The 144,179-nt window shown below is 39.4% G+C and overlaps 4 protein-coding genes across 4 annotated transcripts; 3 read left to right on the forward strand and 1 right to left on the reverse strand.

The window, feature by feature from the left end:
* The first annotated feature begins 1,432 nt into the window (after window positions 1-1,432).
* LOC140242374 (E3 ubiquitin-protein ligase SHPRH-like) lies at window positions 1,433-29,556 on the forward strand. The gene is made up of 28 exons (XM_072322111.1): window positions 1,433-1,447; window positions 2,718-3,589; window positions 4,150-4,347; window positions 5,183-5,264; window positions 6,483-6,780; window positions 7,252-7,877; window positions 8,534-8,726; window positions 9,815-9,922; window positions 10,465-10,588; window positions 10,771-10,895; window positions 11,308-11,386; window positions 11,945-12,108; window positions 12,476-12,583; window positions 14,068-14,136; window positions 15,643-15,855; window positions 16,759-16,935; window positions 18,326-18,433; window positions 19,094-19,224; window positions 20,213-20,392; window positions 21,690-21,758; window positions 23,066-23,294; window positions 24,383-24,526; window positions 25,508-25,684; window positions 25,925-26,227; window positions 26,771-26,866; window positions 27,461-27,639; window positions 28,866-28,946; window positions 29,416-29,556. Exons 2-28 carry the CDS (start codon window positions 2,740-2,742, stop codon window positions 29,495-29,497), a joined length of 5,193 nt encoding a protein of 1,730 aa, XP_072178212.1. The 5' UTR covers window positions 1,433-1,447; window positions 2,718-2,739; the 3' UTR covers window positions 29,498-29,556.
* A 9,054-nt stretch (window positions 29,557-38,610) lies between these two features.
* Window positions 38,611-55,465, reverse strand: LOC140243122 (F-box only protein 3-like). The gene is made up of 10 exons (XM_072322851.1): window positions 55,319-55,465; window positions 54,756-54,848; window positions 53,166-53,323; window positions 50,641-50,852; window positions 49,900-50,004; window positions 43,575-43,699; window positions 42,384-42,544; window positions 41,427-41,510; window positions 39,984-40,097; window positions 38,611-39,247 (listed from the first exon to the last, which is right to left on the reverse strand). The coding sequence occupies exons 1-10, from the start codon at window positions 55,402-55,404 to the stop codon at window positions 39,096-39,098; spliced, it is 1,290 nt and encodes a 429-aa protein (XP_072178952.1). The 5' UTR covers window positions 55,405-55,465; the 3' UTR covers window positions 38,611-39,095.
* Window positions 55,466-67,921: 12,456 nt separating this feature from the next.
* Window positions 67,922-110,553, forward strand: LOC140242375 (aminopeptidase Ey-like). Its single transcript, XM_072322112.1, has 19 exons — window positions 67,922-68,109; window positions 87,246-87,776; window positions 88,179-88,473; window positions 92,738-92,858; window positions 93,765-93,919; window positions 98,889-99,002; window positions 99,354-99,488; window positions 100,084-100,149; window positions 100,837-100,902; window positions 101,617-101,798; window positions 102,216-102,307; window positions 103,479-103,615; window positions 104,183-104,386; window positions 105,136-105,212; window positions 106,166-106,276; window positions 107,607-107,774; window positions 108,650-108,784; window positions 109,434-109,515; window positions 110,374-110,553. Exons 1-19 carry the CDS (start codon window positions 67,922-67,924, stop codon window positions 110,551-110,553), a joined length of 3,039 nt encoding a protein of 1,012 aa, XP_072178213.1.
* An 11,855-nt stretch (window positions 110,554-122,408) lies between these two features.
* LOC140242376 (muscarinic acetylcholine receptor M2-like) lies at window positions 122,409-133,529 on the forward strand. The gene is made up of 2 exons (XM_072322113.1): window positions 122,409-122,977; window positions 133,514-133,529. The coding sequence occupies exons 1-2, from the start codon at window positions 122,409-122,411 to the stop codon at window positions 133,527-133,529; spliced, it is 585 nt and encodes a 194-aa protein (XP_072178214.1).
* The last annotated feature ends 10,650 nt before the right edge of the window (window positions 133,530-144,179 follow it).

Consider the following 144,179-nt stretch of genomic DNA (forward strand, 5'->3'; position numbering starts at 1 on the left):
AATTGTCATTTTTGTTGTTATATTTGTATTATGGTATAATTTGTTTGTTTGATTGTTTGTTTATAAAGCGCTTTGAAATTCTTTTCAAGTCTGAAATGCGCTATATGAGAATTTGTTATTATTATTATTATTATTATTATTATTATTATTATTATTATTATTATTATTATTATTATTATTTTTATTATTATTATTATTATTATTATTATTATTATTATTATTATTATTATTATTATTATCAAATTGCTTTGTTTTAGGCGTTGGGGAGCTACTCGATAATGAAGTCACATTGCAAAGAGCGGGGAGCAGCCTAGCTATCTTTCAATAGTAGATATTCCTGATATTAAAGTTATTTGACCTTATCTCTTTTTTATGCCGTACAAAGTCTGTGTCGACTGGCCTTAAACCTAAAACTCTTATGAATGATCACTTCACAGCTAATATTGTGGTGGTGATGGCACTGTGTAAAGGTATGTCTCGTGCTATTATATCAGAGCTAATATAGAGTTTGATATTGAATATACAACATTACTTGTATAGCGCATATCACTACCGTGGTGTCTCTAATAATTTGATATTATAGCCTAGTTTTTATAAACCAGCCGTAAAACCATATATCACTGTCTGGAAAGCGAGATATATCTGGAAAGCTTAGAAGCGGACATTGTTCTGTGCTCGTTAGACAGCAGACGTTTTGTTGTGGAAAAGGCTCACAGTTTTTGCCTAGAGATCATCGGTTTTATGATTTGGATGTCCGCACGGAGTAGCCAGCGTTATCAGCTGCATGTGCATTCGATCGTCAGTATTTTTTTCCCCGAACAATACTGGAATCCTGGCAGTTGATTAGCTAAGAACAAATTTATTCACAATTTTGTCGGACAAAACGCTTCATGAAAATTCACCCCCCCCCCGAAAAAAAGGGGGGGGGATGTGCATGTAAATCACAAAGAATTTAAGTCGATCTTGAATTTTAAGATCAACTTAGAGTTATGGTAGGCTAATGTGACTTCAATATTCTAGCTTTCATATAAGAATGACAATTTTAGAGATTTTTTTTTTTTTCATACAGGACAGGTTACAAAATAAAGTAGGGTCTAATGGAAATGTAATTGTTTTCTGATGTGTACAAAATGTCGATAACAATATGTATTAAAAAGTGGATTCTGAAAACATTAGGTTACCACCACCATCAAGATCTGATTACACAATCTCGATTGACTGCGAATAGATCGAATGGCAATGCAATGCGCTTGAAGTGGTGCTCGACGAACCTGCCAGTCCGTGACGTACGTGAGCTTGGTGTGGTCTCTGCACCTGCACTCTGAGCTCTGTTGGGCGTTGCGGCCCCGGCTAGCTGCTGCCAGCAAGAGGAACAAAGCTATGCTTTTAAGTCTCTGACTTCCTTTCGTGAGCTACTAATTATCTTCCTGCTGTCTGAGCTACAAAGGTATTTTTCAATATGGGGAAGAATTGGGGTTTTCAGACGTTTCCATATTAATTTCTGTGAGATACTGTGCAGATACTTAATAGGTCTAGTCTTAATACAGTCCCACATATTCAGTTTTGTGCTGGCTATCTAGGTTTTGTTTTGTTTTGTGTTGTTTTTCTTTAGTATTTTACTTGAATGCGTCTAGATCTACACGTAAATTGTATAATTTAGGTTCTTCTATGACGTAAATTTAATAGATATTTGCTTGTCAAGGAATTGGCCCTTTTGTTAGTGCTGGCGTGTGAAAATGACAGGAGACCGGAGCGGGGATGTGTGTGAGAACAGTTGAGTTGAGACTACCGCAGCGCAGTGCTATGTCACAACCACATGACAACAAATCCCTAATTATGGTAAGCACTGTTCGGGCACCCGTCCCGCTTCATCATGAATATTCATCAGGCAGTAAGATAAATAAGTGCCCAGAACGCTGGATAGGTGCCATAATCAATCTGATGAATGTAAAAACGTATCGCCGGGAAATGTAAAAATCTCGAAAAATTGCATCAACGAACAGGGAATGTAAAAATGTCTCGCCAGGAGATGGAAAAATGTTCATTTTTGCCGGGAAATGTAAAAATCATGTTTTTCAACGGTATGTATACGTACACATGCCATGATGGTATACATGTAGATGATGAATATTCATGATGAAGCGGGATGGGTGCCCCAACAGTGCTTATGTGCCAACGTTCGCACGTCCGACTCAGTCGACTGCGTGCCAACTTTGCATATTCCGCTCAAACGCCCAAACCGATCAATAAATCACCCAATGCCACAGTACAATGAAAGCGTTCAACGCGATTCCGTTCCTCTCGTCTATAGCTTGCATTTTATGTGGTGATTACTTAACAAACAGTGTTTCATACTGGATTTGCTTGCAAAGCCTAAATTTCTGTCACTGCTTTGTGTGCAAAAGTCATACATTTACAGTAATGTATTTACCGGGCATTTGAAAGAAAAGCAATTATCGATTTGGCATAGGATTATTTTGAATATGACTTTTACTAGCTCAAATCTGCTGGTATTCAGTTTCTCACTGACTATAAATAGTTGAAAGATTTTGGAAGAAGCAGAAATTTGTTTTGCAGATCTTTGTTGTAAGCGTAAGAAATTTCCTCTCTTGGAAAGAAAAGTAAAATTTGCATTTGCATACTAGGATCAAAGGTTGTGAAGACCACAAGTACTGTACATAATTATGACATTGTTCTCCTTTTGCTTTGCCCATCAGCGAGGCTGCCAATCCATTCAAGATGAGGAAGAAGAGAAAGCCAAGTTCCACCCGGCATCTCGAGGCAGAGAAGCGGCAATGTCTGTCCTGGAATATGTACGATGCCGCTGAAAATGCCGGGCCCAGCACGAGTTCAAGCAGCCAAGATGAGGGCATTCAGATGGAGGAAGGTATGGTGGAGGAGAGACTTCCAGGAGGGGATCCTCCGCAAGAATCCCGCATCATTCTAGAGCCCCGCGATGGAAACATCATGGCAGCTCAACCCCTTGACTGTAATGGCAGGGAGGATTTTCCCGAGCAGTTTAGCATCACCAGAAGCAGTTATCAATTGCTGAGGGAAACATCCAAATTCAAGATGAAAGTCCACTTTACATCACCAGATGAGGCAGAGAGATGTGGACTTCTGTGCCATCTTGTTCTTCAGTTGGATGCTCTTTCTCCTGGGGTGGGTGGCGTGACCCGCCCCAAGACTCTCCCCTTTGACACGGCGTGCCTCTACATGAGAGATTCCCCTGGGCACGACTTCCTCGTCTGCGATGATCGTTGGTCTGCTGCACCTCTAGGTCCCCCAAGTCGGAAGGACGCCATTCTTGGGAGGGACCGGCCTCTCACGTTTGCGGTGAGAATGGAGAAACGGCCGGGCCCGAAGTGCCTGGAGAGCTTTGAGGCCCTCCACAAACACAAGAAGCATGACCTTGTCCGTCTATGTGTGCGTGACTATGACTGCCACTCTGGTCGGGCGGTCTTGGAGGCGTGGCTGCTCAGAGACATTGTTACCAGGCCAGTTTTCTCAGCACAGTGGCCGACAAAGAAGAAGCAATGTGCACCTGTTCAGCATGTGATGAATTGGTTTCATGGATTTTCCATACCAGGTAGGCCCTAATTGGTCAGATGCATAGTTACAAATATCATGAAGAAATTATATTCTATGCATTTGTGTTGTATTGAGAAAGAATGTGTACTCTGCAAATAATGCCCCCCCCCCCAAACAAAAACAAAAAAACCCAACAACAACAACAAAAGAATCCAAAAAAACATACAAATGCAGAGCAGGTAAATTTCACTCATTACAAAATGATTGTAAAAACAGTAATAGTATGGACCTACAAACACCAGATTTGTACCTGGATTTTATTAATAGATCTGCATAACTGAGGCTCAGTTCTGCATCGTCTATGTGTATGAATCTCTTATGTACGTCGTGAGGGGTATTCAGCGTGGAGCCACAGTACATTCATTCAAGCCTCCCTTGTGATTGGCACTGCCGATGTGCAGGGATGCGAAAACAGCGTGTGCAAAATTAGATTCGCTCACCCAGCATTTGATGGGTCAGCTATTTGCAACAGAGTTTTGAAAATATTCTGTTTATCCCACAAAGTTATTTTGTTTTTCTTGTGTTTTACCTTGCAAATTTGTGACTCTGATCATGCAGCTCCTGGCAAGTGCAAATTCCACAAGCGGTACGACTACGACGCACTCTTTGGTAAAGTGCGGCAGTACCACCAGACGCAGGAAGAGTGGCTGAACATCAACGTCCAGCATCCGGCCCTCATTCCGGTCTTGCGGCCGTACCAGCGAGATGCAGTCCGATGGATGGTGAAGAAGGAGCAGAACATTCATGATGGGAGGAGTATGTTACACTTGTCTCATTCTTGTGATGTAAACTATGTACTATGCCATGTGATAATGATTCTTGATAGGTGACTACTGTATTATATACCACATAGTATTTCACGGTGGTATCACTCTGGTGAATCTTTTGGGTTGTCTGATATTTATTAAATCATCAACATGGCAAAACATCCCTCCTGCAACACAAATTTTCCTTTCAAGTTGGGAAGTCACCAGCTCTGCTTTTTGAAAATTCATGGCTCAAAGCTACCATTTTTCTCTAGTGGCTCGGTTTGGCCACTAAAATCTTTGAATGTAATATTTTGGTGGCCTCCAAAAGGAATGTAGTGGCTCAAAATAAAAGGTAATGTAGAATGTCTTTTTGAATTTTAGCTGCCCAATGGAGCCACTAAAAGATAAACTTATAGGAAATTTTGGTGGTCCAACGTTTAATTCTGGTGGCACTGCTAATGTTGAGCCCTGAAAGATATTTGATAACTATTTCTCACCCTGTCCCTGGTTCTTGATCAGACATTTAACCACATGTCAAATTGTCCCAGATAGTAATTACATGTTAAAGAGATGCAGTGCAAATCATTTAAGACAGAAGTGTGAGCTAGATTCGTATGCATCAAATTTATTAATCATGATCATAGTCAAGGATATCTCATAGTTATGTTTAATCTTCTTCATAATTATATGCAGAATCAGTCCTCTTGAATGTACTCACAGGTGATGATAATGATGATGCTGATGATGATTGACACCCAAAGCAAACAATATATCAACAACAAGCAGAACCCAGTTGAGTGTTTGTTTGTTTGTTTGTTTTTTTCTTCTTTTTTTTTTTTCAGACAGGGGCTCCCCACATGTTTTGTGGAAGGAGTTCAAGACAGTTGATGACAAGGTCTTGTACTACAACCCTGATACTGGAGAGTAAGTAGTAGATATATCTTTTAAGGCGCCCCACCTTGGTTGCATCAATTAATCATATGATGATAATAGTCATATAATTTTCTGTTGAGGTCAATGTTGCTGGAGATGCCTTTCCAGCAACTTCAGCAACATTAAAAGTTCAGCAGCCATCAGCAAACCCTAGTGGTTGAATTTGAAACATCCACTTCAATTTGCGAAGATTTTGTGCAGTACTCATCGTTTATAAGCAGAACCGAAAGCTGATCATCCGCAAAATGCCAAATTCGAATATCTGTTCTCTGACAAAATCAGAAATTGCATGTCCAATTGCCCCTGGTCACAAATTAAACGGATCACCTACGTTGATATTGTAATTTGTCACTGATGACAAATTTCTAGGTCTAGTTTGTTGTAGGTCATTTTTGAATATTGAAAAATTGTAATTGTGTCCAGTACATGTATTATACTTTCAATTAACTATGATTGTTCAGTTTGACGAATGAGAGATTTTTCACTTACAAATGCATGAGATGGAACCATGTCCACTAAAGAGCATATCTCTGAAGTTTGTCCGAAAGGGAATGTACCCCAGACATGATTTATGGATTGCATAAGTGCAGAAATATCAACAGGACACATAGGTTTGTCCAAATTATATAATTTTTTATTATTTTTTTTTTGTTTGTTTATGTTTGTTATCATTATTATTGTTATCATTATTATTGGTGTCGTTGTTATTATTAGTATCATTATTATTATTATTGTTAATTATTATTGTTATTATTATTATTATCATTATTATTATTATTATTATTATTATTATTATTATTATTATTATTAATATTATTATTGTTGTTATCATGGATGACATATCAATCAAATGGATACTGTAAAGCAAGATATTTTCGCGGCGTGAAATTTTTGCGAATTGGAGCCGACGACCTGTTTTGCACAATTTTTTTTTTCCAGTTTTTTTCACAAATTGCCGCTGGCATTCAATGTATATATCATAGACAAGAACTTTGCGTGCATTTGAAATTTGTGAATCTTGGCTCGTGCAAAATTTGCAAAATGAAAATGCGCACATGAACATTTCTGGTTTTACTGTAACACTGTATATTGTGGCTTGGTGTTATGCTCCAGTGCACTGGTGTCCAAGCAGCTAAAGAACTACCTCATACTTGTGCAATGAAATGGCTCATTCAATGGAGATCTCTTTTGACTGACCCTTATTTTCAGGATTACTGATCAGAGACAAGAGATGCCTGGTGTGTTCCCTGGTGGCATCCTAGCCGACGAGATGGGCCTGGGGAAAACGGTGGAAGTCCTGGCCACCATCCTGGCGAACCCTCGGTGGAGAGAGCAGGACCCTACAGCGAGTGATGCCACCATCGCCGAGAAGTTGGACGAAAGTGAGAATGATGATGATGCGTTCCCTATAGAGAGCGGTAGCGGGGACGTGGCAGCGACCCCAGAGACAGCATGTTCAGAGTCAGAGGGAATTGAGAATATGGAAGCCAGCAGTCTAGCCAGCAATGTAATTATTGCCGGGAGTTGCAAGGACTTGCCTCAAAATCTTGGTGATAGCCAACATGTGGCAGCAACTGAAGCCGTGGGAGGAGGAGGAGGAGAAGGAGGGGGAGAAGGGGGAGGAGGAGGAGGAGGAGGAGGGGGAAAAGGAGGAGGAGGAGGAGGAGGAGGGGGAAAAGGAGGAGGAGGAGGAGGAGGAGGAGGAGTTGGAATGGAAGATATGCAAGACAAGGGGAGAAGTGAGTGTTTGGAGAGTATACCAAGCTTTAATGAAGATATCACAACTCAGGGCCCAGGAGGTATCTTAACTGGGCACAACACACATCCAGGCTGTGGATTTGCTGCAATAGTTTCTGGAACCGAAAATAGCGTGACAGAGCAGGGCATCTGTGATAGCCAGGGTAGTCACAGGAATCTGTTATGTCGAAATAGTTGTGAAGATGATGTAACTTGTGTGAACACGGGTGATGGTGATCAGATGGGATATCATCAAGGGGAGATGAGCTCACACCAAAATGACAACACAGATGCTGAGATTGGGAAAGTTAAAAGTCCACTGGATTTGCAAGGGACATCAGGGGAAGGCTTAAGCTGTGGGGGCAGTGTTGGGACTTTGCAGGAACAGCTAGAGAGTATGACAAGGCCAGTTTCAGTGGATGCTGTGCCTTGTTCAAGCGTCGCCAAACGGGATGAAGACAGCCAAATGAACACTCGGATTTGTGCCGAGCCCAGAGTGGCTGCAGTCAGACTGGAAACAGAAAACCCTAGGAGTGGGACTGTTGTTGCATGCACAGTGTCGGGCGGTACAGATGCTCCATTTTCCTCTGCTAATGCGGGTATGCAAGAAATAACATCGGAAGGTGTGGATGTGGAAGCAGTTGTGGAAAAAGGACCAAGCACGTGCGGGGCAAACTTGTCGATGCGGTCGCCAGACACGGACCTTGGGACATGCCCCATGGAATCGCCAGAGTCGTCACAGCAACAGGATGCATGCAGCAGTCAAGATGCCAGTGAGCAAGGACTCGAACAGCAGACAGATATGCACAAAGGTCTGACAGGGAAAGAGGAGGAACAAATGGATGATGGAGAGCCACTTGCTGACAGGTGAGCATTGCAAATATTACTGATTCCTGTGTTAAAAATCCAGCTTCTTTATTCTGGCAGGATGACCTGTGATAGACCATTTAAACGCAAACAACTGAAGAATGATATTTTTTTTTTTTTTTTTGTCACAGGGTTATAGGTCTAAGGCTAGTGTCATGGTTAAAAGGCATCTAACTTTCAAAGCTTAGGCAGTAATTCAAGAAGTATGTATTAGAATTTGATCAATAGTGCATACAATTTCCAGCTGTAGTAAAATGTCTCACCTGGTATAACTCTATTGATTGTTATTCTGACAGAGGTCAAGGGTCAGAGTTCAAAGTCAAATTATGGAAATTTGTGCTCAAAAACAGGACATATGAAATTATTTTAGTGTAGAGAGGTACAATTATGGGAAAACTATGCTTCCTGCTACTTTTCTTGCAAATACTGTTGCTGCTGCTACTACTTCTAGTACTGCCTCTGATTCTACTGCTAACACCATTACTACTACAACTACTACGACTGCTACTACTGCTACTCCTACTTCTGTTGCTACCACTGTTTGCCCCTACACATACATTTATTAATCTGCTATTACCCCTGCCGTAGTGGGGGAAGGGGGAGTGTGGGAAATTCCAAGTGCAGCTACTATTTCATTTATCATTTACCATTCAAAGGGAGGAGACAAAGGTATTTCAGTGCATATGTGGCTCCAAGGAGGACCAAATCGACCCACCGACCTGCGTGCGGTGTCTGGAATGTGACACCTGGCAACACGCCGCCTGCGTCAACTTCGAGATGCACATGCCGGCCGAGCCGCACGAAGGTCAGCGTGTGGATTACTGGTGTCCGCACTGCTTCCCCCGAGTGGTGAGAATTTCATTTCCAGCTGTTCAGGAATCTGTTAGGACTCTTTAACTCTTTATGTGCCATCGTGCAAACCCCCATGTGCCACATTATTCTGAGATAGCAAGGTACATATAGCCATGCTTTGAGAAAACGTTCTGGTTTTCAAATCTATGTAAGTTTTATAGATTTTTGTTACCCTGGACATGTAATGAGCAAAGTTGTCAAATGAGAAAATGTCAAGCTTTGCTCTGATGTAAATTTCACTGCAAATCTATGCTACTATTTCTTCTCTTTCAAATGACCAGTAGCTACATCAAGGCATGACTTTTGGACACAGAAGAGTGACATAAACTTAGAATTTACTCGCAAATCAAATAAGAAACACCCCTTGATAGTCAATCACCACATAAAATGCAAGCTACATGTGACAAGAATGGAATCATGAGAAACACTTCCAGTGTACTATGGCATTTGGGGATTTATCGATCGTTTGGGCGGGGTTGTGCGTTTGAGTAGAATATGCAAAGTTGGCACGCTGTCGACTGAGTCGGTCATGCGAACGTGGCACATAAAGAGTTAAGTAGGCAGGCATAGTGTGACCATGCGATGGTGTTGCATCCAATGTCTGTCGTCCATTTAATGGATTGGTAAATTTCCATTCAACAGCACTGGTCAATTCAATGATGCTGATTACAACGATGGTTATGATGATGATGATGATGATGATGATGATGATGATGATAATGGTGATGATGATTCATTGATGATCATGATTATGACGATGATGTTGATGATTATGTTGATGATGATGATGATGATAATGATGATGATGATGATGGCGATGATGTTGATTATGTTGATAATGATTATTAGGAGGAAGAGGAGGAGGAGAAAAAGAGGAGGAGGAAGATTGTATGCGTGATAATGATAGAAATCATTATGATGATGGTAATGATGCTTAAAGTGATGTTATTTATAGTGATGGTTGAAGGTAATCGTGATGATGATGGTGATGAAAGGGACTGTTTTAGAGATGAAGATGTCAATAATGCCTTGTAGGTTTAGAGAAGAATGATATACTTTTCCAAACCCTTAAACTTCCTCCACAGGATCCCCTTCCATCAGGAGCTACCCTCATCATCTCACCCGCCACCATCAGTCATCAATGGGTGGATGAGATCAACAGACACATCGACTCCACAACCCTCAAGATTCTGGTAGGTTGGCACATCCCCCTGGCCGCCCCCCCCCCCCCCCACCCTTACTCTTCATCCTCACCTTTTATAAAGTCCTGAATTTGTTATTTAGAGGTAATGGAGTGTATATCATAAATCGATATGCATACACATGCAAACCTTTCACACACTCGTTTGATCCTAGTAGCCAAAATTATTTGGATTTGTGGTGAGAGAATCATAAGACTGATAGTTCACCAGTTGCAACTTGGAATTGCTGAAATCTCCATTACATCTCACATGACTCCATTCATGTTTCTTGTTGTGGCATATACTGTGTACATTTGCTTGTTTCCTTTTTAAATCAAATGATAATTTGCAGATGTGTCATAATCTGTGTTGATAACTCATGGTAAAAGACCACTTCAGAGAGACAAAGGAGGAGGGAATTGGTTTAATTTGCCTTCCATTTTTGGATTAAAAATTTAACAAATCATATAGAAAGTTATCCTTTTTCTCAAATGGGATGTGTGTGATATTTGTGCATGATTTGTAACTTGTTGCCATGGCAACAACATCCGCAGGTCTATCAGGGCGTCAAGAAAGACAAGTACGTCCAGCCCAAGACTCTGGCTGGGCATGACATTGTGATCACCACGTACAACACGCTGCAGAACGAGCTGGTGTATGCTAACATGCCTCATCCAGGTAATGATTGCAGATTTTGAATATATTCCTGTATGTAGCCACATAGATGTTGAATGAAAACTAAAATTTCTTCTAAACATGCACATTCAACAATGTGGTGTGCATGTTTTTACATACTTAATTCTTTTCCTGGATGAATTTGATCGAGGTAATGATGTTGTTTGTTGTTGCAATTCATTTAGGGATGGAGGGTCGTAATCTGCGCCACACCAAGCGTTACATGACCACACCCAGCCCCTTGCCCTGTGTGGAGTGGTGGCGGGTCTGTTTGGATGAGGCTCAGATGATCGAGTGTCCGACAGCCAAGGTGACCAAACCATCGACCATAATTACTATAACTAAACCAGTAACCATAAAAACTTAATTAACAGTCACCCCGTTAGAGTAACAGTTTAAACCATAATCATTTGCCATGAAGTATACTTCTCAGAAATTCTGAAATATATTGTGTCAGTATAAAGTAAGAATGATGAAAAAGAAAGAGATAGGCAGAATTAAGTGTTACAATTCTACAAGCACTGCTGTGGTACAATAGCTTCAGTATGATTATAGGATCATGCTGTGCTTTTGTATTCATTGCTATTTTGTCTGTCTATAGTTACTTTTTCCTTGTGAGTCATTCAAGCTCTGACTTTGTCTTGTAGGAAATCAGCTGGATGCCCCCCATGAAAAAAGAAATGACACGTCTATCATCTTATTTTGTTCCTTTGTGTGTCTAGTCGGCTGAAATGGCACTGAAGCTCTCCGCCAAGAATCGATGGTGTGTGACGGGTACTCCCATTCAGAAAAGTCTCGATGGTGAGTGTCATACACCTGTACATTGTACTTTAATTGCACAATGCAGTGTACACTAAAGCCATTACTACATGTCGAAGCACATATTATTATTTCTCCGTGTATTAATAGTTGTAGTTCAATGCCAATTAAATGATTTTACTTACTTTTTATACATTTATGTGAAGTGTAATGATGATCATATTGATATACCGTAAAACGAGGAATGTTCGCGTGCATTTTAATTTCGCGAGCGCAAAGATTTGTGAAATTTAAATGAATAAGCTTTTATTTCATTCTTAGGAGTCTTTCTGTTTGAAGTTTTATTCACTTTCTTTTCCATCATTTGTATTAATTTTTTGTGACTTTTTGCCTGTGAGTGTGCATGTTGTTTTCAAGGAAATGCTTGTCATTATTGGACAAAAAAAAAAAACAATTTCTTACAAAAAACAAATTCTTACATTAATTCTCTGGAGACAATTAGAAACTAAATTGAACAACTACCTCAAGGTCTAATACGGATGAGTGACCTATGACCTCTTGGGAACACACATGTACCTTGTTTTCCTATTTACTCTTCAGATCTGTATGGTCTCTTTCTGTTTCTTGGAGTTGAGCCCTTCTGGGTTAAACACTGGTGGGACAAGCTGCTTAGCGCCCCCTACAGTCGAGGCAACAGAGAGCCCCTCCAGAAAGCCCTGTGCAAGATATTTTGGCGTACAGCCAAGAGAGACGTCTTGGAACAGGTAGCTTTATATTTGATTTTTTTTTTTTGGTGGTGTTTATCCATAATTTTTCCTTACTTCTTCTTCCCCCTCCTCTTCCTCCTCCTGGTGAGTTACAGGAACTGTAGATTACAGCCACAATGAATAATAATTCATGTATGGGTTGATGTTGTTACATCTAGGCAACTGCTCTTTGTTATGCTTGGCGACAAGATTTATCTTACTAGGGCTAAAGAATTTCATTAATTACAACCTATATTTATGATTTTAAAAAATGTGAAAAAGGCAAACTGTGAGCAAAGCTACAGATGTGTCTCATGAATTTGATGTTGGTCAAAGTCCTGTCTCAAATCCTCTGATTATCTTTCTTTTCCGTTCATTTTGACAGATTGCTATTCCACCGCAGAAGGAGATCATACACTGGCTTAACTTCTCTGCTGTCGAGTCTCACTTCTATAAACGCAAACATGAGGAATGCTCCACAAACTTCACCACCGTAAGATTTTGTTGCATTTGTTTAAACACTTTATGTCTCCTTTTTTTTTTGCAAGGGAGTCAATCAAGATATGAGAAATAGGAAATGGGAAAGATATGCCTTTTATGTGCAAAAAATTCTGATGTTACCAAACTTAGATTTTATCATATGAATGGTGTTATATGACTGTCAAAATTGGTCCCCAATACACTGCTAGATTTTATTTCAATATAACAATTTGTTATGTTTGTATACAGGAAAAGAGTACCGAAAAGCACATAAGTGGGCAAGCAGTGAATTATATGTTTCTATGTAGCAAGATGAAACTAACACGACTGTTGATAATACATTGTAGACCATTGTAACAAGAATGTTTCTTTGCTTCTGTAGACTTTGGTTTCAGCTGTGAAACAAACACTTTGGCATGTAAAATGTGACCCGCTACAACAAAAGGATCCGAAAGTCGAGGAAGGACAATTTTCTGAAAATGGCATGACATTATTCCCTTACTCTTCTATTTTGATTTCGTATATAGCACAACTCATAAAAGTACTCGGTTGCGGAGATATCAATGTTTTTATTAGCACATGTCAAGTGGTTGTGGAGTTTCAAGAAAAACGCCTTCAAAGTTTTCCTTCCGACGCTATCATGGTCAAGGGGAGGCGAGACAGTTTTCACTGCTTGACAATAGAAGGCATGCTCCTAACGACCTCCGCGATGTTCATTCAAGCTTAGTGCCAGCGGTCTACGCACGACCAATCAGTAATCAGGATGCCACGCACTGACCAATAAGATCACTCCCTCGTTGCTAGTGGCGGAGTCTATAGCTACAGCGCTAAATCCAAATCTTAGGACACATTTCTGTTACGTTTAAAGTCGGAAAATCATGGCCCAGAAAAACGCTGATTTTTTTCCTTTTCTTTGATCATTTAGCTTCGAAATTTCGGCAGATGATAGACAAAACATTAGACTACAAAATTATGCCAATAACAGAAATCCGATTGTTTTGACCAATTTTGATGACGTTACTTTAAACTCGATTTTCTCGGCTCAGCCATCAGCGACTTTAGGATCTTTTTGTTGTAGCAGGTCACAAATGATGTCATAATATGAAGAGTAAACAAGACTTTCTTTGAGGTCCAAGTTACTTTGCTGAAGTTGCAATGTGCATGTTTTATTTGGAGATGTTTATTTTAGAAAATGTTAATTATCAGAGCAGTGCCTGATGCTGCATGAATCTTACTAGATCTTTAGTTCTTTTTATTTGATCAAGGCTACTGAGATTCCTTTGAATCAAAATGAAAATTGTAGTTTATTTATTCCACCTGTCTGTATTCTTCATCTGAATCTGCATGCAAGTTCTTTTGTGAATGAACACGTACACCAGTTTTAAATATTTCAATGTTTTATATTTTGTGCATGCATTCTATCTATCTCTCTCTTTGTCTCTTTCTCTTTATCCTTTATCTTTTTTTCTTTTTTTTTATACTCTGCTCTTCATGCAGTACTCTCACAAGACTAGCGTCCTCCCAGATACCAAGTTATCAACCCTGGACCGCAAGTCATTACAGCGGGTGAGTCAAGGTCATATGGAAGCTCTTACCTCGGAGGCATCACAAATCACAATATTTGCCTTTTTCCAAAAGTGACATTTTTCCATGAAGTAGCAGTTTTTTGTTGTTTTCATCATTTTTCCCCCAAACAATGAGAATAATTCGCATCAGAGATAATGTAACTTTGCAATTCTCTATGACTCATAGAGTTAATAGTCTAACAGGACGTGGCTAAAGCGACCATATGTGACCCGCTACAACAAAATGATCCTAAAGTCGGGCGAGGTCGATTATTTGAAAATTGCATGACATAATCCCCTAATCTTTCTGCTTTAAATTGATATACGTTGTATAACACATTTTATAAAAATAATCGGCTGCGGAGATATCGATGTTTAAAAGAGAGCATGTCGAGACGTCTGGAAAATCACTGTTTCGAGAAAAGCGCCCTAAAAGTCTTCCTTTCGACGCAATCGCGATCAAGGGACACGCAAGTCAGTTTTCACCTCTGGACAATAGAAGGTAAACCCTAGCAACCGCCGAAGAGTTCATTCAAGCACATCAGTGTCGGCGGTCTCCTCACCAACCAATCAGTGACCAGGATGTGAGAAGCGGCTGAGCATAGCGCACCCCGCCCGCACGCACCAGTCGACTGGGCAGTGTGCGAGCTTCACGCTTTGGTTAGCAGCAACAGCAAACTGACCAATGAGATCACTCTGGTCGTTGTTAGGGGCGGAACCTATCTGTGGCGCTCAATCCAAATTTTCGAACCAGTTTCTGCTTCGTTGAAACGCCAAAAAACATGGCTCAGAAAAACGTTATTAAAGAATTATCTTTCCTTTGATCATTTTGCTTCAAAATTTCGACAGATGATAGAAGACATGTTAGACTCCAATGATATATCAAAATCAGAAAATCGTAAGTTTTGACCAATTTTAATGCTCTGACTTCAAACTTGATTTTCACGGCTTCGACCGTGCGCGACTTTAGGACCTTTTTGTTGTAGCAGGTCACATATGATCAAGAAAGTGGAGATTCAGTATAGACAGAACTATGTTTTGGATGCAAGATACTATAGTGGCACTATTATACAGTATTAGCCACTTTGGGGTAAACAAACAATAAAAACGGGTGGATAGCAGACTCTTTTGTAATAAAGCAAAGTGGAATGGTAATAAAATTATGATTTTGTTTATTTTTAAGAAACAAAAGACTCAAATGAGAGGTTGGGGATACCTGCAGCTGCAGGAGACTGAGATTCTTCATGTTATGATGATTACCATGCTACCAGTCATATTCTGCCTTTGCCATGCATGACCTACTGTATTTAGTGCATCAGCCATATATTTTCATAATAATATATTCAGATTCATGAAGTAGAACATATTCAATTATCCCCTTCTCTTTCTGTTTTGCCACTCCCCCTCCCTATCCCCCCCCCAAAAAAAATGATGTTGTCTCCGCTCACCTGTCCTCCCTCATTCTCCTTGGACCTTTCCATCCTGATATGGGGGTGTGTGACACCAGTTGCTGGGCCCTCTGCTGCGGCTGCGCCAGGCCTGCTGCCACCCCCACGTGGTGCGGGGCGAGTTCACCGCCATGCAGAAGAAGAGACACCTGAGCATGCGGGACCTGCTGACCAACATGATCGGCAAGGCAGAGGTGGAGAGCGACGGGGCCCACCGGCAGCTGGTGTGCGCCCTCAACGGTCTGGCCGCCATCCACTGCATCAGGGACGAGGTAAGTCTGTGCGACAGCATGGTCCTTCTACTCATTGGCACTCATTGAAAAAATATGATTTGAATCGTAATTCAGATATCGCTTTTTGCATTCTTTGCATTCTTGTTCACACTTACACAGATAAGTACTAAAAAATTGCATGGTTGATGAAGAAAAATTGTGAATCAAATCACGCTGGTTCGATTGAGGCCACATTGTGCATGGGTGAGTCTCAGAGCTTGACCTTACTTTGACCTGACTGTCCTGTGCACCTTGCGTAGGATATAAAAATTAGCACATCCATACACACTTTGCACCGCAAATTATTGTGTGACTATTCAGAAACGTCACACTTTATTATAGTATTGCGTGGTTCGCGATTTGAGTCTCACTAATAGTTACAATCAGTATGTCCACACACATGAAAAAAAGAAAGATTCTGTAGTGATTGACTTGTGAGTAAAATAATCGCAACTGCATATATTTGTTTATTTGTGTGTGTACGTACATCAAATTGCTGTCAAAATTTGTTTTATTCCATCATGATATTAACAATACAGTTACAAAATTGACAGCTGCTGAAACATACAGGCATACCTCAGGGGCGGATCCAGGAATTTCGTAAAGAGGGGGCGTGTTTACAAAAATAAAGGGGGGGCGCACGCACCCCTCCCCCCATTTTTTTCTTTTTATTTCTTTTGTTTCAACAAAAAATAAAGGGGGGGCGTGCGCCGGTTGTGGTCCTCCCTGGATCCGCCCCTGTACCTGCATAATGAATCATATAGTGATGTGTGTTTAACCTACATTCAGTGGACTGTCTACATGTACAAAATGTATGTAGTGGTTTCGGTTATCTGAGAACAACACAGCAGTACACTCCTCCTCAGAGGGAACAGCGTCCCCTCATCCACATCTCTTTTACAGATTGCTGAAGCCGTCAAGCTGTACCGTGAAGTCTTGAAGTCGGCTGAGGAGAACAAGGCCCACATCAGGACGGACAAGCTGCAGCTGATGCACGCCATCCACAATATGCGAGCCATCCAGCGGGACAGGCCAGAGGTCGTTGAACCAATGCCAGAGGATGACGACCTCCCGAGAAAGGTGAGTGATCCCCCCCCCCCCCCCCCGACTTTAATACGTTGAGGATGAGTCCCAAGTATACTCGGGCAGGTGTCTAAGGGAAATGTGTGTTGTAGCAAAATATGTCTGTCCTCATGATCAACAGGCTAATTAACTCGTTGATAAAGGGCAGCTATGCTTTATCCTGCTGTAGCAACTTCTAGAAAGTGTTAACCATTTGAGGACGGGCTGATTTTGCTACAACACGCATATCCCATAGACACTTGCCCAAGTACGCTCTGGATTCATCCTCAATGGGTTAAGGGTATTGGGCAATCTGTGTTCATCTGTGCCAATCAGCTATTTAAATGATGCCCTGTAAAATAGAAAAACTAGTATTTACAGGTATAGCAGTATTAGACACACATACTTTTTGTTCAGTAATAGGGATTTCTGAACAGTATAATACAAACATGGCAGCTGTCAATGGTGTACCTCACACTGAAGAGGTCGCAGGTTTGAGGGTCTTTTTGAGTTGAGTTAGACCATAATTGTGTGTGACTGTGCCATTCCCTTCTGTCATACATTTGCCACAAGAATGTTTTGAATTTTAAGAGTGATCCTTGGACCACTTTCATGAGTTTTAATCCATACAAGCATTATACATACATCACAATCCTCACTCGTCTTGTTGTTTGCAGGATACCTGTCTATAGGACTGCCGATGCGCAAAGCAGATGATGATGGCAAATGATTGGGTTACACTGGGATATACAGAATTGTCGGATGAGAATGAGAAGGATGTTAAGTTGCACTTAAAACCCGTAGGCCCAATTCACGAAGGTGGTACAATTGAAACCGTGGTTTAAACCATGGACAATTAGGTTGTATGGAGCGCCAAGTGTCGCATGGCCTATTTCGTTACGAAATCAGTCATTTCTTCGACGAAATTATCATTTCATTTACAAAGTTCATTTCATTAACAAAGTTCATTTCAACAACGAAATGTTGTTGTTTCGTTACGAAATGATAATTTCGTCAACAAAATGACTGATTTCATAACGAAATAGGCCATGCGACACTTGGCGCTCCATACAAATTGTCCCATGGTTTAAACCATAGTTTCAATTGTACCACCTTCGTGAATTAGGGCCATAGTGTTCAAGACAACTTAATGCCCTTCTCATTCTCGGCCGAGGTAATCATCTTTTCATAAAAATTCACGCTCAACTGTATGACACTTGCAAGAGATATTATAAAACTTAAAAAATGTACAGTCCAGGTTATTTATTGGCAATGACACTACTCATCTATTTGTAATGATTCCAGAATTCTGTTCAGCTACTTCAAATGCTTGTATGAAAATAGAGCAAAAGTTTCCATGAGGACACAATTTTAAATAAATTTACGTCTGCCTTCTCCTGTCCTTCAGATGGAGTCTTTTCGACAGGAGTACTTGATCAGGTCAGAGAACCTTGTTATCAACAGTTTACAGTCCCTCCAGCCAATCACAGACAAGGTCAAGGAGTTGAAGAAAAAGGTAAATTACTTTACAATTTGGTGATGAACTTAACTTTTAAAAAAAAATTTACATCCTTCTGTCTCTTTTTTTGTAGAGTAGAATGAAATTACCTACTATTTTTAGTGTCCTTTGTCAATGTCAATGATGATTTCTTTCATGTTTATGTTTTTCTTGACAACTAAAAAGCTTAATCAGAAAAGTCTTTAAATCAAAATCAACCATAAGTAAGAAATGAAGTATTATTACTGTGAGAAAGCTGTTTTGCTTGACAATGGGAAAAGATGAATATTCAAAGCAACAATCAGATAACAAGACTGTCTTTCATGTAAAATGACTATAAGATGCAAGTTCAATTTGCTCCCATCCCCAATGATCAGTAAGTGCAGGCGCTGTGGCATAGTGGATTAGACTCCTGACTCCCAATCGGAGGACCCGAGTTCGATTCCCTCCCAGTGCTTACGTCCTTGGACAAGATGATTTTACCCACAATGCCCCTCTCGACGCAGGTGTACAAATGTGTACCTGGCAATGCCAGGGTAATAATAATGGCAGGGCCCTCTGGTAGAACAGTGGCAACACTGAAGGGGTTACCCTGGATGTACCATAGCCCACTTGAAATAAACATTAAAAATAGAAAGCTGTATGTGTGTGTTTGTTTTTTTGCTTTCACATTGTTAGATTCCATCGGGACCTCCATGGTACCTGGACGGTATCCAGTGGGTGGTTATGCAGGGCCTCGGAGCCGACCTGGTGGACAAACTCAAGACTGACATGGAGGCAAAGAGCGAAGCCATGGGCCTTGTCGACAAGTGAGTCTACCGAAAAAAAAAGAAGCACTGGTTGTTTATACTCCGATGAAGTTGAACTAAGGATGCAATGCATCTTTGGTTCATCTTTTTCCTCCCACCCACTTCAGACCCTTTTACCTGATTCTCACTCTATTCTTCCTTTCATCTCTCCCTGTCTCCTATTCCCCTGTCTCCATTAGTGCAACGTCAGCTTCCAGCTCACTGCTGCCATTTGACTGTCCTATTTGCCTTCCTTACACTCTTCCTATGTGGCTTCCCTCCTTCAAGTTCTTCTTTCTAGTGTCTTCTTTTGCCAAACAACAGTCCTCTCAAGGACTGCATATTCGTAGTCTTTCGTGGTCTTTCTTAACGGGGCATATATTGTCAAATGATCAATGTCAAATCACTTTTTTTTTAATAGATGGGTCAAGAGTTACTGGTATGTCTACTAAGTTTACAAACTAGGGATAGAAAAAAAAAACACAACAAATTCTTGAACTCTGAGCATAATTCTGCTTTGCAGGCAATTCACCAAATTTTCTCCAAACTGTTCATTGTTTTTGAGTCTCTTTTGCAACCGTACTTGGAAAATTAGATTTCTTTCATAAGTAAGATTGTATATTGTAGAGGCAAGTGATTCAGATTTTTTCTCAGAATAATAAAAGAGGAAACTTCTTTCATTATGAGAGGAAAAACAATACTATATATTTCCAGTGAATTTCTTGGGACCCCCCCCCCCAAATTCCATCATTCTCTTACAAATGGGGGAGCGTATTCTCAAGTTACATGGCATTAAATTTTCAACTGACCAGAAATGAATAAAAAAAAGAAATGAGCAAAGACAATGGGATTCCATTTTTTTTTTAATAACATTAAAGCTATTGGAATAGTTTACCCAATGTCGATATTCACAATCCGTATAAGGCTGCTGCGGAATATTGCATTAGGGAATATAGTCCTTACCCAAGAATTATGTCCTCACCTTCTTTTTAATTTTCTCCTGCCTAAGGTTCCGGGATGTCCGTGGGTTCCAGTACATCCTGGTCTCTGAGCTTGGGGAGCTCGCCGAGCTGTACGAGGCGGCGTGGAAGGGCGTGGTCGACCTCAGGAGCAGGCTGGACAGCGGGTCTCTGCTGGCGGAGGCAACCGACTGCCACCTCCGGCCGTTCAAGGGGCGAGAGAAGCACACGTGAGAGGCAGACCAACTGTTGTTGCCTTTTTTTTTTCTCTGCAGTGTATTCTTAGTTCTTGCTCTCTACTTCTTCACAATCTCACTGAAAATGCAAAGTTAGAGCTGTGAACTAGTAATTACTATGTGTTTACCAATTTTAATAGCTATGTTTGGATTCTCTCATTTTCAACTCCATACACTATGCAGAAAGAATCATTTGGATATGGAAAATGTGTTTTCTGAAGTTTGATCTAGCATGCTGAATGACTATCATGTTCAGTTTCCCAAATTTTTCAAACAAAATCTATTTATTTTTATAGTACATCAGTGTGATGTTTTTGTTGTTGTTGTTGGTTTTGGGTGTTTGTTTTTTTTTTGGTTTTTTGGTTTTTTTTTTTGGTCTGCAGAGGTTCTTAAACCTGCCAAATTGTCACACCTGAGAGGGTTTTAGGACTGTTTTTAGCACAAGTAGGATACAGATTTATACCTACCATGAAGCCACTTTCCCTATTTGTACCACTCCTTAAAGGGGATGGCTAATACAATTGTAACTGATCAGTGAGAATCAGTGGGAATGCTGGGAGATGATTGTTCCAATCCTTGTGGGATTCATTTGAGAGTACATTATATATCTATTGCTGTGTGAAAATTGTTTGCTTCAGAATGGTCTCATATTCAAGTAATGTGCAGTTCGATGTTTCCAGGTTAGCATGCCTGTACAGTGTCGGCGCAATCGTTGAATAATTTTTACACAACAATAGATATATAATGTACTCTTAAATGAATCCCACAAGGATTGGAACAATCATCCCCAAGCATTCCCACTGATTCCCACTGATCAATTACTAGCCATCCCCTTAAAGAGTGCCTGTTTTGTCGAGTTTTTCAAATGCTTGCATTTTCATTGACCATCATCTGTGCGCTTAAAGGTATAAAAAAGAATATGAAGGGACATCATTGTTTTGTTCTTTCTTTAATTTCAAAGTGACTTTGAAAAATAACGATTTTGTGGAGAAAATGCAGGCTTGGATTAATGACCATTATTTTCTAATAGAGCCTGTTTCATAAAGATAGATCATAAGAGTGATGTATTGCAGTTCAAAAAAGTTATGCTCAATATGCTGTAAATGCTATGTTTTAAATCAGACGTAAATATCTATATAATATGAAACAGACTTACGATCAGTACTGATCTTACGCTTGATTTGCTGAGTTACGCTCAATAAATTGAGCGTATAATCAGTTGTAACTCTTTATGAAACAGGTTCTACAAATGACATGTTCTTTGACTGTGAACCTTTTGATCCTCTTACAGCTGTGCCTTCTGCAAAGTGGCTGACCAGTTGCAGAGCTACGAGATGAAACTATTCTCCTTTGATGTCAGGTGAGGAATAGATTACTCTTAAAAATAGATGTTGAATATTTCATATGGATTTTATTTCCATGATTGTTTTTTTCTTGCAAAAAAAAAGGGGAAAAAAACTTCGCAAATTTAACAGCCCGCCAAAATATTGCCCTCTGTGTACATGAGTACTGAGTGTGAGAGCAGTTTATACACACATGCAACATACACGTAGGCAGGCGGCAGTTGCATGCAGATGCTTTTCCTATTGTGTGGACATGCACATCTGTACGCTGAGCACATGCAAGTAGTGGTACCATGTTCACGTTCGTAATTCAACATCGCGCCAAAATATTGCCCTCTGGTTATGTGAGTTCTAAGTATGAGAGCAGTTACACTAATGCAACATAGGCAGGCGGCAGTTACACACAGATGCTTTTCCTACTGTGTGGACATGCGCACCTGTACAACGTATGCTGAGCACATGCAAGTGGCGGTGCCATGTTCATATTCATAATTGCAAATTCGTCCTCGTGCAATATTGTCTTGCTACTCCTGATCCACAAAATATTATGCCAATAAAATGCAGCTGTATTTGCCACTTTATGGTATGATGGCTGTCCAACCACAAGAAACTGTTCTCCATACATGGAGTTCATCCAAAATTTTAAACTGCATATGATTGTAATCTTGCATACACTTAAAGTTGCTTTCAAGAAAGCATATGGTGATGAATGTGAAACAACATCTAATTCAGATCTGATGTAGCATTTTGCTCTCATATTCTTGTCTGTGGGATGTAGAATCTGCTTTGATTCCTACATAGTTGCATATCGTCACTGGGGTGACAAGACCTTGTATCTGCAATTTTGGTGAAAATGACTTTTTTCAATTAATGGTCACATAATGGGTTAAGTGATGTCCTGTCCAAATCCCAACTGTCCTATTCCAAAAATGAAGCCACCACGTCATGTCAAAGGAAATGCTATCCCATTAGCCACAGTGCTTTGGCTGCCATGTTTTTTGGCTCTCCTGAACATTTGACATTTTGTAGATACGAGGTCTTGTCGCCCCAGCGACGATATTATGCTCCTGTGGTGGATTTAACCCTTTAATATGCTTTTGTAGCATTTTCAGTACAATTCAACAGCTTAGTATTAATTTTCTTCCATTTGCAAATAGGGGCAGATGGATAATGGTTATTCTTTTCCAGGCATGCATCAAAAGTGGACTGTACAATGATTATAAAGTAGCATTTACAGAATAGTAAATTTACCCTATAAGTGTAAGTATTCATTAAAGCAACAGAGTATTCCAAAATCATGGAAATTACTGATTTTTGTTCAAAGAAACCTGGATCTCCAGAATGCAGCTGGGCCGGCGGAGCTCACGGAGGATGAGGAAGAACCGGTCAACGCACTCACAGCTGGCCCCCATGGCACCTGGGCGGCCAGCGAGACGGAAAAGGCCCTGCGCATCCTCTACGGCTTCATTAGGCAGTGCCACGCAGACAGGACCATTCTCGACGAGGGCGCTATCTTCCTGGAGATGTTGGAACAGCAGAGGAAGGAGTTCAAGGTGGGCTGGATGTTGATCGATGTTGCCATGGCAATGTGATGCCTGCTAAAGTTGCTAACTAACTTATTAGTTAATTGCTAAAGTTGCTGACTAATGCAAAAATCAAATGTTCTTGACGAGGGCGCGATCTTCCTGGAGATGTTGGAACAGCAGAGGAAGGAGTTCAAGGTGGGCTGGATGTTGATCGATGTTGCCATGGCAATGTGATGCCTGCTAAAGTTGCTAACTTACTAGTTAATTGCTAAAGTTGCTGACTAATGCAAAAATCAAATGTTTATCATTCTCCTTTTCAACCGCGTTGATAATCTCGTGATCCCTAGACATTTTGTGGAAGGTAGCTCTAGGTGTAGAAGTTGCATCATTTTAGCATCAGATAAGGCGCTGTTGAGGCTGAGCAATTAAGGCCACATGGATAAGATACCTGGTATATTGTTGTATTATTTTATGCACAGTTGTCATATTTGTCTACGTACACATACATTGTACAACTGTGTACCCTAAAATTATGTCTCTTTGTTTCACATCACATTGCTAAACCAACAAAGGAGCAGTAAAATAGTTAATAAGTTAATAGGCTTTAACTGGTTCCCCACAATAAATTTGTGTACTGTAAAAGTGGAAAGTTTCATGCATTTCATGCAACCAGAAGCTAGCGCGAAAATAAAAGCACACAAATACACTGTATATTTGCATGCCATATGTTCCAGTAGTTAATGTCCTGATTCCGCGGAATTAAAAACATGCAAAATTTGTCTTGCCTGGCTGAGTGTGAATAATTACTTGCACGAAAATATACACCTTTTCAGTACCCTATGATTGCAAAACTGTGATGATCATTGCTTGACTGTAGAAATACATGAAATGAAACAATGGGAATAAATTAAGATACATGTATGTTTCTCTCCATGCAATACACATTATATCGACCAGCCCCTGTGACCCTACTGGGGTGCCATGAGAATATATTATGATATGTTTCTCTCCTTGCAATATACATTATATCGACCAGCCCCTGCGAGCCTACTGGGGTGCCATGAGAATATATTATGATGTTTTACTCTCCGTGCAATATACATTATATTGACCAGCCCCTGCGAGCATACTGGGGTGCCATGAGGGACCGTGTCGCTGCCATGGATGAGCTGGAAATGGCCATGCTCAGGCTGAGGGTCAAGCTGCCCGGTGAGGAAACTGACCCGGCCTCTCAGCCCTACATCATCGAGCCACTGGAGGTAGGTTTAACCCCTTTGCTTCCAGAAGCTTGACATGACATGCGTGATGTCCATTTGAAAATGCGACAGATGGGAGGTGATGGGTTGACCCCTATAGCGAAACATATAGTATCTTGTACTTTGCTGTTAACTGATTGCAAAGATTTTTTATTGAGTTTAGCTTTAAGGTAGTAACATTCTGTCACAAGTCCCCCAAATTTCATGAAAATTTGATCAGTGTAGATTGGCACTTTGCATGTTTCACTTTTCACACTGTGCCAATTTCAGTGAAATTCATTGTGATCATAACTTCCAAAATATGAGTATTTTTATGTATATATGATTCAATTATCTCATCATGATTGGTAGCAAAGGCACCAAATTATTGAAGATTTTCACTTAACAAAGTATTCCACCCATCACAGTATTACATCAGATACCAGAATATCTGGCAGTAAGTCAGAGCTAAATACCCTCTGCCATCCCCAGCAAGGAACATTGTCTTTGAAATCTTGTCTGTTTTGTCTGACTGCACAGACCTTCTTGCAGTCATATAAAATAGAGTGTTATTCTCATCAAGTGGACTTTAAGATTATACAGATTATACTTAATGATTGACAGCATGCCATGGACATTTCTTAATTCATCAAACTTTTATAGTTGTACCCAGTGGGTGAGACTACTGTACATGTGGAGCATTATTGTATGGATTCAGTACATTGTATACCTGCATCATATTTGGAGAATAATCTGACTACATCTTTGCACTGCTTCATCCCACTTAAGGATCAACAAACTTCTTGTAATCACAAGATCTGGTGAAAGCCATCTAGGCCAGTATTCCCAGCAGAAGTAGAAAAATATTGATGTGCTAATTATGATGGTCTCGTTGTATATTTCAGCACAGGCTGTTCTTCATTCGATTCATATGTCACATCATTATACACTTTTAATCTACCTGTGTTTAAAAATCCACTGGACTCTTTGTCGTTGCATTGACAGGTCGACCAGCAGCGCTACAAGTTCATGAACGACCGCATCGTGGCCCAGAACGACCTTCGTCGCAAGCTGGGCCAGCTGGTCTACCTCCAGAACCTATGCAGGGCGCAGTACGACAACGTGAAGGACGGCCACAACCCCGAGCCCTGCCCAGTGTGTGTGCGCCCTCTTGGGGTGGAAGTGAGAGAAGTTTTGCTCTGCAACATGGTTCTAAGAGATCTAATATTATGTAGATGCTTCTAGTACATGGCTGTTTTGGTGTCTTTGCTTTTTTTTTATTGTGTAGACTGATGGCTTTGATTGTTTGTGTTTGTGGATAAGGAGGCCTTTTGTCTAGAAAAACTGTGCTTAATGGATGTGAAATTCACCTTCTTTGAGAAGGAATAAAAACAGTGTCAATTGATATGCTTTTTGTTACAGTGGACAGTTTTGCAGTGTGGCCATAGCTTCTGCAGCGACTGCATGGAGATTCTTCTCAAACGCTCTCACGTCGCCGGTTGCCAGCGTGCCGTGCGGTGCGCCATTTGCCGGCAGCGAACCGAGGGCGCTGAGGTCACCTACGCGAGCACCTCCCCGCCGCCGGAGAGCCAGCCGCCACTGCCGGAGGAGGCACGCCAAATACATGTCGTCGGCGACCACTCCACAAAGATAGAGGCAGTCGTCAGGGCCCTTATAATTCTCCAGGATGAAGAGCCTGGGGCAAAGGTTCTCATTTTCTCTACGGTGAGTGCATGTAGGTTAAAGGGATGGTACGGCTTTTGTTGAGATGGGGCTTCAGATTTCCAAGTTTATTATGAGATAATGAGAAATCTCTTTAAAATATGAAAGACCATACAATCGTAGGAGGAATTCAAAGTTTATTTGATGAAAATTGGTTTTGAAATTACTGAGATATCAAATAAAAACGAGGTCCTAATAAAAGGTAACATGTTAGGTGGGTGTGAATTAATGGAGAAAAGTGGTTCAGTTAACCCTTTAAGACATGTCACATTATAATACCATTCACACTGCACAAACAGCTCACCAGTTGTTAAAAAAAGAACTGACTTTGGCAAAATCAATGGTCAATATACTGTAGTAGGGACTGGGATCACTCTGTCGCTGAAACATGAAAAATTTCATTATATTGTAATTTTCTGTCCGACTTCAAGAATACTCTGTGGTGAGTTTGTTAGATTTTAACTTTTTCTGTTGTTTTTAAATCAGCATACATATTAAGAAGAAGCACATTTTATATATTTTTGACATTATCATTTCTGCACATAGTGGACTGAAGTCTTGGACTTGATATCAAGAGCTCTGAAGCAAAACAAGATCAAGTTCCAGAATTGCTTCAAAGGCAGCAGCTCTAAGCACTTCCAGGTAAGTGAAAATGTCCTTTTCAAAATCATATGCAATGTGTCCGAGACACAAATATGACTCTACAGTTTAATGATATGAAAAATTTATCTTTTGATGATACATTTCAATACGTGATGTCAAAAGAATGTACACTTAAAGCACTTTTATTTATTTTTACCAAATTGGTTAGAAATACTGAATGAACGTACAAACAAAGTTACAAAAAAGGTAGTCAAAACATTTGTAGCTGTCAGAATTTTGTAGAATATTAATGTTATTTTTGTAATGCAACAGCTAACCACTACCTCTTGCAGATCTATGTAGTTTCAAGTACAGGAACTCTTCTCTGGCCACTATCTTGCTTGTACTATAAGGTCAAAACATCAAACTTATATAGAAACGTGTGTTTTAGCCATCGTGCGGGGATGGAGATTTTAAGTTTTTTGATTGTTACAATAATTTCATTTTGTGTTTTATGTTGCCATTTAGAGTTTGTGTGTTAGCCATCGTGCAGGGATTAAGAATTTTAAGTTTTTTTGTTATTACAATTATTTCATTTTTGTACCTGAAGTGTTTTATGTTGTCATTTGCTCCATTATGTGCTTTCCTTCAAAGACGGCTCTCCTGGAATTCAAGCACGAGCCGGACATCACGGCACTTCTTCTACCTGTCCACAGTGGCAGCAAGGGGCTGAACATCATCGAAGCCACCCATGTGTTCCTTGTGGAACCCATCCTGAATCCTGCCAGTGAGATGCAGGCGGTGGGCCGGGTCCACCGGATTGGGCAAACCAGGTCTGTCTGTTTCCATGACTGGGCTAGTCTTAGGTCAAAGACTCTCTTGGCTAAATTAGTGATTGCAAGAGGAAAAGCAGAGGGTCTGTAATGCGAGACTAGTTCAGCTGCCGGAGAGAGCCGAGACCTAGCGAAAGAGGCTTTGCAGATCTGTCTGAATTTGTGAAATTAAGCCTCTTGGTAGCAAAAATCGTGACCAATCAGCAGAGTACTGTCCAAAGAAGCTCATTCATACATGTTTCGCACTGACGGCCAGTGGGTGAATTGAGCAATTGCAGTGGTCCAATTGACTATAAACTTAACTGTTCTTCTGTGCCTGAATCCATTCAGTGGGAATGATGCATGGGGTAGGATTTCTCCTGGACATGAAAAATTAACATGATCACTAATCTCAAAAAGACCCTGCGTTTTGGCTTCTGCTCTCAGCTTGTACTGTAGCTCATGACTGTCATTGCTAACAACAGCATGATGGCCTTTCAAATAGGATATATGGCAGGGTTGGATAAGGACCTCTTATGGTGGATAACAGTATGTGCAATTATTGTTGGTAAGACAAACATTTAGAACAGGTACATTACTTATATTGAGGTTTATACATGTACATGGAGTGCACACGAGCAAAATGGCGCAAAGATTTCTGGTGAGAAATTGGAAATTGTGCAAGTGTTGGGATAATAATCAAATGTAAAATAATTAGTGGAAATGTGATAGAAATTTACCTTAAGTGCTTGTATGCCAGATTTGCTTTTCTGCTAGGCGTGATAGAATTGTCTTTTCTTTTTCTTTTTCTTTTTTATTGGAAATCACAATATTGAAAAGTATGGCATTGAGAAAACTTGATTATGAATTCTGAAAGAATTAACCAGCTAATGCAGGCAGACCATGTTTTCATGCAACATGTTAAATCTAAACACTGTAACAACATGCTTTGAAAAGGATGAGTAATTTAATATTGCATTTACATTCCTTCAGTACTTTGTTTCTGCTTTATATTGAACAGTAGATCAACGACGTTGTATGAAAATGACATCTCTCACAATCCGTTGTGATAGTTGTCCATCACTCCCATACAACATTGCAGATCTCATGCAACTCTGCTTGACGCTTCCTTCTGTCATATCAGAGTGCCACTGAGATTGTATGCAAATGAGTTGCTGTTTGTACAAATTGCACTGACAGTGATGCAGTGTACTGCTCCTTACTTCTTCCCAATATTAAACCTCCAGGCAAACGTTTGTCCATCGCTTCCTTGTCCACAACACCATCGAAGAAAAACTCCACAGCTACCTCAGGGACCACAGCGTCAAGTAAGTCACTGTAGAAAGTCATCTGTATCATATAGTCAACTGGAAATGGTAAAGAGGGAAGTTTCCCCCAAGTGTATCCGTATTCAGATTCAGTGAAAGCAGAAAGAGTACTGAAACGTTCGGTAAAAGTTTGTTGATATGATCAAACAGAATCCACATACTGTACTATGACAGATTTTATATCAATTTTCGCCCTCTGCACAAATTTATTTGTAAGGTTGCAGCTGATACAAAACTTGTCATAGCACATAATTATATTCACCCCTCTGAATTGATAGTCTCTTCCTTCCATCCACATAATGTTTGGGATATTTGCTCACAGATGCAAATATTTTGAAGACTCTTTTTGTGGCCCTCATTTAATATCTGATCTGATCTCCAGCTTACATCATGTCATGGGGTTTTCCTGAGTTTGCTGTATCAAAATGATAAAAGTATGGCCGTTTTCTCTTCCATCTCGTGTCTCCAGGGACGGACTGAATTCTGTCGAGACGGACACAGGGGACATGACCCTCTCAGACCTCGAGAAGCTCTTCGCATCGGAGACGTAATGAGGAGAAAGGGTTTTGACTGCCGTCATTCCTGTCGAAGTTTTCACCTCATCGTCGTTGTTACTGTCAACATTCCATCATCCAGGCATCAGTATTATTGTTCATTGTGGACACCTACAGAATCGGGAGACCACAAGCGTTCGTGCTTGTGGCTTTTTCTTCAGCAGCATCTGTCATAATCCCTGTGGATATCTTCAAACTGTTCTTTGCGCCATCATTGTTATTGGGCGTCATTCACCCTTGAGTCGGAAGTCCGTCGTCAGTGAGATCGTAGCGGCTTCTTGCATCAGGTGTGAATTCCAGCAGAATCGGCCGGGATGATCGCCAGCATTGTGGTAGTGGCTGTATACCTCCAGTGTCGTCTCTTTTTGTTCTCACTCTTATTCCTCCTCCCCCTCCTCCTCCTTCAAACCCACCATTTTGTTTTTATAGGGATCAAGGAGAGCTGTTTGATAATTGCCCACTCACAGTGGCACTTAATTAATTTTGGTAGGGACAACCATTCTCCGTAAAGGCATGCATCTTCTTGCTGCTTGCGATGGTACATTGTATATATGTCATTTTTGCCTGCAACTCCTCAGTGACACTGTTCTCTAAAATATCTAACACCATTAAGCAATGCCACAACAGTAGAATAGTACCGGAAGCAAGCATTACTAACTGGTGACAAGCATCTACGCAAATATGTGGCGTTGCCCCAGCATCTAGCTGCTGAATACATGTAGTTTCATTCATCGTTGATCCCTCAAATTTCTTGTTTTAGTTGAGATCACCCTGTATTCACTAGGAGTGCATGAATTAGCTTATTAGGAGCATCTTTTTGTTTTGATAGAGAGTCATACTATTTTTCTTGTTTGTGTTTATTTTTTTATGTATTGTTGAAACTCAGAGGGGATGTTTACTTTCAAGACAAGTGCAATGAGATGAGGGACATGCAAATGGTGTATGTGACCAGTGCGTTCTATTTTTGAAGTTTGTGTACTGCTGGCCTGTATGACTGACCACTGTAATAGAAGTCATAGCGCTTTGTACAGTCCTACAGGACTTGTCTAAAGGTCATCTACTTTTATTTCTTTACTTCCCTCAACTATCAGCTGTTCAAAAGAATCATAGACAGTTGTCTGTGCAGTGTGGATTACCTGTAATTGGGGTACTCCTATTAATCGGGTAGGGTTTGATGAAACATCTCTATGTATGTACTACAATTTTCCATCATTGGTTAGTTGGGTAAAATCTGCTCTAGTTAATCAGTTACAACAAGGGGGGAATTTTTCTCCTTTACAAATAGATTCTCCTTTAACCCATTCCTTACAGGAACCTAGCATACCAGGTTCCCGTGGGAGCAACTGATATACGGGAACCTGGTATACCAGGTTCCCAAAATGAAGACAAGAGTGCCTGCTTTAGTGGCCTAAATTCATGTTTCTTTGTGTTAAAATGCACAGAAAAGTGGGTTTGATAAAAAGATCAGTTTATTCTATCAGTATTTGTTCTCCTTCTGTTTGAAAAATGCTTATTTCACAGTATTATGTACCTTTTTCCTGATTTAGTTTTTCGCTTGTTCTGCTGTAAACTCGTATGAACATGTACAAAACGATTAAGGCTGAGATCAGTTACATATCTGGGTTCGCTGACCCCAGTCACCTCATTCAGGTACCCGGTTTTGTGTAGAACAAAAGATTCTGTGAGCTCATCAGCACACGCTCTATTCATACCTCCCACCCGATCAATATTTCCATTGTTCACTGGCACATGTAGTTGACCGAGGAAAGGGGGATACAATGTACCGCTTGACTGCCTTCACACAGGTGGATTACCAACCTGTCTGCCTCTCTGTAGACAGGCAAAAATAACCTCGTTTGGGGGCATTAAAGGCACTCAGAGAATTGCGGAAGGAATGAGTTAAGTTACAAGACTCATTCTTTTGTAAGCGTGATACGCTGTATGTCCGGACCAAAGAAAGGCTTTAGAGATGATGTGTGACAGTAGTCCACATTGAAATTGATTTACTTGTGGAGCTCATTTGTCTGGCAGGGCATAGAGGATAAAATCACCAACAGTACTTGAATGGCGTTTCAGCTTGGAGAGACAAAACAACTTCTTGTAGCGATAAAGACCAGCTATTAAAGCATCAGATATTCATTGTGTACCGTAATTGAGAGGTCAGTAATTATATTTCTTACATGTATATAATAAGGAGTTGCTTGAGACTGTGGTTTGATTCACACACCAATGTGAAAAGTCAAACTGATGACTCATTTTAATATTTTATATGTTTATTTAAAATCATGTATTCAGTGAGAAGAGTGCACTTGGGTGAACCGTTGCTGTAATGTATAATGAAAATACATTCTCTGTTCACTTACCATGTGTTTTCTTTTTAACAAGTCTGTTACTTTTTAATACCTTGGTAATGGGAATCTTGATAATACAAGCTCATTACGTCTGTGTGTTAAAAGTGGCAATATATTGCCAAGGTGTGGAGGGTAGATCTTTAAAGCTTATGTACATTAGAGTTTTATAAATGATCCGCGAAATTGTGAGTTTCTTATTTTTATATCAAGCTTAGGGAAGACCCTGTGATAATAAGCTCTCTTGCAAGATACGTTTACTGAGGTAAATATGGTGGTCCTGAATTTCCTTCAACTGTATTCAGCTGGTCAATTTTATTAGAACATTTACGAGGAGGTATTGGTTTTAATGAGATGAGCAATCCTGGCAACCTCATTATAACAGGGTTTCCCTTTATTTATTTATTTTTTTCCCAGTAGATACGTACAGTATAAGCAAAGTAGTGTAGTCTTCTTGGATAAACAAAAGTTTGTTATACCAGGTTTTGTTACATTAGATTTCTTTATACTGAGTTTCCCCTATATGAGCCTATAATGTGTGAGATACAGTACATCCCAATAGAATTATCACATGCTGCCCCACTTTATGTAAGCAACTGGTTAATGTCAGATGCTTACAGTTGTAATGATGTGTGGTCCTGTAACAGTTGCACCATTTATGCTGTCGCCACTGCAATATGGCACTTTCTACAATATGTACCAGAAGACAAGAAGAGAGATTCTTGCCGTCTGATAGGTAGACTGTTCATCATGTGATATTCGCTAAAAAAAAAGTACCATTGCATATTGCTGCTGTTGTACATGTATTAGAAGAGCAGTTTTTGATGAGCAGTTTTGGCCTTATTTCTCTGTCCTCATCAGATACGTACATGTACTCCCACAAAAATCTTTCACTAGCAAGTAAATCAAACTTGCAATATTGCACGATACCACTTCCTTGTACTGCATGTCTGTACTACTTGTTTCTCCTTGAAATTGGTTACTTTTTAATATTGTTCCATACTCAACAAACGTGTGAAACCACGCTCGGTAACTTCTGAGGTGGTGTATAAAACAGATAGTGAATGTCTTTACTCATGCAAATGGAACAAGATTTCACATTCGAAGAATGATGAGATGCCTGTAAAGCTGCGTTTACACCATGTTCCTGGCGGCCATGGCAGCCTCATTTGCCTGTAACGTAGTGCGCCTGTGGGTAGATGAGACTTTCTCCTGTTTCTCCCCCTTCGCATTCTAGTCTTGTCCGTTCCAGTCCTTGCCCTGGTGAACAAATAGCTATCAGATGCTATTCTCACGGCATCTGATCAGGCTAGACTATCAGTATTTTTCGTCACGTCCTGCTACAGACCGCCTCCTTTTTTTGTTAAGGCGTATTACCTACCTTCGTGTTTCATAGCATTCACCCCTTTTTATCACGGCATACAAAATTCCTCATTAGCACTGGGACTGCCGTGGCAATTTCTTTTTTTTTTTGACAGCTTAAAAATCTGACACGGTTATCTAAAGATGGCAATCACGACCTACCACGTTTGTCAATCCCATCTCAATGCATTAATTGTTTTACGTCCCTCCCGTTTTTTCCAAGTTGGCCTGAAACGGTGCTGCCGTGGTTGCCGGGAACATGGTGTAAATGCAGCTTAATATATGTGACCTGCTGCAACAAAAGGATCGGAAAGTTGGGGGAGGACGATTTTGTGCAAATGACATGACATTATTCCCTTTATACTCCCCCACTTTAATTTCGTATACAACACGACTCATAAAAGTACTCGGTTGCACAGATATTGGTGATTTTATGAGAACATGTCGAGTGGTCTAGGAAATCAGCGTTTAGAGAAAACCACCTTCAAAGTCTTCTTTCCGATGCAATGGTCATCAAAGTGAGGTAAAAGTTTTCACCTCTTGACAATAGAGGGTATGCTTATAGCAACCTCCGTGATGTTCATTCAAGCTTAGCGCCAGCAGTCTACGCACGACCAATCACTAACCAGGGCGCCACGCACTGACCAAATAAGATCACTCCCTCATTGCGAGGGGCAGAGTCTGTCTGCGGCACTAAATCCAAATCTTTGCACATGTTTCTGTTTTGTTGAAAGTCAGAAAATCGTGGCCCAGAAAAACACTAATTTCTTGCCTTTCCTTTGATCTTTTAACTTCTAAATTATGGCAGATGATAGACGATGCATTAGAGTACAAAATGATGCAAAAAACAGAAATCCGATCGTTTTGACCGATTTTGATGATCCGACTGCAAACTCAATTTTCTCTGCTCAGCCATCAGCGACTTAAGGATCCTTTTGTTGTGGCGGGTCACATTTAACTCAGCTTCGCCTCACTGAATGGGACAGTGCGTCATCTTTCACCTTGTGTGAATCTTGTGCCATCACAACCATAACCATTCACTCTTTGTATAGCAATCAACACTCGTCAGCAGACAAGACTTCTTATTTTTTTAAACATGTGATGATCCATTTTGACAGATACAATTACGTTATAAAAATCATGAACAATTAATGTGGAAAGGGAGAAAAATCAGGAATAAATGTGTCAAGTGGCACTACCACAAAAGATAAAGTCCGACTGTGTTTTAAACAAATTTATTGTAGCATGTGAAAAAGAGTGATGTATGTTACATAACTTTTCATTGTTTCAAAAATCCTGGGTGTGGCAAGTATTACAATGACCACAGACCAAAGACATACATGTACATACTGTACATTCAATGTAAGCCAATAAATATAAAAGTCTGTAAAAGTGCATTGAGGTTTCACAGATGACATGCAGCATGTCCCGCCAAATACGTAGACTGTTTCTGCCATGTATTACAATTCATGGATGTTCCTTTTCCTACAGCCTAGACCAGTGGATTCCTGCTATTACGCAGTCCTCGGGTCAGGCAGTTTTCTTTTGTTACAGTATATAACTGAACAAAAAACATTTTTTTTAAATAGTGTGGATAATGCTGTTGCCAGAATTTTTACTTCCTTTTAACAGTTGACTGTAATTTTGTTAAATCCATGCTCGTTATAACGGGAGCGCACTGTAACAACTTAGACCCTTTCATTCACCTGCTCCCTTCAATTACAATTGTACATCTAAGTTCCTGCGGCACAAATTCACGTAATTGTTGCAGATGGAGCAATCACAAGCTTTGTGGTTGTTAAGGGCAACTTGAATTTGAAAACAAAGTATGCATAGAATTTGAATTCCTTGCCAGAATGGTCTATTTTGAAATCATTGGAACCTTTGAATAATTATGTACCCTGATATTAGAACATATACATTCATGAAAACATGACACATGCATGTTTTTTTTTTTTTTTAAGTAAGTGTGTGTATTTAATAAGAGGAGCCATGCATGTATTGAATTCACACTGTTGTGTATCACATCTATTAAGCACATGCATCCAAGTGTACATTGTATGTACATTGTACTCGATATATAAGCCTCTGATTTGAATATACAAGTGTGTATTTATAATACTTAAGAAAAAATGTCAAGACAAATCAGCAGTTCATCCCAAACAGAAATTATTACACATTGAGACTTGCAAATACAGTGCATACATGTACATCTATTTACAAACAGGAAAAAAGTATCTTACAAAATAGCAGAATTTTATCCCAGCACAGAATGGCCTCAATCATTATATTACAGTACATTATCTGAAAAATGCATACATACATTGTATATCCAAAAATACTTTAAATACAGAACAAACTTTCTCCTTATTGATACCAAAAAATATGAAATTTACCCTGAGAAAAATCAGTTAGTATAAACCGTCATGCCTACATAAGATTTAGTTTCTGATCTTTCCTATCTTTCCTGAATAACCTCTACCCTATTACAAGAATACCAATGCGCACTTTACAATGTCCCCTGCTGAATTGCTCTACACGTGTAGACCTAATTATTTAATTATGATCACTCTGTACTACTTACTAGTCATTTTAGCAAGACAAATACGCTGCCAACACATGGCATTGAAGGGAAACTCTACTCCATATTCACGTTGACAATACAAAGAACATAAAGATGACGGAATCGAAAGAATCAAAGAGCATTACAAGATTGAATTTTAAAGTTTATCAAAAACCTGCCTGACACACATTATGAACCAAAGAATCGCACATTCACAACACGAGGTAATGATGTCATTGTTTCACAGCTCCTCCATTGGTGTGAACATAGAAATATGATTTTTTTTGTTGTTGTTGTTCAATTTCCAAATTACAATTCACCCCAAATCATCACCGCTTTTCCATTCCATCTTCAGAATCATTCGGTGTAAAGGACACAATATTTCTTTGCTTTGAATTCTCATTAACCCCCCTCCAGATGTATATGACCGCCCAGCTCAGAAAAGTCACAGATTAGCATTCCCTGCTATGAAACAAAATACATTGTACGTCATTTGGGCTGACCAATTAAATTTTTTGAAGTTTGCCTTTACCTGGGAGGGTAATCTTTTTCTCCGAGTGTCAATATTTGGCGGGTTAAAACAAAACCAAAATCTAGATATCAGCAGTTTTTCTGGACCATATTTTTTCGGACAGGCGCTGCTTTTACTATGAAATAGAACATGTTTTCATTGATACTGCTGCCCAGCACGCCTAAGTGACCCTGATCTTTATCAAACCCTCTTTTCTCCCTTTTCTATGAAACTGCACCTCCTAACTCTCTCTTATTTCAATCACTTTTTGAATGGGTTAGGATGGTCCAATCTAAATAAGTTATAACTTAATAGAGCTTAGAGCTTTATAATACTCTTTTGAACTTCATAGAAAAGTGGAAATTCATTTTGGCCTACTTTTTCTGGGTTTTGAGCTGGGTGGTCACATTATGGTAAAGATTTGTGCTGAAGCTGATGGGAGAACTGGAAGGGTACTTTGGTTGATATGCTTGAGACCTACATTATTGCTTTCTTGATAAAATATGTAATATATAAAACATATATCTCCATTGTGTTTTATTCTTTTGAAACTTCTACCATTGTCATTGCTTAATTTTATTCACATCTCATGAGGTCAGCTCCAATATTGAGTGGAGAGTCTCTTTGACAATATTTTACATTGTACGGTGTACGACCATTCTTGATACTTCAAGGTATGGACACTCTCAAAGAAAGACAAAAAAAAAAAACAGTGTGCATCTAATTCCATGAAAATGAGTGTGCATCTAATCTTTTCGGCCAATTCATCTAATTTTTCCCTTTCTTGACTACATGTATAATGTCTCTAGCTTCATCAGGGTGAAAAGGTGAAAGGTCACAGTTGATGTGAATGGCAATTCCTTTTACATTAAAGAAAGCCATACCCAGGTGAAGTGTAGTAGCAGCTACAGTAACAAAACCACCCGGACATCACAGAGTGCCGACGTGTTACCATGACTACGCCTTGGATCTACTACCGACATGTTTGCAGTCTCAGTTGTGAATGGACACAAGAGATTTGGAATTCAGTGTGGGGCAATTTTTTTCTTAATTTTTCCTCTCTCTTCAATAGCAGTTAACAATTTGCAAATGACATGCACATGCTGTAAATGCAAACACTCCAAGAAAATGCATCAGTCAAAGTGTTTTGTGAATACAGTGTCTGGAAAATTTGCCACAAGAGTTGAAATCGCATTCCATTATTACACATTAAATCTAAAACATTTCAATGTGTGATTTGTGCATAAGCTTTCACAACCCTGTTTTTTGTTTTTTCCTGAACCCTAAACAGGACATTACAGCCTCTTTCTGTCCCTTAATCTTTCAGGCTCATTTAAGAACAACATGGAATACATTTGTTTGTTCTTTTGTTTAAAGCTCGATTCTTGATTAGTGTAAAAGTGGAAATTTTTCTGATGTGGAAATTTTTGTGTATTTCGCGCAAACTAGAAGCTACTGTGAAAACAAAAGCATGCAAATACATGTATATGTATAGTATGTTTGCATGCCATACGTATGTTCCACTAAGTAATTGTCCTGATTTCGCAGAATTGTGAACATGTGAAATTCCTGTTACCCAGCCGAGCGTGAAAAATCACTCACACAAAAAATTCCACTTTTAATGCAGTATGATGATAAGCCTCTAGCACCACACTGGCCCTTTGCTTCAATATGAAGAAAGACACAGAAAGGAGAAATCCTGTAAAACATGATACATTGTATTTTTGTGGCATGAAATTTTCGCGAGTGGCCTCTAACATTCAGTGCATATAATGTAGACAAGAACTTTCACGTGCATTTTAATTTCGCCAATCTTGGCTCTCGCGAAATTCCTGAAATTAAAATGCATGCGACCATTCGTTTTACAGTATTTTTGATTTCTGGTGTGCACTATTGTAGATATTGCATATAAAATCTTCACTCGTCATTTGCATTGAGGAAAGTAGCACTTTGGATTGCGGCAGCGAAACATCCCACCCTCCCATCATCTACCAAAATGTTTAAAAGCTTGACAGAAACAGTGAAGACAAAACTGTCAGAGGTCCTGGGCTAGATTTAATCTGTTTCAACCTGTTTCCTACAAGATCCTGAAATCCCCATAGACTTTGCACAGGGTCAACACCAGCTGTGCACCGCACTACATGTATTACACATACACATGACTGGTGTTAGACCTGCAGCCCCTGACCGTGTACTTACTCATGCTGGCCATGCCTTCTCAAACGAGACAGAGTACCCCTCCTTTCTTTCACTCCAGTTTAAATGGTTCTGAGAGAGGAGAGGGTTCCTCGCTGAAAATGGTATGCGCTGATGAGTATGTAGCCTGTTAAACAAATAAAGACTTATTATGCTTGCAGAGACGCACCATTCAAAACAGCGTCCTGTAGGCAATGTGTTAAAAGCCGTGTGTGCCATATTAGACCTTTTTCAGCCAAGGGCGAGATTCTCATGAACACTGGCGATGCCACATTCAGACCATGATTTGCAGACGCTTAGAATGAGAATGACATGCAATATGATGTAGCATGCAAGGACTCCCAGTCGTACGTTCTGCGCTGCTACAAATTCTGCGAGTGAGCAACACACCATCGGGTCTCTGTTCAAGAAGTAGCCTGACACTTGCAATGTAGATGCCCTCTTTTGCATATCACAGACTGTTTTGTATGCCCACTGCGCAGCTGTATGCTTCGAGTAAAGAATGGAAACGCGGCCTGTCGTCAAAAAAGTTGAACATGCAAAGATGGCACACAGGGGGTTAAAGCCTCCATTGATAATGTCTCAATGCACTGAGGATGCTGTTCACCGATGACATTAGTATTCATCATCATCTTCGTCCTCACTGTAGTCCTCATCATCGTCCTCGTCATAGTCTACTTCTTCGGACGTTCCCTCCCCTCCGATGGCCCTGGACACTTGCGGACACCACATGTTGAATCGTGGACAAATGACATCGTACGTTTCACCTGCATTTCAAGAGAAGAGAGAAGGCTACTTCAGTCTTTCACAGCCAATGACTGAGAGGGAATTGAAAATGTTTTATAAGGTGGAATGAACATTTATGATGTTAAGCCTATCATTTACAGTTTCACTTAAAGTTAATGTAGTATCATTTAGATGATAACTATGCCTGCAGTATCATCTAGATGATAATCATGCCTTTCTTGCAGTCCATACTTACATATGTAATATTTTAATTCGTAAGGTAATATCATGTTTTCTAGATATTTTTTTCAGTGTTATGTGATGACCATTGTAAGTCATAATAATTGAAGTCGACCTTTGGCTGCCATACATGTGATTTCAGTAAAGATCATTTTATCTTAAATTCTATCTACAATGTCTATCTATCTATCTATCTATCTATCTATCTATCTATCTATCTATCTATCTATTTGTCTATCTATCTATCTGTCTATCTAAGCAAAAGCATGCTTCCTTGGGTAATTAGACAAAGACAAAGCAAGAGAACAACAAGCAGAATGGCAACAGAAGCATCTTTACGCAATAATGCGAGTCCTCCACGTGTGTACAGGACTGGATGATCACATCCATTCTGAAAGTAATCGCAAAAGTTCCTGCAAACTCTTGTGTCATAGCTTCCTTTAAAGTCTGTCGGCCTTTAAAGCAAGGAATTGAAAACAACACACACACACACCAAAAAAAAAAAAAATGCCACTAATACGTGTATGCAGCCCTCACCAGACTTCAGGTTGACAAATGTGAAATGCCCTTCCATAAAGCCCCCTTCACAGTCAAAGGGAGTCCAGCTGGCATAGGAAAAGTTGGTTCCAGGTTTTATGACAGGATACAAACCTGTTAGAAAAGGAAAGTTCTTGTCATCTTACTCCCACAACACATGTTTCTTGGGTAACTAAACTGTTATCTTCTTTTCAAAAAAAAAAAAAAAAATGTCCACTACACTGTATTTCTTTTTGGTGGCTCAGTTTTTACACAAGCATGATTCATGAGTATCATTTTATATTATAATCAGTTACAAGTGCATCAAATGATTACAACAATAGTTGAAGATTATGTACTAAATTGATTTCTTCAGCAATGATAGATATCCCTAATATACATAGATGTTGATGTTGACACTTCTCTTTTTTCTATATAGGTATTAAAAAACTTAAGTCACATGGCAAGGCAATGCCCTATAGAATTCCACAGTACTGATGAGGCTGGAAGAGAGCAAATTGACACAAATTTAACCAATAGTCCCTGGAACAGTCTATGCTTTACCATTTTTTTTCCATATAGAATATAATATATATACTCAGTATGTGACCCGCTACAACAACAGGATCTTAAAGTCGCTGACGGGTGAGCCGAGAAAATCGAGTTTGAAGTCAGATTATCAAAATCCATCAAAATGTTCGGATTTCTGTTTTTGACATAATTTTGTAGTCTTAATGTACCTTCTTCATCTGCCAAAATTTCGAAGCTAAATGATCAACGGAAAGGCAAGAAAACAGCATTTTTCTGAGCCATGATTTTCTGATTTTCAACGGAACAGAAACAGGACAAAAGATTTGGATTTAGCACCGCAGATAGACTCCGCCCCTAGCAACGAGGGAGTGATCTTATTGATCAGTGCGTGGCATCCTGGTTACTGACTGGTCGAGCGTAGACAGCTGGCACTAAAGCCTGAATGAACATCGTGGAGGTTGCTAGGAGCATACCTTCTATTGTCAAGAGGTGAAAACTGTCTTGCCTCCCTTTGATCATGATAGCATCGGAAGGAAAACTTTGAAGGCGATTTTCTCAAAACGCTGATTTCTTAAACCACTCGACATGCGTTAATAAAATCATTGATATCTCCACAACCGAGTACTGTTATGAGTTGTGTTATATATGAAATTACAGTGGAAGAGTAAGGGAATAATGTCATGTCATTTTCAGAAAATCATCCTCCCCGACTTTCGGATCCTTTTGTTCTAGCGGGTCACATATACATTAATCATAAAAAATGGACATGTTTCTCTTGAGTACCATGATGTGTTTGATTTTGCCTCTCTCAGTTTCTGTCTTATTTTTCTGCTGCTTAAACAGAGTACGTCTTTTAATGATGGTAGATAATGCATCCACTATATTCTAAAAGTAAAGCTCGGGGAAAGAGTGTGCAAATGATTATTATGATACCTATCACAGCCTCGCCCTTCACCTCGTGGCACTCCCCCACACTGTCGGTGATCTTCCAATAACGACTCTGAAGTTTGCACGTGCCTGCATTGAGATACGAGGCATTATGAGAAAACAATGGGATGAAATCACAGGCATAGCCTTAAAGGGGAATTTACCTCAAATACACACATGGATCCAGTGTAAGCAGAATTTTTAGTAGTAAATGTATACACAAGCGAAGTTTGTGGAAAATCCGACAATCCATTCAAAAGTTGCAAATTTTTAACCTGTTGAGGACAAGTCCCGAGTATACTCGGGTAGGTGTCTATGGGAAATGCCTGTTATAGCAAAATCAAACCGTCCTCAATGGGTTAAAAGTTTTGGCTATATCCATGTGCCAACATGGCTGGAAATGAAAACTACAATTTGTGATGTCACAGTAAGACAATGAAATAAAGAATACATAAAGAGAACCCAAGATGTCTTAATTATTCCAGGGAAATGAAAGAGCATTTGACTTGAACCTCCTTCAAAAAGCAGCGGGAATAAAATTACCCTTTACGTAAGTCAGAAACAAGTTTAAAAAATGTGCACTTCTCGTAATGAAAGGAATTTTGTACATGTTTTCCATACATTGTATATAGGACAAATTCCCCTTCACATGAGAAAGAAGTGTCTCATTTGGTTTTGTGAATGAAGGAGTATTGATGCATCGGGCCAGAACATTCTTGGGGTAATATAGCAGCTATTCTTAGAGTCCACACACCCTGCATCTCCTAAACCCATGACTAAAAAACTAGGAACACATGGTTCTATTGGGTATTCTGTGGTGTTTTGGTGACTTATTATCCATATCAGAACCTTTTTTCAGCTGCAAAAGATACAGATAACTGTAAATTTCATATTTAACATATCGCTGGCTACTCTGTAAGAGCTACAACAAGCTGACAGTTTTGGGGAAAAATTGGAACTCACTTGCTGACGGAGCATTCTCGTCCATTGTCATGGAGATGCGGTAGGCAAACAATGTCCTCATTTTGTCTGCCCTGACCTGGCTCATGCGGGGCACAAAGGCCGTTGCCACGGTGACCTTCACATCCCTAGTGACGGCTACACAGGTCGGTTCGTGGTAAAATCTGTTGGAGGGATAAAACACAAACAAGATAAATCCAACATTTTACATGGACAGCTTTTGAATGAGGAAGATTTGAACATACTAAGCTTGTAAATTGCAAAATCTTTCCATCATTTTCGTTTCACTCTGTTGGCGATCTTTATCAAATTTGAGCAAAGAACACTGTACAAGCTATCAAAAATGCCTCTAGATAGGTTTGATATCAGTATCACGCTCAATAAGTGATATGAGCTCAGGCATGAACAAAAATATGCACATAATGTACTTTACCATACATCTTTCCATGGTGAATTACAATAATTAAGATTGTGCCACATAAGATTGCAATTACAGGATGCTGCGACATGCATCAGTATGTATATCTGCTTTGAGTTTTTATACTGTGATAATATGTGACCCTGCATCACAAAACGAACAAAAAGTCGCCAAATATGGATTTTTACTTAAGAGCAGATTACGAAAAAGCACACTTTAAGTTTTAAAATGATGTATAACTCAACTCAAATGGAGTCTCCTAACCTATCTAAATATTGGATAGAATGCATACACTCAGGAAAAGGTTGAACTGAGAAAAGAAGCTCTGAAGTGCAGGGTTTATTCAAGTGTTTAATCTTTACCAAGCCGCGCTTGCTGCGCGATGAATCGGACAAAAAACAGGATTTAAACCACCAGAGCAACAGCAATGAAGAAATTGTCAGATTAAGCTGAAATTTGAAAACTGGAAAGATGTAAGAGCCTAGCGATGTGGGAATACTTCTTCCCCCAGTAAACATGTAACAAAATACAAATTTCAGACAGTGATGCCCGGTAGACATTGAATAAAATACACTTCTAATTTTTTGACTACTTTCTCAATTATCCTTTCTAATTGTACAATTTGTGAGACCTGCTCCATCAAAGCAATTCCCTAGAGTTTTGACTCAGGCATCATATACACGTGTAGTTGCAATGTTTCCATCTTAGAACCACATGCATGAGCAAATCACCCCCCCTCGACCCCGAATGCTGCTACACAGCCGTTGGTGACTGACCTGAGTATCTTTGAGCGATGGACGATCAATTCTGGGTCCGAGAGTCTGTCGGCCAGTTTCTCCAGCCACTCAATGAAGCTACCGGCCATAATGAAGTAGCCCTCCTGCCGTCTTGGCTTTCCGACCTTTGTGATCGAAATTAAGGATATTTGCAGTGAATCTATCATGACTATCATTAACTCTTTGTGTGCCATGGTGGAAACTCCCTTGGTGCCACATTATTCTGAGACACTAACGGTTTCATGCTTTGAGAAAACATTATCTTTTTTCAAGTCTATGTAACTTTTATAGATTTCTGTTGAGCTGGGTACACGTAAATAGTGAGTAAAGTTGTAGAGAAAATGCCAAGCTTTGCTTTGATGTATTATTGTATGACAAATCTATGATTGTTTTTCTTTCACATGACCAGTAGCTACCAGTACATTACGCAAAGGCATGACTTTTGCACACAAAACAGTGACAGAAACTTAGAAATTACTCTCAAATCCAGTAGAGAACACCTCTTGATAGTCAATCACTACATGAAATGCAAGCTATATGTGAGCGGAACGGAAGCGCGAGAAACGCTTTCATTGTACCGTGGCATTTGGCGATTTATCGATCGGATTGGGCGGATTGGTGTGTTTGAGCAGAATGTGCGAAGTTGGCATGCCGTCGACTGAGTCTGACGTGCGAACATGACACATAAAGAATTAAAGACTGCACGGTTTCATCACTGACTAGTGTTTTGTCAGTGATTGTCACTGACAAATCTGCTCTCAGCCAATCAGACGCAAGGATTTCAGCAGCTTTAGAAAGTTGTCTGTGACTGAAAAGTTTCATGAGACGCTGCCCTGAAGCCCTCTATGCCTAGATTTAAATTATGAGGTACATAGTTCACTGGTTCATCACTGAATACTGATCCAACTACCGTACATACCAGTTTGAATTTACGTTTATGGAAGAGAAGCATTGGATGTTTGATGCGTAAAATAAACATCTATATCATTATCATCATCATAATTATCATTATCATTGTTATCATTATTGCAATCAGTACTCCTGATTTTGCTTCATCAGATATACTCTTATCATTATAACTGTCACTTTTTAAATTCAATATTATCATATCTACTATTCTCATCACTATCATCAGTATCAATTTGGCACTTCGTTTAAAGTAGAACATGATATTAAAGTGCAAGGATGGATTGTGTTTTGAGGTCATGATTTCAAGTAAGCATTTTGAAAAAAAAAAACCCAAACAAACAAACAAGCAAACCAGTTAAGTACTGTAAAACGAGGAATGTTCGCGTGCATTTTAATTTAGCGAATTTCACGAGCGCCAAGATTCGCAAAATTAAAATGCACAAAAAATTTCTTGTCTACACTATATGCATTGAACGCCAGTGGCAATTCGAGAAAATTTCATGCCACGAAAAAGGCTGTCGGCTCCAATTCGCAAAAATTTCTTGCCGCGAATATATAATGTTTTACAGTAAATGATACAATCTTCTTCTTCTTCTGAAAACAAATATGTACTAAATCAATAAACATATAGAGAGTACACCTACACAGTAATGAGAAAGGGGTGAAATCACTGTAAGATTTTACATGAGGACACAATCCATGCATTTATGCCTAAGCATAGATTGTGAAAAGGTACAAGCAGGTCAAATTTCCTCTGCTGGCGGTTCGTCATGTGATCTCAACTGGTGATGTCATGTGATCTCAATTATAAGTTTAAAGGGATGGTATAGTGTTGGTTGAAGTGAGAATTCACCCTTTTAACTTTTTGCAAGATACTTAGAAACCATTTTACGAAATGTTACAGTGCATATGTGACCGCGCATCACAAAACGAACAAAAAGTCGCACGCAGTGATTTTGTGTGAGGACTGAAAATAGGTGAATTGGGTCAACCTAACCAATCTTGAGTTTTTTCATATTTTCTGAAAGAGTAAATCTTCTTCTACATTATGTTAAAGTTTGGGATCATAAAACAAACAGGAACTTGTGTTTTCAGCAGTTTTTCTTGAACACTTTTTGGTGGAATAGTGTGATTAGGTGTTTCTCATAGAGCCTCTTTTCATTTCTTAAAAACCCTGTCTATACTCTTCACTTTCAACTCCAATAACTTTGGAAAGGATGATGCTACTGCATTGAAAGTTGGCATTAATAATTTACAGAATGTGTTAATGAAGCATTTCAGCTTAATCTGATAATCCCTTCATTGTTGTTGCTCCAGTAGTCAACATCCTGGTTTTTGTTCCATTCATCCCAAAGCTGGCATGGCTTGGTAAAGATTATAGCGCTTGAATAGACCCTGTACTTCAGAGCCTGTTTTCTCATTTCACACTCTCAAGAGTGTGTCCTTTCTTTCCAATATTTAGACAGGTTAGGAGAGACCATTTTAAAGCTTTTAGAGTCTGCTCTGTCAGAATCTGTCCTGAACTAAAAATCCATGTCTGGCGACTTTTTGTTGGTTTTGTGATGCAGGGTCACATATGCTTCTAAGAGGAATTTGAAGTTCATTTCATTAAAATTGTTTTTGAAATGGCTGAGATGTCAAATAATGCAAGAGCCAAATTGTGTCTCGCCCATTCGCGGAGAAGAAATTAATGCTTTTCTAACTCCTGGAAGTTCATTGACTCTGCCTATGACCTTTGACCTTGTGGTGACCTTCAACTCCCCAAGGGACATCTGTCATCCAAGTTTGGTCACAAACGGACATATACATCAAAAGTTAAGAGCCATAATCGAAATGCGCCGTAAAAAATTAAAGGCATAATTTACCATTTGCAGATGAAACAAAAACCCAGCATTAGTGCTTTAAAATAGTTCTAAAATGCGAGTTAGGATAGGTGACGTCCTTCATGTTTGGTAAAATGTGCACCTTTGTATAACCACTCTTTCCTCCAAGTTTGATTGAAATTGAAGTCCTCAGTAGAGAGTTATTCAAGTTTTTGTAGCATTACGGATGGACAGACGACGGACGGACGGACGGACGGACGACGGATGGACAGACGACGGAGGCGATCCCTTAGTCTCCCTGCACCTCTGGTGGGCTCGACAAAAACAAAGTTAAAAAAAAAAAACAATGATCCTAATAAAAGATGGGTCCCTCCTTTTACTGGGATGTGCTTTGTTTCGGATATCTCAGCCATTTCAAAGTCAATTTTCTTCAAATAAACTTTGAATTCCCTTTAGAATTATATGCTGTTTCATATTTCTTAAGAAGTTTTTCATCATCTAGAAAAAAAATAATAATCATAAAAAAAATGTTGGAAACCCGTAGTCCATCCCAACCAAACTGAACCATCCCTTTAAATAGTAGTCAGAATGCTTCAGGGTGTGTGTGTGTGTGTGTGTGTGTTGGGGGGGGGGGGCTGTGAGGGGGAGGGGTGGGGGAGGGGGGTGCATCCTTTCATGGACCTATCGGTAATGCACAGTGTGTCTACAGAGTACCTTCCATCTTGGCTCAAAGCCTGGATACCAATATGTGCACCTGTTCAGAGAAAGGAGCTGGGGGGGGGGGGGGGGGGGGGAGGCAGCACAAACTTGGCCCACACTTCCCAGACATGTCGACCTGCCAGTGGATGACAGGATGGGTAGGAGGTACAGTAACTTGAGGAGATGCCTTTCCAGAAATACCACACCCATGATGTATAACAAGGGCAGTGCAGCAGTTCAAGTTGGCTACAGATAGATGATGTGCTTTTACTTAGAATATCTTTGTCATACATGTATAGTACACACATACAATTTTGTAATAGATACAATCTTGTATTGAATGCGAAGCAAACATCCTGATTCTGGACACTTGTGATTTTGGATTTTGAGAGCCAAGATTCACGAAATCAAAATGAAGGTGAAAAAGTTGGCAGCTCAAATTCACACAAATTTCATGCCGCGAAATCAGAATGACTCTTGCTTTACAGTGCTGTATACGCCATATATTTTGCAAGTCTAAATTTTCGCGAAACGGGAATTCCCGACGATTTCGCGTGTGGTTAAATTCGCAATCGTGGAGTCCTGTACTGAACAAGGAAATGTACATGCATACGCACATTCATATCAGGATCAGAGTCAATACTGACTCGCGAAATTCACGAAAATAAAAAGCTCACAAAATATTTTGCATATACAGTTTGTGGAGGGCTGTCAACATCCTCATATGTGACCGGCGACAACGGTTTCAGGCAAAAGTCGTGAATTTTGAAAATTCATTTTTTCACTGAATCACATTGCCCATTTCGTAAGCTTTGCATTGATATAAAACACTTGTATTCTTCGGCACCATAAGTGGGCATAGAAAGAGAAATAAAATACACTTTTTAAGTTGTTAGCCTGACAAAATTGCGAGAAAACAGGCTTTGAAGATTCACCTCTTTCTCAAAGACAATGTCCGAGCGGCAATGCGAGGGGAGAATCACCCATCTGTACGATGGTGCCAATTGATGTTAAGCTCTGCCTCTAGCAACCACATCGCCTTCTGATTGGCTCACTGAGAGAGTCAAATTTCCCGGGCACCTTCCTCGGAGCTCAGCGTATGGAGCCGAAAAACAATGCGTTTCGCTCGGGTTTGTTTACCAGTACGTCGTTCAAGATGGCGAATACGATAATTACACGTATGGTGTACATGTACATGTGTATGGTGCATGCATTACGCAATGGCATCCACACGCCATGTCCGTGTGCATGTAACAGGAGCGTTGGCGAATCCACACATTTACAAATGGCGTTTTCATTGTGGTTGATTTGTCTTTATCATTGGCGACCCTTTTGAAGGCAGAAAATTGCTAGTGCTGACAAGGGTCACGCTTCCTGTTTGTTTTGCTTTTACAAGACATGCATATATAATAATGTTGCTTTGCTTGGTGGTGCTAATTGAATTAAAACAAACAAACAAACAAACAAACACGACTCGTAAGTTTGGTGCGAACTTGATGTGTAGTATTTGAATATAATTGGTCACATGTGACCGCTCCTTTCCTCTCATCTACCTTCCATTGAGTCAGTCTGCTGTCATAATTTATACTACATGTACAAGTAGACAAATTTGAGAATATTTACACTGTAGTTTTCTTTTCACACGATTATGTTATGCTACATGATTTTTGTTTCACTTCCGTTGTCGAACATTGCGGTAGAATAGTTTGGATAGAAAGCCAAACGAAGAGCACGCACTATACAGAGCGAGCGTACATGAACCACTATACCAAGAACAATGGAGCATGTAATCGTGCACGCGTGGAGAAAGCATTCCCCAAACGCTGCAACTGGTGTCTCCGAAAGCCGAATTATGTAAATGTGTGCGACGCACCAGCCAATCGTGTGCGAGACCCTGCGCCGTAGCAACGCTGGGGATATTGGCGCGGCGTTCCAAAGAAGCTCGAAACTGACAAGTGCGATCCAACATAGGGTGCTTAAAATTCCATTTTCGATAGGAAAAACTTAGTCTTATGCAATGAAATTTAGTGTAGATGTAGAAAACATATCAAAGATTCGATTTCTGCAAAAAGCCTAAATCGACAAAAATAATGGTCAAAATCTTTGTACCCCGCCTAGGAGGGAATTTGCTCTTGCGACTTTTGCCTGAAACCGTTGTCGCGGGTCACATATGAAAGTCAATGTGGTATCAAACACACAGCGATCAGTGGAATAGTTTTGTATTATATCGTCACTGGGGTGACAAGACCTTGTATCTGCAATTTTGGTGAAAATGACTTTTTGGATTAATGATCAGTTAATCAGTTAAGTGATGTCCTGTCCAAATCCTAGATGTCTTACCCAAAAAATTAAGCCACCACAGCATGTCAAAGGAATGTCCATCCCATTGGATACAGTGCTTTGGCTGCCATGTTTTTTTGCTCTCCTGAACATTTGACATTTTGTAGATACGAGGTCTTGTCGCCCCAGCGATGATATTATGCAGGTTTATGAGCAAAAATAATTTCTAAATCTTGGAGACTTTTATATTCTCTTATCTACTGAAAACATCAATAAAATAACGAAGCCTCCTGCACAATTATGGAGACATATTAAAGTTGCATCTCTACTGTAATGTGTTGGGGTCTTCTGCATCATTAAACATGACACCGGCATTTACTGAACACCATGGTAGGCCTCTATCTAGAGCACAACACAACCACACAGATTTGATGCTTTCTGACAATTTAGCTCCGATATAAAGTGCTGCAAAAAGGTCAGATTCATAGTTCATACATGTATGTATTGCAAATTGAAAAATCAAACAAACAAATAAACACACTGGCAACAAGCAAGCACATAATATGACGTTGTATGGTCACTACATCTACAAAAACATAGACATAAAGACTTACATCGTTCAGGTAGTAGACGCACCCCCTCTCGAGGCCAGGCTTGCTCCTGAGGCAGAGGGCTTGGCCATAATTCATGTACGGACACCAACTGAGCATGAGGTTGCCCTTTGGCACAAGGAGACAAAATTGAAAAGGTTCAGCTGACGTCAGATAGTTCTGAACATCTTCCTACCAATCACAATCTACTGTCAACATTATACACTTGGCAGTGCTTTTATTTCTATGAATTTGGCGAGTTGGATGGTATTTGCAAAAAGGAATTATATAGTCACATATTTCGCATTCTGTCACTGTGGTTCTAGACCACAGATTCAAACCCCCCAAACCCACCAATAGACATCACAGGAATGCATGCTCGCAAGCTTTCTTTTATAGAAATGCTAATTTCTTCAGACATAATATGACTCCATCACACAGAAAAGAACCACTTATCTACAGTTGCATGATGAAAATCCATGACTTCTAATGCCATTACAATTACTAAATGGAAACAAATAGCATGAAAGGTATCATCTGCCTTGTTTGAATTGGAAATGTCTGCACATTAACCTGTTGAAGACAAGTCCCAAGAATACTCCAGGGTAAGTGTCAATGGGAAATGCATGTTGTAGCAAAATCAGTCCGTCCTCAATGTGTTAATGTACACGTACAGTGTATTCAAATTCATGAAATTCTGCCAAGTTTCATAACATTGAAATATGACACTGCAACATCACAACAAACTGCTATTGTTTGCCTTACCCTCATTGGCATGCTGTTCTTGAGGCTGAACCCCAGGGGAACAGCCACCTCCATGCTGAAGTGGTCGTAGACCTCCAGGGTGCCTAGCAACGACCCCTGACCCAGGAGGACTCGCTGTCCGTTGTGGATGAGGAAGGAGCAGCACACCTCCGGAGGAAGGGGGGATTCCCCCATCGAGCACGCCTGCTGAAGCAACGTCTTATCCACTGGACCTGGTGGGTTGACATTTTGGTTGGCCAATCAGTCGGTATGTGAGTAGATACGTAGGTATAAAGTATGTGTGTATGAATGGGTGTATGTGTGTGTGTGTGTGTGTGTATGTATGTGTGTATGGGTGTTTTAAGAGTGTGTTATGTACAAATGTTTATGAATAAGTGTACAAGTGTATGACGTGTGTATGTTTATTTGTATGCATGTATGTATAATTTAATAATATAAATTTGTAGGTCGATGATTTGGATGGTAGAAAGAACAAACAAATGAATGAATGAAGTGAGTTCCAGTTGTAAAAGTCAAGCAGTGATGTATCAAAACACAGCTTGACACATATATACATCATCATTTTTTTTTTGACAGCTTATTTGTACACTTAATAAATCATAAATAGAATAAAACATAGCACAACCCCAACACAAAATTAAAGAGGGACAAGTTATCTTTATCTGGTGTAAAGAAATTCATCCTTTCAAGAAGGGTTTTTTTCTTTCCTTTAAAAAGCAGTGAAATGATAGAATTTGGTATGAGGTAGAAGTGTACCTAAAAGAATAGATCAATATATTGTTAAATAAATAAGATCTGAGCTGCTCAGGCCTAATTTGCTATTCCACTCCAACATGATTTAATATTCAGCACACCTCTACTGTGATTAATAAAGCAGAGTGACTGTGAAAGCCCTCATTCCCAGAAAGAAACATATGTCTGTCTAATATCTTCTCCTACAACTTTCCTCTAGACTCTATCTTTTGAAAATAAAGACTGCATGGTAAATGCATTTATGGGTTTGAGTTCACTCAGACAAATTCTGTACAAGACAGAATGACTAAACTGTGACATATTACATTTGCCAGTTTGAATAAAGCCAATTTCTCGCACTCGCCACCCCCCCCCCAAAAAAAAAATATATATATATAAGAAAAGGGTCAGCGACAGTTTACTAGTATGAAATAAACTATACATTCATGATGCATGCTCTTGCTTTATCACTGTTAGGAGAAGATTAAAAGAAAAAAAAAAAAAACACGACAGGTTGGTAACCTCAGCACACAGTGCAGTGTGGATTGTATTCTGGTTATCAAATGCATGCGAATTTACACCAACCAACCAATACAGTACATACAAACTTTGTAGACAATAAATTCTAGATTTGCTGGATACTTTTATGGTATTTATTAGTTGAGAGCACAGAAATATGAATGAAAGAACACTGTGAATAATCTAGCATACAGGGATTCTATTAATGACTTGATTCATTTATCATAAATATTTGTTCATAATTATGAAGTAGTCGTGCATTCATTGCAGACAATTGTACTAGAAAATGGTTATAGTCACTACAAGTGGTGGCATGTCTGGTGAACATGTCACAGCACAAAAAATATGAAAACCTGATTCGAATATGCAGAAAGGGATAGATTTAGGATGACTACATTACTTGTTTTTAGATGGTTTTGAGACATCTTCCATAAAAGATAAAAACAAAGAAAGAGATAGAAAGTCAGGTCACTTAAAGGACAAGTCCACCTTCATATACATGTGGATTGATTGAATGCAGCAATATTAGTAGAACACATCAGTGAAAGTTTGGGGAAAATCCGACAATCCGTTCAAAAGTTATGAATTTTTAAAGTATCTGTGCAACCACTGCTGGAGGAGAAGACTACTACAGTGTATGATGTCACATGCGTACAACAATATAAGGAAAATAAAAAGAGAATTTTACAAAACTTGACTTCTTGAATAAAGTGCACATTTCTTCGACATGTTACTGACTTATGTTAGGGGTAATATTATTTCCCCTGACGTCTGAAAGAGAGAAGTCGAGTGTTCTTTTATTATGTGAGAAAAGTAAGAATATCTTGAATTTTCTTTATACTTTCTTTATATAGTTGTACTCATATGACATCACAAGCTATTACAATAGTAGTCTTCTCATCCAGCCCTGACTGAGCAGAAACTTCAAAAATTCATAACTTTTGAACGGATTGTCCAATTTTCCTCAAACTCTCATTGATGTGTTCTACTAATATTGATGCATTCACTCAACCCACATGTCTATGAAGGTGAACTTGTCCTTTAAAAAAGAAAAGCCACAAGTTAACTTTCACTTGCGGAGGCAAATTGTGAGACTCAAAAGTTGTTGCTTTTTTTTTTTTAATGCTATGTTTGCCTTAATACTGTGAAATATTTCATGGAAGAAGAGGAGAGGTATGCGGGAAGGGATGGTCTAAAACCAAGAAGTATCATTTCAAATATCTATCATTTGATACAGAAACCCAAGCGTAAACTGAATCATAATGGATAGCTACCGCAGAGGTGACTGAGGGTTGTTGGGCATCTTTCCGCCAGGGCGGCTTCGATGCGATTCCACTGCGCCTTCACACCGGCGTAGCAGTCCATATATGGCCCCCACTTCTCATGCCAAGCCAGAAAATTGGCCTTCCAGGAGTCTTCGCACATCTTCTTTCTGCAAACCCCCCAAATGTTCAAACAAAATTGTAATGGCTATTGAATAGTGTACACGCAATATATTTAGTGAGTCTGAATTTTCGCAAATCACAACTTCCCAACGATTTCGCGAGTGTTTAAATTCACGATCGTGGAGCCCTGTACCGAACGGAGAAATGTATGTACACGTATGTCAAATTCATAGCGTGATCAGAGTCAATATTTTCGCGTCTTTAATTTCATGAATAGAAACTGACTTGTGAAATTCACGAAAATAAAAACCTCGCAAAATATTCGGCATATACAGTAACAGAGCACTGCTTCCCATTTACAATAATATGTACCTAGGATACTATGGAACTGCCGACCCCTCGTGATTCGTCCAAGCTGACCAACAATAGTCAGCAAATGGTATCAATCAGGCACATTGTACCACATGTTTGAATGAATGAACTATGAAACTGCCAATGAGTCAGTGTCTAGTGGTACAAAGTATCATGGGCTATAGTGTATCCAAAAAGCCAGATTATTCAAATGGAAATGGGGGGGGGGGTGCTATAAGAGGATACTACAGGAAGATGTTCACGCAGATTCTGTACACATTCAAATGATACAATACTGTTGAACCTTTCAATCTATAGCTTTTTTTTACTTCATGGGTTGCAAAAAATGAATCAGTTCATGAAAGCATTGATCCCAAAAATTGTATTCACAAGTTGTGTAATCCCCAAATAAACACTGAATGCAATGAGGTACGAGACTGGAAAGCTATTGTCACAGCAGCTAATCCATGCCCATTATGACACAGGATGTAAAAACAGACATCAAACAACACAACATCTGTTTTCTTGAAAAACAAATAAGCAGGGTGCTACATAACTTTTTTCAACCACTTGCCCGGTCAGGCAAGCAGATCGTCAAATTTGCTGCAAAACACTTGCCCGAAAAGAAAGTCCAAAATATAAGGAAGTAATATAGAAAATCATGTGTAAGTCAAGGGCTTGATAAAACACAATCATTTGAATAAACAGCGCATATTGATTCTCAAAACAATGGAGTAACAAACTTGGTCTGATCAAGTGTTGTTGCTGCATTGCATTGCTTCATGTATGTTTTGGAAAGTTGCTGAAATTAAATATGAAGTGTCTTGCATCACTAAGGAGTCATTGTCTTGGGCTTCTGTATGGTAGACTTTGTGGGTTTGTTGGGGGAATAAGTGGGGAAAAAAGGTGGCTTCAAAACTTTTCTTGCCCAATTCAGGCAAGCATTTGTTCTCACTGTTCAAAAACACTTGCCCGAAATTGATTTTCGCTTGCCCCGGGCAATTGGGCAAGTGATTATGTAGCACGCTCATTAGTGTTTATGAAAGTGTGTACATCACGTTAATGCCAACTGCAGGTGATCACACCATTATGACTGTATTAAGAGTTGAGTGGAAGGCAGACTCTTACTCTTCGTCTAGCCAGATCTGGGCACAAAACTTCTTCCACAAGTGCTCTGAATCTGAGAGATGTCGGAGTCGCTGGCAAACACAAGAGACAGATCTGGAGAAAAAGAAATTCAAGATCAGCATCCTGATAACTTGGATGAGCCAATCTATCATCATCATTTTTGTTATGAAAAATGGCCAGAAAAGAACAAAAAAAAAAAACAACAACAACAACCCCAAAGCAAAAACACAAACAAAAACAAAATGAGAAAGAAATAAGGGATTAGTAATTTGAGGGTCAACCACATTAAGTTCTATCATGTGGAAGTCATCAACTTGTCCCTAGATCATTTTCATGCTCATTAGAAAACCTATGATAACTTTCATCTTCTACCTCCACGAAATCTGGAGTAGGGTACTGTAAGTAGAGGATAATGTAATCCTTTCAATCAAAAGTCACCATTTATACATGTGAATATGCATCATCAGCACAAACCATATCAAACTGCTCAGTCATCTTTGCACAGGACACTGACTTGTGATGAAAAACAGACAAACATAGAAATGAACACGTGGGTCTCATACCCGACTAAGAACCGCACATCAAGATGATCCAGAATCTTGATGAGTAGCTCATCAGGGAGCTCCAACATACTTGATGCTGTTGCCATGGTGATTAAGTTCTTCCAAGCTGTCCCTGATGATCACGAAACAGCAATCTCGCAGCAAGGACAATCCTTACAACGCAGAGCGGACTACAAACAACATTGAGCCATGGTGAGATTATTTGGTAGTTATTGAGTTTTACCTAAAATACATATTTCACAAGATTAGGGGTACAATTTCTTCTTTTCTTTGTTTTTGTGTGTTCAAATAGTATTCATTATCCAAGCACTAGTGAATATTAACATATGTATTCATATGCTTCTAGTAAGGGATCCCTCTATTTTCCATAAAACATGCTCATTAAAAAAAAAACAACCATAAATAATTTATTATGCCATGCCCATACAATATATTTGTGGAACTTATAATCAAAAGGATTGTGTAAGAAAAGCAAGAATGACAGTCACAAGAACCCACCAGTAGGCCTACGGTACTGTAAAATGCAGTTCTATCAAAATGTTAATAACAAATCAACAGAACAGATCCTTCATTTTGGTTCACAACCACTTACTACTCATTAGCTCATAATTGTCTTGAGCATCTGTGCTTCCTTCACTTGCCGAGGCATAGATCGATCATTCTAACCTTGCACGTAGAATCATGAATGTCCAATCATGTGCCGACTTCAATTATCAACCAACCAATCATTGATGTTGGATCAGTTTCTTGCATCGCAACTAGCGCTGAGTTTTAAATAATTGAGATATGCTTGACCCAGTATTTTATTCACCTTGCTTGAATATGAAATTGCAGAGTGATAATTAATATGGAGCTGGAGTGTTTAACTCACCCTGGGTCCCTGTATCTCAGCTGGCGGGATCTTTAGGCCTGACTATATGGGCTGGTATCAGGAATCAGGATGTTGTGCTGGACCTTGGCCCTCAGAGGAGGTTTTACCTGTGCGGCTGTTACCCTACTGCCGTAGTACTGGGAGCTGGTATGCGGCCCAGTCACTGTAGGGTACTATCAGATGACTACCGCGGGTTGTATGGCAAGACACTAGCCAATGTGATAACAAAGCACCAAAACCTTGGAATGTCATGAAGAAAGCTCATAATGTAGTTATATCAAAGTACAGGTATGCTCAAGCTGTGGTTAGGAGACGCAGGAGTAAACATCAATTACATGCCAAACATTTCTCAATGCGAGAGCTGTAGAAGCGCCCACAGAGAGTATTAATATCCAGTGCAACGTTTGCTCGAATCATCCAGTACATCACTCTTCATATAATCCTTTCATAAACTACATGTAAAGTACGCACGCACTCCACCTCCATCCACTTGCTTAACTTTGTTTGAGCATGGCGCATGTTTACATAATTATCATACATGTAGATCACACTGACACAATAAAAGCAGAGCAACACCAGCATACCACTGTCACTAAAATAGAACTCACCGATCAGGGCCAGAGCTCCGACTGAGGCCACGAAATGACAGGCAGGTGGTACATGTATCAGTAGGCCACTACGATCCGGGCACCAATGCTAGCTACACAGTACAAGTATGTGACAACAACAGAGGCCAAACAGCGTGTCCCCCCGCGTACAGAGTATCCAGGTGCCGCGCCTGCGCTGCGCCTGTGTTAAATAACTGGCAGGTGTTCCTCGTTCATAAACGTCGTCTCAATACGGGACGGGGAGGGGATTACAATGCGGCTAAACGCTGGTATTAGAAGTCAAATATCTCTGTTACTTGATTAGCGTCTGCTAGAGGATGAATTCCTTCGCTTCCCAGCCGATGCTGTGTACAATTCGCCCTACAGAGGCAGCAGCATGCAACTGAACTCCCTCACATGCACACCTCACACAGCACAACATACACTACCAGTACTTCCGATCAAGGACGGAGCTGAGCGGGGCTAGGACTTCAGGGACTTTCCCCTTTGACAGCTCCAGCCAAGTCTCTCCCACACAGTCCTAGCAGCTAACTTTGGCCACCACCAATACTCTCTGTCTGTGCATGCATGGACCCATGGTGCTTTGCATGTATTGTTATAAAACCAAAGCTATTTCCCCCTCCCATCCTCTTCCCCTCCCCTGCCCTCCCTTCCCTTCCCCTCCCATCCCTTTCGATACCCTCCCTTCCGATCCCCTCCCCAGCTAGAACGGCCCACCCCCTGTCTGTGGGACCTAATGGAGAAATATAATTACGATAGATGATCTGAGAACAAATAATAATGTTTAAAAATCCTTTGGGCTTGAGTCTTGGCCCACTTTAAATGTATAAGTGTATAAATACAACAAGAATTTATTACCAGTATCATTTTTTGTGTATCTGAACGACTTTTCGTCATTTTTGTCTCAGAGATAGGCCTATTAACACTGGCCTTGATTCTCTTTCGTCAGCTATCAACAATACATGATGAATTAAACTTGTTCTCTATTATATCCGAAGAAGAGATATACGTTTGTTGATTTATTCACATTACTAATGCAGATAATACGGGTGTGTTGGCTGAAAATACTGAAGTAACACTATAGTTAGCTCTTTATGATAGGCCTATTCTTTTATTTTTGTATTTGATTATTGCCTTATTTTCCCCTGGGGAAGTTAAAACAGTTCCTAGCTATACCTTCCTTTTGGGGAGATGATGAAATTTGTGTCTGCAATGAGCCGATGACGATGTCTACTTTAGTATCAATCTTATGATAATTTTAAGAAAGCTGTAAACAAACAAGTATCTCAAGCCAGAAGAGCGTATGACCGTTACTTGCAAACTCGATGAAAAGTAAAATTTTACCTCTTCTTGTTCTTGATTGACGTAAAACTGTAGTAACTATTTGAACATATTTTATTAGATGTCGTTGCCGATGCTTTCAATGAGCACTTCACTACAGTCAATGAGATACTGAAATCAAATACAGGCTCTTATAACCCCCTAAGCTCACTGACAGTAAGTTTATGTTTGCTAAGATAACAGAAGCAGAAGTGGTTCAAAGCCCTAGATAATGTGTCTATCACCCTCAGCTGTTAAAAGAGGGCATCCCATTTGTCACACAGCCTCTTACCCATTCACTGATACATCTATTGAAACAGGTATAATACCCGGTGAGTGGAAGCAGACGAGAGTCACACCAGTACATAAATCAGGTGAAAAGACAAAACCAGAAAATTACCGACCTATATCTGTGGTGTCAGTCATAATGAAAACATTTGAAAAATTAGTTCATGGTCAATTATATCGCTATTTGAATTATCATAATTTGTTAAGTGATTGTCAATCGGGATTTCGTCCACTGCATTCAACAAGTACAGTTCTGCTTGATTTGAATGAATATGTGTTAAGGTGTATTGATCAAAGTTATGCTATTGGGGCGATATTTCTGGATTTAAAACGTGCTTTTGATACAGTGAATCATACTATATTGTTTGAAAAATTGAGTAGGTATGGTATTGTTGGTAAAGAATTAGAGTGGTGTGTTGATTATTTCCGAAATAGAGAACAGTGTGTTTGTATTAATGGGGCCCAGTCTGCGTTTAGAAAAATTCTGGGATACCTCAAGGCTCCCTGTTAGGTCCATTATTTTTCACGCTTTTTGTAAATGACATTTGTACAGTAGATTTGGGAAATGATTCACAAAAATTAATGTGTTTGTATGCAGATGATACTGCAGTGTTTGTTCGTTCGAAAAATGTACAGGAATTAAGTCAACTTTTGCAAGATAAAATGAATTTAATCGGTCAATGGCTGGAGATGAATTGTCTTGTTATGAATATTAAAAAAACGAAAGTTATGTTAATTGGGAGGATAAAGTAGAAGAAGTTGCATATTATGCATAAAGGTTGTAGTAAAGCTGTAATTGTGTTTGAGTTTGTTTGTACAACACTTGTATATTTGTTTTGGTGTAGTGGTTGATTTGTAGTATAAGTTATTTCATTGTCTGTTCTTTGTTTTGATGTTCATGACATTTTTATCTGTACATAGTGAGCAGGGCCCCTTGGTAGAACAGTTTACCAACTGAAAGGGCTACCCTGCTAAAAGAATACTGAAATAAATAAATAAATAAATAAAATAAATGTCCATTTTGCTCTAATTTGATTTTTTTTTATACGACAGTGAAATTTTGGGTTTTTAAAACCTCGCCCAAATTGCGACTTTCTTTTGTGGATATTGTAAGGAACTGCTTGGATTGCATAAACGATTCCGAATTGCATGGTTTATGGTGAAATAGGTAAATATAGATTTAAAAACAAACCGCGGGGATAGGCTTGTTCACGGTAATAATAATCATATATCATGTCAAAGAAAACACATGTTCTGTACAATTTTCAATATATATATATATATATTATCTGTGAAGCGAGAGAATTCTATGTCATGATCATTACAATAAACAAGATATTTTTGACAACCTATTTAGGTCTCATGGAAATTGTAAACAATCAAACATCAAATCTCACTCCATCTGGCTTCACTTTATAGTTAGCACCAGATTACATGACATTAAAAACAAGGGTGGCGAACTAGTGATGTATAGATGAAAATTCCCAGTGTTTGAACTATCGAATTATCAAGCAGGGGCTCCATTTTGAGAAATACTTCGAACACTTGAATGATTCGTAGGCAAAAAAAAAAAAAAAAAAAAAACTTATGCAAATTCCGTTGTGCTAATCACAATCAATCACATTGCCAATATTGTTTCTGGGAGTTATGATCGAATTATTATAGATGAAAGATTGTGTAGCCATTGCAGTAAGCATAAAATTAGTAATGGATTTCATCACCTTTTTCAGAGCAGCCTCTTTGATGAACAGCTAAAGAAATAGGCCTATTTAAAAAGACCTTACTGGAAATACCTAAAGAAGACCAGATCACTTACTTATTGTGAAATGTTTAGTCCTTTCTAATTTGACCAAATTTTTATACAATGATACATGCTTAGATTATTAGTGTCTATACTTCGTCCTTTCTTTGTTAGTTTTTGCTTCTTTTTTAACAGGCTTTGTTGTCTTCTCACTCTCCCCTCTTCCATTTCTCCTCCTCTCGCCCTCTTCTCCATATTATCTCCTTCATACTTTGTTCACTTATCGCATGAATATATATTTCTAAACATCCTTGGGTTTTTTATATATTTTTTCCTTATCTTTTTTTTTTCCTCTCATTTTATGTTATGCCACTCGTATTTCTTTTATATTGCTAATTTGTATAAGGGTTTATTGCCACTTGGTCTAATATCAGATAGTCTATACTTTCCAGTTCGTCTAACACCACTACAGCTAAACTCATGTGGTCTATAGTATCAATTTCATCTAATGCCCATTTGGTCCAATTCTCACTTGGTCTAATGCCCAGTTTGGCTAATAGTCGCTTCGTCTAATGATCAGATGGTCTAATTGCAATTTTGCATCCTTTGATTTTTTTCCCATTTTGTCTAAAATAACTATGGGTATTAGATGAAATGGGCATAACCCATGTGGAAGTAAACCAGCTGGTAATGAGGCTAAGTGGCAATTGGACTAATTGGTCATTAGACGAAGTGGTTGTACACGAAATAGACCAGATATGGGTTGAGACTAAATGCCTAGACGAAGTGGGAGTAGACCAGGTGGCAGATCACATTCCATACAATGTCATGAAGCATTTATAGAATCACCAGCCCTTGCGTGTATATGGCTGGTCAGCTATTCCAATAATTCATTTGAAGTTTTCATCTCTGTTGTTGTTGTTGTTCTTTATCTTATTGTTGTTGTTGCTGCTGTTTAGTTTAGTTTAGTTTTGTTTTTGTTTTGTTTCTTTTTTTACATGATGTCGAACCCTTGACACATTGCAGCTAACGAGTCGAGTGATGGCGCTATTAAAGCGAAAATGTTTGGCTTCGATCTCCCTCGCCCGGCTAGTGTTGCCAGGTGCTGATTTCGGTAACAAATAAGGGTGAAATTCGGTGATATTTTGGAAATCCTTGGTGACAAAATTTTAGCCTGGTAACCAAACAAATCAATATTTGGTGATTTTTGGTAATCCTTTGGTGATATCAAGACCAATGGAAAATGATAACAATAAATCAAAGAAGAAAATGCATTTTCCCCAAAGTTCTCCACAAACTACATTGCAATTTTTCCTTTAGAAACATATTTTTTTTTAAATTCTTTATTCGAATTTCGTTCAATTTCATATCAAAGAAACAGAAACATTCACAGCAGAAACAAAAACAAAACATCATATAAAGACAAACTGCATTATACCCAATATTGTACGAAATGACGTCAATCTTACATTAAAGAACAAGACGATGTGCATCTTCTGTCACTAAAACACACACACGCACCCGCACAAACACACACACACACACACACACACACACACACATACACACACACACACACACACACACACACACACATTATCCATTCACCTTTGTACACGTTTTGCATGCAGTGTGTGTGACTATGACGTGTGGATGCAAAAGTTTGCACCGAGACTCGCGCAATTTAATCATGCAGAGTGTTTGACATGATCGGTGATTTCTCACTTTGTGCTTGTTTTGTAATTGAAACCTATATTACAGGTTTCCAAATTTGGTGATTTTTTAGAATGATCTTTAATGATTTTGCGCGTGCCTTTCGGTGATTTTGTTCCGTTGGGACCCGACAACGCATGCAACGGCGTAAATCCATACTGAGGAGTGGGGGGGGGGGGGATGGTCACCATCACCACGATTACAAGCCCATAACCGGACCGGCGCAGCCTTTTTTTTTTTTTTTTGGGGGGGGGGGGAGAAGCTTTGTGCCCCCCCCCCCCCCCCCCACACACACACTTTACAGGGATCGGATGCCCCACTCTTTTGCATGAAATATAAAGTGGGAGAAAAGTGGCAGCAACAACATAAAGACTTTTTGTTCTTGTTGCTTTTTTTTTTTTTTTTGCTTGTCAGACGACTTTCGGCAGAAATCAGACCTTAAAAGTATGAAAACATTTTTTTTTTTTTTTTTTTTTGGGGGGGGGGGGGAAATATCTGTGAGAGGGAGCGGAACGACCGAACGGGGGAAGGGTGTGTATGGGGGGGGGGGGGGGGAGTAATCCCTCTCCCACACGAGGAAGATTTTGCATTTTCAGACCTGAAATTCAGCGATCTGGTGTGGTGAAAATTTTCTTTTCTTTTCTTTAAATAAACAATAAGAAAATGAAATATTCACAATATATTATTGAATGACAAAATCGTGGTATTTCAGCTCTTGCTGTGCGACATCACTGTGAAGGCCTACTTAATAATGGGGCCTATCATCGGCGTAGACAGGATTTGATCTTAGGAGGAGCGGTTATGTGAGGGAACGAATCAAGCGAGGGGGGAGGGTATGGTAGGGGGGTTTCCCCCTCCTACGGTGAAATCTCTTTGCGTTGAAAATTTTGACATTTTTCAGTCCAAAAACTGCCGTTTGTAGCTATATTCTTCGCTTTGGAAATTAAGGGAGGCACACCAGGCGCAACTGCTGTCAATCACTGGCAGCAACATCAGGAGAATGGCATAGCGATTAAATGCGAGCGAGCGGAGCAAGCGAGCATGAAAATTTTAACATTTTGCAGTCTAAAAACTGCCGTTTGTAGCTATACTTTTTCGCTTTGGAAATTAAGGGGGGCCGCATCAGGCGCAACTGCTGGCAATTACTGGCAGCAACATCAGGAGAATGGCATAGCAGGTAAATGCGAGCGAGCGGGGCGAGCGAGCTTGAAAATTTTGACACTTTACAGTCCAAAGACTGCCGTTTGTGGCTGTATTTTTTCGCTTTGGAAATTATGGGGGCACACCGGGCGCAACTGCCGGCAATCGAGCAGCAACATCAGAATGGCATAACGATTAAATGCGAGCGAGCGAAGCGAGTGAGCTTGAAAATTTTGATATTTTACAGTCCCACATGTCTTTTGTGGCTGTACTAGTATTTTTTCGCTTTGGAAATTAAGGGGTGGGGGGCGCACCGGGCGAAAACTGCTGGCAATTACTGGCAGCAACATCAGGAGAATGGCATAATGATTAAATGCGAGCGAGCGAAGCGAATGAGCTTGAAAATTTTGACATTTTCCAGTCCCAAAAACTGTCGTTTGTGGCTGTATTTTTTCGCTTTGGAAATTAAGGGGGCGCACCGGGCGAAAACTGCTGGCAATTACTGGCAGCAACATCAGGAGAATGGAATAATAATTAAATGCGAGCGAGCGAAGCGAGCGAGCTTCAAAAATTTGACATTTTACAGTCCCCAAACTGTCGTTTGTAGCTATATTTTTCGCTTTGGAAATTAAGGGGGGGGGGGGGCGCACCTGCTCACAATCACTGGCAGCAACATCAGGAGAATGGCATAGCGATTAAATGCGAGTGAGCGGAGCGAGCGAGCTTGAAAATTTTGACATTTTACAGTCCCCAAATTCGTTTGTAGCTATATTTTTCGCTTTGGAAATTAAGGGGGGCGCACCTGCTCACAATCACTGGCAGCAACATCAGGAATCATCAAGCGAATGAGCTTGAAAATTTTGACATTTTCCAGTCCCAAAAACTGTCGTTTGTGCTGTATTTTTTCGCTTTGGAAATTAAGGGGACGCACCGGGCAAAAACTGTTGGCAATTACTGGCAGCAACATCAAGAGAATGGCATGATTAAATGCGAGCGAGCGAAGCGAGCGAGCTTCAAAATTTTGACATTTGACAGTCCAAAAACTGCCGTTTGTAGCTATATTTTTCGCTTTGGAAATTAAGGGGGCGCACCGGGCGAAAACTGCTGGCAATTACTGGCAGCAACATCAGGAGAATGGAATAATAATTAAATGCGAGCGAGCGAAGCGAGCGAGCTTCAAAAATTTGACATTTTACAGTCCCCAAACTGTCGTTTGTAGCTATATTTTTCGCTTTGGAAATTAAGGGGGGGGGGGCGCACCTGCTCACAATCACTGGCAGCAACATCAGGAGAATGGCATAGCGATTAAATGCGAGCGAGAGGAGCGAGCGAGCTTGAAAATTTTGACATTTTACAGTCCCCAAATTCGTTTGTAGCTATATTTTTCGCTTTGGAAATTAAGGGGGGGCGCACCTGCTCACAATCACTGGCAGCAACATCAGGAGAATGGCATAGCGATTAAATGCGAGCTTGAAAATTTTGACATTTTACAGTCTAAAAACTGCCGTTTGTAGCTATACTTTTTCGCTTTGGAAATTTAGGGGGCACACCGAGTGCAACTGCCGGCAATTACTGGCAGCAACATCAGGAGAATGGCATAGCGGTTAAATGCGAGCGAGCGATGCGAGCGAGCTTGAAAATTTTGACATTTTACAGTCCAAAGACTGCCGTTTGTGGCTGTATTTTTTCGCTTTGGAAATTAAGGGGGCACACCGGGCGCAACTGCCGGCAATTACTGGCAGCAACATCAGGAGAATGGCATACTGATTAAATGCTAGCGAGCGAAGCGAGTGAGCTTGAAAATTTTGACATTTTCCAGTCCTAAAAACTGTCGTTTGTAGCTATATTTTCGCTTTGGAAATTAAGGGGGGCGCACCGGGTGCACCTGCTGTCAATCACTGGCAGCAACATCAGGAGAATGGCATAGCGGCTAAATGCGAGCGAGCGGAGCGAGCGAGCTTTAAGATTTTAAAATTTTACCCTCCAAAAACTGCCGTTTGTAGCTATATTTTTCGCTTTTGTTTGTCCCACTTTTATTTGAGAACCACCCCCCCCCCCCCATAGGCGCCTCTATACATATTAGGTTGCTTTTGTTAAGTGAATGATCTGCTGCACACGCTTTGATTAGGGAATATACATCTATGTCAAAAGTGTACAAAGTTTATCCCTTATCCTGTATAGCGGACCTTTTGCATACATGTTCATGATTGCAATACAACGATCTGGTGCATAGTTCTGGCGATATTTGGACAATTTTCCATTAAGAAAGTTCGAGATTTGTCCTCATCTCGGGAATTGCTTGGGGGATAAATGATTTGTCTGTCTAAACACTTCCTTTGGGGCGGGGCAAATGCCCCTTTGCCCCCCCCCCCCCCCCCCATAGATTCGACGTCCCTGATCTTCCCTTGGTATGCCCATAGATGTATCCTGACTGAGTCATCAGTCACTGTCGTTTCTCAGGAATGATTCAGGAAATGGAGGGGATTCAATTATGGCGATAAAGTTGTTGTTATTGTTTGTTTGTATGTTTGTATGGTCCCCAGTTACTCGCGTCATAGCATGTTTACATGTAGACCTATACTATTTGACGTTGTCAACGCCTGAGCCATACCTTACAGTGTATGTCGATGTTACTTTCTTCGCGAGCGAGCGAAGCGAGCGAGCGCTTGAGAAAATTATACATTTTCCTACAAGATAGAATACTGTTCAGCTCTGTTACCTGTCTGAAGGCCGGCGTACAAACGTCATGCAATATGCCAAAATTGATACAATCACATTTCTGCTTCCTCCATTTTTTCCCCTCAAAATTCAGGGGGGGGGGGATGATTGTACAGGCCATCCCCCCCTCCTCCATCTCAGGGGGGGGGGGGGGATATATCCCCCCCATCCCCCCCGGGATTTACGCCCATGAACGCATGCACCCTCGCCCACTTTCTATCGCTGCCCTCCTCACACACCCAAAGAGCCTCCCGGCTCTCTCTCCCTATTTTCTGTGTACCCATGGAGCTACAGTCAAACCTGTCTACATAGCGGCCACCCAAGGGAGACGGAAAAAGTGGCCGTTATAGACAGGTGGCCGCTTTAGACAGGTAATCCAACTTTGTGTGCATTGCTTATACATATATCATCGTTGTATCCTTACATGTTAAGTGTGTACGTATGCACACACACTATGCGTGTGTTTCATGCATTTAACCATGCCGGTGTATATGAAATTGTTGCACAGTAGTATGTGTATTGTCGTGAAGAAAGCTTAACACTAATGCATTATTATGACTGAATGAGGGTTGAATGCAGCGGTGGCGATCACTGAACGTTGCCCGCACGGCGCTACAAAGCAGAAAACACGCTGAATTATTGGCTCGGCTGCGGCTCCATTGGGTTTTTGGCCGCGGGGAAATAAAATCTATGGCCGCTGGCTGCGTTAGACAGGTGGCCGCTATACACAGGGTCTTTAACAGGGCTTTTCTCTCGGGGAGATTTTCAGTGGCCGCTATAGACAGGTGGCCGCTAAGGCAGGTTTGACTGTACTTGCTATGGCGTATTAAACGCCCCCTTTTCTCCATTTTCTATCTTTCATTATAGTCGCTTTCTTACTATAACAAGTCACGGCCAAACGGTGGCATTTCGCAGTAAATGGTTTATTGCTAAATCGCCTGTTATTGATTTCGTGAAGTATGGGCGTGCGCTGTGAAACATGGTTCAATAGGATAGTTGAGAGAGGCCTGGGAGGGGGAGGGGGAGGGAGGGATGGGGGGGGGGGTGCAAGTAAGGGATCTTGGAAGTAAAGAAGGAAAGACGGAGAAAATCAATGATCGAGTCGATAGGACTTAATTGGCCGGTGAAGCGCATAAATAAACGTGTAGATAGATCACAACGCGCTGTCGTGGAGAACAATATCATACTCTAGCTCACCCGTGATCCCTCCCTCGCGAGCGGGTACGTTGCAAACGGGCCACTAAAAGTTACGTTCTACATTTATTATCATAAGCCCAAGCGAAGGGGCGGACATTGCATCACTAATGTTAGATCCATCCTCTATGTAGCCAAGCAAGTGGCGCTTGCCACCAAAGAGTACAGAACTAGAAGCCCACGCGATTACCATTGATGACCACCTCGGTGTTATTCGGTTTCGTACGAAGAGGGAGCCTGGAGCATTTGAGGTAAAGGGCGGCCTCAACGAAACGACGGAGCGCGGAATACTAGTACACTCATTACGAATGCGAGAGAGAGAGAGGGGAATGAAAATACGGGACACCGCGATCTTTCATTCGTTGACTTTTTCATCTGTGGCTTCGTCTAGCTCTAGCTAGTCTGCGCGGACAAACTGTGCAGTGTGATTCACCTTATGGTAGCTAGGACGATAGAGCATCATAATGGTGGCATCATAGATATGATGCCATTTCGCTGTTCTCCTTTAGAATGCTCGATCCATACCACTACGTTGATTGTGATGTTATGACGTGGGTTTTCTTCTTTGCTTCAGGGCGGAGCTTCTGTCACGGAGAAGCGTGAACTCACCCACACACGAGCTTGAAGCTGTAAACATCGTCTGCTTATGCGACAAGCGCATCATCCAGTCTACATTCATCTGGCATGCATGATTTTTTCCCCTTTTCCCGTTGACATTTTGCCGTCATCTGCTAGCGGCTTCGCACTGGATGCTCGTTCGCTCGTGCAGCATATTTTCGATCAACCAACTCGACGATCATCCCCTTCAAATCGCGACATTCCGCGACTACCCAGCAAGCGGTTTTTCCCGCTGTTCCTTGACCTACATATCAGTACTCGTGTATATACATGCAGTTACCGGTATACCTCTAAGCTGGAGACAGTGATAGTGTCTCATCCATGAAAGGACTGTGCACTAACAGTCATTAGTATTATTGCATTGCTATTTCTTTCTCGAGACGACAAAAATAATGCTCAGCTTCGACTCACTGGACGTGGACAATGACAGGATTCCTGATGAAGACTACAAGCCAGGGAAGCGCTTCGTGTCTACCAACACCATCATCACTGCAGTGGGACTGGTCGTGGTGCTGGCCATCGTTGTGGGGCTGCTATGCGGTCTACTGGGAGCAAAAAATAAACGCGATTGCCGAGTAACGTGAGTGTCTGCGCTTAATCCGTTTTGACAGGAACACATGTTGATACTATTCTTGTCCATGATTATAGTATTAATTTTAGCACACTCACTCAGCGCTTTAGCTTCTCCTCTGCTCAACTCTTGTCTTGACTTTTATACCTTATGAATTATTGTGTTTGTAAACATGTTTACAATGTACATCATGATCAATCATGATGTCCATCAATCATGCATAGATTCCCATAGTGTATCTCTCACGTCGATCCTTGCATGATATATACTTTCATCTCCTGACCATGTGATATTTTTACCAGTCTGCTAATGTAATTGTAAGCTTTCTCTTGCAATGTGATACACAGAACGACTATAAAAAAAAAAAGCCTCGCGCGTTACGCGTGTGGGACTCACACGGCGGGGGGATGGGGATGGGTGTCTCTCTCTTACACCATGCACCAATGACATGTTTTTGTTTTGTTTTTTCTCACGCCTGTGTATACAGAACATGGCATTGAAGTTTAAGGAAAATCGGGCAATCTCTTCAAAATTCATGATTTGTGTTCAAAGTATCGATGCCGCCGTCGCTGGCTTAGAAAGCTCAATTCCAATTCGTGATGTCAAATCGTAGAACAACGATATAAAGAAAAGTCGAAGAGAATATCACGACAGCACATTTCCATTTTAATGAAAGAGCGCTCGTCTTACTCTTTCAGAAGGAATTTACTCTCAAGACATGCCTGTAACGAGTGGAAGGATTGCGTAATTTTCACAAAACACGAAATTTTTGATGAAATTCTCTTTATATTTTCGTTATGTCGTTGTCCAACTGTCAAACTGCAGGACGTGACATCAGAATCATTGTAATCTTCTTATGATGCATCATAAAGTTTGAAAAGATCGTCCGATTTTCCTCAGACTTCGCTGATGTGTTTCATATACTAATATCTGCATAGCTCAATCCACAAATGTAAATAGGTTGCATGCCCTTCTTTCGCAAAGATTAGATTCTTGTGTGTGCGTTAGTATGGGGGGGGGGGAGGGGAGGGGGTGCAAACGGGAAGGGGCGTTTCCTCAGTTTGTATTTTGCCAGGATTCTACTGCACCGAATTCTCGTGATAAACGAGAATAAGTGAGGAGGAGAAAAAAAAAGGCAAATTTAGAGTGGAGGAGGAGGAGGAGGAGGAGGAAGAAGAAGAAAAGAAGAAGAAGAAGAAATGCAGTAAGGTATATTTCTCCATGTATAAATGCTCCGCTTTTTCTTGTCTGGTATACATGGTATATGTTTCATGCTTCACTATCGCATCGAGATCTTATAAGTGCACGCACGATATAACCTTTTCACGTGCACTGGTTCATGATGGTAAAATGACACATCATGAGTCGCAGGCGCGTGTATACCATAATGCACCTGTCAGAGCTAGTTGTGGTAACCTGAACATAACTATATATGACAACATGAACAAAAGATGAAATGCAAAAAAAAAAAAAAAAAAAAAAGAAGACCCCATACAAGCCAACAACCCAGTTGACTTAAAAAAAAGTGATCGCTTTCCCTTTTATGCAGCCCCCATCATGGGGACTCTGACCTTTTGCCGCATCGCACAATAATAGAAGTTGTATCACAAGATTTATACTTAAACGCATGGAGGAAGTTGATTAAAAGACGAGAGATCAAAATCAGCGTTTATATGAAAGCTAATTAGCTGCTGTTGATGAGATGATTTCTCCTACAAAATGCAGATCACTTTAAAACCTGGACCTTTTGATTCAGTTGCTATATGTTTCGACGCTTATTCATCATCGTCGTCATACACCATGCAGAACTTTGATCAATAAAACAGAAATTGCTCAGTTTGAGTTTGAGCAACAACCGACACCACACCTGAAAATTTCCGAAGTTGATCAACCTGGATATGAAGCATGAAAGATAAACTTGATTGCGAAACTCTGTGAATACATCTTTATGGAGAATTATTCAGTGATGTGACCAAAGTCAAATAGAAATAATGGTGTGAACTTTACGAGCCATATATCATTTCTTATTTCAACATATTTTATGAGTGTGAGACTTTACCAATGAGACATACTGATTGCAAGAAGTTGGATACATAATTGTGAAACGTGGTGTTACCACAGAATGTTGAGAATCTCATGGAAAGAATTCATGACAAAATGACACGGTAAAAGACAAGACTGTATCAAGACTATAGTCTTACGTAAGGAAATACAATAGTCACTCGAAAGCCACGACTTTTTTTGATCATGAGCAGAGATTGTATGAAAAGACCCGTAAAGTGGAAGGCAAAAGGAGGTAAGGGAGACAACAATATTCTACTGAAAAACCAAAAAATACAATGTATACGTATGACTTAAGTCGCTCGGCTGCCTCCCATCGAGCAACAGGATGATAGGGAAGTTTGGCGTGAGCTCGTTCATGTCACAGCTGCTGACATGTCACAGCTGCTTTCAGCCAACTGAAATGATGATAATGATGATGATGATGATGATGATGATGATGGTGATGATGATTATTATGATGATGATGATGATGATGAGGATTAACGTTGTTGTCCCACAGATGTTCTGACTAGACTGAAGTCCAGAGTTATGACAAAGGGTTCCTTTGTTGTTCTTGTTGTTGTTTGCCTGTGTGTGTGTGTGTGTGTGTGTGTGTGTGGAGGGGGAAGGTTGCATACCTGATCCCATACATGCAAAGAGAAGTTGGAAATTCATAATCTGGATGTCCGACTCCCATTTACAGGATGGTTGCATAAAAAGGTTCTGCACATAATGTCTTGCCAAGCACGCCACGAACAGGCACAGAGACCTAACCTGTATAGTGTAATGCATTTCATAGACCCATTTCTTTCAAATGTTGTTCACATGCACTTCTAAAACATTCTCAAATGTTGTTCACATGCACTTCTAAAAGATTGAATCAAAATTTAATGGGGTCTGTCAAAAGGGGCCTTCATTCTATTCCACCTCTAAAAGAATTGTGGGAAAATTAAGAGGTGGGGTTTGGGTTGAATATCTTGAACGTGTTTTTTTTTTTTTTAGGAAACGTTCGTGTCTTTGACTTGCAATAATAATTATTTTCTAATTCCTATACGAGGAGAATATTTGATTAAAACTATAAACGCACCATCAACGCAAGATTCCCCCGACAGGTGCATGAGCATGGCAGTTACAGGACAGCTGATATGGTTTTATGGCTTACCAATGATTATCTTGTCCTTGAGTCCCGTAATTCATTTAATCTTCCGGGACCCATGAAATCGTCTTCATGCAGTCATACCGTTCCTTTGTGCAGGGTTCATGTACAGTACATTTCTGGATGTTGATATTGGGAACGCGTGCAGCGCGGTGAAATATATAATTATGATTTCGGTATGTTTATTGCATGCAACCCTTTTGCACGGATGCCGTTGACATAGACATGATTATATAGACACATGCGTCATACGAGTAAACCATACAAATCCAGACATTTAGAGTTCATACATCCATAGGCTATAAACAGCCATATACCGACACGTCATGTTCTAGCCTCGTTCATACAACTTCCATATGGCGCTATTATCAGTCCGGCCTTTGACTTCTCGATTCCTTGTCAGAACTTAATCCCATTATAGTCCTGGGAGAATTCTTGTGCAGAAATAATAATCTTACTTGTCATAATTAACTTCTGAATTTTGATGCGTTATATAAATTACAATGCAGAACGATTAGGCGGGAATTTGCCAAAACTTGTCATTCAGTGGATGAGAGAAATGCAATCTACTCGAGTAGGGGTCCTATATAATACTATAGTATTATGTTACCCTTGGCATAAGATCTCCATCTTTTAAACAGTGTCGTGCGACCAATTAATGAACAATGTATTTGACATGTTTGAAGAACAAAGTGCTCAATTTAATGAAAGATTTTTTTTTTCTTATCATGGAACTCTACAAATTCATGATATGATAAAAAGATACAGTGTGCCAAGGTACAGAAATGTGGTTTTCGGATCTGATAGGTTAAGGGCAGATAGATGGTTTAATGTATTCCCTATCATGCCAGACCTCCAGCTATGTGCTCGCCATATGCCAATAAAAGGTTGTGCTCCCTGCGACGACATTGAGTCCTTATCACATTTGAATCCAGACTTGCTCCACCCCCTTCCACACACACGCACACATTAAGAAACAAATCAAAACTAAACAAAAATAAAAACAGTACATATATATCAACAACAACAAAAACAACCATTGGAAGTTGCGTGTGGATCATTAAAAGCAGACGGCGCTTTTTCATACATTAGGACTGTTTATGTCGTTCGGTACTTATCGTGCAGGCAACTGGCACTCCTATAAAATAGTAGAAAGTGACGTGTATACTGTAAGCAGGGAGATGAGACCCCTTTCTGTTATATTAAAGCTAGAAGGCACCAACGTCCCCGAAAGGAACGCCAAAGTGCCCTGACTCTGTGCATCATCCTTTATTTGGAAGGGTTCAGTTAACATCGATATGCTTTTGCCATATCAGCTTATTTTTTTTCTATCACTTTCTCACAATAACATCCGTCAGTTAATCAATCATTACCTTTTTACGCAATGAATTGATTAATCACTCATCTACGCAATTAATATTAATTAATCCATTAATTCATCAATCAGTCAGTCAATCAATCAATCAATCAATCAAACAATCAAACAAACAAACAAACAAACAAGCTTTGCCAGCAATCAAGCAATTCATCCGAGTAGGTCCCCCTATGCATGCATGCATCAATTCACCCATCCATCCAGCTAGCCAGCCAGCCATCGGTCGATTTGTCTATCCGTCAATCCATAATGCCAGTTCATCTATTTACCCATCTATACATCTGTCTATACATATCTGTTTGTCTTGGCAGACGTATATCTTTGTGTCAATCAAACAATCCGTAGATAAATCAATAAATCAATCAATACATCAATCAATCTATCTATCTATTCATGCCTATTAGTTTTATTTTATTCATCGCTATCTATGTTTATTTTTTTTAGCAGTCAGTTAAAGCCATCTATGTCTTTCCAGTTTTACGTCTATCAGCAAAGTAATCTACCTCGAATGATTTCCTCTCTATCTGTCTTCGGAGCTCTTCCTTCTCGAGGCCCACTTCTGCAAAGTCCCCCAACAATCCCCCTTTCCAGCCCCGTAATTGCGGTTGCCATGACAGCAACTATGCAACAGCCAATGGTCTGCTCGCATTTCCGATGACACTTTTATTCACGCAATCGAACCAATTTACTATAATTCAGCTATCGCAAATTGTCCTAATGATGTATAATGCCGGGCTCTGCATGGTATTCATTTTTCCTGGTTTTGGAAATGATATTGGCATCTCAGTCCTCCCCCCCCCTTTTTTTTTTTTTGCTATTCCTCTGACATCTCTTTCCTGTCTTTTCTAAACCATACAGTTTCTTCTCAATGTCCCAGTTTCCATTTGTTTGTTTGTTTCATTTTCCGTCTGAGAAGATGGCTGGATAGCCCATATTATTCAGCTGTACTAGCTGGTCTTCCATGGGGACCAGCTGGATGTGAGGCGGGACCACTTCACCGGGTTAAACACCCTGCTCTTTGCGATGAATAAATGAAGCGGGATCTTTTACGTGCATGAGTTGTGCATCTCACACACGGGACCTCCATTTTATGTCCTATCCGAGCGACAGAGTGTTTTGACTCTTACTAGAGGGGACGGTACATATGATTACATTCAACATTGCTCGGTGAGACTGGGGAATCGAACCCGGATTCTTTGATCTGGAGGCATGCGCGCTACCGACTGAGCCAACTCACCACCCTACCGGCAATGACCGGGAGACCAGGAGAAATGCAAAGTTTACATAAGAGACTACGGTTCTTCCGGACACCTTTTACATTTTACATAAAAATACTCGATGAAGTTGTCTTGCCTCCTCTCGTTAATGAACTTGACCTAAATTCGGGGCAATAACTATTCGACTTCATCAATCCTTCTTTGTAGATGCCTTCCCGAATCCTCCATTGTTTTAAACCTGAATGACAGATAGTGATCATCTGAAAACACAAACGAAACGAAGCAAAACAAATCAAAACGAATCAAAACGAAACGAAATGAAACGTCACGACAAGAAAGAAGCGAAACGAAACGAAACAACAACAACAACCAAAAAAAAAAAACCACTCTTTTAATTTGTAAGTACAAGTCTCCTGGTATAGATTGTATGATCGTCTAAACATAAAGATTATAAGAACGCATGGTCTATGTTTCGTCCTATGGATTATTACGGTCTGTCTCTTAGGACAATGTTACATAACAATTACTTAACGTGACTGCTTTCATGACATCATAACAAGTTGTCAACTTGCAATGTCCTTAATACGGAACTCAAAGTAATTATCATAAAAAAACAGTGTATACTACTACTTCTTCTGCTATTACATTTGCGAAGAAAGATGCTCAATGCCTTTGCTTGGACCCAGCTTTGCGTTCTTTGCTTTTTTTTCTTCTTTTTTTTTGATGGGGCGATAATCTTATCCCGACCCTTAATCACAAAAACATCTCCAAAAACATTTTCTCTTCGTGATGACTTTGTGCACGGCCCATAGCAACGATTCAAGGGGTCTTGTGTACCGACACAATGTTCAAAGATGTTAAAAGCGCCAAATCGATTTTATCTTCAGAAAAAACGTGCATCCGAGTTGAGGCGAATCGACATTACGATTTACCAAGAGAAAAGGAGAGGAGGGGATGGGGAAATGGGAGAGGTTGTGAGATATGAGAAGCCAAGGAAAGAGGAGGAAAGAGGCCTGATGGAGGCGGGGAGGTGATGCGGAAGACAGAAAACGGACAAACAGGCAATTATGTCCTGAGGTCCAGTGTAAAAGGCAGGAAGATAAGTAGTCTACCTTCCAGATGTTTGCACATCTTGTATTTGAGTAAAAGATCAAATTTCCTCTTGTCCTTCGACGTGTTTTCTATGATGTTGCTCGCTATACACTCAATGTACATGTTGTCATGTTGTCTCAGAGAGAGCATTTCTGGCTTCCAACAAACGAATTTATTTGCTCATTCAAATTATATGCACACCTCCAGTCTTTAAAAGGGTATATCATGTTTTGCGACTCAAAGCTCTTATGTTTGCCAGACTTGTCACATGTTATTTAGTAAGTATCGGAAAGATACAGATGCAAAAAACAAGACTGTCTGATTTGAATGCTGAAATGTTATTGGGTTTTTTTTTTGTGTGTGTGTGCAATGTCTGGTTCTCACAGACTTCTCACACCTTCTACCATTTTGTAAAGACACTATCGGCCTTCACTTTATCACTTAGGTTTTGTGTTTTTTTTTCAGTGGGAATTGACATGCAGAAATGGTATTCAGTTAACAATACCATGTAAAAGGATCCTATAAGCCGGTTCGTAATTAGCCTATGTACACATTGCTACAAATGACCTTTCTTTTTTCTCACTTGGTTAGGCACTTCACTCATTTTAAAAGCGACGTAATGCATAAGCTTGCCCAAAACGTAACAATTTATGGAATTCATATTCAAACAAAGAATGAACTTGCGTTTAGACCTGGTGACCAGAATGGCCAGTTGACATTTCAGGAGGCATCCATTTTATTGGTTTGTATTGAACGTATTAACAATATTTTCTTTTGATATTGCTAAATACCAGGCTTGCTGTCAGGTTGATGTGCTGGCAAGCACCATCTATATGCGTTTTCACATCAGCCGGATGTTTCGAAATATTAGCGCGCTTTTTTCTGACTTGGGAAATTAACCCAATCACGAAATAGCGCGCTATTTGATAATGTGAACACAAATAGCGCGCTAATTGTATCGCTCTGATCGAGAAAATTTCTCGAGTCCAACTCGGGAAATTTCTGAAATAGCGGGATAGTAGCGCGCTATTTGATAATGTGAAAACGACTCGAGAAATTAGCGCGATGCATCCCATCATGCCTAGCCTGTGTGACCCGATCGATCGAGGCAAACTGCACACAAATCATGAGGAATTTTTGAGAGGGCACACACATTACTGATGCTGTTTGCACATACTCAGCTGTCGAATTAGCTCGAAAAAATGCAGGCTAATTCTCTTCGGGCTGATGTGAATTAGAAATGAAATAGCGCTCTAATTGGCAATCGCGAAAAATATCTCGAGCTTGGATTTTTATCGGGCTGATGTGAAAACGCCTTATGTCAATATAAGGATACATGAATAATCATCACATCACAGATGTTTATCTCAGTGAATTAATAAACCAAAATGCCTGTTGGTACAAATGACCTTTTTCTGCTCATGCGCAAAGTGGAACTACGAACTGGTCTATTCCATGTGGGGTCACCCCACGACCTCGACACCTACGAGCCATTAAACTTGCATGTTTCTCTTGTTAACCATGATTTTATATTCATACTTTCAGCAATGATTAATTTTACAGATGATGATGTCACAGGCAGAATCTTTGTTTTGAATTTTTTATGGGCTTATCCAAGTATTATGGATAATAATTCTAAAATACACTATATGGCACTTATTTGAAAATGATATACATTCAGATACATAGGTGATGGTGAAGGTATCATAAATCGCACAAGTTAACATGCATTTGCATGGCATAGTCCCTTTGACATCAACTTAACCCTAAAACGGCATTTTCCACGACCATTCCGCCAACGTCCGCCGGGTGAAAACGCCCCACAAAACAAAAGATCGAAAAACAAAGAAATACATAAGAAATCCATAAAATAATTCAATACATAAGAAATTAACTTTGATACCAGATTTTTTTTTTGGTACATTGTTAGGAATGCTACAAAGAATGTTATCATCAAAATTAGGATTCTAGGAACTTCATTTTCTGATTTAGAGCAAAATTTATGATTTCATGCATATAGTATTATTAACATTATTAATATAATATAGAATATGAAAAATACGCATTTCAATTTCTTTTTTAACACTTTGGTAGATTACGCTACAGGTAGTGTATGTACCAATTTTTACGGCGATCGCGCGATCGACGGCTGAGATCTGGGGGGGGGGGAGTTGATTCCCCCCCCCCCCTCCCCCGGCCAGAGAACAGCCAAAAAAAAAAAAAAAAAAAAAAAAAAACCGGCCTGGTTAGTGGAGTGGATTGGACCTTGACTGGTAACACACCACCTACACGCATGGCATTTTCTGTTCTCGAACCCATGACATGAAAAGATTGTTTGTCTCCACTTTGCATCGAACTTCTGCACACGGAGTTTGTGTTTGTCTCTGATTATTAGAGGCACAATTAGGTTTAACCAGCTCGTGATCTCGATTCACTGGACTACCGGTCGTAACTTGACATTAAGATCCAGTTTAGCTGCTGGTTTTTGCGGCAATATGCTGCCTTACATTACAACACCAGATAGTCTGAGTGCCAGAGGCTAAACCTTGTTTTACCGTCCTCCCAATGTTTTTTGATGGTTTTTTCCGAATCACGATGATAACTCTTCGTCCCTATAGGCTTTCAGATACTTATATTATGTAAAGGTGGCCGCCAAATTGGCCGTCAATGGCAGGCAAAATCTTAAATTCCTATTTATATTCCTTATAAATAGTGATAGACTGGAAATAAATCACATACAGTTTTACCTTATTTCGAGGGTGCTGAATCCGAATCTGGGGGGAGGCAACTTTTGCATTCTTGAAGAATTTGAGATATTCAAGAAGTCTCCCGAAACTGAAATTTCCTTATCTTTATTGACAAAACTGGTGAAAAAAAAATGAAAATATTCGATTGTTTCAGCCTATTTTGAGTGTGCTGAATCTGAATCTGGTTTATTTATGTATTTATTTATTTATTTATTTATTTATTTATTTATTTATTTATTTATTCATTTATTTATTTATTTATTCAGTTTTCTTTACCCAGGGTAGCCCCATCAGTGGTTTATACACTGTTATCCTAGGGGGCCCTGCAACAGAATGACAAAATATAACAGTTAGTTCAACATACACAAAATAACAAATCAAGGACATCCCTTTTTACATCGTAACATCAAAACAATGTCAATACTATACATATAAATGCAAAATTAATTTTTTGTGATAATAATACACAAGTTTACATTATCTTAAAAAAATAATACCTTTACATTATACAAGAATATCAAAATAACCGAATTCTACCCCAAGTGAGATATGTATGTTCTTACAAACGTTTGAAGGGAGGTGGCGTTTCGGACTTCAGCGGGGAGCTGATTCTAAAGACATGATGCATAGTGTGAAAATGCATGATTGAAGCAACTAATAATCTCTGAGCATTTTGAGATAACCAAAACGGCCGCAAAAATTCCAATGTAAAATGGTAAAAGATGGTCGTTGACCAAAAATTGCCACCAAATATCTTTTATGTTTCAAAATCTTCAAGGATTCAAGTGTCGCATCAGCCAGATTGGGTATCAGCCCCCTCTAAATATAGTACGGTCTGCTATGTCGAAATATTGGATCCCGTGAGATTTTCGTGCCAAAATTGATTTTTTTTTAGCTAACTTGGTCAATTTGGGGGTGCTGAATCCAAAAAAACTTTGGTTCCATTTTTTTCGACCACGTCTTCAGCCGCCATTTTGAATGTCAAAGTGGCCGCCATAGCAAACTGTATTTTGACCCAGATCTCATAATGTGCGCATCATGGAAGGTTCAAATTTGATGCGAAAAGCATGTTTATAATGTCAGACATTGTGATACACCATTTCCTGATATTGTAGATTGTTTTGATACAATTTGAGGGCTGCCATCTTGAAATTCAAAATGGCCGCCATAGCTAAATGCACTTTTACCTGTATCTCAGGTTGTAAGCATTATGGAAAGTATAAATTTGGGCCAAAAAGCATGCTTATGATGTCAGATATGCTAATATATACATATTTGTTTTAAATGATGGATAATTTTGGTTGGCGGCCATCTTGAAATTCAAAATGGCCACCATAGCAAATGTAATTGGGCCTATATCTCATATTGTATGCATTGTGTAAGGTTCTAACTTTGGCAAAGAGCATGCGTTTGCTATCATACTTTCTGAAACATCTTTATCTGAAATGATGGTCCATTTTGATATCATAGGTGGCCATCTTGAAATTCAAAATGGCCGCCATACCAGAATGTATATTTCGACCCGTATTTCATGCTGTAAACGATACAGAAAGTTCACATTTCGGGCATAAACCGGGCTCATGATGTTGAACATTCAGATGTACTTTGATCCCCTCCCTAAAATTGCAGATCATTTTTTAGGCTGCCATTTTATCATTCAAAATGGCTGCTTTTCAGCTAATATCTGTGGTCGACAAGCAACTTTTAGGCACATCAATGTTTATGGTGGTGTACATTGTACATTATTTTACAAACACAGACACACACACACATAATCATATACATTCTGTAATAATGGATTATTCGCATTGGCTGCCACTCATGAAATTCAAGATGATTTCGACCCATATTTGGTACTGTAAGATCTTTACCCTGCAAACTCAAGCATGCTGGAGCACTTTCATGTAGGACCTATGTGTAAGTCAATCACTTCAATAAATAGTGTTATCATTGCATAGGAGGGACTGCTTCCTGTAGGTACACTGCCATGTTGAAATGCAAAATGGCTGCCATGGGAAACATTCCTTTCAGAGCATTGCATTTGGGTAAAACTTGTGAATGGGAAATCATGTGATTCTGGTGTCAAAGCAAATGACTTTCAAAAGTGTCTCAATAACTGTGTCTGGGTGACTAAATGCCCCCCATTTAGACGATTTGGTTGTAGAATTTAAATAAACAATATTAGCCGTGTACTAGAAAATTTATTGGAAATTTACTTTAGTTAATGTCTTCTAGGCTCATTCCCTGCATGTGTTCTTAAAGTCACAGCACTTGTATATAGGGCTGTACACAGGGGAGAATTGGTTCTAAATTCTTCCAGAAACAATGACTTTTGCATTTCTTGTCATTATTATGAACATGATAATGAATTATGTGGCTACCGTTGGTGTAGGAAGCTCAAAGCATTTAATTGCACAGTTTATGTATATCCGCTGGAAATAACTACAATGTACCATATTAAATTCCCCTGTATAGTAGAGGCACAAATTAGGTTTTGAAGGTTTACAAGGTTTGCTCTCTGGATGTGTTGTATCAAGACTCTACGAAAGCAAAGCGGGAGATTGTCCAGGTTGAAGTCATCCACGCCCAACTTCTGGAAGGCATGGACTGTGTCATTGGATATTCTGCATGATTCAAGGCTTAGAGAATTCTTGATCCATCTGCTCTTTGAGACATCCTCAAATTTTCAACTTCATCCTGTGCCATGAAAGGCATGACCAAGCAGACCTTTGTTTTTCGCAACAATTTGCAGAACATAATCTCTCAACATTGTCAGTTGTACTTAATCATCTCCCCTTTTCCAGTGATGGAGCAGACAACACGCGATGCAGTATTAAAAGTAAAGCAAAGATCCATTAGGAGAATGAAAATGTCAGTGTCTATACGTAATAATCATCAATATCTCTGAAATTCCCTGTTGCTCTTGAAGTAGCATTTAATACATGCAACGGAATGAGGATATCTGCTTCCTCATTGTGACGGGTGACAGCTCCCATGGCATCTTTGATGAACCTTTTGTTTCTTTTTTCCCCCGTTCTGTGTCAGATGGAATTGACTGATCAGTATTTCAACTTTCAGGCTGATTATTTGGCTCAGTTTTGTGGGTTTCTAAGGCATGGGTATGAAAAATGAACCTTTGTTAGTCAGAATGAGGAGAAGGCCATAAATTGTGAGATGAAGAGTGATTGTGGAATTACTTGATAGAACAGTAGAACTTATAACTTCCGATAATTGTACCCTCCAGTAATGACTGGATAATGACAGGTCTATCAGACTGTTGTACCGGTAGAAGTGTTATAAGAAGGTAGTGGTCTTCTTAAGCTTAGTGACTTTTGATCCAATCTTACATCGTGTATTTCAATTGCAAGAGCTGAATGACTGGCCTTTCTCATATTATCCCAGACAGATTTTTTTTTTTTTTAATTCTTTCAGATACAAATTCTTAGTAAAGAACATGAAAACATCCATTTTCATCTCTTTCTAGAATATCCTCCTTGAATGTTTCCGATACCTGATTGCCAAACACCACGTTCATCAGTTTCAATGCAGTGATAATTTTTGAGATTACCCTCGTGTGATGGAGTTCTAAATTGTTGAGGAATTCTAATGCATCCAAAGTGCCACAGAACTGAGCTATTATTGCTCCTTGATAGTTTTAGAGTCATTGGCGGTACAGCAGTAAGCATCTTGGAAGTCTTGATAATTGAGGATGACCCACACAAGGGCAATCAGGAAAAACCTACTCATTGGCATTCCTTATTCAGTCTGTGTTATTCCAGAAATACATCCAGCAATTATGAGCTCCCTGATGAGTTGTTTTATTTTGTGGTCAACAAACAAGCTTGTGAATGGGATGCCTGGTAGGGTGACCATGGCATTTCCTGACATTGCGAGACTTTTCCGTGTTTGTCTTCATTCTCTCAAGGCAGCATCAAGTTTTTGAAGATCACCTTTAATTGTATCAATGCTTACTTTTGTACAAATATTTAATAACTGGGATTGAATGTAACTATTGACGAGGTTCCAAAAAACCAATAATGTTTTGCCTGAGAGGCAAAAACAAATCACGTGTAAGCGAATCACATACCCGCTTGGCGCTATTATGGGACGTGGGATGTAACGCTTACATGCTTGCCCACACTTATGGGAAATGGTATGGGGCCCCTCCCCTCCCCCCCAACGGCGTAAATCCATACTGAGGAGTGGGGGGGATGATCGGCGATAGTCACCATCACCACGATTACAAGCCCATAACCGAACCGGCGCAGCCTTGAGGGGGACGGGGGGTGAGAGAAGCTTGGTAACCCCCCCCCCCCCACACACACACACACACACACACTTTACAGGGATCGGATGTCTCACTCTTTTGCATGAAATATAAAGTGGGAGGAGAGTGATATATTTCTGACAAACTGTTACAAGCGAGCTTGAAAATTCTGACATTTTACAGTCCCAAAACTGCAGTTTGTGACTGTATTTTGTCCGCTTTGGAAATTAAGGGGGGGGGGCACCGGGTGAAACTGCCGGCAATTACTGACAGCAACATCAAGAGAATGGCATAACAATTAAATGCGAGCGAGCGAAGCGAGCGAGCTTGAAAATTTTGGCATTTTCCAGTAAAAAAAACCTGCCGTTTTGGGCTGTATTTTTCGCTTTGGAAATTAAGGGGGCGCACAGGGCGCAACTGCTGGCAGTTCGTACTGGCAGCAACATCAGGAGAATGGCATAACGATTAAATGCGAGCGAGCGAAGCGAGTGAGCTTGAAAATTTTGACATTTTACAGTCCAAAAACTGCCGTTTGTAGCTTTATTTTTAGCTTTGGAAACTAAGGGGGAGCACCGGGCGAAAACTGGTGGCAATTACTGGCAGCAACATCATGAGAATGGCATAATGATTAAATACGAGTGTGCGAAGCGAGCGAGCTTGAAAATTTTGACATCTTACAGTCCCCAAAACTGCCATTTGTAGTTATATTTTTCGCTTTGGAAATCAAAGGGGACGCACCGGGCACAACTGCTGTCAATCACTGGTAGCAACATCAGGAGAATGCCATAGCGATTAAATGCGAGCGAGCGGAGCAAGCGAGCCTTGAAATTTTGACATTTTGCAATCCCAGAAAATGTCGTTTGTAGCTGCAATTTTTCGCTTTGGAAATTAAGGGGAGGCACACCGGGCGAAAACTGCTGGCAATTACTGGCAGCAACATCAGGAGAATGGCATAATGATTGAGCGAGTGAGCGGAGCGAGCGAGCTTCAAAATTTTGACTTATTACAGTCCCCAAACTGCCGTTTGTAGCTTTATTTTTAGCTTTGGAAATTAAAGGGGGCACCGGGTGAAACTGCTGGCAATTACTGACAGCAACATCAAGAGAATGGCATAACAGTAAAATGCGAGCGAGCGAAGCGAGCGAGCTTGAAAATTTTGGCATTTTACAGTAAAAAAAAAAAAACTGCCCTTTTGGGCTGTATTTTTTCGCTTTGGAAATTAAGGGGGGCGCACAGGGCGCAACTGCTGGCAGTTCGTACTGGCAGCAACATCAGGTGAATGGCATAACGATTAAATGCGAGCGAGCGAAGCGAGTGAGCTTGAAAATTTTGACATTTTACAGTCCCCCTAACTGTCGTTTGTGGCTGTATTTTTTCGCTTTGGAAATTAAGGGGGAGCACCGGGCGAAAACTGCTGGCAATTACTGGCAGCAACATCAGGAGAATGGCCGCTAATGATTAAATGCGAGCGAGCGAAGCGAGCGAGCTTCAAAATTTTGACTTATTACAGTCCCAAAACTGCCGTTTGTAGCTATATTTTTCGCTTTGGAAATTAAGGGGGGAGCACCGGGCGAAAACTGCTGGCAATAACTGGCAGCAACATCAGGAGAATGGCATAATGATTAAATGCGAGTGAGTGAAGCGAGCTTCAAAATTTTGACATCTTACAGTCCCAAAACTGCCGTTTGTAGCTATGTTTTTCGCTGTGGAGATTAAGGGGAGCACCGGGCGAAAACTGCTGGCAATTACTGGCAGCAACATCATGAGAATGGCATAATGATTAAATGCGAGTGTGCGAAGTGAGCGAGCTTGAAAATTTTGACATCTTACAATCCCCAAAACTGCCATTTGTAGCTATATTTTTCGCTTTGGAAATTAAAGGGGACGCACCGGGCACAACTGCTGTCAATCACTGGCAGCAACATCAGGAGAATGCCATAGCGATTAAATGCGAGCGAGCGGAGCAAGCGAGCCTTAAAATTTTGACATTTTGCAATCCCAGAAAATGTCGTTTGAAGCTGTATTTTTTCGCTTTGGAAATTAAGGGGAGGCACACCGGGCGAAAACTGCTGGCAATTACTGGCAGCAACATCAGGAGAATGACATAATGATTAAATCCGAGCGAGCGGAGCGAGCGAGCTTCAAAATTTCGTCTTATTACAGTCCCAAAACTGCCGTTTGTAGCTTTATTTTTAGCTTTGGAAATCAAGGGGGAGCACCGGGCGAAAACTGCTGGCAATTTATGGCAGCAACATCATGAGAATGGCATAATGATTAAATGCGAGTGTGCGAAGAGAGCGAGCTTGAAAAATTTTGACATCTTACAGTCCCCAAAACTGCCATTTGTAGCTATATTTTTTGCTTTAGAGATTAGGGGGGGGGGGGCGCACCGGGCGCAACTGCTCTCAATCACTGGTAGCAACATCAGGGGAATGGCTTAGCGCTTAAATGCGAGCGAGCGGAGCGAGCGAGCTATAAAATTTTGACATTTTACACCCCAAAAACTGCCGTTTTTAGCTATATTTTTGCGATTTGGTTTGTCCCACTTTTATGGGGGAACCATCCCCCCCCCCATCGACGCCTCTGCATATGAGGGAGCTTTTGTTAAGTGAAAGATATGCTGCACACTCTTTGACAAATTAGGGAAATATACGTCAATCTCAACAGTGTACTTATCGAAAGGGATCCAGTATAGCGGAGCTTTTGCATGTTTATGATTGCAATTCAACGATTTGGTGCATAGTTCTAGCGGTATTTGGACAATAATTCCATTAAGAAAGTTCGAAATTTGTCCTCATCTCGGAAATTGCTTGGAGGATAAATGATTTGCCTGCCTAAACACTTTCGTAGGGGCGGGGCAAATGCCCTCCCCCCCCCCCCCGAGATATTTTCGACGCCCCTGATCTTCCCTGGGTATACCCATAGATGTATCTTGACTGAATTATCAGTCACTGTCGTTCCTCATGAATGATTCAGGAAATGGAGGGGTGCAATTATGGCAATATATATAGTTTTGTTATTGTTTGTTTGTTTGTTTGTTTTCGTACATATTTTGCAGATGGTCCCAAGTTACTCTCGTCTTAGCATGTTTACATGTAGGCCTAAACTATTTGACGTTGTCAACGTCTGAGCCATACCTTACAGTGTATGTCCATGTCCGCGAGCGAGCGAAGCGAGCGAGCGCTTGAGAAAATTATGCATTCGATTTCCTACAAGATAGAATACTGTTCAGCTCTGTTACCTGTCTGAAGGCCGGCGTACAAACGTCATGCAATATGCCAAAATTGATACAATCACATTTCTGCTTCCTCCATTTTTTTTTCTTCAAAATTCAGGGGGGATGATTGTACAGGCCATCCCCCCCTTCTCCATTTCAGGGGGGGGGGGATATATCCCCCCCCCATCCCCCCCGGGATTTACGCCCATGCTCCCCCCCCCCCACACACACACACAGTTTTTGCCCCTCAGGATGGCTTGATGACATCATTAGAACCTCGTCCTTACAGTCTGAATTTATGGCGGCCATTTTGAATTAAGAGATGGCTGTCGTTCTGCGTGACCTGAACGTGAATTCGGTCTAACTAAGACAATTTTGGCAAATTTATCTATAGGGCGCATACCACAGTATCATATGTTTTTCTATGGCCACCATCTTGAATTTCAAGATGGTGGCCTATCTAATGATCGACAATAGGAAACAGCTGTATTGGAACGTTGGACACCACTAGCATGTCTATTACTGAGAATTTGATGCTCCTACAATAATTGCAACATGAGATATGGGTAAAAACGCTATGGCGGCCATTTTGAATTTCAAGATGGCAGCCCAGAAATTGTATCAAAACAAGCCACAATAACAGAAAATGATATATCAGAGTGGCTGACATCACAACCATGCATTTTGCACCAAATTTGAAGCTTCTACAATGCTCACTGCATGAGATATGGTTCAAAATACTGTTTGCTATGGCGGCCATTTTGAAATTCAAGATGGCAGCCTACAAATTGTATCAAAACAATCCACAATATCAGAAAAAGATATACCAGAGTGTCTGACATCACAACCATGCACTTTGCACCAAATTTGAAGCTTCTATAATATTCACTTAATGAGATATGGATAAAATTACAGTTTACTATGGCGGCCATTTTGAAATTCAAAATGGCGGCTGAAGACGTGGTCAGAAAAAATGGAACCAAACTTTTTTGGATTCAGCACCCCCAAATTGACAAAGTTAGCCAAAAAAAAAAAAAAAAATCAATTTTGGCACAAAAATCTCACGGGATTACATAGTAGCCTCTACTAATAGGGCAAAACCATTAAAAAAAAATGGGCGGAGGGTAAAACAAGGTTAAAACCCCAAATCTGACTTTGCAACCCAGACTTCTCCTCGGTCTGCACATTTAAACGTTCATGCTGCTATACAGTGTTAAGCTTCTTCTCAGATACTGATCAATGTTTTATGACTCCTTCTGCTTCAACCTCCGCAATTGCGCCTGAAGGATACCCATGTCTGGAAATGTCATGAAAATAAAAAGTTAAGTGCTAACCAGCTCCGCTATAATTGTAATAGACCATTAAATCATGACATCAAAAGGAAATAAAACATTGTCTAATGCATCTATTGTACTGTAGCCTTTCCAGTGCATAAAGACAGCATCGTCCTTTCAGAGGCCCTTAACTGTGTCCAAGTACATGTGTTGGCATCAGGTACCCTTTTACACACAGGATGATTCCATGGCGCAGTATCGGTATGATAGTTTATCCAAGCATGTTGGTCCAAGGCAAATTTCGAATCCATAATACCCTTAATTATAGGTCTAAAACCTTATCCACTGCACCATACCAGGGACCGCAGGGGGGGGGGGGCGGAATGGGCAACGCTTCCCTTATCAAGGGTCACATGCAGGTGATCCCTCCCCCTCCCCCTTCCATTCTTCATGTACAAACACGGCGCCGATAATCGCAAGCATTTATAGGATGTACCAGGGCCCCATTTCATAAAAAGTTAATATGATAGCTAACTCTTGCTGGAATGGCTATTGTCAAGGTAACGACAAGAATCCAGCTTCGTCCAGCTTGGCTGTTACTATGGGAAGTTGCTATTTCAGCAAGAGTTGCTATCCTAACATCTTTTATGAAAATGGAGCCCTGAGTTGACTTCTCTGACGTTGGATTTATACATTTGCGATTTTTGGCATTCAACGTTGGTTTGCTTTGTTTGTACTTTTATATTTGGTCTGGCAGGGATTTGCCACCCACCGGGATGCCATCGACCTGTTCCGAAGATTCCTCTACCAGCTCCACAACGACGCCTTCCGTCTCGAGGCGACCGGCGACTTCCGGTACCACCCTGTCACCATCGACGCCGTGGTACAACCCTCGTCTTCCTGAGACTCTCAAACCGTCCCACTACGACCTCGAGCTCGCGATAGACCTCGACGGCGACACGCGATTCAACGGCACGATTACGGTGACGATAATCTGCAGAGAAGCCACGGACGTGATCGTCATGCACGCCAAAGAGCTCGACCTGGCTTCGGGCACGGCGCGGCTGGAACGGGTGAATGCTGATGGCGACCATGAAGAAAATGTGCCGGGTTTTCTGAAAGAGCCCTGGACGTACGAGGAGAACCAGTACCTCGTGGCTGAACTCGACGGAGAGCTGGAAGCCGGAGTGGAGTATCTGTTCACTATCGGCTTCAGCGCACCTCTCATCGATGGTGGACTCTTTGGACTTTACAAAAGCTCGTATAAAACTGCCAGGGGCGAAACGCGGTGAGTGGTCGCATGATAAAAATTAAAGAACTACAAGAAAGCAAATAACAACTTGTAGCAATGCATCCAAGAAAATTCCAGTCATACAGCAAATGTTGACAATCCTTTCATTCCTTAGTTACCTGGCAGGTTGATACCAATTAATATTTACATGATAAACATTATCTGCAAATACCTAGCCTTCACTTTGGTTTCTCTTTCCATTTCAGCTATTCATGATGATAACATGCCTCGGTACTTTTTCTATTTCTTCTATCTCTTCCACCCCTTCTCACTTCTATTTCTTTTACTCTCATTCTCTCTCTATTCGCTCCTCCCTCCATCTATCTATCTATATCTCTGTTCTGTCTATCGGTGTCTTCGACCATTCACTGGACACCTGTTATTCCTGTTTGTTCGTAGGTATTTAGCTGCAACGTTCTTCGCGCCCACCAACGCGCGCAAAGCCTTCCCTTGCTTTGACGAACCAGCCATGAAGGCGACCTTTAACATCACCATCATCCACCAATCAGGGTTCACCGCCCTCAGCAACATGCCCCTCATCTCCAACGACACCATCGACAACCCGCACGACCAGGCGGGCGAACCGTGGGTCAGGTCCGTCTTCGAGAGGACATTGCCGATGTCGACGTACATCGTCTGCTATGTCATCTGCGATTTTGAATTCGAGGAGAGGACAACAGCTGGAAACGTCACTGTGAGTGTTGAAAAGGATACATAAGTACATTGTTTACTAGTATTGAAGATATTTTGCTTTGCAAAGGTGAATTCCAAACTTTCAAAGCTGAGTCGCCTCTCACAAGCTCAGTTTTTGAAGACACTTCTCAACTCTGAAAGGGTACCGTTTCGTGACAGTTGTCAGCACTGACAATTACCATAGTAACAGTCAGTGACCAGAGCTTCTCAGCCAATCAGAACCAAGGATTTTACTGAAATGTTCAGAGACTGACAACTTGTCAGGATTGACGAGTCTTTCATGAAACGATGCCCATATTTTGTACCTTTAGATCTATGTTGGTAGGTCTGTGTGAAACCCTAACCAGCTCCATTATTTTTTTTTTTCTGAGAGGAATACAAGCATTTTCATGCCGTACTTCAACACACCAGCTCTCTGAACGGCTGTGAAGTATGTTTGTTTGCTGAGATGCAATTGACAGCAGAGCAAACGTTGTTTGCGAAGGACTCGTGTCCCGTGTCCCATCACAGCAGGGCAAATCGCAGCTTCCCAGAAGTCACTGTAGGTCACGTCCCTGGGGCTACCCCAAAGTCAGCTGCTGACAAGATCTGGCTCATCGGGTTGTTCGTACTCAAGGCAAAACTTCTTTTTTTTTTTTTTGGTCCTCCTTGCCCTTGCTTTACGCACTTTTCAAGACCAGCCATGCTTCCCAATTCATCAAAGTCTACTACACGTATTTGTCCCATTTAGTGTTATTGATGTACATCGAACATTTATTCTGACATGATACTTCAATGGGGCACCAAGTTTAGTAGGCACTGCTCTACCTCGAGGTCCTGTATTACCCGAGTACAAATCAGGGAAGGCCAGGGCAAAATTCCAGATTTGATGGAAGACAAAGACCCCTGTTACACATTCGACAAGAAAGCCACCGTGAGACGGCCTGAGGCCGGCTATCAGTCGTTCGCCAGCAGTTTACATATGCGTCGCGGGCGAGCGCGAGCACATATGTGCCTGTTTACACATGGGTCGGCCTCACGTCGCCTTTGACTCCTATGTAGTTGGAGTGCCTTTGACACAATCGACTCCTATGTTTTGTTCAATATGGTGATGGTGACCTCGGCAGCCTAAAAATGGTGAAATTTGGTGATTTTTTTTGAGACCCTTGGTGATAGAATTCTAGTCCGGTAACCAAATCAGTATTTTGGTGTTTTTTTTTTTTTTTGGAAGCTTAGAACCAACAAACGAAATATTTATTTCCCCCAAAGTTTTCCTCTTACACTGCATTGCAATTTCCTGTCTGATACATTATACACGTGAGTCTTTTGTCGCTCATTCGCACACTATCTTTACACACCACACACGATCCCGAACACATACTGAGTATTCATGTACACATGCATTGTACGTAATCATGTTTTGCATGTACGTAGTATGTGTGACTATAATTTACACCGAGATGTGGCTCACACAGCGCAGTTGTGCTGCCGTACAACCAGTGCAGAGGAGTCATCACTGAGTTTGTGGTTGTGTTAAAGGGAATCCAAACCCAAATAGCAATGTGGATTGAGTGAAAGCCATGAAAGCAGCAACATTAGTAGAACACATCAGTCAAAGTTTGAGGACAATAGGACAATCGATGCAAAAGTTATGAATTTTTAAAGTTTTGGTGTTGGAACCGCTGGATAAGGAGACTACTAGAGGTTATGATGTCATGTGTAAATATTGATATAAAGAAAATATAACGGGAATTCCAAAACGAATTAAATTCTCATGAAAATTACATATTCCATCAACTTGATAGCCTTCTGACATATGTTAAGGGAAGCAATTCCCCCGCTTCCTGAAAACGGTTGGTCAAGTGCTCTTTCATTATGCTAAAAAAGTTGATTTTTTTTTTTCTTTGCGAGGTGTGTGTTTTAAAATAGACCATTTTTCAGGTATTTTGCATGCTTTGTTCGCAAAAGTTGTCCTTAAAAACCACAAAGCTTGCCGGAGGCTTGCCCGACCAAGCAACAACTAAAGGCCGTGTCACACCTTTCCAGGTAAGCTACGCGGGCTTGTTGCGAAGAGGGATTTTCCAGCACGCAGGAGAATTTTCCGCGGGTGGACAAGAATGTTTGTGAGTTTCGCACTTGTTTCTTACCTGCTAGACGCTTGCTACTTACCTTCTACTCGCGTGTATTCCGTGTGACCTGCGTGAGAGCTTTGAAACCGATCCGTTTTCTGTTACGAACGACTTAAGGGTCCTGAGAAGTACCTGCGTTGGAGTTGCCTGCAAAGTGCTGCTGGTAAGGGTCTCCTACTGGTGTTTTGCGAACGAACCCCCACGACTCACTCGGAACAAGTTTTGAGCATGCTCAATGCCTTGTCATACCGTATCTGGGGAAGTTTTGCGGGTTGACTTGCGGGGAAACAAATTTGCTACCCGGAGCTCTCCGCAGTTGGTCCGCACCTGACAGTACCTAGCGCGTATCTCGCCTGTAGTTGCCCGGAGGTGCGCACGCAAGTCCGATTTAACCGCAGCCAAGTTTTGAGCATGACCAAAACTTTTTTTTTTCCGGGTGAGTCGCGGGGATGCCCGGAGAGGTCCACGCAGAACGCCAGTAGGAGGCCCTTTGCGGCAGCACCTCGCAGGCAACTCCCACGCAGGTACTTCGCAGTCCCCGAATGCAGCAAAGATAATGACATTCTGTGGGACTTCTGCCATTCCTTCAGAGGAATTCCTTCACTGAGTTGTCAGCCCCCAAGCAAGTGGCACACAGGTCACACAGTATGCCAGCGAGTAGAATTTAAGTAGAACGCGTCCAGCAAGTAAGACACAATCATGCACGGGCTCGCCCAAATCCTTGTCCGCCCTCAGAAATTATCCGGTATGTTTGAAAATCCCTACACGCAACAAGCCCGCGTAGCTTGCCCGGAAAGGTGTGACAGGGTCTAAACATGATTGCGGGTAAAAAGATTTGCGTGCGCACCTCCGGGAGACTACGGATGAGATACGTGCTAGGTACTGTCATGTGCGGGTCATCTGCGGGGACCTCCGGGTAGTAAAAGTAATATTGTTCTTTGCAAGTCCCACGCAAGGCTTGCCCAGAAAGGTGTGACACGGCCTCAAGCGAATTCCTGGCTATGGAACGCAGGTGAATGAAATGCTTTGTTACTGTAGGCTGTTGGAAAAAACGAAATCCATAAATTGTAATAAATTACAGAAACGGTCTACTGAAGGTCTATTGATCACATGACCTCAAGGAAAGTCACGTGACCAGTCAAAGGCAGCTCCAAAAAGCTGCGGAAATCCTCAAGTTGGGCGCAACGTGTACAGTAAATCCTTGGTCAGTGACACCGTGATAGGCATAGCCGTACTGGTCCCGGGCCGGCGTCCCGAGGTGGTCTGAAATTTTGACCTGTTTGAGGCCGGCCCGATTTTTTGTGGACTGTTTACACCTAACCAGCGCTGGTTTTCTCTCATGGAGTGTATCGTCTATTATTATCAAGAAATACATGAAGATCCGACCGAGATACAATATCATGCTCTACTGTTGCACGTATTGAGTATTTTTTTTTTTTTTTTTTTTTTTTTTAGTCTACAGAGTTGACATCCGAGCACCACACGAAATCCTCAATCAATGATAATAACGTTTCAATATTAGAGTTTTCCACAGAGACTGGTAACCTTCTAATGACAATCTTTAACGCCTCAGGATGCAATCGTATCCTCAAAAAAAAATAAGATAAAGACTATAAAATTGTGGAAAATTTCAAGAGGCTTTTTATGAAAGCTTTAATGTCATTTTTAGATCGCTTTAGTGACGATAAGAAAATGACACCGATTAAAATGTTTGTTAGGAGTAGATGTAATGGGAGCACCGACGTGGTTTTTGCTACAATGTAACTTAATAAAATCTCTAATAACCGGGGACTCCATGTTTCTACTTTCAGTGTACAAACTATCACCTAGAGCAGCCATACCGTGATAAAATATATATGGAAAATTTGAGTGATTGTAAAATATTTTCTATATTTTCTCTTAGTGTTTATTCTTTTACATTGGCTACACGAATTTGTGGAACTATGTCAATCCATTAACTTGTATAACATGACTGTATGGTTTTTCAAATTCATGAAATTCTTTCGTCGAGATGTTTTCATCAGTGTATGTTTTTTTTTTCGTTTTCTTTTTTTACAACGAAACTTTGTCATCAGTGCGTTAAATTAAAAGCAAATACACACACAAACAGACATACAAGAACATACGCAATCGTTATTGTTTTTAATCATTCCACAGTTTCGTGTTTGGGCGCGGCGTGAAGCTCTCTCATCCGTCGTGTTCGCTCTGGAGGACGGCGTGGCCATGTTGGATTACTACGACTACTACTACGGCACCAAGTTCCCCCTCCCTAAGATGGGTAAGTACATGTAGAAATACATGTATTTATACAACATGTCATGTATTTTTAACATGCCTAAGCAACTGTAGAAGATATGGGAATGAAAAGAGACAGAAATAAAGAGAGAGAAGATTGACTGACCGGGGAGGGGTGGGGGGAGGGGTGGGGGGAGAGGGAGAGGAGGAGAAGAGAGAAAGACAGAGGGAATTACGAGAATGAAGGGCATAAGATAACACGTGCATTAATAAATTATTGTACCCAACGGCACCAGGGATGTTATTATCATGGACATGACGGTATAATCGGCAGTAGCTGCAGTAGCAGCAGCTGCAGCAGCAGCAGCAGCAGTAGTAGGAGTAGTAGTTGTTGTTGTCATTGTAGCAGGTGTTGTGTAGTAGAAGTAGTATTAAGTAGTAAGTAGTAGTATAGTAGTAGTAGTAGTAGTAGTAGTAGTAGTAGTAGTAGTAGAAGTAGTAGTAGTACACTGTAGTAGTAGTAGTAGCAGTAGTAGTAGGTAGTAGTAGTAGCATCAGCAGTAGTGGCTGTAGTAGTGGTAGTATAGTAGTAGATTTAATAGCAGCAAGAAGGATTCGTTAGTAAAAGTCGTAATAGGCTCAGTGAACAGTAACACATAAGAGTAGTCGCAGTAAAGCTGGTGTTAGTCGCTGTTAGGCCTGGGATTGTTTTCATATTAACGGTATTGTGACGTGATATTGAATGATGAAGAAGAGGTAATACTTGCATGGGACATAATACAATGATATAATCCACTTCCTATATGCTGTTTACAAAATATCGTCAACGCGGATAATTATTTGTAAATTTTGTTCCTCTTTTCTTCCGTTGTACTTCTTGTTTTCGTTGTGTCTATTATTTTCTCGTTTCTTTCGCTATGATAAACACGTTTGTGATTCATCTGGACAGACATGATCGCCATCCCGGACTCCTCGGTGGGCGCCATGGAGAACTGGGGTCTCGTGACCTACCGCGAAGCGAACCTGCTCTACACGCCGGGTGAGACGTCTGCGAGTAGCCAGCAGCAGATCAGCGTAATCATTGCGCACGAGCTGGCCCATCAGGTACAGTAACTCTCCCATCCAAACAACAACAACAACAACAACAACAACAACAACAACAACAACAACAACAACAACAACAACAACAACAACAACAACAACTATAACGACAACGACAACAACAACTACTACTACTACTGCTACTACTACTACTACTACTACTACTAGTACTACAGCAACACCAACAACAATAACAACAACATCAACAACATTAAAAAAAAATTAAAACACAAGACCATTAAAAAACAAAAACATGAGACATAAAACTGAAACCATGATTCTTATACAAGCACGCACAAACATGCACTCAGACACAAAGAAAGAAAGAAAGAAATGAAATGCCATTGTGATTTAAAGGACAAGTCCACCTTCATATACATAAGGACTGAGAGAATGCAGCAATATTAGTAGAGCACATCAGTGAAGGTTTGAGGAAAATTGGACAATCCGTTCAAAAGTATCAAAAGTTCAAAAGTATCTGCGCAGTCGCTGCTGGTTAAGAAGACTACTACAGCGTATGATGTCACATGCGTACAACGGTATAAGGAAAATAAAAAGAGAATTTCACAAAACTTTACTTTTTGAATAAAGTGCAAATTTCTTTGACTTGTTACTGATGTATGTTAAGGGTAATATTATTCCCCCTTCCTTCTGAAAGAGAGAAGTCGAGTGTTCTTTTGTTATGTGAGAAAAATGAAAATATGTTGAATTCTCTTTATTCTTTCTTTATAACGTTGTACACATGTGACATCACAAGCTATAGTAGTCTTTTCATCCAGCCGTGACTGAGCAGAAACTTCAAAAATTCATAACTTTTGAACGGATCTGCCGATTTTCCTCAAACTCTCACTGATGTGTTCTTCTAATATTGCTGCATTCACTCAACCCACATGTCTATGAAGGTGAACTTGTCCTTTACCCTCTCCATAAGTGACATTCAATGTCAGTGGCATCAAAATAACAATGACTGTCATTCAAATTCTTACAATTCTTGTCTTTATTGCAACTGATCATCAAATTGCTCTATATCGACGTAAATAAGCACTGAATTAATCAGTGTTTTTAGTAGTAGCCATGACAAAAGCAATCATGGGAATACATACTCGGGCAGGATTCGAACCTATACGACCTCCTTCTTCTCCGGACAGGCGTCTTATCCACGACACCACCGAGCTTCCACGACCACCCGAAAGCAAGTACTGGTTCCGATCCCTTGTAGTTACAGCGAGTACCAGCTGCGTAATTATTCGAATTCATGAAATTCAGTGCTTATTTATGTCAATGTAGGGCAATTTGATAATCAGTTGCAATAAAAACAACTCGACGGAAGAATAAAAAAAGAAAGAATGTATATTTTGAACGCTAATAAACATGACACTGTTATGGTATCAAGACTTCATAATTATGTTACTTGATGTTAAAGGAGCCCTGAAATCCAAATGCATGTTGATTAGTGTTGATTTATGATACCCTCAACATCACTTTTGCGGTAAAACAAATATCTAGAAACATTCCATATATTTCTAACGATTTTTTCTTCTATTTTTCTTCAGATTACTTGGGAACGCCCACAAAAAATCCTTCCAAACCAATCAATATTAAAGGACAAGTTCACTTTCATAAACATAAGGATTGAGAGAATGCAGCAATATTAGTAGAACACATCAGTGAAAGTTTGAGGAAAATCAGACAATCCGTTCAAAAATTATGAACTTTTTGTGTAGTCACCGCTGGATGAGAAGACTACTAAGGTTCATGATGTCATATGAGTACAACAGTATGAAGAAAATGTAAAGAAAATTCAACATATTTTCACTTTTTTTCGCATAAGAAGAGCACTTGACTTGCCTCTTTCTAAAGACAATGGGAATGATATTACTCATAACATATGTCAGTAACGAGTCAAGGGAATGTGTACTTTTTTCAAAAGATGAAATTTTGTGAAATTCTCTCTATATTTTTCTTATATTGTTGTACGCATGCGACATCATACACTGCAGTAGTCTTCTCATCCAGCGGTAACTACACAAAAACTTCAAAAATTCATAACTTTTGAACGGATTGTCCGATTTTCCTCAAACTTTCAATGATGTGTTCTACTAATATTGCTACATTCTCTCGATCCTTATGTTAATGAAGGTGAACTTGTCCTTTAATATTCTTGAGATGACATCATGTGTCAATCATTGCTAAAGTACTGAAATATTTAACAAAACACAATGGAATGCACCTTCCTCTCGACTCAGCATAACTTGCATGTTTCTGTCATATTAATGTGACTAACAAAAGACATGGCGAGGGAACATGCAAGTTATGCTGAGTCGAGGGGAAGGTGCATTCCAATGTCTTTTGTTAAACATTTCAGTACTTTAGCAATGATTGACAGATGAGGTCATCTCAAGAATATTGTAACAAAATGATATTTAGTTTGTGTAGTGTGTAGTGCATTTCATTTGGAATTTGTGCGAAACCATTGTTAGAACGAAATTTGTTCATAGAAATTCAGTAACACAATGTAGTTGTGGTTACTTTGTGCTGATTTATACATGTGAGAAGCTATGCGTTCTAAAAGAGTGTTTGAATTGTTCCTTTAAGTCAGTCTTCTGTATTGATGATTATTTGTCAATTAGTGGTTTTTGTGGAGATTCAGATAGTGATAAAAAGTATGGATGATAGGTGCAGCGATAATTCCTACAGTTAGTTCAAAGTTGTGTTACAGAGGTTTGACACATACATTTAGCATTGTGTGTGTATACGTGTGTATACAGGTTGGCCATATGACACATTTTAGACAATTAACGTTGATTAATTGTGACCCTGCACCTCAAAACAAACAAAAAGTCGCCAGACATGACTTTTTAGTTAAGACCATATTCTGAAAGAGCAGACTTTAAGCTTTAAAATGATGTATAACTCAAATCAAATGGACTCTCCTAACCTATCTAAATATTTGAAAGAAAGGACAAACTCAGGAAAAGTGTGAACTGAGAAAAGATGCTCTGAAGCACAGTGTCTATTCAAGCGCTTAATCTTTACCAAACCGTGCTGGCTGTGCGATGAAAGGGACAAAAACAGGAAGTAAACCCACCAGAGTAACAACAATGAAGGGATTATCAGATTAAACTGAAATTAAGCATGCCTCATTAACACATTCTGTCCATAATTAATGCCAACTTTCAAAGCAGTAGCACTATCTTTTCAAAAGTTATTAGAGTTGAAAGTGAAGAGTATGGACAAGGTTTTTCAGAAATGAAAAATGGATTCTAAAGACACACCTAATCACACTATTCTACCAAAAATGTTCGAGATAAACTACTAAAAAGCACACTTTTCTGCCCGTTTTATGGTACCAAATTTTAGCGTAATGTAAAAGAAGACCCACTCTTTCAGAAAATATGAAAAAGTCAAGTTCGGCTAGGTTGACCCATTTCACTTATTTTCAGTCCTCACGCAAAATCAGTGTGTGCGACTTTATGTTCGTTCTGAGGTGCACGGTCACAATTAGTAAACATGATCAGTTATGGGACTGAATATGGTGTTGATGTTTGATTTAAATGATTTCAATCAAACTGTGAAGAGTTTAAAGGGATAGCTTAACTCTGTGTAAAAATAAAGAAAGAATGAAGGAAATTTTAGGGGAAATTGATAACCATGCCTATAATAATTCCACACAGGTACTACAATATTAGCAACCTCACGCTGTATCAGAGGGGTTGTGTGCATGAAATAATCTTGCACTACACTCTGCCCATACACTCTGTCCAAAGAGGAGGAGGATTGAGACTGAACTTGTGTCTTGTACTCGATAAGATGTTCCAATTGAGAGCATGTACACACTATTCCTGTAAATAAACAAGTTGGTGTTCCGGTACATCGCCCCTGAAGTTGTGATGCATTCGTGATCCATATAAAATAAGAATTGGTTGGAATGAATGCTGGTGGGACTAGGATGGCATCCGGTGGTTCTGCAGCTGAAGACAACTCGTCCAGCAGCCGTTGCGAGCATTCTCGAGCGGGCTTTGCTGCACCGTGGGATAACCGAGTATCTGGACGGACGTCGGAGAACGAAGTTCAGATCTTTGGAAGGAACAAGTACGTCCGACGTACTTCCAGAACAGACGTCGGAGAACGAAGTTCAGTACTTTGGAAGAAACAAGTACGTCCGACGTACTTCCAGAACTGACGTCGGAGAACGAAGTACAGTACTTTGGAAATGAAAAGTACAAACGACGTACTTCCAGGGCGAACGTCGGAGGACGACGTACTCTAGAAACGACGTCGGGAGTGAGAGAGAAAATTCACTTGTCAGTGTGTTGGGTGAATTAGATATGAGAGTGAGAATGTGCCGTTGAATCAGATGGTGTGAAGTGCAAGGTGTAGACTGGTGACGTACAAGTGGTGGAAAACTTAAGGTTTTATCCTCTTCATAGAGTGATCGTATATTTCGATCAAACGGACGGTCGGCTCGGTCTGCATAAGGCCCCGTTGTTCGCTACAATATTAATATTGATTGGCTTGGAAGGATTTTTTGTGGGCGTTCCCAAGTAATCTGAAGAAAAATAGAAGAGAAAATCGTTAAAAATATATGGAATGTTTCCAGATATTCATTTCACCGCAAAAGTGATGTTGAGGGTATCATAAATCAACACAAATCAACGTGCATTTGGAATTCAGGGCCCCTTTAAACTCTTTCTATTTCTATTTCGTCCAGTGTATTTCTTGTGACATACAGGCACACACAGATGAACACACACACACATCTGCACACAATCAACAAAATAATGAAACATAACATAAACGTTAATCTAGTGCATTGTCAATATTACATGTTCACAATATTCACTTTTTTAAATGTACAAAATTTATTAATTGCTGAGATAAGTATATCATTAATCGTTTTATTTCATTCTCTGCTTGGTTATCTATGTTTTATTTTGTTGAGCGTTTGCCTTTCTTTGTTTTTCTTTGATAGTGGTTTGGAAATCTTGTTTCATTCGTGTGGTGGAACGACCTCTGGCTGAAGGAAGGGTTTGCTAGCTACACTGAGTTTATCGGAACCGATGTGCGTCATCCAGACTGGGACATGGTAAATTCTGTGAAACTCACAGCCATTCTTTTTTTTTAATCGTTTTCCTGTGTTAAAAAAAAAAAATGATGATACCATTCCGAAATGCACATTGCTTCCTTGTGATATTATGTATTATCATTGTTGAAAGCAAATCAAAAATACATTTATCTCAGTTTATATTGAAACAGTTTTTTTTTTCTTTTTTTTTGTTGGTCAAGTCTATAATTATGAAAGGGCCAATTGCAGCCTGTAGTTGATACTTGAGAGAAAGGGAAAAGTTAGTATTCACTTTTACTGTTGGGCATGCCGACTTGATTACGCAATACGGCACGTAACAATAGTTTCTCCTTTGGCATGAACGTGAGTCAGACGGACCAATTTGTGGCCAGGCGTTTCTACGAATCCCTGGAAGCAGATGCCATGACAACGTCCCGCCCACTGATTGTTGACGTCGAAACAGCAGACGACATCAACCAGCAATACGACTCGATCGCATACGACAAGGTGAGGCGCTGGGCGTTTTGTCCGCCTCCGAAAGACGAAACACTCTATAAGCAGTTCACGCAGAATGTGCACTCAGTTAAAGTAAAGCGTTCCGATTTAGTGATGGAAAATCTGTCCGTAAATCTGCAGGTTTTGATGTCACAGTGCTTACGGTCTCTATTCGTTGATGATTTCTCGATATTCGCACACAAATGTGATATTTCAGTCAAAATGAGCCCTGGTACTTTGGAAAGAATCACACTATTTTTTAAAAAGATAATTTCCCTTGTATTATCAATAACATTATATACTCAGTTGGTGGTTTTTTTTTTCTTTTTTTTTTATAAATAAGAGTATCACTTCCTCACACTCTTCATAACAATATTCTGAAAACAGATTATATCTGAGGATGGAATCTTGTTTTTCTTTTTCTTTGTTTTTTCTGTTTGTTCTTACTTGTTAAATGCGGAGTTGTAATGACCAGAATCTGTGTGCCGCATTTACAAACGACCCTTCTAGGTCAAGGTGCATTCTAGAGATATTGAGCAATATGTGGTTCGGGTAGAGTGAATACGTTAACACCATTCCACATCCTCTATCCTCTTTGTCTCCATAGGGATCGTCCATCATCAGGATGATACAAAACTTTCTAGGAGAGAGCGCCTTCAGAAGAGGACTGCAGGTATGAGAGCCTAAAAATAGAATGAGATTCAAGAACGAAAACGACAACTCAGAATGCTTTTTGCTTTTTCAACAAAACGATAAACATTCTCTCTCGCACTTTTGTTGCAGAAAACCATTTGATGTTGCAGGGTTACGAATATCTGTAAAGCTACGATACAGTACATTACCTTTTTCCATTTTCAACCCTCCCCCTTTAAAGTGCATAGAGACAACACTACGGTAGTGATATGCGCTATATAAGCACTTTATCATCATTTAGTTATACGGTAACTCCGAAACACGCAGGCGTAATTATTTGTGAAATAACGACAGCACTTGAAACGCAATACTTGAAATAACTGTAAGATATTAAATTGTTTTTCTCAATGTTGCACGTTGTTGGTCACAGGTCATAATTATGCTATCACTTTCCAAACATGCAGCAGTGCACTTAACTGTTAACTAGTTATCGTTTTTATCTTTTCTTACACCGGATGATATATATTGAGTATAACTGCACTTGTTTGCTGTAAACACTGGATGACGTCTGCAATCACGTGATATTCATTACATGTGAAGCATTGTGTGTGGAATATTATTTGCGGGACGTACAGCTACATTGATAACCTTTCACGTTTAAATCAGTGCTCTATAAACTTGTGATACCATGCGTACGTCATATCACTTGTCTCCTTGATCGTGGCAGATTTATCTGGACCGGTTCAAGTACGCCAACGCAATCAACACTGACCTTTGGAACTGCTTCACGGAGGTAAACCGTAAAGGTATTATGCGTGGTGGGATAGTCTAAGGGCTTTTGTACATGAGTGATCTTTCCTTTCATTACACTCGATACACGTCTCTGAAACAAACGCACTTGGGTTTACAAACACATGCAAACAAGGACTCGATACTGCAGAACTTTCGAATACAACATACACTGCTATTGAATTGTCCACAAGGTTTTCCGCACAATGACTGATTGCATGGAAATAAAAAAAGGACATACAAAAAGAAATAAACTGATGTCAAGGGATGAACATTGTATTTTGTGAAATAATGCGACGGACACATGCGTCTTGCTCAGATATGTGCGTTACGTTATGTGTTCCGAGTGAGCTTATTTAACTCTCTGATAAGACAGTTAGTAACTATCTGGAAGAGAATTCAGTGTGGCTGATTTTCAACGGCATTGATATATTATAACGTCAACACTATCTAGAAGCAATGCTTAAAGAATCAACCGTTACAATGGAGGGGAATGCTAAACGGGATACATAGATCTCACTTTTTTTCTTTTTTTTTTTCAAAAGCAGTTTATTTTTTGGTCACTTTGCAGATAATTTCCCATCATGTAGAAGCTGATTTGATTAACAATTTTTACAGTTGACATCATTCAATGCGACGTTACATATTTATATATAATATTTCTTCCGCGACGAATGGCTGATGGGTACTTCTATGATGATTTTTACAGGCCGCGGAGGAGCATAACATAACAGATATCGATGTCAAATTGGTAATGGACACATGGACGCTACAGATGGGATACCCCACTGTAAGCGTGTCACGTGACTATGGAGTACAAACCCAGACCTTCCTGGCCAATCAGAGTCGTTTCCTCATCAACCCGGAAGCAAACACGACCAGTCAGTACGATGACCTCGGGTACGTGTACAGGTCACTCCGTTTCTACATCAAGTTTGAAAACTGCGTTGCATCATAGGGCGCCCATTTGTCACTATAGCTATGACACTGATTATCTGAGTTTATCGTCAAAATATTTATGATATAGGCCTACATGACATTGTGTGTGTGCATTGCAATGATTAATATAATTTATATGTGCATATATATCATGTATATGTGTTTGTCCATATAAATATATTATATATATATATATATATATGCCTATATATATATATATATATATATATATATATATATATATATATATATAAAAGTTCAAGTAGGTGTGTGTGTAAGGTAAAGAGATAGACAGTAACTGTGAGAAATAGAAAGAAAGAAAAATATATTTGCCCGCTTTGACCTAATAGAAAACTCTACTCTTTCGTCATGTTATAGCTACGTGTGGCACGTACCACTGAGGTTCACCACCGAAGTTCAGGCAGAGTTCGCTGATGCTCCTTTGAAGTGGCTGCCACCTGACACAACATGTAAGCTGCATCTTGTTTATATAGGTTTTGACTTCCTGTGACTATTCCCTTTTAACTATGTATAATATTTATATGTTGGTAATACATCCTATATGTAAAAACAAGTATCTTGCATTTAAGAAAAAAGAAGAATCTTATAATATACGCAAATATCATTATATCACATACTATATATTTTTATTTCGTAAGTCTCGATATTGACTCTACGCATTACTTCGTATGAGATTTATGTGAGACCCCACCCACGCGTACGTGTTCCATTCGTTCGTAGCCGTGTTCTTTGAAGTATAGAATTATTTAGCATTTTACAAAAGGTTGGCTGAGAGAAAACATTTAAACATTTAAAATGATGATTTACCATTTCGTATTTTGCATTTCATTAGTTATATTATATTATATTATATTATATTATATTATATTATATTATATTATATTATATTATATTATATTATATTATATTATATTATAATATAATACCATGTTATAGCATGCTTTTGTTGCCATTTGTATAGGAAGTCTGCACTCTTCGATATTATTAGTATGATATTGATTAATTCTATTAAAATTTCTGCTTTACTTTTTCTTTCATTAATTCACTTTCATTTCCGAATGATATACCAACCTGTACATATGTATATTACAAATGGTGTGTCACTTGTGTAGAAGAGCAAACATTTTGATAACTTTTGTTATAATGGAAATAAGTAGATAGTGATTGCATTACTATAAGTTTTATACTTAAGACCCTAAAACCGCCAAATTCCCCTGATTTGCGGGAGGCTCCTTGAAAGGAAAAATGCCTCTTCAAATCCTGACAAGAAAAAATGAAGTCCACAGTGGTTTTTGAATTATTTTCACATAATTATTCAGGTTCACATGGGAGAAACTGGTACTTCCCCAATTTTGCACTATGGACGATGCCATCCTGATAATCCATATAAGAAAAATGTTGAACGTGTTGAATGAAGTGTTTGACAAATACAACTTACTTGCTTAAGACCTATTACCGCAAGAAAGAACTATAATGCCTATAGGCTTATTTATTGTCAAGATCTGTGTTATGTGACACAATGGTTATAAACTTGAAGTGAAACAACAGATAGCAGAAAAACGTTACTTTCTCTCTCTTTCTCTGTCGTTTCCATTCCATATCTCCGTTGAATTTAAAAAGTATCGACCACTTTACCCGACTCTACCGGTGAGGGAGACTGGCTGTTACTCAATGTCAACGCGTACGGACATTATCGCGTGAATTACGACGCACGCAACTGGGATCTTCTCATAACGCAACTGAACACGAATCACGAGGTATATACGCACTGAGTATTTCTGCACGATTTGAATTGCAATATCGCCGTCACTTGTACTTTACACAAGAAAACTTGCTCCTAAATTTCAAATTAGTTATCATATTCAAAAGTGACAACAAATGAACATGTCTTTCTTCTTGCATTGCCTGCTTACATCATTTCTGTTAAGTATAGCTAATAACCAAGAGATAATTTTTAGAAATCTTGTGACCCGACTTCAATAATATATAAAGTGCCTCTGGGCCATCGGACCGTATTATATATGTATATATATATATATATATATATATATATATATATATATATATATATATATATATATATATATAAGCTACGTATCATGTCGAAATAAAAAGAAAAGATCAGTATGCTTCGGGACAAATTTCTTATTGTGCAATTCTGTAACAGTCACTCGTTTGTAACTCTATGTTTTTCAAGTTTTATGTTGTAATTTGGACCGATTGATGATTTCGGTCGTTGTGTTGATGATTCATGTAGATTAAAACTAAGAAACCAAGAAGTTGAGTTTAATAATGTCACTAGGTTTCATTAACTTTCATTTCAGGCTATACCTGTCTCAAACCGAGCCGGAATGATTACGGACGCCTTCAGTTTGGCCCAAGCTGGAGACCTGAGCTACACCACGGCCTTCAACCTCTCCCTGTACCTCGGCCAGGAGAGACACTACGTGGCTTGGCGAACCGCGGAAAGAACGTTTGAGTACATTGACCTCATGTTATCTCGCACGTCCACATACGGGCCCTTTCAGGTAGGGAAATGAATCAATGTCATCTTATTGGCAAGAAATCATTCTTCCTGTTTGCATGACGTTAGAACAAAGAGAGTGATATCACATCAAAGAAAAACTTCTGCCAAAAACAGTAAATAGATTTAAAGAATGTTTAACATTTTTGTGAAGACAAAAGAATTTCAGAAACGTAACAATTGTGAATTTTAAGAATATTACCTCAGAAAAAACACCTTTTTTATTTTTCTTAATTGCATGCAGGAACGCAATTCCTACTGTCTAGTTAATCAGAAAAAAGAGTAGTTTTAGTACATTACCGCGCAAGTATAATGTCATTTATCATCATAATGATTGTAATTCTCGTACTTTGAACATAGCACAACACTACCGACAACAGGCTCTTCCGTTTATAATTATTGAGACAGACTGAAATGGTACATTTAGGTGAAGTTTCACCTAATTTGTATATAGTAATTTGGCATTGTATAATTGCGGTTTTTTCTGTTCCCTTTTCAAGAGAAATATGAAATATAATTGAAAATGAATCTGAAATTTTGATAATGCTAATGATGATAATATTACAAATAATAATAGTAATAATGACAATAACAACAACAATAATAATAATGATAATATGATAATAATTATTGTCGTTATTATTATTATCATTACTACTACTACTACTATTATTATCATTTTTATTATCAGTATTATAACTTTTGTTACTCTTTACCATCATTGTCATGATTCACGGCATCCTCTTCCAACAGGCCTACTTGTTGAGTCTCGTTGACTCATTCTATCAAGATGTCGGATGGGACGACAGCAGAAGCAGTCACCTCGAACAGTATGTTTCAAATTGTCTCAACCCTGTTACACGTATTGGGGTACAGTTCGACCTCGATTATCCGGCCATGTCGGGACCGGCGCTCATTCGGATAAGCGAATTGGCCGGGTATGGGAGACACAATGTTAATGTATATAGCTGCCGTCCAAGCTGCCGTCCCAGTGCACTGGCAGCTAGGCAGGTAGCGTATGTACCCCGCAACGCTGGTGTAATCTATGCTAGCCTGCGCAAAATTGTAGTCCCTTACTTTTACGATGATAATGTGGTGCGAATTTATGTTAGTTCTGTCGGGAATATTGTAGGTGAATCGTGTGAGTTTTGTAGAAATTTTAATTGAGTTTGAAGTCACTGTTTTTTTTTTTTTTTTTTTTTCAATTTTTGGACGAAAAAAAATCCTTCACTGCGTGAACGCGTCCGGATAATAGAGATTTCCGGATAAAAGGAGGCCGGATAATCGAGGTCGAACTGTATTTTGTTCTGCAGAAAGCTTGATTTTCTCACTAAATTGGCAACTCTGGATTTTACGTTGTATGATATGTTGAGAGATAATTATAATACCATAATGTACTGGAGAATAATTAGAATAGTGATAATGGAACTTGTTGTAGATTCAAAAGTTTTAATGTCATTTTGTTTACCAACTTTCATAGATTAAAAAAGAAAATCATTCATGATCTGAAAAATATAAACATAATCTTTTAAACATTACAAAATGAGGTGGTCTTCCAGCATTGCTAAAGAAAGACTGCGAATTCAAAGAAAATTGAGACCCTGTTATTTTTGTTTTATAATAGTGATAACAGTTGAAACCAATGACAATTATGGCGTCGTATCAATTCTGTGAAAAAAAAAATTGCGTTGAAAGTTTGAATTAAATGCAGTAAAGTTGAATGACACGCTTCCTTAAATGGCCCTGAAATATGATCTATTCTTTACTGTCTATTACATTCTAGATTAGGGCGTGTCGTCGCCATAAAACAGGCGTGTCGCTATGGAAACCAGGATTGCGTGACGAGGGCTACATCACTTTTCAAGAACTGGATGAAAAACCCATCAAATAATACGTAAGAGCGTGTGCATGCTGCATTATGTTTGTATAGTAAAATCTTATGTTGTATTTGATTCATACTTTTATGATGTGTTGATTGTTACTGTTTTAAAAGGAGAGCTGAGGCCAAAAATTTGATTTTTTTTAAAGATTTGCAAATTTCAGTTTTTTGTTAAACTTATTTTTTTTTTAGACAAACGCTGTTTCACTTGGTCTATTCATAAATACTCCTTATAAATGCAATTATTATTATTGTTGTTATTATTATTATTATTATTATTATTATTATTATTATTATTATTATCATTATTATTATTATTATCAAATGCCATTACAAACTTGACAGTCAAAGACTAATAAAATATTCATGAATGGGTTTGTTTGAATATCTTCAATCAATCGCACTAGAAATACAAAAATGATGTGAAAGAAAAAGAATGTATAGTTCAGCAGAAAGTCAAACAGATTCTTTAGATTTGATTTGTAAGATTTGTAAGATTTTATTGACTCTATCGACCCCCCTCTCGGGGTATGAGAGTACAAACATATTTACAATATATGAATACAAAAATATAAGTGATAATGTACATGTACGTGTGAAAATAACAGATATAAATGAATATGTTTACAAAACAAGGCGTAAAGGACGTTTAACTACTCTACCACTACGTGTACAAACATTCACATCTACTTTACTTTCTACAAAAATACTGTCTTTCTTCTTTGGTATTGAAGAGAACTGAAACATAATAATTCTGACAAATTTGGCTAGTTTTTTCAAATGGCAAGCATTAGTTGAATTGAATAATTTGGCCATATGTAATGCACTTGGTCTACTGGCCGTCAAGCTACTTGGTAAATACAATAATCTCTCTTTGTTGAAAAAGGGACAAACAAAAATATAATGAAATTCATCCCCTATATCATCGGATGAACAAATAGTACAATGCAATTCATCTGTCAGGCTTGCATCAAACCTGCCCTTATTAACGGGTAATCCATTAGATCTACATCTGAATTTACTTAATGTAATATAATCTTTCTTACACAAGACTTGTAAATACTTCTCTAACATCAAATTATCCTTAAACATTCTATAATTTGTACAGATTCTATTTGACCATGTTACTGCTCTCCACTCTTGAATAAACATATCAAAAAGTCTAACTTTTGAGGTGTGTGAAATCCATGCAGCACTAAATCCACCCCCTTGTGCTAACCACACATTCCAACTATTAGATGTCATTAGGGCACGATCGCACGTGCACAAACAGTTTAATACGCACAAAGATAGCAAGTTCATGCGTCAGTATAGTCGCACTGTCACGATTTCATTTTATTTGCAGCGTACCGCCAAACCAGAAATACAACGTTTACTGCACCGCCATCGGTGAGGGCGGGCAAGAAGAATGGTACTTCGCTTTCGACCAGTACGAGTCAACTATCATTGCAAGCGAGAGGGCTATACTGCTACAAGCGTTGGCGTGCAGCCGAAAGCCTTGGATACTCAGTCAGTAAGTTGCTGTTTGGTCGTGTTTTGGTTAAATGACCTAGATCGAAAAAAAAAATGTAATTTTTCATTTTGTTTCCTTGCCATGGGGGGGTTCAAAGACGAATTATCACTTAGCCAATTGTCATAATTCATCTGTCTTTCGTTCTTTCATTTCCAAAAAAATATTTTGATTTATTTTTTATATTCTATACTTTTTTTCCATTTTTCGTCCTCTTCATTATTCTAAAGTTTCTTTTCCTGCATAGACTCCTTAATTCAAACAGAGTGTTTGAAAGTTTGGCACAAGAGCACACCGCAAATAAACCTTTCTGTCAAATTATTCAATTGGCAATGTGTGACCGAGTGTGTGGGCAGAAAGACATACTAGTATCTACAGATTTTATATGCATTTCTGCCAATATCTTAAAGAATGTTGCCTCCGTAGAATTCAGTCGGTTTTTGAGTCCTAGAGGAGATCACTTATAATAGGATATTGTTCTGTCATAACAGTTAATGTATTCAGTATCAAAAGATACAGATAATGAGCAGCTCTCTACTCGTACATGTACGTGGAAGTTTTAATGGTTTGATTAAAGTACATGCAGAAATCGTTAGGGACAGGAGAAATTCATTCGAGTGACAGGGAGCGTACGTTCTTAAATGCGGAGGGTTGTCTTAATTTCACTTTATTGTTCTTCAGCTTTTTCAACGTGATACCCCTTTTCCAGAGTGGATGCTTCCTTTGAAAGGATTCTATGCCTATGTACCTCTCTCCCTCTCTCACCCCTTCTGTACATTTTTTTTTTCTCCCATGTCACTGTATGCCCTTTCCTTCTCATCCCATTCAGTCTCATTCCATATGGTTATTTTTTTTTAATTATTATCATGACATTACAGATACCTTGAAATGACGCTAGATCGAATCAAATCGCAGGATGCAGCCTACGTGGTAACCTATGTGGCCAGCAACACAATCGGATACGATCTCGCCTGGAAGTTCTTCCAAGCCAACTGGGCATTTTTCAGGGAAACGTGAGTGTCTAGTTTGTTTTCCGCTCAGCTGGGTATGTTTTGCTCCACTTTTTATTAAATTTTCCGCGCTCTGTTTGGATGTATCAACAACGTGAATGACTTATGTACGCTATTCTACAAAGTTCTGTCTGTCATCCAGTGAATACAAGTACAACTGAGGGGACTTTGATATTAAAACATTGATAAATGGAGAGAAATCAGGCGTGCAGATTAGTACAAGGTTGATCAAAGTCGGACTATTTTAGATACAAAAAGAATAAGTGTAGAAGGATTCTAAAGTTTCACCCGCTTTCTGTGAAAACTAATACTGGTCGATTTGTTAGAGTATATATATATATATATATATATATATATATATATATATATATATATATAGGTATACCTTGCTAGTTAATTAGCATAATGCTTTCCTCTTTTCTCTTCTTCTCTCTCCGTCTTTGTTTTATCTTCTTTCACTCTTGTCAATTTTTCTTCCTCTTCCCCGTCTTTTTCTTCTTGATTTTAATCTTTATGGTCATGTTCATTTATTGATATATTTTGGTTCGTCTTACTTTCATTTATTTTGGTTTGCCTTCCTTTTCTTCCGTCCGTTATCATTCTTCCTGTTCTTTTCCTTTCCCTTAACTTTTGTTCTCGTTTTCTCCGACAGGTACGGGGATAATTTATACCAGTTTGCAGTTTTGATTGAAGGTGTTACAGCATATTTCAACACGGAATTTCTACTATCGGAGGTAAGACATCATGCGGGTTTTTTTTTTTTTTTGTCTGTTGTCTGGGATATACTTCTCCTTTCAGTCCGTATATTTCTCTCTTTTTTCTCTGTGTTAAACCAGTAAACACATTATCTTACAAGATGGTGTTTGAGAAATCACCGCACTGCTGGTGATGAATGAAGGTTTTCCAATTGAAGGAACTAAGGTTGCTCAGTTGATGAGAGCACAACCGAGTCTGCAGCATGAGGTCCCTGATTTAAGTCAATCATGTGGTCCTTCGGTAGGGACCTACAGCCATTGATCTTACCGCTGTTTGCCTACAAATATCTGATTGCTTCTCAAGCTGTCACGACATATTATAAATCCAAGCATACTCCTCGGATTCAAATATTACATTTTGTTGTTTTTTTTTTCCCGGTCGTAGTTGTAGCCTTCTGCTGCAGACTTTCCGATATTCATCAGATTTCACAAGAATAGACTTTCACACGGCATAGAAACATTTGTGTATTTATGTCTTACCTTTATATGCTTTAGAAATATTATAAAAATTCAAACACTCTCAAAAAATCGTATATGTGAAATATATTTATGTATTTACATAATCTCCATCTCTTGGGGGCAACCCAAGTAACTCTTGTGGCTTTGGCCCGAACCCAACACAATTCCTTAAAGGTAACAAGACTTATTCGTTTGTATTCTTTTCTTCATTATTTTTTTTAATCACTTCATATTTACCACTTGTGTCTCCCATGCACATTCTATACAATAATATACATTTTTGATAAGAGTTCTTATTGACCAACTCATCAAGTGATGAGTTATTGAGCGATACCCAGCTTCTAATATTCTTACCCCCCCCCCCCCCCCCCCCTCCAGCTGTTGGATTTCATCGCGGAGCATCCCGACCAGGGTACAGGGAGGAGGGCGCTGTCATCCGCAGTGGAGCAAACCCGGGCCAATGTCAGGTGGATGGAAGACTTCAGACCGGGCGTGGACGCCTGGCTGCAGTCACAGCTGCAGCAGCTGCTGCAGCAGAGGACGCAGAGTCGAGCTTAAAGGGATAACAGTATTGGTTGAGCTGAGAATTATACTTTTTGCGAAATACCAAGAAACCATTCATGAAATAGAATAATGCATACCATTCTAAGAGGACTTCAAAGTTTACTTGATGAAAATTAGTTTTGGAATGGCTGAGACATCCGAAAACAAAATGAAACAAAGTAAAACAAAGATTTTGTAATAAAAGTTGGGTCCACCTTTTGTTAGTATTGCTCTGTTTTGGATATCTCTGCCATTTCAAAACTAATTTTCATCAAGTAAACAGTGAATTCCTCCTGGAATCACACACTCTTTCATATTTCATGAGAGGCTTCTCATTATCTCACCAAAAAATGTTAGAAATCTGAAGTGAGGTCTAAACCAAAACTATTTGATCTCTTTAAATCTGTCATGCCAATCGAGGTCATCGCCCTTTCGATGGCAAGACCTTGCCCTAGCCACAGTATTCACCCACTGGCATTCCACTACTGTAGGGAAGTTAATGAAGTTAATGAACTATCGACTTTAATGGCTTGATGATATAGAAAATCTCTTGCAACATTATCAGCAATGCATCCAGGTCAATTCTGGAAGACATTGAATGAGGCGTTTTGTCAGACAAATTAGTCGGACAAATTTGCTCTCAGCCAATCAGATGCAAGGATTTCAGCAGGTTTCACAGTTTGTCAGAAAAAAAAATCTGACAAATTAATGCTTCATGAAATACCCCCCTGATGTTCAACGAATGAAGGCTATGATAATGGTTATCTGAGGATACTAAATGGAGTTGACATCATTGGCATTGTGTCTGTATTATTCATTAATTGTATTTCGAATAATTTATACTCGATCTCAAAAGAGCTTGAAATGTCCTTATTCGCATCTGCTGTTTCATACTTTACCTATATTGAATTTGTGTGTGTGTTTTTTGATAACATAATTATGATGTTGCTCCCCACAGACTATTATTTACTTAAAAGAGACTCACACAATACAAACACTCCCTCCCCTACCCCCTCCCCCAGCAAAATGCTGCCAAAATAGCAATATACTTCGTAGAGAGGTAAAGCGAACGGGAATTTTCACCTGCCGATATAATGATTATAGGCATACCTGCTGTAACGAGATGTTCAGGTTCGGTACCAGACGCTATCATTGTCTTTTGTTTTTATACAGTTGCCTTTTAAGCCTATGTTCAGCCAGTCAGTAGATAACGCTGCAGACCTCCAGAATCTGAATATTACTAAGTACTTACTTACATCTTAGAGTGAAAAGTTTTACTCTGTACTTAAAGTAATGTTCCTCTTGAACCTTTTTTTTTTTTTTTTTGGGGGGGGGGGGAGTGAATATCCGATACAGAGGAGAACAACTTACTCTGCACATGGGGATGCTATGCCATACACTTGCAATTGAAATATTGCAGTTTATTACGGTTTTAGTGTACTGTGATTGTGACTACTACCGAAAATTTGTTACTATTGTTCCGCCTTAAATAAGAAAAGTAATGATTTTGGTTGTAAGTCTCTTACTTCTGTGAATATCATGGAGCCTACAGTCGTCTGATAAAGGTTTTCATTAATTCATGTAGTACTTAATACTATCGAATTTAAAACGAATTAATTCGTGTCTTCCTTTGTCGTCATTTTGTTCCAGACTCCTGTTACATATAACAAATTTAGGTCACAAAATTTGATTTTTTTTTTGTGCTCTTCGCTATTTTAGCAAGAAAAAGTAACAACGACATATAAATATCTCCGAATCTTTTATTCAGAAGACAAAATATATGGTTCTGTTGTGGCATTGATATGACACGTCATGTCACATTACTACATGTATATCGGTGTTGGTGGTCTTTTCCATAATTTTCGACCCAAAAATGAATCATGTGCAGAAGCAATTTAAAGCAATTTAAAAAGCAGAAAATAAAGTATCTATCAAGCAAAGCAAAAAAGAATGCGTCATAGCGATTGTTGCTAATAAGCTTCTCCTTTGTTACATAATTAAGTTTCGTGCGATGTTATTCCCCATGTATTCTCAGCTCTCTTAACTATATTGTTTTCATTGTATATCTATATCTATCTCATAGTCTACCGTATCTTTATTTTACCCTGTTGCCTTCAGCTTTACGAATATAAAGAGGACGTTGAGAAGTCATTGTTTTAAAGGGATGGTACAGTATTGATGGAGATTTGAATTGGGCTTTTAACTTTTTTGTGAGATACCAAGAAAACACTCATGATATAGTACAGAGCATACCATTTTAAGAGGATTTTAAGTTTATTTGATGAAAATCGGGTTTGGAATGACTGCAACATCCAAAAACAAAGTAAAACAAAGCGATCGTAATAAAGTGTGGTCCCACACTTTATTAGAATCGCCCTTTTTTGGATATCTCAGCCATTTCAAAACCAATTTTCATCAAATAAACGTTGAAATCCTCATAGAATTACATGCCCTTCATATTTCATAAGAGGTTTCTCATTATCTCACCAAAAATGTTAGAAACCTGAAATTAGGTCTCAACCAAAACTGTACGATCCCTTTAAATGTGAATGCAATAATGAATTACATGAGTATTATACCCAGCCATTCCAGATATCATACAAAAAATAATCTGTTGCAAAGGGATGCCGATAAGTTGTATCGATATGACCCATTAGATAATGTGACGTCTGATGTGCGTAAGTAGAGATGGGATGTGTTCATGAAAGAAAGAAAGATTAAAAACCTGTAAGGATACAACGTAGCGCGTATACAATATATATACCAAGTACGCTTGAAGTTCAACATCTAAACATTTCGCCATCTATCTAAATGTACTGGTCTGCATATAGAGCAGTGCTTTCTAAAGCCACAGTCATCCTGCGTGTTCGGCTAGTGGCTCACCGTTTCTAAGACGGAAACACGAACATTTATGATTCTTACCGGCTACAGATATGTCTCATTGCTATGTCTCTTTACTTCTCAGATATTATGTCTCAGAGTCATATACCATTCCAGGTATGAACAGTTCTACTATGACTTTATTTATGCTGTATATACTCTAAGATTTTGTAATATGGCACGATATCTTCGAAAATCAAGAAATTTCTGACGCAACCAACACAAACCTGTGTCATTATCCAGTGGCGTGAATGATGTGTTAACATTTGTAGACGTCGCTGGCATTCGTCATGTGCGTCTTGTCAAAGTTAAACTGTCTTTGAAAAACAAATATTCGTGGTTGTCGATCTCTGCCTGATTAGTAATTGACATTTTTAAAAAGACGAAACAGTAGTTACACAAAATCGACATGCAGACAATAGAGTGGAGACATCCATGTGTTTGCATGGCGATGGCATAGCAGGGGATTGTTCAGTGTCATACCTTTTTCGAGGACGATATGAGATCCCCAGTAGAAGTTTTCAAATGTTTATAATATGCCAGGTTGATGGAAGGTTACGAAGTAAAATAATGTCTTGACGGCTTCACTCTTCATGATTGCAATCTAGTACGATTTCGCTGTTGTAACTCGTGGTGCGGATGAATGTGACATAAGAGCTCTTTTCACTGGCAGCCTTCGCTTGTCAGGGGGAAAAAAGAACAATAAATAAGTAATCCTAAAATGTAAAAATCATGTTGCAAGGTACATTTCTTATTACCTGGGTTGCTACTCTCTCTTCCTCTTCTTTCTCTCTCTCTCTCTCTCTCTCTCCCTCCCTCTCTTTCTCTGACTTCCCTGTATATACATTTAGTACAACACTGACTTCAATGCGGTGAGATGCATGTCGTTTCCATGACGGCTGCTGGCCATGTGAGTACTTCTGCCAATTGTTGTAACATCTCCCACTTGTATGCACCTGCATAAGTATTTATTTTACAGATACAGGTACATTTTCATTATCTCTCTCTCTCTCTCTCCATAAATAATATATATATATATATATATATATATATGTATATATATATATATATATATATATATATATATATATATATATATATTATGTGTGTGTGTGTGTGTGTGTGCTGTGTGCGTGTGTGCATCGTACCCCAATGCTGTAAAAGAACGCAAATATATATGAAAAAGCTTGATTTTCAAACTATTTTTAAGTAGATCATTCATCAGATGAACAAAATAAAATTGTTATGTTAGTGATAGTTAGTATTTGTTACATAGCATGGAATATTCTTGAAGATACGACTAAAATATCAAAATGTTCTTACCGTTTCTTTTCTTTTACAACAGTAACTGCAGATATTTCAAGTTAGCATGAATGGAGTTAACTCCTTTTGCAAACAAATTCGTCATATTATTCACACCGATATATCGCACATCGATATCACGGGCGGTGAGTTGGCTCAGTCGGTAGCGCGTCTGCCTCAGTGTGCACGATCACGAGGCCCGGGTTCGAACCCGAGTCTGGACTGAGCAATGTTGTGTATAAGCATATACCGTCCCCTCTAGCAAGAGGCATAACACTCTGTCCTTCGGATAGGACATACAATGGAGGTCCAGTGTGTGAGAGAGTCACAACTCGTAACACGTAAAAAGATCCCGCTTCTTTCATTCATCGCAAAGAGCAGGGTGTTTAACCCGGTGAAGTGGTCCCACCTCACATCCAACTGGACCCCATGGAAGACCAGCTTAACGTAGCTGAATATGGGCTATCCAGCCATCTTTTTTTCCCCTTTAGTTATATCTTATTGTTATGCGCAAATGACTATATGCCTCATAGAAACTGCGCAATATAAATCCACAATTATTATTATTATTATTATCTTCTCAGATGGAAAATGAACAAACAAACAAAACAAACTTCTTTCATGTAAATGTGATGACGCATCTCAACAGAAACCTATCACAGATTCTATCATTACCTTTTATTGTGTATGAAATACTGAAAAAGTGTAATATAAGTACTAAACTGTAACTTCAATGCACACTGTAGACAGGGATGACTTTGTTAATCTAGAGATACAGCGTGTACATACAAGTTGAGGGTTTTTTTTTTCTTATGATAATGTAAGTGCTTTACTGTCAAATACACTCATCTCTCCAGTGATATTGCTTTGTGCAATGGATGACATCTGTTATGAACTTCATAGAGAAGAATGGACAATTTGAGGCACTTAACTCCTTTACCAAACACATTATTTTGTGTGTATGAAGAACTTCTTGTATTAGAAATAAATGTATCTAGAAGGTCTGAGCAGCTTTTGGCATTTCAGTCGACTAATGGCTTTCCGCAGTTGTGATTGGCAGTGCGTGTTTTTTTTTTCTTTTCACTTTGAGAGAGAGTATAGCACATGTATTATATGTATTCACAAAGCACCGCGGTTTTCCTGATGATCTGAATAGGCGGACAAATCATGCCAACATTTGCTAATTTTATGTCTGGCTAGATGAAATAGAACTTTCGATATTGACGTAGATTCAGGGAGTGCGGATAATTGAGGGAGTCAAATGGCGATTAGAATAAGCAACAGGCTATTTGATGTGATGGGGGAAGAAAAATAGTGCAGTCCGTGGACAAAGAATATCTCTTCCCATTACATGATGGGAAGCATGATCTGGTGATCTGCTCCTGACATTCCATACCTCCCCCCCCCCCCACACACACACACACACACATACACAACATAATGATACATGTCTAATCTAGGAGATGACCTTTTTGTTTAGAGAATGGTTAATGGTTGATGAGAAAATTGATGAAACGTTATCAAAGAAAAAAGGAAAGAGGAGAAGTAGGAGTTTCTAAATATCACACACACACACACACACACACACACACGAGAGCGCGCGCACACACACACGATCTCAGTATAACAGTCTCATATTCTCGACATGTTTCGTAACATTAACACCAAATGATTGAAATAAAACGAAATGATTATAGTTGATATCATATCGAGGCGTGATATGATTATCGAATTGAATTGAAGCTTACCTTGTGAGCAACTGCGACTGCTGTAGGAAGCCTTCAATGAAATTTATAACTTCCCAACCGCTATAACTGACCAGCCTTCCAGACAAAATTGGTTTTATAGTATTTCATGAAACTTTATGCAAACTAAAGAAGGGTATTCTGTTAGAAGAGCATATCAATCCCAACTTCTGCTATCGTCGGCTGAAAATCATACGGGCGTTTTTTTTTGTTTTTTGTTTTTGTTTTGTTTTGTTTTTTTGCAATGGGGAGGGGGCAATATTGAATTTGATCTCCTGTAGATCATGGTGTCCATTTCATATCATTTTTATTTTCAGTAAAACGTTTAAAAAAATGGAAAAATAACATCGCTATCCACTTTTGATTAAGTAAATTTTATTTCATGAATACTGCTAGTTTCATTTTCATCTATGCTCATATCTTACAATGCGCTATAGCACCCTTCTTGTTCTAAGTTAACGATAGATTCGAGAGATGTTTTTGTTTGATTTTATTTTAATTTGATTATATCACATGCATGGAGATTCGATGGAGCCTACTCAACGCAAGTGCCAGTAGCGTTGAAGGTACGCGATAATTCAACTTATAATTTATAATGTGAACTAATGGAATTTGCTTCCTAAGTATAATATCATGCGGTGCTTAAGTGATTGAAGTGCACAAGAGTGGCCACCCCATATCGTATTCAGTGCATTAGAAGTACAATTACTTTAGGCACAAGAGTATCATTTTATCACGATTTCTCCCACTCCTGTTTACTGAAAGCTTCGAATTTCTGGCGCCAGTTGAAACATGCTAGCGGTGGTAGTGGATTAGATGATTAACTAGTCATTGTTGCACGATTATTATAATAACATCTGAGGTAAGCCAAAAATAGTAGCACAACAATTGGCTCTATGGTAACTGTCAAAAAGGTATGCGCAATACCTAACAACAGTAGTTATTTATATAGTATGATCAGAAGACCATTTCCTTCTCTGAATGATACGAGAAAATTGCCAACAAAACGGACAGTAACCTGTTGTCTATCGTCCACTACAGCGATGTACCATAGCGCCAAAAGAAATGACTTCTCATTGAGTTTTTTCCCCCTAGTGGTCGCTTTGTCGCTAAGCAACGATAATAAACGATTGCGTTTGAGAAGTGAAAAAAGATGCCTCGAGCCCTGCTAAAAAAATTCGCTGTAAGTCTCTCTAAGTCGTTTTAAGAAATCACGTACAAATATACAACAATTTGCAGTCCTTTAAATACGGATTATTTTCCATGAGGAATTTGGTGGATTTAGGCCTACAGCTCTTCTTTCCGAATGTTTATTATCAGTTTGTTTTTTGTTGTTGCAAATGAAATCGGCTTCAATATTTCCGGAATACCCTTGTCCAATAATGGAGAGGAATAGGTCCGAAGTGAGTTCGCAAGTGAAAAGCATTTCTAAATTACGAACCTTCGGAATGACGTGTAACTTTGGAATAATGAACTCTAATTCATATTTGGATTAACAAACCTTCGGAATAACGAACTAAAACCGTGACACAAAGAGTTCGTTGCCTCAAGCTTTTACTTCTACTTATTACCGCTTATAACAGTTTTAACAGAAAAGAGGAGAAAACTATAGAGTCTTAAGGTTTATTACTTTTATAGGAACAATAATGTCGGATATAATTCATATATTATATGGGAATCAGATTAGGTGAAAAGTATAAAAATCTTTGTCTCAGAATGTTTTTTTTTTCTTGGTCGAAAGTAATTCAAACAAGAAGAAACTCCTTTATTCCCCTACATTAGACTGGAAAGATACTTGTAATGCAATCGGTTAAAGGAGTAGCGTCTATTTAAAGTCCACAAATTATTGAATCAGCAAACACTTGTCAAATAAAGACGATCTTTCTTACAATCAGTGATGTCATCGCCTCCTTCTGTATTTTATGAAATATATACATGGAACTTGGGAATGTCATACTGTTCTTATGTATTTACGGTCATTCAGATTTCAAAGAAACATTCTGGGTAATGTTGTAATATGGCGATCAACTCATGACATGTATTTGAACGTTTCATACATGGCTGAAAATAGAAACGCATTTACCGTTTTATGTACCATTATAATCAACAATAAAGGCTGAACTGGCCGGCCCGAAGCATGAATAAGAAAAGTTCCGAGAGAGCAATTTCTTGTTGGCACCCATAAACCTTTTTTCTCCTTAAATACATGCGTGTCATAATCTTTCCCCATTATAACATTTTCCCTACTGGAAAGAACACAGTGTCCCACAGTGTGAGAAACACAGCGTGAACACATTGTGAAAACATTGTGAACACAGTGTGAAATCTCTTCTCACTGATAAATTCGAGCGTTTAAACAGTGTGAGTCATCAAACAGTGTGAAACAAAGCATTACTATGTGAACACTCTGTGAAAACCACACCACAGTCACGTGACAGTGTGAAATCATCTTCACACTGTTAAATTCGAGCGTTTTTACATTGTCGACTTTGTAAAGACACTGTGAAGACACTGTGAACACACTGTGGGACACTGTGTTCTTTCCAGTAGGGTTGCCAGAGTGAGAACATAATGAATGTTCCATAACTGCATGTTCATACACTGTTGCCGACTGGCTGTTAGCTGTACCTCCACTTTGCTGTACGGCCATAATGACTCAAAATGACAGTTTTCTTCACATGATTCAGCATCAGATTTCAAATCTTATGTATTGGAGGTGTTTGTTTTATTATGTAAAATAAACACTTCATTGAAATCAACATGCCGGTATAGTGTTTACCAGACATAATGTTTACCTTTACCTTGTAAGTTACAAGTATAAAAGCGGCCAAAGTTGCATTCCAAACGTCTATAATGGGGCTAAGCAAACAACGGCAAACTCCATGGATTCAAAAGTAATAGCAATATTGTTAAGCTCATGCCATTAAAGCTTAAAATTTTCAAAGATGCGGCAAAGATAAATCTTTTGTACAGTAAGTCCTTGGACAGCTTTTAGCGACTCACGTTGTGAATCGATCCTATCTGATCTATTCATGACTATTTCAATGACCGATGCACTTTCTATACCTCCAGCACTGAACGCAGATAATTTGTAACCGGTAGGGTTGTTGTTTTTTTTTTTCTGTAGGCCTACACAATCATGGGTTTAACGAATAGATCTTGGTATAGTACAATGTACATGTATATATGGCAAATACGCTCATGCTCAAAATGTAGATATGAGGGACTTTGAATGGAAAGAGAAAAAGAGCCTATTTGCTCTTTATAAAGAGCCAATTCTATTGCAGACTTGTAGGAATTTACTCTTGTTATGATGGCAAAGAAGAAAAAGAAGAAGAAGAAGAAATTTATCAAAAAGAAAAAAAAAGTACAAACAAATTACAAAAAATAAGGGAAGGAAATAAGAGTTGAGTAGCAGAAGGAACAGAAATATAAGTTTGAAGAAAGAAAACGATAGAAACAAAGTGAATAAGAAAGTTGCACAGGCATAGCAGGCCAACGAAATGAGCAGCCAAGCTAGCACACACACACACACACACACACACACACACACACACACACACACACATCCCATAGACATCCATTTAGACACACATACACACTCTCGCACCCAGAGTATTTATCATTATTCAAAAACTCGAAGCCTCTGCACCGTCACTAATAGCCTCTATAGGAAAAAGACGGACATGCGTAGAGCAGCTAGAATGTTATTTTCTCTATTTAAAGTATATGACATGTGCATGAGACAGACAGATACATCCGCTAAACCGAGCAAGGATTCATCAAACGAAACTAATCAATGATTATCAATCGTGGTAAAAAAATTAAAACATATTTCTTATTTGGAAAAATCACTGTGTTGATAGATGACACTCATTGTTACATCAGAAGTAACAGCTGTAGTAGAGGTATAATGAAATCTGTCAAGAAGAGGAAAGTCTTATTTCAAGCTTGGATAGGACATCCATGTACGTCTGTGCGGCGTACTGTAGCCTGTTGATCTGTTCTACCGTTCCGTGCCTCATCAGAAATCGGTGAGTAACGTGATCAAACTTTTGAACGAAATATTACATAGAACTTACTCGATCATTTAAATATATATATATATTATATATATATATATATCAAGTAATAACTTATAATTATATGTCATGAGGTAACAGGTGGTTAACGTTGTGTTTCTTTCTAGTTTGAATGCGTTCACAAGTGTAAGGAATGTTTGCTGGTATTTACAAGAGTTATTGAAAGCTTAATGATTGAATATTGGCTTCTATTTTCTTATTGTCTTCCATTTTCTAATGTGGTCTTCATGCCTTGTCCTAGAATTCCTTGCTTCAACCGATTAGTCTTAGCACAAAGCAATTGATACATATTGACACCGCTGATTTGGTTTTTCTTTATTCCTCAAGTTCTACTGAAGGAACACTTCAAATATTTCCTTCCTTGACAGATTATCCCCGATGCACCACGGTGAAAAATAAATCAAAAAGATTCAAATTTGTCCGCAAATCATACGAAATATTGTGAATTATCTAGCAAATAGCAAAGTTGATTTTACGTCATTTTGTAGTCATTAATTTTAATTTCCTCGTGCGAAACTAATCATTATAATATTTACCTTTGTAGCTCGTTGAAGGTTCAACCTGCCATAATACTATGTCATGTCGTGTGAAATAGGGATAAGTTTGGTGTACATGAAAATAAATGTGTATGTCTCGATTGGCGTCTGTGCATGTGATATATCCTTGAAATATTGCACCTGAAATAAGAACGTAGATGTCAGAGAGACAATATTATTTCTACTTTCATGAAAACCCAATAAGACGTCCTTTATAATAAAAACAAACAAACAAACGTGAATCAAGCTAGAGGCTAGAGGCGCTTAAACTGCAAATTCCATGGTGGCCCAGGCCTAATGTCTAAAACAGAAATAATACTACCAATAAAAAAGAAACAAAAGAAAAAATAGAGAAATCATCAAAAAAGAAAAATGATAACCAGGTGTAAACGTGGCAGTTAGTCTCCTACCGCTGTAGCATAAAGGTTTGATTTCATACAACATTTACTTTCCAATGAAAGGTTTGAAAGGTTGGACGGGCATATGGAGCAGAATACGTCTTTAATTTATGACTTATGATTTCACATATGGGGAAAATTGAAGAAAATAAACGCACTTGATAGAGACCATGAAAATAGTTTTTAAAATACAAGAATCAAGATAATTCATATGATCTTGTCCTGTTGAAGACACTTAATTTTCGCGTAGGCCTATAGTGTTAATTTAAAGGGGCCGTGAAATCCAAATGCATGTTGATCTGTGTTGATTTTTAATACCCTCAACATCACTTTTGCGGTGAAACGAATATCTAAAAGCATTCCATATATTTTTAATGATTTTTTCTTTTATTTTTCTTCAGATTACTTGGGAACGCCCACAAAAAATCCTTCCAAACCAATCAATATTCATATTCTTGAGATGACATCATCTGTCAATCATTGCTAAAGTGCCGAAATGTCTAACAAAAGACATTGGAATGCACCTTCCCCTCGACTCAGCATAACTTGCATGTTTCTGTCATATTAATGTGACTAACAAAAGACATGGCGAGGGAACATGCAAGTTATGCTGAGTTCAGGGGAAGGTGCATTCCAATGTCTTTTGTTAAACATTTCAGCACTTTAGCAATGATTGACAGATGATGTCATCTCAAGAATATGAATATTGATTGGTTTGGAAGGATTTTTTGTGGGCGTTCCCAAGTAATCTGAAGAAAAATAAAAGAAAAAATCATTGAAAATATATGGAATGTTTTTAGATATTCGTTTCACCGCAAAAGTGATGTTGAGGGTATTATAAATCAACACAGATCAACATGCATTTGGATTTCAGGGCCCCTTTAATATTTCATTCACGCAGGGTTTCATCCAGCTGGACTTCACACGATGAACAACACAGAGGAAGCCACGATCGAGTCTGCCGGTCCAGTATTCGGCGCCAAATTTGTAGTAACCATTTCTCTCGCCGCCATGACAGCTGCTGCGAACGTTTTGATATTGATGGCTTTTGCAACTCAGAAGAAACTGTGGACCTACACCAACTACTACATCTTTAATATGACACTGGCTGACTTATTGGTAGGTGTTGCAGTGATGCCAGTACGTTCGATAATCATAACGTACAACGACTGGCCGTTTGGACGTGTGGCGGGACTTTCATTCATGACACTCCAGAATGCAAGTCTCGGTGTTTCTGTGATGGGCGTGGTCGTCATCGCTGGAGACCGTTACGTGGCAACACTGCATCCGGTGACCCACTATATGGGAAAGAGCAAACGCCTGGCAATGAAAATCAATGTTCTCACCTGGGTTGTTCCCTTCGCCATTTGGTTGTGCTTCAACCTGTTGTGGGATCTGGTCGATCCTGTTCTCGACCGGCCTATAACAGCCACAGGTTTACCGAGACCAAATTATGCCAACACCAAGGCTGCGAGTTGGTTCACATTCTGTCTCAGGTTTGTCATTCCGGTTTTGCTTATAATGACTCTTTATCTTCGTCTATACTACGAGATCAAAACCCGAGCAAGGGTGCGTAATTCTACAATTCATCGTAGTGAAATCAAAACTGACGATAGTTTGGGTACACATAGCCAAGTTCTGCCAGATACCCAGTTTGATTTCCATCCAGGAAATAGTCCCGACAAAAGTGTGCAAGCAGAATCGACCGCTATACCAAGTATTTCATTTCAAGTTGACAAGCACATGTTCAATGCCGAGCAATCGGCGACTAAAAAGGTTACAGAGCTGTCTAACAATCCTGTCAGGAACGCCAGTTGCATTAAAGACAGGAAACAATCAGGTCCTGAATCAGCACGAAGACAGCCTACCGCTTCAAAAGAGTCTTCTAGGGAATCCCCCTCGGAAGGACAGAAAGCTATGAGAACATTGACCTTTATCGTACTGGCCTTCGCCATCTCTTGGACCCCACTTGCCATCAATGTGGTGCTGTACAGTACCTCCAGGAGCTTTTACGCCAGGTTGAACGCAGTCGTTAAATTCACAGAGGTCGCACGGTGGATTTCGTTCACTAACAGCTTGCTCAATCCCGTCGCCTACGCCATTTCGCAGCCCTTGATTCGTCAAAGTATCGTCCGCCTATTTTGCAGTAGGTGTCGCCAAACGGGCTAGGGTACAGTTTTGGACCAAGGGCACACATCCAATATGTTTACCACTGTAAGTTCATCGGACCCATATGTAAAGAATGTGTACTTACGAAAGTTGGAGTAAACATAAAGGCCGTGTCACACCTTTCCGGGCAAGCCTTGAGTGCGACTTGCGAAGAACAATTTTTACTACTTGGAGGTCCCCGCAGATGACCCGCACATGACAGTACCTAGCACGTATCTCACCCGTAGTCGCCCGGAGGTGCGCACGCAAATCTTTTCACCCGCAACCATGTTTAGACCCTGTCACACCTTTCCGGGCAAGCTGCGCGGGCTTGTTACCTGTAGGGATATTCCAGCATACCGGACAATTTCTGAGGGCGGACAAGGATTTGGGCGAGTCAGTGCATGTGTCTTACTTGCTGGGACGCGTCCTACTTAAATTCTACTTGCGGATATACTGTGTGACCTGTGTACCAGTCGCGTGGGGGCTGACAACTCAGTGACGGAATTCCTCTGAAGGAATGGCAAAAGTCCCACGGAATGTCATTATCTAGGCTGCATACGGGGACTGCGCGAAATCTGCATGGGAGTTGCCTGCGAAGTGCTGCCGCTAAGGGCCTCCTACTGGCGTTCTGCGTGGACCTCTCCGGGCATCCCCGCGACTTACCCTGGGCAACTACAGGCGAGATGCGCACTAGGTATTGTCAGGTGGAAAATGGTCAGGACCAACTGCGGATAGCTCCGGGTTAGCAAATTTGTTTCCCCGCAAGTCAACCCGCAAAACTTCCCCAGATACGGTATGACAAGGCCTTGAGCATGCTCAAAACTTGTTCCGAGTGAGTCGTGGGAGTTTGCTCGCAGAGGTACACGCAGAACACCAGTAGGAGACCCTTACCGGCAGCACCTCGCAGGCAACTCCAACGCAGGTACTTCTCAGTACCCATAAGTCGCGCGTAACAGAAAATGGATCGGTTTCAAAGCTCTCACGCAGGTCACACGAAATGCACGCAAGGAGAAGTTAAGTAGCACGCGTCTAGTAGGTAAGAAACAAGTGCGAAACTCGCAAACATTCTTGTCCGCCCGCGGAAAATCTCCTGCGTTCTGGAAAATCCCTCCTCGCTACAAGCCCGCGTAGCTTGCCCGGAAAGGTGTGACACGGCCTTAATGACAGGATCATCTGGAAGAGAAAGGGCCAAACTGAAAAAAAAAAGACTACCTTCGCTAAGTGAGACCGTGAATTTGATATTTTAATCTTTGTCGCCTAAATGACTTTTTGATGTAGGCAGCTCGAGTCAGTAGTAACCTGTCCATTTTTGTACCAGAAAACCGTGCAATGGATATTTTAATCTTTGTCGCCTAAATGACTTTTTGGTGTAGGCAGCATGAGTCAGTAGTAACTTGTCGATTTTTGTACTAGGTGTTTTATAAGAAATTAACTAGGAGAGTTAAAAAAAAAAATGAATCCGCGACCTAACTGAGTATACTGTCTCCTGAGGGCAGTCACTGAAATCTGTTAATTGCGACATAAAGCACACACCAGTACCACATAATTCTGAGCACTTGTATAAAACTTCATGGGTGACTTTCCATAGCTTTGCGAATGAATACAATTTATTTTTGTTTCTCTTTCCTACTATAGCTGTGTTTATTTTAGCGGTTTACTCAATGATACTTCATCAAAGCGTTATAAACTCTGATTATCATTTACAATGTTTCTTACAATTAGTGAATTTGCACAGCGTTATTTTACTTCATTTCATTTTGATTTCAAGTTATATAAATGCACAATAATCATTTGTACCAGAGGGTTAAAAAGCATATTGGGATAGCGCAATAAATGCAATCACAAATACCTACGTAAGTGAAATGAATATCAAACAACCGTATCAATAAATGTGCACACACACATCTGCATATACATGCAGAAATATATACAAACGATATCCAAATATTTTAATCTCCGTAAAATCAATGCGCAAAAATCAATGAACTATTTCATAATATTGGATATCACATTGTTAGTGTATTATGTCATTATTTTTGGGTGAGTGTTTCGTGAAAAAAATAACAAAAGTAAATATATAAATGCTAAATAAGAATATCATTAGCCTATACCCTATTTTCTCCGGGAATAACTTTAAAATTGCATGGCATCCTATAAAGCGCTTTGATAAAAGTGATGATGATTCTGGTCATCAATGAATTGTCCAATTATTAGGGAGAGAAAGAGAATGAGAATAATGGCTTTCAATGATTTACCACAAAAATGTGTTCGGACGATTTTTCGTATAATAAAATATGTATATTACTCGCAAAAAGGTAACAAAGAATATAAACAACCCTAGTCGGGGTAAATCGGTGTTATAATGAAGAGATTATATGTAGGCCTAAGAACAGACATGTCACTTCTCAGAGATTGAAATATTTTAGTTTGAATCTACTGTAAAACAAAGGAAATTTGTTCATTGTATATTGAAGAATATCTCCTAGTTATGAAACGAGTGTAGTGTCTTTGAAAAGATTTATTTCTTTTCTCTCTATTTGATGATACCCAGGTGAATATAGCGTTTATCTATTTCTGCACTGAAGCTCTTCTAATCTTGGTGCAATTCATTTATTGTAGCTCGACCTGGATTAGTGAATTGCGAGTTTCAAACTAGAGGCCAATTCTATACCTGCGTTTACTACGAAGAGGTTGGTATTCCACTGACCAGTCGATAACACTCACTAATATTTACGCTTAAAATTAAAGTCGTATCGATTATTGCTGTCCAGGTTGGATGAATAGTTATACTGACACGCCTATAAGAAGTCATGAAGTCATGCAAAACCGAACTTAAGGGAGAAGACCGGGTAAAAGACATAACAGATCTGAACAAGCGCAACAGCGATAATGCTATGAAAATATGATTGAAAATGAGAAAGTTAAGAAACTTTAAAGATGCGTTAATTCGTGCAAATCATTTCTGTAACAGTTGGTATGAATATGCAAAGTAAACGATAGTTTCATCGTCTCACAATTTCCATTAATCGTGTACAAAATCACAAAGAGGCAGAATTTAATTCTTCTTTTCTTAAAGTGTAAAACGCGATGTTAGTAAAGGCTGAATGATAAATTCAAAATTGGTCAGCCAGATGTATTAGGATTTGAAACTGTGACATAAACGGGTTTGAGCCCCCTAAAAGCAACAATATTAACAAACGAAGAAATAGGAAAAATGGAAATTTCAAGATTCTTGATGTGAGGCGACGACATTAGCTCACTATTTGCATATTCATATTCACTGTTCAAGTACACTGTTTCTGTGAAAACTAGCGAAACTTCCGAACTCCGAACTTCTAACTCTGCCAAATTTTCATACAATTTGGATCAAATTGCCACCGTTGCGCATACAGATTTTTTTTTTTTTAACGAACAAATTTTACCTGATTAGGAATTCTGTTCTTGAATAATGTAGTGCTAGTCGAACAATTTCAATCGTCAAATATTGTATAGACGATTACATGCAATTCATAAGATTGTTGAATGTTCCATCGTCTCTTCTTTATGTTTAACAATACATTGCTACAATACAAAGTCATGTGATTTCAGACCTCTCATTTTAAATTCATTCTATACGCTTGACTAAGTTTGTTTTGCAGACGCTTCTGTTATCCCTTTTGAAATGTTCGTGCTAATCTAATAGTAGATGACATTGTAAGGACACATTTGACTGTTCACCTTTCTTTTTCATATTATAATATGTTTTGAATTCGTATGTATTTGTGTTGGTATGATTGTTTTTGTCAGTGGTCCGCTGAAAAGCAGGCTTAAGCTGATTACAGGTGTTTCAATCGTGAATTGATTCAAACTAAACAAAGAAAATAACAAATAAACCAAGTACTACTTGCGTTTAAAAAAAGAAGAAAACGGCAACATATTGTTACAGAGAGTTGGTGGTGGACTATGTTAAAAACAACTAACGCCCGCCTTTCTTTAAATGGTCCATTTAAAAACAAAATATGAGTCCTATCTCATGGGACAATCCTGATTCGGTTGTTTGTTTGTTAGTGTTTTGATTTTTTTTTTGGTATAATTGTTTTCCTTTTTTTTTCTTTTTGTTATTGTATCTTCATCCATGACTTTACATGCTTTGCTTTTTGTTGGTTCCTCGCATTTCATGATTGTAAAATTGTCTTTTCTCTTGATTACGACGTTATATTTAGTCTTATGTTCCATCGATTGTGCTATTATATTTATATTGAAATGTGGAACATTGAAATTAAATCAAATCAAAATCAAATCAAATCAAAATGAGTATATCAAACTATATTTCGTACACTTTCAATGAGATTTTCCTCCTAGGAAGAAAAAAAAAGATCAGTAAAAGAACAAAGGTTTCATAGCTGTCAAACGTTTCTATGATCCCGTGGGTAATTCGAACTTGGAAGACTGCTATCCTGTCTGAAATTTAGATGACGTATACTTCATGTTTAAATCCAACACAGTAAAACAGTCTAGGATAATTAAGCAGAAGTCAAAACATTAAAGCAAAAAATAATGAAGTTACATTATTCTAACATTTTTCACGAACACTTATGTGGATTACACTCATTTCTATGAGAACCAGACAAGGAGAACAGTAATATTCACAGCCATTTCTGCGCTGCGAAGATCATTTACCACTTGTTCCTACTTTGTCACCTTCTGTTATGTCTTGTATTTCTTTTGCTAGTAAAATCTTTTAAGTTTCTGCTCTCCCCTTTACCTCTGCGTTTTCTTGAATGAGGCGCATTCGAAGCGTGCCTTTTGTTCTCACTTTATTTTCTTTATGAGCAGCAAGGGTTGCTTCCTTGTGTGTGTGTGTGTGTGTGTGTGTGTGTGGTATGTGCGTGTTTTCCTAAAGGGACTGCAATATACAAGCTAAGCTGTTTCGCAATCCTCTACATTCCTTACAGTCTGCCTAATCATCCATTATCTAATACAACGTAACTTAAGTCTGTATGACTTTGTTCAATATTTGCTATCTTATGTGACAATTTCCGAACTTATGTAATTATTTGAAAAAAAAAATGTGTTCATACAATTGCGCTGTACTTATGATGATGTAAAATTATTTGTTGGAAATTGAAAAAAAAATGAAATGGAATGAAAATTAAATATTACTTCTCACATCTTCAAGGTAAGCTTCAGCTTTATCCCTTCTGTCTTATTCATTGTACAGCTGATACATTTTGTTACACATTGTAAACTGAATGAAAGCAGAAATTACCTTGTAAACAACTTCGTATGGTATCAACAATGTGTATACACATCTACATGTATGTGCATATACAACGACAATACAGGCACCAAAGTCAAAACAAATCAAATAAAAATAAAAATTCGTGATTTTTGTTGTTGTTGTTGTTGAAAGAAATTCAAAGAGGAGGAAATCACCTACCCTAATTTCAAGAAAAAACAAGACAATGATGACAGTTCTGAAAGCATTCAGCGTCTCCACAATTACATAATCATTACCTAAAACAGAGATCTTCACACAATTATGGGCACAAAAGTATCTATTGAAAGACGCTGTATATATTATATATCCTCAAGGAAGCATGCATGCTTACCGTTTCATGAAAAACATTGGAATATCATACTCCGTTCTATCCAGAGCCATTTTGAAGAAACATTTCATGTATTGAAAATAATACTGCAATACCAAAACATGCCGCTGTATTTGAATGGAATGTTATAGAGACGTGTTTGTCAGACTGTGAGTATACCGATGTAAAGGCCAAATCGCCCCAGTGAGAGAGAGGAAGAAAGAGGGAGAGAGACAGGGGGGGGGGGGAGAGGGGGGAGAGAGCAAGGCCTTGCTCACACTATTCTACCACTTTCGAATACATGCATGCCATATTTTTGTTTAAATGAAAATTCCCCTTTCCAACGCGATGAACATTCCATTAACGCATGATCATGTTACCCATTCGTCAACTTGCGTGCGACTATCCCCGTCTAACGCGTGACTCACCATAAATATCCGCAACCATTTTTTTCTCTATTATGATTCACAACCAGCGTTTAATTAATTATTTTACTAGTGTCCAGTGTCCAGTTCGTTACGAAAATTTGCAGCTTCTGGTCCTTAGTGCCGGTTTTTCCTCTATACTAGTCATCATACATGTCATATGTAGGACCTACTTTAACATAATTATAGTGAACAATAATTAGTTGAATCAAGAAATTGGAAAACAAACTCGCTGTTGCGACGTTTCGCCAATTATAGCTTCTTTCGCGCGCTGGACAAGGTCCAGCTCAGTGCGCTCTTCGGTTACAGCTCGTTATTCCGAAGGCTCTTCAGTCCGAAGATTCCTTATTCCGAAGGTTCGTTTTTCCGAATTTCATTTTCGGATGAACAAATCTTTGGAATAACGAACCTTCGGAATAACGCCACAAATGTTCGGATTAACGAACCCTTTTTCATTTTCGGATTAACGAACCCATAGGTATAGGGAATTTGCGTGTTTCGGATCAACGAACCTTCGGAATAACGAACCTTCGGAATATCGAACCTTCGGAATAACGAACAGCACCCGCGCTCTTCACAATCTCGCACTATTCATGCTATTTAAGGGCCATTCCATCATCGGGAGCATCATTCGCCCGAAGAAGCCAATTGATAATTGGCGAAACGTCGCAACAGTGAGTTTGTTTTCCAGTTTCTTGATTCAACTAATTATTGATCTTGTACTTCGACTGGATGAATGACAAGAATTTACATCAGTCTATAATTACAGTGGGTTACGAATGTAAAGTAGGTCACTATTGCATTTAAAACGTCATAGCCTAATTTGACTTCAGTCAGCAAACAGCGAACAGCATGGCGGCATTCAAAGTCAGGCAAATTGGCAGTCTCCTTCCATTATATTTTCAATTAACCATGAATACGGTTTTTAAGTCTTCTATGCAACAAGGCCGTGTACAGCTTTTAGTCACTCAAACTCTTAATCGATATTGTCAAATCCATTCATGACTATGATATGCAATGGCCGATCCACTTTCTACCGGCACATTAATAGTAGCAAATATATATATATATATATATATATATTTGCTATTTTTCTTTTTTCATGGAATTTGTAGAATGAATATTGGCATAGCAACGGAAAGAACGGAAATGTTCAGCTGTAGATACGAGAAGTATAATGAATAATGAGAAACCACACAAAACACAAATTTCTTGTTATACTTTTGTGAAGCCGTATTGAACTTGTCAGATTTAAACTTCTCTCTTCGTGTCCCCTCTTGCTCTGACGGCAAAAAAGAAGGGACAGAAATGCAAAGAAAAGTGCATAAGAAAGCGAATGAAATGAAAGAGGAGAAGGAGAATGAATATAAAGTCGAGATTGAGTGTTTGATTGAGAGAGAGAGAAAGAAAACGAAAATTCCGATAATCACACAGAAAAAACCCCAAACAGATAGAAAGCTAACACACACATGCGCGCGCGCGAGCACGCACGCACACACACACACAGACATACACGCAAAACATGTTGGTCAATATTTAAGATATGACGTCACGACTTCGTAATTATCAACCATCTGCCATACTGTCTGCAGGATGCCTAATTTTTTTTTTTTTTTATAGCAAAGTGACACTAGTGCGCAGGACTGTTGCGTGCCACTTCAGTATTTAAAATGAAAGCACACGTGCAAGGGGGTCAAACATATTTCACTCTTCCGAGTACCAATCACGTTGATGCCATCTGATGATGCTAATGTTGATTACCATTAATTTTGGCGAGGAAATAATGTTACGAGTTGCCATCTCCTCGTTTTCGAAGTGACGATGTTATCACTTGTAATATGTTAATGAGCGAATTCAGTGTTGCAGTACAAGCTGATACTGCGCTACAATCAGAATTAACACCCGCAATCAAATTACTGCCTGTAGAATCGTGTTTAAATGATAAAGTTCAGCTTTGCATCAATCAGAAGTAACATCTGAATTACAACTGGAAGTAAGAATGCAGTCTAATTAATCAAGAGGGGAAAAATCTTACATCCATTGCTTGTGGGATCGTCATCTTCATATCAGTGGCCAAGCGTACCATCAAGGCAAGTGTATCTGGTGAGTACTGAGCTATAATCGTAATAACATGAAAGAAATTATCAATCTGAATATCATTTCGTTACTTCAGAATCTGAGTAATCACTGACTGAATAGTGATACAGTTCTGACATGTTGTGACAGGTGGTTTAAGTTGTGCTATTTCTCTTTCAGTTTACACTGCAAAAATATCGGTGTTAGATTTAATACCATGGGTGTTAAGTCTAACACCGATCAAGTGTCAATAGAGGACCACACCCACAGGTGTAGAAAGTATGTTGTGATGGTGTTGAAAACTGTTCACCTGGCACTTCATGGTGTTAATTTTGACACTGTAGCTGGTGATATTTTTGACACTGCTCTGGTGTTAATTCAACAATGACACCTCATGGTGTTGATTTGATATTGCTGGTGTTAATGTCAATGGTATAACACCCGTCCAGCTTCAATATGAGACCACACCATCTGGTGTTACTATGGTGTAAATGTGTTCACACCTTTTTTTTTTTCAAAAATCAACTGAGTACTTTATAGGAAAATTCTTGATTGTCTTGTTGAACTTAAAAATCAACAAGAAGAATAGCAACTAACAACTAAGAAACTATTAAAATACAATTTTATAGTTTATTTTTAAAATGACACCCGGAGGTGTAAATCTAGCACCATAAATGAGCACCGGAAATTTAACACCAGCTCGGTGTTTCATATTTTACATCGGACTTTTTGCAGTGCATGAATGTTTGCTAATGTAGAAGAGTTATTGAAGGCAGAATAATGGTATCTTTTCGCTTATCTATTTTCTAAGGATGCTTTCACATTTTATTCCTAAACATTTCTCGTATGTTCCTAAATAAATATTCCCACTGCATCTTTAGCCGTGATTAATGACATTGTATACGTTCATCATGGCCATGAATTATTTGAAATCGTATTACAAAACATTGCCAGCTTTCTTTCGTCAATACCTTACGTCTGTGGTGTATAAAGTATGCATAATTAGGAAGTGGAAGTTTCTTTTACTCTCATAACGTGCTGTGAAACCTTGCTTGTGTTTCTTAAAATTGGTAGTCGTTTCATTTCGAAATGCGATACCGATCCTTAGATTTTCATCTACTAATGGCCTACTGATTTCTTTGAACTTTTCATTTATATCATGTAAGACGGGAATGAGGAAGTTCTACCTTTGTGTGTGTGTGTGTGTGTGTGTGTGTGTGTGTGTGTGTGTTGTGTGTGTGTGCTTGTGTTGGTGTGTGTATATGTGTGTTTTATGCTGCGTCCATGAAAAGCTTTGCCAACCATATTCACCTGTAAAGATGAATGATGTCTGACATACAGTAATACGTTCGTTCATTAATAATATTTTTTTTTTCTCGTGGACCATAAGATATTTTTGGTAGTTACAGTATTCACAGGTTACATTTCTGCTAAATAATGTCTTTAGTGGTACACAAAAAAGTTCCGCCTTCGAATAATTACAGTGATCGAATATTTTATGCGATAATCATATGTAACCAGGTATATCATTTTGATACATGAAAATGACCTTCTTATGCAAAAGCTGTTGAAAATGATTGTGATTAACAAACTTTGACTTCAACAAGTTCTTCTGAAAAGCAAAAAAACAAACAAACAAACAAAAGTAAACAAAAATGCTTTAACGTAAGATTTGTATTTTGGTTTGTGACGAGAAAACACAGAAAAATGAAAAATGAAAATGGAAAAAAAAAATAAGATGATGCTACAATCATCGTTTTCTGATGAAATCATAAATCTCACTGCCGATGCTAACTCTGTTTCATCCATACAGACCCCCATCCAGTTAGACTTCACGAAATGAGGATGAACAGCACGGAGGAAACCAAAATCGAGTCTGTCGGTCCAGTATTTGATGTCGAATTCTTTGTCACAATCTCTCTCTCCGCTGTGACTGTCATCGCAAACGTTTTGATATTGATGGCTTTTGCGACTCAGAAGAAACTGTGGACCTACACCAACTACTACATCTTTAATATGACACTGGCTGACTTATTGGTAGGTGTTGCAGTGATGCCTATGCGTTCAATTCTCATTTTGTACAACGACTGGCCGTTTGGACGCGTGGCGGGACTTTCATTCATGACACTCCAAAATGCAAGTCTCGGTGTTTCTGTGATGGGCGTGGTCGTCATCGCTGGAGACCGTTACGTAGCAACACTGCATCCGGTGACCCACTATGTGAGGAAGAGCAAACGCTTGGCAATGAAAATTAATGTTCTCACCTGGGTTGTTCCTTTCGCCATTTGGTTGTGCTTCAACCTGTTGTGGGATCTTGTCGACCCTATACTGGACTCGTCTGACACAGCCAGCGGGTTACCGAGAACCAATTACACGAAGACCAAGGCTGCGAGTTGGTTCACGTTCTGTCTCAGATTTGTTATTCCATTTGTGCTTATAATGACGCTTTATCTTCGCATATATTGCAGGATTAAAACTAGAGCTATAGAACGTCATTCTACCATGCATCGTAGGGAATCAAACGCACATAGCCAAGTTCTCCCAAACTCGAAATCTGAACGACACAGTTCAGGATCAGAGTTGGCCAATATTTCAAGTATTTCATTAAACATTTCCAAGCATTCTGTTAAGGTTGATCAGTCTAAATTGGTCACAGTTGGATCCTGTAATTCAGAGAGGAAGACTCGTAACAGCAGAGACGAGGAAAATCCAAACCTTGAATCAGCGCGGAAGCAGTACGCTGCTTCGAAAGTTTCTTCTCGAGAATGCTCCACGGAAGGACAGAAGGCTATGAGAACTTTGACTTTTATCGTAATGGCTTTTGCTGTCTCCTGGATACCAATTGCTATCAATGTGGTGTTGTACAGCACGTCCGCAAATCTCTATGCCCGGTTGAACAAAGTTGTGAAATTCACAGAGATCGCACGGTGGATGTCGTACACTAACAGCATGCTGAATCCGGCGGCTTACGCCATTTCGCAGCCTTTGATGCGTCAAAGTATCATTGGGATATTTTGGAAGCCATCCCGATCTCGTAGTTATGGAAACGAAAAACGTTGATGTGACGATGCTGTAAACTGTTAGAAACTTTGGGTCATTGGAAAGTACTATTGTGAATAGTTTATTTGTTGAGCATGAAAAAAAAAAGCACCCTGAACTTTGCACAAAGACAACGTTGCTAATTAATGACGATTAATATCACATTTTGTACAGCAGAAGGGACAATGATGACAATGAGACCTGACAACAACAACAACAACAATATGCTGAAATATTGTTTAATGTTCTTTTGTATTGTGGTATTTAGACCAAACCTTCCAGGTGACTTTATGTACGATTATTTTTCCTCGTTTACATTTACTTCTTGAAGAATTAAGACACTTATTACAAGTAACTACAAGCATTACGACACTGAACTGCAATGTCAGAATGACTAGCGAAAATAATGTAAGCTGCTGTCTCATTACCATTGAGTCCAAGAAATAAGCCTGTATACATAGAGAAGACTATTGCAGGGATTATTTTGGTTTGACACTCGTAAAATTCTCTCGTCAAATGACGCTGCTGAAACGTGTTTCAAGCCTGATTGTTCAGGCGCCTCGTCTTCTCACCGACCGCATTAGTGATGTCAGGAAACTCAATGACCTGTCGATCAAATGTCCGACTATACATGCAGAAGTATGTAGTTTAGGTGGTTTAAGAAGTGTCTTATAGGAATTTAACTGAAGTTTGCATGCAGTCTTACAAAAGAGTAATACCCGTGCATTGACATTATAGGTGTTTAACTGCATGTCTACAATTAAGGTCTTCATAAGCATGATAAGAGTGAAAGCTAATGACAGTCTCATAAAAGCGATATCGCCGCCTTATTCGCGCCAATGCGATGACGATTGCGAGGTCAAATTCGAAAGTGACGTTCCAAGGTCTACTCTGCATCTAAAGTTACGTTATCTAATGACCTATTGTAAGTAAAATATGCATATTAATATAAACCCCTGATTTTGTCTATCATGTGGTCGTAATTAACATTATAATGAGTACATCCGAGACTACCACCACTTTTGCATTTACTTCGATGCGACATCTTGGTGTACTGTCATTAGATTCATACAAGTCGTAGTTGCAAGCGTATCTCTACATGCTTTTCTACCCACTTTACATAAATGTATATCCGCCTGTGCACCTGTACAAGTAAATACAGATTATAGATTTGCCACGGTTTTAAGCTTTCCTTTTCGTCAACTCCTGCAATCCCAGGAGAAAAAAAAAACAATTTAGACAAACCGTGTTATGTTACATCACAATGTCAAAAATTTACCCTTTTACTTTTATATCTTGGATTATTCTCTTTGTAAAATTTGTGCTCATGGAAAAAAAAATGCAAAGGCAATAAATTAAATAAAACAACGGAGCTTTGAGTTTAATGAATCTGGAAACTGTGTGGATATTGTATGTTGATTTGACTGCATCTGACGTCATTCCAAATAAAATTCGACACACTAAACTCACTTTTTCCCATGGCTCATGGAAGTTTATACATACAATTTGTACTGTCTTGTTTTGATGAGCTTCATTTCAGTACATGTACACTCAGTTGTCACGGACATTTTCCTGCCGAAATACCCTGCCTCCTTGAAATTTGAGCAGATCTTAAAATGAATAAAACTCGAAATCTGAATATGTAGCTTGCTCTCCTCATTTACATGATTTGCGATGCTTTCCTCCTTGCTATGTCGCATGGCAACGAATGAGGAAGGAGAATATGTTAGGTTTTAAACCATATGATTTTCCTACTAGTCTCCGTGCGCAGTATTCCCAATATCACGTTAAAAAGCCGATATATTGGTGCTAATAAATTCAAATACAATCTATGGAAATGTAAGGAACCTCCAATGTGATGAGGTAGTGAGGTGGTTTGTGGTGTAAATGATGCATGAATTTATTTTCCTGTTAAATGTTAATTATTGCGATTTCCCTGAAATAATGATGCGTTGAGTGCTTCCCGGCCGCCTACGACAAGTACATAGGTAACCTTTTTGGAGTGCTTCAACCTTGGGCGTGGTGGTGTGCATTTCGTCATTAGCAAATTGAATCAGCCGTTCACACAGCCTTTTGTCAAAGGTCGTCTAGCTGTTGCAATTAAAAGAAAATCAAACAGAGGATATCATTACTCGAGAAGACGTTAAAATAGCAACAGACATGCCCAAGCGATCGATTTTCGTTCGCTTCGCTTACTTCGGTCAGTGCTAACAACACTGTGATATCCTTGTTTCCTTTCAACCAAAATGAGGCTATTAATTTGACTCGACAGCTTCGCGACAACAAATACCGAGAAAATTTGTGGACAGTGCTTTCTCTCGTTTCCAGATTGTTTACTTTCAATCAGGCAAATACGTAGCACACAATGTCCCTAGCAACGATCTATTTACTTTATCAGTTGCCTACGACGCTTTAAGATATAGCCTTTATTAAACTTTGGATATCACATTTAAATAGTTTTAGTAATTAGTAATTATTGGGAGGGGGAGAGAATTCTTAAGTGGTTTACTGAAACATTTGTTTTTACTAATGCGTGCGTGACAAGAGCTTCAGTACAGAACTCCATCGCGGGAGGCGAAATCCGTGTGAAAAAAAAAACAGAAAGCGAGATTTAAATTTACTTTTCAAAAGCAAATATCAATCGGCTTGTTGATTGTCTAGTAAAATTTGATGAAAGGATGAGACCTTGAATCTCTTATTGCAAGCAGTTCGAATTTGATAAACACGAGCAATAGAACAGAAAGTTATTTAGATAGCTTTTGCAATTTACATATCAATCAACTTGCTGAGTGTCGAATGTAGTAATCACTGTTATACCCCTATTCCACAGAGATTTATTTTTTTCTCATCGGTCCCTCATTGGAAGCAAGGTTTGTTGCTTCCTGCCACCCACCGAATCCAGCTTGGATGGTCGACTATCAGGTAAGTGTCTGACGTGTGGCGTGTGATCTTGATCTTCATCGGATGATCTTGCCTCATCGGATCACCCCCCGACATATCTGACACTGACCTGATAGTCGACCAACACAAGTCAGATTCTCGGGCTGTGATTTGATACACCTCGGTGGGTGGCTGGAAGCGATAAACTTTGCTTCCGATGAGTGACCGATGAGAGAAAATCTCTGGAATGGGGGTATTATACAATAGAAAATCAATGCAATGAAGGCCCTGCTATAATGATATTGTGAGAAATACGTTGTTTGTAATCTTTTCTGTTGTGTCGGGGCGAATTAAGATCAGGGCCTTGCGATGAAAAACAAGCTGACGGCATACGCACAATGTTGCATTGACCATAAACATAACGTAAACATGATAAAGGATAAAGTGTCGATAGACAGCAGGTCAAAGAGGATAGGGCGGAAGAGCAGAACTCGCACAAATAAGGACGAGGCTGTGGAGACGAACTTTATAGACATCTTTGTGTTAGATAACCTCTTAATCTGTGTACAAAAAGAGCGACATTCATCATTGTCATCAACTATTAAATTAACTCAGCCTGCCACATCAATTACGCGTGTTCATGGGTTTGTGTGTGATATTAAACCGTTGAGGATGGGCTGATTTTTGCTACAACAGGCATTTCCCATAGACACTTATCCGATTATACTCGGGACTCGTCCTCAACGGGTTAATTGTGCACATTCGACCCATTGGCACAAAATGGATCATAACGTACCAGCAAACATGTCGTTGCGATGTTATCGCGATGCACCGGTCCAGAATAGACGTCTACAGGTCTCAGATTCAAAACTACGAAAAGCATCCCGTATATCAAAAAAGTCTTTGTCAATGAATGCCTGACAAAATATTGCTCCGAATTCCACTGGAAAGTGAAAAAAAAAGCTTCTGAAAGCAAAAATTTCAAACTGCAGTAAAGACAGACCATTGAGAAACCTTTTAAATAGTGACGGTTTTGAGGGGGAAAGACTTCATAATAAGCCTGCGAGTATAATCCCGATGAAAATCTGAACGTTTGTTTTTCTCTCCATAACATATCACATTCTAATATCCAAACTGCCATTTATTGGTATGTGGTACTATTTTGCATGTTAATTTTTGTGTTTACTTTTCATAATAATGGCATGTTTTGTCACTCATGAAGTTACTCTGTTCACGTCAGTAAAAATGTAACGGCAAAGTCTTATTATGAACAGTCTAAAACCAATGGATCCATGTAACATTTGCTGAAGGATAATGGTCACAGTGTAATGAGAAGACAGGATGTTCCCAAATTTTGAGATGTTCTGTTTGTATTTTGGGGAAGTAGTTTGTTGCGGAGATGGTAAGTCTGACTTTCATGATATATGTGTGATTCTGGAAATATAGACAAATCTATACATGACATTCAAAAGACAGACAAATATACAATGAGTGATGTGAAAATGTTACTAAGCATTACAGTCATGACAGTAGATTAAATGTTTTAGGATTGTGCATTATGCAACTTTAATGTTTGAGGAATCTAAGGCAAGATGTAGAAAATTTTATTAACAGATATTCAGTTGATTTCTCAATGGGGTTCTTAACCCGGTGAAGTGGCAGCGCCTCACATCCGACAGTTACTGTACCTTATTGAAGACCAGCTAGTGCAGCTGAATATATGCTATCCAGCCATCTTCTCAGATGGAAATAAAACGAAGGTTTTCATAAACTTGGCAGTGGCAGATGGAAGTTGCACGAGAAACGGCACGGGAGTCCCCCCCCCCCCCTTTTTTTTTTTTTTACCTGCTCGTCAGCTGATTGAACCCGAAGGTGGCACCAGAAATATTTTTGTCTCTCCCCCCCCCCCACCTCTTTTCACGGAATTCCTGGATTCGCCAATGCTTGGATCGTTGCCTCTAGATTCGTAGACATTTTTATTTCTTTTGTATTTGATTAGAAAGATTGCGATTATTACGGCGGTGGCGTTGAATGTTATATTAGAAATAATTATATGAGAAGACACTATCTTTGATTGATGTCGATGAAAATCAATCATAGCAATACAGGTATATTTTCTTCCATTCTGTCTTTACTCATTTCTGTACAAATATTTATCGTGGAAAAACATGTAATGATGTGACACTCCTAAGAAATGAATACATGACCTGTTCACATAGATTATCGAGGGCAATATATTCTTCTTGTTTCACTTATATTCTAGTTGTTGGCAGTCCAGGGGCCAATACAAAGTTGCCCTGATTGATTGATTTTAATCGATTTGGATTGATTTGTTTTACGTGCCCGCTAAGGACGTATTGCTTGCAGAGCTCTGCGATGGACATGAATAATGTGCCTTGCCTTGGGGTACACCACGTAATGTTACGGCCATGAGACTCGAATTTGGGCCATCGTATTGGCTGCATGTGGTGTACGTTATAAGTCATGAAGGTCTTCCTGAATTTAGCTGTAAATGTGTATATCATATATTACGAATTCAGTTCAGCTAAGTTCAATTTATTTCCCCCTTTTCTTTCACAATGAATTACAATAAGAAAAATTCCAGCTGATGATCTTGAGTACACATTGGTGAACTGCAAACGGAAAATTGAAAATGATTAGTGTCAGCTCTTGGCCCTGAGTAGTCTGGCTGACGATAGGTTAAGTCCTGTTACAGTGGTATAATGAACTACAAAGAAAGGCGGCGTTGCACAAATGTATACCGTGGAATAAATTGTTTATCATTGACGAAGCTCGATGCTTTCCGGCCCGTCAAAAGGAAATAAAAATCAACTGGTACAAAAATGAACAATTCAAAGGGTTACATAAACGAACGGAGTTGCTGCAAAATGACTATCCTACCAAATCACATTGTGGCAGACATACACATAATCATGAGATGTAAATGGTTAAATAGCACCTGGAAAAGGGGGGGGGGGTGCGGATTGAGCTACCGAGTCCTTCAGTTCACTCGCGTGAAGTTCACAAAGGTGGAGTGTCCAAGGGTCTTACACGCGGGAGAGCGGGCGACGGGCAGGTGCGTCACCCTGGAGGACGAAGACGGTGAGTAGGTGCGAAGGCGGGCCTCCGAGACGAACGACGCCGACGGATCCCGAATGTCGACGAGTGTTTGGCGAGTGGCGTGATACCGAGTGCCGGGATGCTGCGTGCTGATTAGCAGCTCGGGATTGATGAGTGCAGGATGTCGCGTTATATAGCGATGCGGGCTGGACGTTTGTCGTGAGCTTTGTCGTGAGCTGTTGTGAGCGTTGTCATAAGCCCAGCTCATCCCTGAAATAATTAAAATATCGGGTTAAGCAAATAAGGGGTAATTCTATTTTTCATACCTTTAAACTTCCCTCTGCCATTGTCTGCCACATGTCTGCCACATTCGATCATCTTTTCGACAGAGAAAATATGTCTGCATATATAATCTGTTCAATTACATTTTCTATTTTAACGAATCACCACCATAATTATACATATTATAACTTCTATACAATGTAACTTCATACAACAATTATTTCATCACATTCAAACCGCCTCTTATTTTCAGTATTCTTACTTGGAAATAATACATGTATACTCCTCAAAACCACTGAAAACAATCATTCTTATGCTGCTCAAACGTCACAGTAGTTGCTTATAAACAAAGTAAGTAGCATTCGTTCACCATAATGTACATTCCATTTGCCTCACTATAACAGTCAGCCCGCAACGCTGCTGTTAATGAGCTCAAATCAAAAATTTATCGTACGCGCAGGTTTTTGCGCATGTCCTTCTCAACACCCGAGATTTTGCGAGATAATTCAGAGACAAAGTGCATGGTCTACGAGATTCATTTATTGACGACATGAAGATCTACTCTCCGTGACTAATTGCCATGATTTGTGAATATTTGATATTAATCAGACCTTTTAATGCTTATATCATGTGAAATGAACTTATGATACCGTTATTCTTATCACCGCATCCTACTGACAATTTTTAAAACGATCCTGGAACATATTATGACAAGGCTTTCTATTTATTGATCACCCGACCCGTTCCAAATTTGAATCAACTCATTACTGATATCCAACGTTCTAGAGATTGTTGTTATAATAGCACAGTAAGAACTGAATTGGTCCCTGGCTTAGAAAACTATAAAAATCGAAAGTCTCGTCGAGTGAAAATCATGGAGTGGCAATTTGAGATACATGCATAATCATGCGCTCCCCGGGTATCATTAGTTAAATTACTCAGCGATGTATACAGTGGAATTAGATGGAATAATTATTGTGATTCACAATAGAGATCCCCAAAGAACTATATGTGTGCACAATAAGTTTTAGATCTTTTATTATTGATTAATAATGAGCCATTCATTAATGCAACAGTTACTGCTAGCTGAGTAAACAAAGTCCAAGCCAAAGTTGAGCTGTCGATCAGAGTGGAGTGTTGTTCTTGTTGTTGACGTGGAGATCTTAGCCCGAGCGCGTATACATACATCGTGCGCGCTCACACACACACTCATAGGGTCCTACACTTTTATCTACACACAGAGTATTACTGTATATACAGCACACGTTTACTGTCCTTCCGCGCTGACCAACTGTTTCAACTCGCCACTCAGAGGGAATTAACCAATCAGAAACGCGTATTCGCGGCAAACTGAAATCTCGTCAAAAATTAACTGTACAACGCAATGATTTATTCGATCACCTGACCCGTTCCAACAATCAGTCCACATGAAGTCATCATATTTCCATAGTATGATATTTCCTCTTTCATTTCATACCTCTTCGATTTTGGTCCACGTTTATTTCATTGTTCTAATGTACCCCCTAAGAAAAATGAAAAATATGCAAATTTTATATTCTATAATTTCCTTGTTTAGTATATTTTATATGTCACAACCTTTCAAGTAGTCGGATGTCATCAAAGTACAACTTTTCAGCTTTTTATCGATGTATTAATCAGGAAGATTGGTAATGTCTTTTAGATTTACAAGGACTCTAAAAATATGGTCTTCCAGCTCATTACGTATTCATGTCCGCAAGGTCCATGCATACGCGTACGATAAATGAGGAGGCTTTTCAGGGTGTTGCGGTCTGACTGATAACTTGAAACAAAACCTCATCAGTAATTATGATGCAATAAACAACACATATCTTTGTCATATGTATTATAGAAATTATATTCTTTACCTTATGATTATCTTCCTTCTTGGAATTCAGTTCTATACAAAATATATATGAAAATTAATTACGCTTCTGTTTTCTGGATATTACAATTTTTCAGACTTTCCAGAAGCAGAAAATTACTTTTACTCAAATAATGCAGGCAATTAACATTTTCCTCTACTTTGAGTTGGAGATACAAAAATACTTAACAAAATGCAATTAATATAACTACTTACAGTCCATGAAAGGGGTGAGTCGAGCTGGGGGAAGTTGGGGGCTTCTCCTGGCCTGTGCTGCCAAAAGTTGTGCTGAAATCGGCTCCTCCTGGCCTGTGCTGCCAGAAGTCACGCTGCCTGCAATTCTGTGGTTTTGCCAGCCATGCTAAAACCACCTTGCAAATTATAGGGCGTGCCTCAGCTTCAGTGCCTTCCCAATTCCCTATAGCTACACACACATAGGAGCCTGGGTTGCAGCTCCTCAGCTTTTCGTCCTTCTGCAAGGAGCTCTTGGTATCATCTGCCTACCCTCACACACTCTCTCTCATACCTTGGGCACTCTCATCCTCACTTGCATACACAAACACAAAAGATTTTGCATCCTATCCAATTAGACCCACCTGTGCTAACTATACTAAAATCTTGGGCTATGTGTTATTGACCCGCTAGTCAGACTGGTACCTTATCCTATTCCTTATAATGATCCCTAGCTAATGTGTTCAAAACAAAGCTAAAATGTGAGCGTGCATGATCCTAATGCAAATGACAGGAGAAGGGGGGGGGGGGGGTAAACTGGTCGCATTGTGACATATCAGGAAAATCGAAAGCATATATGTCAGATGTGTAAATGATTTCAAACCAACCTTGTCACATTATCTATATGTTCTGAATAACAGTTACATAAAAAGCTTTTTTTCCCTAGCTTTCCATTACTCCGGAATCAAAGTAGGCGACTGGACGTCTGTCAAAATGTAGACAAGTATCTCCCGGTTACTGGAAAGGGATAGAGGTAAGGGACAAGTGAGTGGAGACTTTCAGATGATTTTCAGACTTTACCATTTGAATATTTTTAAACTGATTTTACCGGGGACACAGTTTCAAAATTTATAGTGATTGTGACGAGGAATTATAAGAGAATGTTTTCAAAATTCATAAAAAAAACATAGTGAACGAGGACGATGACATAATAAAAGCTTGATATAAGAATACATGATTGGATGCTCAAGGAAACAGAATAAAAGGAGAAAACATGCATAGCATGTTGAAGGTGAAGTTATAAGCAAGTGGTATGGTAATGGAATTGCGTTGCTGCATTCCTGGAATATATGAGCCTCACCATATTTCATTTTCCTCGTTTTAT

The sequence above is a fragment of the Diadema setosum genome, chromosome 19 (genome assembly GCF_964275005.1).
Source record: "Diadema setosum chromosome 19, eeDiaSeto1, whole genome shotgun sequence".
In the NCBI taxonomy this organism is placed as follows: domain Eukaryota; kingdom Metazoa; phylum Echinodermata; class Echinoidea; order Diadematoida; family Diadematidae; genus Diadema; species Diadema setosum.

Bases quoted from the DNA above. Each gene is read 5' to 3' on its own strand.
- LOC140242376 (XM_072322113.1), top strand. From the start codon at position 122,409: ATGAACAACACAGAGGAAGCCACGATCGAGTCTGCCGGTCCAGTATTC.
- LOC140243122 (XM_072322851.1), bottom strand. From the start codon at position 55,404: ATGGCAACAGCATCAAGTATGTTGGAGCTCCCTGATGAGCTACTCATC. The intron at 50,853-53,165 runs GTAGCTATCCAT...TCAACCCACCAG, and splicing joins AACCCTCAGTCACCTCTGCG to GTCCAGTGGATAAGACGTTG. The intron at 50,005-50,640 runs GTAAGGCAAACA...CTTGTGCCAAAG, and splicing joins AGAACAGCATGCCAATGAGG to GGCAACCTCATGCTCAGTTG.
- LOC140242374 (XM_072322111.1), top strand. From the start codon at position 2,740: ATGAGGAAGAAGAGAAAGCCAAGTTCCACCCGGCATCTCGAGGCAGAG. The intron at 5,265-6,482 runs GTAAGTAGTAGA...CCTTATTTTCAG, and splicing joins TACAACCCTGATACTGGAGA to GATTACTGATCAGAGACAAG. The intron at 15,856-16,758 runs GTAAGTCTGTGC...TCTCTTTTACAG, and splicing joins TCCACTGCATCAGGGACGAG to ATTGCTGAAGCCGTCAAGCT.
- LOC140242375 (XM_072322112.1), top strand. From the start codon at position 67,922: ATGCTCAGCTTCGACTCACTGGACGTGGACAATGACAGGATTCCTGAT. The intron at 93,920-98,888 runs GTACAGTAACTC...TTTCTTTGATAG, and splicing joins CGCACGAGCTGGCCCATCAG to TGGTTTGGAAATCTTGTTTC. The intron at 105,213-106,165 runs GTATGTTTCAAA...ATTACATTCTAG, and splicing joins AGAAGCAGTCACCTCGAACA to ATTAGGGCGTGTCGTCGCCA.